General features: G+C 45.0%; 1 protein-coding gene and 1 long non-coding RNA gene across 2 annotated transcripts; one reads left to right on the forward strand and one right to left on the reverse strand.

The window, feature by feature from the left end:
- Window positions 1-26,174: 26,174 nt before the first annotated feature.
- On the forward strand, window positions 26,175-114,078 carry BRINP1 (BMP/retinoic acid inducible neural specific 1). The gene is made up of 8 exons (XM_037401252.1): window positions 26,175-26,465; window positions 54,062-54,329; window positions 87,250-87,440; window positions 92,558-92,727; window positions 94,038-94,143; window positions 100,547-100,783; window positions 106,251-106,473; window positions 112,886-114,078. Exons 2-8 carry the CDS (start codon window positions 54,112-54,114, stop codon window positions 114,024-114,026), a joined length of 2,286 nt encoding a protein of 761 aa, XP_037257149.1. The 5' UTR covers window positions 26,175-26,465; window positions 54,062-54,111; the 3' UTR covers window positions 114,027-114,078.
- An 11,669-nt stretch (window positions 114,079-125,747) lies between these two features.
- Window positions 125,748-141,700, reverse strand: LOC119153079. The gene is made up of 7 exons (XR_005106027.1): window positions 141,613-141,700; window positions 141,450-141,486; window positions 139,053-139,238; window positions 133,231-133,312; window positions 131,470-131,597; window positions 131,162-131,314; window positions 125,748-129,935 (listed from the first exon to the last, which is right to left on the reverse strand). It is a non-coding gene; the product is annotated as an uncharacterized LOC119153079 (long non-coding RNA).
- Between the last annotated feature and the right edge of the window lie 2,479 nt (window positions 141,701-144,179).

Genomic DNA, 144,179 nt, shown 5'->3' on the forward strand with positions numbered 1-144,179 from the left:
TGTGTGGCACAACCTGCAGATTCCCAGCTCTGGGCCTCTGGGGGTAAGAAATGGTTTGTGAAGGGCTGACAGCGGGTTCAGCACAACCGATGTAAACAGATAACTCCACGGGTAGGTAACAGATGACAGGGCCTTTTTCTTTCAGACCCGTTCAAAAAAGAATATAGGTAAATTTTCATGCATGAGTCTGCATGAAACAATGTCATTTCCAGCTAAAGAATGGGCTGGTCAGGCTTTTTGTCTTGTGTACAGCATTTTAAGTTCTCATTAAAAACAAAACCCCTCACACCACCTTTGCAAGGTGGCTTTAAATCAGAACTGGAGGATTTTTATGGGGGGAAGGGATATTTTCAAGGGAAATAAATTATTTTCAGACAAAGTAGACCTTTTCTTTCAGAAAGTTTAAAAGGAGTGAGGGGGGAAAAGGTTTCTATTAGAAAAATAAAGAAAACCAGTTAAGCAGGCTCAGGCTGGCTTCTCAGATTGGGCTGGCTGGCTAACCCTCTGACTGGAAGCCAGTCCACAGAGGCAGCAGGCTCGCTTGCCCAGGCTGGGGGACAGGAATAGCCAGCCACACAACAGCTTCTGTCACCATTATGCCAACTGTACCTAACATGGAGGTAAATTAAAGATGCTCATCTGTTGCGAAGTTGATCTGGCAATTTCCCTTAGCAGAAAGCTCCTAGTGGGAAAAAACAAGGAGGGGGAATAAAAGTGTTTATTTGTTGAAAGGGAAGCATGGTTTTGTTGACTCAACCTTCATTAAACGGCTCTCATTATTGCCGCAGCGTGAGGTGCTGGCACAAGCCTCTGCTCTGTCACTTCTACACCAATGCCATCTGGAAAAGGAAGAGAAGGGAAGCAGGGCAGGAGAGCCTGAGCGTCCACCCCTCTTCCCATACCCCATCCCCAAGCTTGTCCCGATCTGAAAGAGAGATGCTGTGCTGGGAGGCGCTGGGAGCCCTGTGGCGGAGCTATAAATCTCACTCACTCAGAGAGGAAGATTTATACTCACAGCTTGGAAACAACGCCTGTAGCATGCACACACATTCCCACCCGGCAAAACCCAGCAGCTTTGCCAGAACGGAGACTGAAGAGAAGGTGCAGTCCCAGGAACAGCTAAATTGCTTTCATGACTTTCCAGCAGCATTTTGAAGACAAATTGGGGGCTTGTGTTTTAAATGTATCCCCAATTTGCATTTTGATTGGCTAACAGGCCATGCAAATTCCACAGTAAAGTACTGATCTGTCAAAGGCATCTGACAGTTTTCAACAATTGCTGAAATGGCTTTAAAACAGACCTGTGAGAGCTGGGGAGAGAAAAAAAAAAATCAAAAAACCTCTGTCTGATGAGTGAGTTCTTTCATCTGCTAAAAGCTCTCCAAGCCCACAAGCCTGAGGCTGACTTTAAATAGAGTCAATGGAGAAATATCTTCTAGACAGGGGAATGATGAAGCCCTCCAATAGTTTCTCTCCCTTTCATTCACACTCTCTCTCACACATGTTTACCTTTGCTCTCTTCCTTACTCCAGAAAAAGTCCTACTCATACTGGTGCTGGGCACCCTCACTTCTCCTGGAAGGCAGAGAGCTGCCTGCCCTGCAGCATCTCATGGGGTTGAACTCTGGGATGGTCCTGAAGCCGCAAGGTCATGGGATCTTCTCCAGTTGCGAATGGTGGTGATGCTTTAAGGTAATTTTATTGCGAGGCAAAGGGATTCTTCAGTTTATGGTATCTTTAAATGAGTCATGATGGATGTTACCACTGCGTTGCCAATCAGGCACAACCTGTTTCTAGATTCAACAGGGACAAAATATTTCCTAAGGACATGTCACAGGGAGGCACTGAACTGCCCTGAAATAACACTTGGCAGTGCAAGGTGAAGCCAGTTGCATGCTCCCACAGCGGGACACCACACAAGCACTTTAGCCAGGGCAAAAGAGGCTTTGAGAGGCTGTGGCAAAGGGCCCATAGGGACCTTTTGCCAATTTATCACATTTTTCGGGAGATAGAAGGTAACAGAAAGAGCCTAGGCTTTTCTAGGGTTGTGCCACTGTGCTGGGTTATCTGGCTGCGAACATTTTCATTAGTTTGAAAAATGTTCATATCCTGAAGCAAGCTGCAAAACTAAAACTTCAGGTCTCTGCAAAGTCAAAGTAAGTTAAATAAATATATAAACCCGATCCCTTTTAGTCAAGTGAAACTTTCTCTTTCAGTAAGTGTCGTGGTTGAACCCCAGCCAGCCACTCAGCCCCACACAGCCGCCCACTCACCCGCCGGTGGGATGGGGTGGAGAATCACAGGGGTAAAAGTGAGAAAACTCGTGGGCTGCACCACGGGCAGGGCAGTAGGTGAAGCAGAAGCCGCAGGGCAGCAAAGCGAAGCCGGGGACCCCCCCGCTCCCCACGGCAGGCAGGGGCGCAGCCACCCCCAGGGCGGCAGGGCTCCAGCACGCCTGGCGGGCACTGGGGAAGGCAAACGCCACCATCCCAGCGCCCCCCCTTCCTTCTGCCCCCCGCTTCCCATGCCGAGCATGGCACCGCATGGCACGGCATAGCCCTCGGGGCAGGGGGGCGGCTGTCCCGGCCGTGTCCCCCCCAGCCCGCTTGCTGTGGGGTGGGGGGAGGGGCAGAGAAGCCCCTGGCTCCCAGAGCTCTGCTGGGCAGGACCTAAACCATCCCTGTGTGAGCAGCGCTGCTTCCAGCACAAATCCCAGCCAGCCCCGTGCCGGCTGCTGTGGGAAACACGGACTCCGTCCCAGCCAAAAGCAGCACAGTTGGGCATAAACCTTTCTCTTTCATTATGTCATGTATTAACAAAGCAAACAAAAAGCTCTTTGATCCTGTAATTTGCTAAGGTACAGAATGAGAAAGACATTGCAAACTTATTTTCTGTGTTGCACAGGAGATAACTTTTGGTCAGTTCCCAAAACACCCCCCACCCAAATCTTTGAGTGAAGAAGATGTTGAAACTGGCCCTATCTTTATTTTAAAAAGTTTTCAACGGTTTTTCAGTTTGGGTTGAAAGAGTCCTGAGATGGTCACTTCCTGAGAAGCATTTAGAATGATGGATACTGGAAAGTGGAGTCTCAAGCTACAAGACTCCAGAGTGTTTCTGACTCCAGAGATGTAAAGATCTCGCCCACTCCTTTCTTGTGTGAAAGAAGTCAGCTCATCTTTGGGTGCCTTTTTGTGGATCAGCCCACTGACCTCTGCAGAGCCCTAAGGCCATTTCCGTGCACAGTGACATAATAATGATGGATAAGAATCATTTACCATTTTGGGGGAGAGACTGAGCAAAAAACAACGTTTCTCAGGCCTGTCCCAAACTGTAGAGCCCGGCTCTGCACCGACCTGCCCCCTTTCCCAAAGCAGTGTGCAACTTCTCACCGCGACAGCACATTCCTCTCCCTGCCCTACAGCTGAGCCCTGATACCCCAGCAGCTCCTAGACTTTTGACCTCACAAACATTGCACAATCTGCCTATGAGCCTGTTCCTCCTTCTGCTTCATCTCATCGATGCAGCATCAGCCTTAGGCGAGCTGAACTGTGAAGAAATGACTATGCCTTGAGGCTGCAAACCTTTCAGAGATATGCATGCAGGCTCTACCAGCTCCAACAGGCACTTTTACCTACTGCCTCCACTTCTTTTGCTTTTTGTTGTGGGTTGAACCTGTGGCTAGGTGCCAGGTTCCCACCAAGCTGCTCTATCACGCCCCTCCTCAGCAGGACAGGGGAGGGGAGAAAATAAGATGGAAACAACTCATAGGTCAAGATGAAGGCAGTTCAATAAAGCAAAAACAAAGGCTGTGTGCAGAAGCAAAGGAAAACAGAAGATTTATTCTCTACTTCCCATCAGCAGACAATGTCCAGCCAGTTCCCAGGAAGCAGGGCATCAGTATATGTAGTGGTTGCTCCAGAAGACAAATGTTGTAACAGCAGATTCCCCCCCTTCCCTTAGCTTTTATATCTGAGCAGATACCATACGTTATGGAAGATCCCTTTTGTCAGTTTGGGTCAGCTGTCCTGCCTATGTCCCCTCCCAGGATCATGGTGGGATGAGGAAAGAAGGTTGACACTGAACAGTGTAGGCTGGGGGGGATCAGTGATACCTTTGGATTAGCCACATTGAGAAAGAAATGAGGTGATGTGCTTAGGACTTATCTGTGTGTGAATTACAAGGCTGTGAGGGCAACACATTGCAGCATGGTGTGATTCCCAAGTGCTTCAGGACTTGGAACATACATGGCCCATGGGGATGGGGAATGTTCCCTCCATGCTTGTTCCAGGTGATATGATCCCACTAGGATAAGGAGGCAACTGGGTCTGATGTGGAGGTACAGAGAGGAGGAAGAGCTGCAGTCAAGGGGCTCTTTCCCAGAGCTGCTATCCCTGAAGCGTCTGATTCTGACCCAGCTCTGCACCATGATGCATGGCTTTCCCAGCTTGCATTAGCCTTGCATTAGCAATGACTGATAAATCTCTGCACCACTTGTCATTGCATGCTCTGGATGAGGCATTAGCAGATTACCTCAATCATCCTCTTCTCCTGCACACAGCTCTGGTCTCATGCATGGTCTCTAGTCACCTCTTCCCCTCTTCTGTTCAACATGCAGTCCCCAGTCTTAACTCAGTGCTCCTTCCTCTGTTGTTCTTTACCTGTCCAACCCAAGCACATTAGCGACTTGGTCATCTATTTAATCCTTATCTAAGGGCATTGGAGTTGTATCCTTGAGAGAGGAAAGAGCATGCAAGGTGTTTTTCTCACTTTCTCTCCTTCCCCAGGCCATCCTTTAGGAGGATTTCACTTTGGCTTCAGCTAATCAGGTGATCCAGCTCGGTGAGTGGGGAGAGCTGCCTCCAGACAAAGTTCAAGCCTTTTCTCCTCAACAGGTTTTTAGTGACAGTTACCATTCAGCCTTTAGCAGCAGGTATTTAGTTATTAATTTCCCATCTCCACCAGGTGGATGGTGCACAGAGACAACTGGTCTTGGTGGTCATAGAACTTTTCCACTTGGAAAAATTTCTTTTTTTGGTGCTACCCTTGGCACAAACCAGATATCTCAGTGGGTTAAACACAAACATAAGGAGGAAACTGAAAGGAGTGGACAATGTGACTCCCGTGTGCAACTCAGCGGTCAGAAGTGGATTGTTCTTTTCTTGTTCTTTCCCATTTTCCCCTCGTGCCTTGTAATGGTCATTGGTAGCAATCTGTGTCATGCCGTCCTGTGCTCTGAGATTCCAGAAATCCATTCATTACGGCCCCCAGGAACAAATCCCATCAAATAACCAGTTTATAAACTGCATTTCAGATATGTTCCACGAGTACTGATTGCAAATCGGAAGACATTTCCATTTCGCCTGAGGCCAAGATTTTTAATTTAAAAAAAAAAAATCCCGTCAGGGTCTGTGCAAAGGCTTTTTAGATATTCCAACCAGCACAGTTTATTTAAAAATTCAATAAGGCAATTTTCATGGCAGCAAGGAAAAAAGAAGCAGTGCTGATGTCTGCACACCCAGTAAGGAGGAAGCAGCATCCAGGGGCTCACCTCCCATACCCGCTGGAGCCAGACGATGCTGCTCCCTCATCTGAGCTCCTAACAGCCTACAGCCCCAAACCCAAGGTACTCTTTCTGCTTGACAATTAAATTTTCTTTTACAGTGGAACAAAGACTAGGGAGTGAGGAGCAGAAATGGCCTTTTTAGCATAATCTGCTGCCTAGGAGCCACATTAGCTACCACAGAGCAAATGTAAATGATCAGACCTCTTCCTGGACTTCATGAGGCTGGTGACCATGGTCAGAGGAAGACGGTGGCTGGCTTTGTGTAGGCATAGCCATGGCAAGTGGACAGAAGCTAAGTAGGATGCATATCAAAAGTGATTATTCTTTGCTTTCTATGAACCGTAAGGGTCTTCTGGGCAACAGACAAAAGTGAATTATTGTAGTTAGAGCAGAGGTGAAGGAACATCCCTGGCTGCTCTAGATCATGTAGCAAAGGTATTTTCTGCTACCTTACAGCCATTGCTGTCTTGCTCTCTGTTCCTCAGCCAGGCATAGATAATAACCAAGACATCCCCTTGCCTTGGCACGGCATTGGGACACACCCACGCCTGGTCAGTCTTTGGAGGTTCAAGAGGTTCCTATCCCATCAAGGAAAGAAGCAGCCAGAAATCAGTAGTACTTACAGGAAAGAGAGTACAGAGAGACCTCTGTCACCCATCCCTCCCCTCAGGACCTCAACCCATCTCAGGATAGGGGCAGAGACACCTGTGTGACTTCCCCCATGATAAGTATTCAGGTCTCAGCCCACTGGCAGAAGGGCTGAAGGACTTTCTGAGCCTGCTGCTAACGAGATCATTAAGACAAACACAGCGATTACATGAACCTTTCCAGTCAGAAGGATGAGGTGGGGTTTTAATTAAGGTAATTATACTCAGTTGGAAAGGCTATTTGCAAAGGCATTTAAAGTCTCAGGGAAGGTGCTGTGCTGACAAGCTGGATTTAAAGATAGTAATACTGATAGAGCATGTGAAGCCTACTGCCTGTGTGGACCACTGGACTCAAGCTACCAGCATTGCTCCTGTCTTCCTTGAGAAACCTGATGCTACGTAAGAGAGGTAGGCAATGCTTTGCCAGTGGCAATGTCGTGGATGAGTTTATGCTGAAGCATGTCCATTATGGAGAGGATGCTGCTCTCTCAGCTCTGGAGAGTTTTCAGAGTGTCAGCACTTTTTAATTTTTTTTTCCTCTCTCCAAAAGAGGACAAAGACTTTTAACTGCTGAAATGTTCCCAGGTCAGTAACTTGTGGGGAGTAGCCAGCATCTGTGTTAGGTCAGCTGGCATTTTGTATTTGTAATTGATTGCTTTGGTTATTTATTTTTTTTTAAACTTTCTTAGTGCAGTGATCTACAATTTCTATATGAAAAGCCATTGCAACTTGAAACTGGGAGCTTGGGACTTTGCCAGTGCCATACTTCTGACAATTCAAAACTTAAGAATAGTAAAAGATGGGTAAGAACTGACCCTGGCCTGCAAGAAGTCTGGATTTTGATAAATCAATGCTTCCCTGTACAAGTCTCCATGGAAAAATTCTAATTGGCTGTGGTTGTGTCTACTTTACTCCTTTTTTTCACTTTTTCTGACTAAAAGCCATTTACAAACCTATCACCCCTTGTTAGAGACCTGTCTTTCTCTTCCTTTGTAACAGCTTTGCTGAGTGTTGGGGGTCCACAGTAAGGACATCTCATTGTTTCCTTATCCTTGGCAAGAAAGACGGAACAGATCAATGTGACTTATGCGTCACCCTTTCCCATTCAGTGCCGCCTCTCATTTTGTTCTGCTTTTAATATCATCTTTATTGCAAGTCTGTTCTAATGCTGCCTGTTTATTTATGGCTATTACTGAGACGATGCTTTAATTGTCGGATCAGCGCCTCCAGTCCATCAGCAAAAGGAGCCAGCAGCTCTTTATAAACATCATTTTTTATTTAGCTATACCACATGCACACACAACACACACACAATTAGGAACAAGAGTGTTATTCCCAACAAAGTCTTGTGCAGTTCTTTGTAATTTTACCCCGTCTTGAAAAGGACAGCCTTTGAGTCTGTTTACTCTTCTTTCTGCACTGAGCATTTTGCTTTGTAGATCTGGAAAAAGGAAATTCAATTAGAGTAGTATTCAGGATGGTTTATATATATATTTTCTACCAATTAGCATTTCATTAAGGCAGTTATATTGCATTTGCCAGAGACAGACACAACCCATTGCAGAGTATTATTTTAAGATCTCGTTTCTTTTTTTCAGCTTACAAGCTGCAAATGAAATCAGGTAGTGATTGATTAATTATTAATTCATTACTGGTGATTGGGTTGGGTTGGAGCTGGTCAGGAGTGTGAGAAAGGGGGGGGAAAAGTGCTAAGACAAGATATTCTTTTATTTCTTTAGACAACTTTGCAAGGAACTGAGGTGGACAGACTCACCCTAAAGCCAAGCAGAGATGCTGGCCTGCCTTGGATGCCTGGCACTGCCTGCCTCTGAGGGCTTCCCAACCCTGACCTCCCTGCAGAATGGAGGTGGGAGATGGGGAGTAGCAATTCCTCAGCAGTATTGCTTCTAAAATCTTTGGGGTAAGGACCACTCTACCCTTTTGTTGATCCCCCTCTTCTTCATGGTGCAACCAGTCAGTGGGATGAAGGACTGCTGCTCTTTCTGGAGGGCTGATGGAGTGGGACATGTGCCTGTAGGTGGTGTGCTCCTGCTGGCTGACAGCAGCTGTCCAAGCTGCGCCTCTGCCTTCCTCTAGAAGAAGGTGAAGTTCTGTCTTCCCTCTCCATCTCTCCCTCTGTTTGCAGTGTAGCTTTGTCTCTCCGTTGCTCTCAAGGTCACCATTGATCAGATTGTGAGTACTTTACAGCTGCAGCCTTGGATGGGCAGAAAGAAATTGATTGCAGTCAATTCAGCAGCAGATTGAACTATATTGACTTGTCCCCTATTCATGCAGACGAGGAGCTTTGCTACCTTTTAATTACCACAGCTATCCCTTCTTGGCATCAATGGAACTGTTGGGTGTGCGCATGGGACTGTGAGGGGTTCATATGGCCTTGAGGAAGAGAGTCTTTGGGGGGGGTGGGTATAGGGATTTTTTTTTTTCCTAACAAGTTAGGACCACGTGTGGTAGGAGGACCAGTGCTGTATGGCTGGTAAGGGAATCCTAGGGATAGAAAATCTTTTTTTTTTTTTTCTGTTTACAGTGATTCTTCCTGGAAGAATCTCTGTCCCTGGAAGTTTTTGATTTATTTTTTTCATACTTGAAGCCAGCCATTTGCAAGAGTGACACTGCTGGAAAAAATGGCAGGCACAAGTGATGTAAGGGTGCTGCTCTTTTGAACTGGACACACTTTGCAAGAAAGGTGGAGGTTCATCTGGAAGAAGTCACACTGAGAAGCCTCGCTCCTTCCCCCTCCCTGCCTGAGCACAGAGGAGGGGTGCGCTGCTGCAAGCCCACTCCAATAGCTGGGCAAGCCAGCCTCCTGTTTAGCAATGTCCTTTAGCTGAATCCTCAGCTCTCTTGTTGGGGAGGAAGAGCTGTTTCTGTGGCCCTGGCTTACATCTAGGGATCAGGAGAGACTGGGATGTGTTCAACTGACCCCTGTGGAAAACAAGATGTACATGATTGATTTTCCATGGAGCTGCTCAGGCTTCTCACCCTGGATTCTGCTTCTGGCTCTGTGGGCTTGCAAGCTCTGATGGCACTAGCACAGTAATTCGTTGCTATCATAGAAAGTGCAGTTGGCACTTTTGAAAGGTGCAGGATTGGCAGCTTTAGAAGACTGAAATCCTCTGTTCATCTACTGAATTGATGCCAGTAGTACCAGCACTAGGAGTGAGAGAAGAGCAGTGATTCCAACAGGGCTGGTGAATAACAGCTTTTTTTTCACAAATTGAAAAGTAAAAATACTGAACAGAACAACAAAATCACTACCATTTACGGTCAGAGGAAGTATTGCATTTTGGTTTTTTACTACTAAAACTATTCTGAGACAGATAACAACACTAAAGGAAATTTCAAAAGAAAATACTCTTCAAGCTAAAAATAAAATCAAAATTTTAAAAACAAGTGAAGAGAAATTTGTTTGGGTTTTTTTTCCCCACTGTTCCCTCTTCCTACAAAGACCAGAAATTCAGTGCAATGTTCTGATGTGACCAAATACATCTTTAAGTCTCCTCCCTGGGATTTATGTCCAGTGCTTTTTTTTATGTCCAGGACTATGTAAGCCTAGATCTGACACTTTTAAGGATGCTAACCACAGGCTGGGTTTGTACACTACATGCCCAGCCATTGGAAGCTGGGCTAAGACAGACAATTCATTTTATACAAACTATGAAAACACTATCAGCTGGTCACAAACACAGGCTACAGCTTCTAGATAATCTTTAAGGTCCTTTCCAACCCAAACCATTCTATGACTTCAAAATAATCCTTCACATTTGCCTGTTGCTATATTAAAATACTGAGAAGCTGAATATGTGACTGTGATTTTAGTGACATGTCTGTGGCTTCAATCCCTGCTTTCTGAAAGGTCTTTGTATGGAAGTCATCCCCTCTCTTAACAAAAATCACAGATACTCTGGACAAAAATAGAAGGGGCTCAGCCCTGTACTCTTGCTTCCATGGTGGAGAGATGGGGTTGTTATCATTAGCGCGCCAAGGGTATCTATTGACTGTTGCAATCCAATTTGAAATCTAACACAGAGACCAGCTTTATAGTATAAAACCCTTTCTTCTGCCCTTGTAGAGACCCTTGCCTTTTCTTTGCAGCATCCCAAAGGGAAGAAGTGAATTCCAACAGTTTACAACTCCCAGGGAGAGAATGCACTGTGATAATCTCCCCTGGTTTCTAGCTGTTAAAATAAATTCTTCCCATCTTAGTAAGACTCCCCTGAGGCCTCAGGAGACAGGTGCTCACTTGACCCAAGTGTCACCTGCACCTAATATATCACATCAGCCTCGGGGTAAAAACTGCAGCCAAGGCCTCCTCCGCAGAGCGGCCCGGGGAGGCCTGGCTCAGCACAGCCGCAGATGGAGGCCTGCACGCGGGGTCCCTTGGGAGGCAGGTGGGATCTGCTTAGTGTGCTGTGTAGCCAGCCCAGCCGCTGCCATGCCTCGGTGGGGAACGTCAGGAGACTCGAAGGCATCACACAAAGTTCCTGCTTGTCTGCTGCAGTTGTCAAGGTGAGGCATGTGGACCAAATGTATCTTTACCAGGTGGTCACCCACTGCCTTTTTGAAGAAGGCTTCTGGGTTCTTATGGCTCTGTGCTGACTAGCTAGTGCTGCTGGCCTTGACCATGGAGATGAGCAGCTGCCTCTGGTTTTGGTGAATGAGCATTTTCTTCTGCAAGTCTCTCAGAAGAGGAAATAAAATTTTTCTTTGAGGAGTACATTCCTTCCCGCTGTAGAAAGTTTCAGGTCATCCAGAAACAATGACTCTTCCGCTGCTCTCTCCCACAGCAACCTTAAGGTCAAATGTGTCACTTGAAGTAGCTTGAAAGATGATGCATTTGGAGAAAGACAACTCAGCCAGGGAAATCCAGGCCTGACTATGTGATTGTGGAGGGGTGTGTGCATATTACAGTGAGAGCAATGGGGCATGTCCTCTGCACACATAGTCCTGGCTGCCCACTGTTGGTTTCTGGAGGTGGGTTTAAAGAGCAGCGAATCCTACCTGTTCTGAAGACGTTGCTCGGGACAGATGCTATAAAAAGAAGCTGGGGTAGATTGCCCCTGATGTTAATTGACAGGGTATAGTAGGAGAGACAGAGATGTCACTTTATCTGACTAATATGAAGACCCCCATTACATCATTACAATGGTTACTCCCAAGCCATGGCAGTCAGGTTATGCAATGATGTCTTAAAATAGTTTATGTTCTGCTTTTGTTCACTACAACCCAAACTCAAGAAGCACACACCCTTAGGCTCTCATCTTTGTCCACACCTAATTATGTGTGTTACTTATCTAGCAGGTTATTAATTATTTTGCTAATTATTTAGACTGCATGTGACTGGTCATCCCAAATGATGTACAACATGGGTTAATTTCACGCTTCATGCCATGTTTATGCCAAAGTCAAAAAGGCTTATATAGTTCTTCGTGATTAGAGAGCAATGTAGAGAGGTGGTTGTGGAACTGTTGTTCAACACAAGATTCCTGGGAAGCTCAGCTGGAATATTTCAGTAGCCAGCTCACTTTGTTTTCACTTCCAGGCAATGTGCAACTGAACAGTCAAGTTTTGCTGAATGCAGTGTTGCATGAGGACTTGCATAAACTTTCTATGAGCCTTTAGTTCCAAGTGTTTGGGAGCAGTCATCTAATATGGAAATAGATTCAACAGGGCCTTATGATTTAAATGATCAGTCGCTGCGCTAATGATTAGCTTGCGAACATTTCTAAGTGTCTGTTAGAGAGGAGCCTGGGTTGTGATATGAATGGTTTTGCACAGCAAAGAAAATTAGGATCTGTTCATGGAATACTCTGGCAGCAGCAAAAGAGTTTATATATGGCTTGTAAATTCTTCACCAAGCTCTAAGAATAAAAAACTGTTTACAGAAAAAATAAAATTGGGGATACACATGTGGAAACATGAATGAATAGGAATCACCCCATTTATTTGGGGTGAAGTGGTGGGCAAATGGGAGCAGATAAGAAATACACTGAAACTTTTGGAAGACTTCAGGTCAGTTTTTCTGAGTGGCTATTGGTAATTTACTTCTCTGCCTCACTTCCCGTGTCTTGGCTAATATTGATACTCATTCAAGGATGGGTGTAGGTCCAGGGAGATGGGATGAAAAAAGGAGAGCAGAGAAGGAAAATAGCCTTGTGTCTGTGTCCTGTCATCATAGTGCACACTGAGGAACTGGAGAAGAGAGGACAGGCAGCTCCATGAACATGAGTGGAAAAGGCATGGAGGAACTTTCCCATGATCTTTATTTCACTCCCATTACTAAGGCATAGGAAAAACAGTTCTCAGTTGTGGAACTAGAAGCCTGTATGTGTTTTCCCTTGTAGCAGATGTACAAACTTTTCCTGAGGGCCACCTGTAGAGCAAAGCTCCTGATTGCAGCCATCTGGGAGTCACTAGAGGCAGGCTGAGTACTGCTATTATTTATGTTTGCTGTAACCAATTAAACAGAAGCTTACTCAGTCCATAAAGAGCAATAGCCTGGGGAATGTGGGAGGGAGAGGCATTTTGAAGAGGCATTTTATCTTTGACACAGGCTCCTGGGCCGAGGATTGAAGGTCAATACATACACATCACACTGGCTGATCACAGTGTTGACAACCATTCACTTAGTTTTATGAAATTATCAATTGATCAGTGATTGCAGAATCTAATCAACTCTTAGAAAATACAGTGGGTCGAAAAGCCAGTTGGTCTGGATTGTTCTTCTACATCTTGCTCTGTGAGAGGGGGCCTTCCAGGAATGGTGCAGCTTCCTGGGACAGGGGTTAATGCCACTTTCCCTGTTACAGCTTGGTGGGATGACAGACTTTACTATCAGATGCCTTATTTCTTAGCTGACAGGTCATCCTGTCTTTCTGTGGTGTTTGAAATAAAGGAGCCCAAATTTGCTCACCCACTGCTGACATGGCATAGAATTCTGAATGTATTAATGTTATGAAGATACTTGTATTTTGCTCTGGGTGAAAGGCTTGCATATCACAAAGGGAGCCTCTGGCAACATTCTAAAGTGAATAAAGATCTCTGGATATCGGCAATTCTATATTCTCAAGAAAGCAGTGCAAAGTTTCTCATGACTAATTCTTAAAGGACTTTCAACAAACTTTACAAGAGGCAGCCACCACCTCTGAAATGGGCAGTCACTGGGAACATGCAGCAGTGTCTGGTTGTCAGCAATCTGAGTTGTGATAACTGAAATTGGTACCTGCATCCAAACACCTGCCAGAGCAGTTCTCCACCTGCACAGCCTAGTTTCTAAGCCTGTCTGGTACCCTACCACCTGCTGGCAGAAAATAGCTGTATCAATAAAGTCCCATTACTTCCAGGAGCGTGGTTCTTCTCAGAAGGCAGTAGAGAAATTGGAGAGGTTATCCCATGCCCTTTCCAGATCTGATTGAGTTGGTTCTAGCAAGTTAATGTATATCCGCTCTCCTTTTAAAATGCTTTACAGTTTAATAAAATGGAAAATCAAATTGCAAGAGAACAAAATGATTTTCATAAACATCGTTGTGGGCAAAGGGGTCCTTTGGATAATAGCACTTTTATCTCTGTTTTTGAATCTTCAGGCTGCCCTAAATGCATGTAATAACAGTAAGTCATTCACAACATGCACATTCTCACAGAATTACTGTATTAAACAACTCTGTTAAACTGCTAGGGAGCAAAGGTATACCTTTTGTTATTACCCCTGCAAACTGAACAGGAACTGATTGGTAGAAGCTGGCATTGCTGCTATGGATAGATAAGATCTAAGCCTATGGAGGTCAGCTTGGACAGACATCATTTACTATTGAAAGGCACAGTCCTGCAGCCACACAGAGCTGTGGGCGGAGGGATGGAAATAAATGGCAACATTTTGGGAGCCGTGGTGGTGGAAGGAGCTTTTTTTTATTTTTAATAATAGAGATTTATACTTATATACTACTAGTCAAACTGGAGAGCTGTGAGGATGAGATTCCCTCTTAATCAGAAATGTTAAAACAAATTCTCAGCTAATAGTCTCTGTACAAGCTGTACTGTCACTAGAGTTAGGCTTTGGCTAAAACTGAAATGGCTCTTTATCAGCACAGAACTGGGGAGCACTGAGTGAATAGATGCTGGTGGGGTGGGACAGTTGTCCTCAGAGTCCTTCTCCTTGTCCTGCCTCAAGTTACATCTGTAGTGTGTTGTCTGCAAGGCTAGGACTGTAGATGTGAATATGTTTCAGGAGCATAACGTGGTCGTTCCTCAATGCTAGCCACTGCCTGGGGTTTACAGAGAGATGGACAGAAATCACCCTGCAGTCCCACTACCTGCATTGCCCTTTCCACGGCAAAGGGCACAGGGACTGTGATCCCCCCTCCCCTTTCTATACCTACCTTTGATATCACTTGTTAGGACAGAGGGTCAAGCACAGGGGATAGGAGGAATAAAAAAACTGATGAGGATGGTCCACAGTGTCCTTTCCTAGAAACTCAGCTTCAGGGAGTGATCTGCTCAGTGCTTGGGCAAAGACCCCAGGGAGATCACGTGTGGACTAAGACAGACCCGGGTCAGGGTTCCAGACTGACTTTCTGGACTCATCTGCACATGTCATGGCGCCACACTGGAAATCTCTTTCTCTTCCTCTTTATTGTTAAGTAAAATCCCACGACTGAGAAGTTTTGTTGAAACAAAAACCCTTTTCCCTGCAAAGTCTGGTGTCAAAAGACTGATATTTTCTAATGAAAAAAACCAAAAACATTTCATCAGGGAATGTGCATCTGCCTCTGTTCTGTAGATACTGGTTGGTTTGTATGTTGGTAACAAGCGCTGAGAAGGAACATTTTGTCTCCTCTGAATACGGCCTGTTTGGGGAAATTGTGTTTTTGATGGATTGCTCTGAGCCCTCTGTTGTTAGAGATATTTTCCCTGTTTGGACTCCAGGGGATGGAAAATTTTATCTTTAATAGCAGGAAGTAGATATATCATCATGAGGTGGAAATATTCCCTTCCATGTTGAGAACGCTTTAGTAAAATTTTGGTGGAGAATAATTTTGAATTTTTCCTTTCCCCTTAAATTGTAAAACCTTTGCTAGCAGATCGTCAAAAGAAACAGTGGCAGAGCTGAGGTGGTGAAAATTGGAACAACCTGTTATCTCCAGGGCCTCTAGACCTCCTTTATACACAAAGCCATGTTACTGAATTCTTCACTTATTTCTGATGATACGAGTCATGGGGTTTGAGGCACCATGGACTGAAAGCTTCCATCAGAAGAAGCTTGATCCAGGGGTTAGGAAACAGGCTTGCTATTTTGGAAGCAACAGTTAAGTTTGCTGTCTGGATGCATCATTTCTATGTTACTTTATGGATAAGTCCCCTCAGTCTGTCAGGTTCTCATCTATAAAAATGGTAAGAATATTTCCATCTTATCCTAAATGTGTTATGAAATAAATCTAGAAGATTGAGGCTTTCTGTCTCCCTGTGTGCACACAGACATATACCTACACTCCTTCCTCCCTTTCCACAGAGACACTACTGCATTCTTACAGCAGATTCACAGCTTCTAAGAGGCACACAGGTTGGTTTGTCCCCAAACCTTCTTTTCTCTTTGCTGTGCAAAATAACGCTCAAAGATGACACAAAGTTCTGCCACCAGACATGAATTTCATGGTGCACTCTGTAGCTGAGGCACATCCTTGTGGAATGTCACTGTGAATAATGTCATCAAAAGAGTCAAGTGGTACATAGTATAACAATGTAGGTCAACCCCCATTAACTGTATTTCCTAGTTATAGCTATGTATAATACGTAAATAATGCTCAAATATTAATCAAATTATGTGTTAGTAATTATCATTCCTATTACTTGAGTATGAAGAATGATAACACATTTTGGCCAAAACGTAGGCACTTTTTTCTTTTCTTTTAGTCTACGAGAAGTTGATGTTGCCTTCTGTGTGGAGAACACAAAGCCTGAGATTACAGAACTGGGCTGGGAAAGATAAAATCTATTCCAGTGATCCACTGGGCAACCGACTAATGCTCTGACAGCTCTTACTTGAGATTCCATACCTGCAGAAGTTAGAAACAGTGTCTCATTAGAATGAAGCTAGATTTGTTTGTTAAGTACCTTCAGAACAGAGGAGTTTGGAGCTATACAAAGCAGCTAAGTATGCATCTATGCACGTTCTGACATATGCTACCCTTTCCCAGGAAAAGAGGCTGTAATAAGAGACTTTGCTCAGTCAGAGGATTTGAATCTATCTCATCTTCAGCATCAGGGTCAGAGCAGCCCTGTGTCTGAACATATTGCTCTTCTAAAAGTGTAGGGGGCATCTCACCCTGTCACCCAAGGGAGCCTCAGGGTGCTGGGGATGTAAAAGCAGGGTCATGCCGTATTTGGGGTGATCTTGTACGCATTTCTCCACCTGCCATTTAGTTGGTGAGTGCAACAAATGGTGTTTTGTCTATTGGTCTGATTAGAAACCCGCTTGAGATCAATAGGAGTCTTTCCTTTCAGCAAGCAGGATTTAAAAGTGATAGTTTTTAAGACTGCTTGGCCCTCACTGGGATGAAAGGCACTGTATGGAGATGTAATACAAAAAAAGTTCCTTCTTCCACACATTCCTATTCATATGAATACGGGTACATCCACCTAGTTCAGTACACTGAAATGAATATCCGCTGTAAGAATAAAGCTTATCAAAGCCTAAACGCAGTACAATCAGCCTTCTATATAGATGCAAAACCTTACTGAGCAGCAGCAAAAAGAATTAAACCAAATAGAGGAAGACAGAGACTCATTAAAGAGAGTTACAACAAATCAGTTATCAGACGTTTAAAGAATAAACTTGTTAGAATAAACCTGTTAAATAAATCCTCAGCAAAGCTAATTAGGTCGGTGCTACACTGGCACAATGGCTCCCTTCTTCCATAGAAGACTCAATGATAGCATAAGCCTGTTAAAGGAACACACTAAGTATACAATAAGCCAGCTATTTAAAGGGTCCCTCAGTCAGCTCATCCTCTAAATCTGACCTATCTACAAATTGTCACTGGTGAGAAATATTTCCGAGGTTCCAAATGTCTATTGAAAACCCAGGCCCGTGTGCCTTGTCATTTGTGAGACAGACATCCATGGATGCGTCCCTTTTTCCAAACAAAGGGATTGGTGATGGCTGTAGAAGAGCTACATGACTGAGGGGTTTTTGTTTTCCTTTCTTTCTGTTTTGTACTCAAGGTGCAGATTAACCAACTGAACCTATTCTCAGAGCTTTAATGACAGTATTGATCGACTATTGGTGAAACAGCAAGGAAAGAAAAAGAATAAAAATAATTACTTTGCCTCTATATAGTGTTTTTTGTCAGCACACATGTAAGGGTAGATGCTTTGGAGATTAAAGGTGTTTAAGGCTTGAAATATCTGGGTTTGCCCCAATTCTGCCTCTGGTTTTGTGTAAAACCTGCACTTGTACATCCCACTTATAAGCAAGGTGACTAATGCTTCCTCTTGATTTCACCTGTTGTGATACTGAGGTCTGTGAGGCCAGCCTTCTAACTTCCCTCAGGACCATCTACAAAGCCAAATGAAGCTTTGGTAAAGTGTGTTAGCATTCCTGTGATGGCTTAGTCTTGCTAGTGTGTGTAACTGCAGGAGTGGAGATGTAGGTGCAAACCATGATGCTCTCAGTACTAACATTTCCCACAAATACCTTAGTATGTTGCTACCATCGTGCATTTGAGGTGCTGTGTAGAAAAAAGCTGGATGGGTAACTGCAGTGAGCTGAGTTCTAGCTGCTAGGTGAAAGTTATGGAAACAATAACCTGGACAGGGTGAGAGCATTAGGTTGGTGTATTAGCACTTGTGTTGCATAGACAGAAGCAGAGTGGTCCCCTTGAGATTATGTGGTCATCCAGCAGCAGAGCCCAAACCAGAACCCAGGCGTCCGAGCTGGTCCTGAATGTTTTATGCAATAGATCACTCCCTCCAGAGGTGAACCGGGTGATTTTCCTCAAGAAACAAGGGAAGATTGAAATCTGACTGGCTTAGAAGGAATTGATCTAAAACTAGCAGGGAAAGAAATGTTTATTACTGGAGAAGGTGTCACAAGCAAAAGAAAAGCTCGAAAACAAGAATTGAACACTACATAAAGAAACCCTTGACAGCCAGAGCCCTTTAAGGTGCCTTGAGTGTCTGTGTGCAGAATTCATTGCTGGCAACCAAAACCAGCGTCGGCTCTAAAGGCTGAGCTTAAGGTACGAATCTGCTGTAACAGCGCTGGGACACTGGGGATGACAGTGCTCTAGGGGAAACATCTAGGCTGTTTCAGAGCTGCTGTGGACAAACGGATACTGAGAGGGTAAAAGGTAGGAAATAAGAACCTGCAGGATTCCCTAGACTGAATTTCTGCCTAATGTTCAATGCACTCCTGAAGAAACGCAGTGAATGAAGTGTTTGGTATGGAAAGCTGGAACATGCTGGTACCAGAGCACGTCTGGACAGCAGGAGGTGAAGCAGCATGTGGGCAGAGTTCATTGTTAGTAATATCACCATTAGCAGGGAAAGGTAGCAGCTGAGTTCAGGACTGCTCAGGGAGAGGTGTGCATACACAGAGTAAGTAGCAGTCTTTGCTTTGGGAAGCATCCAAATAAAATAAACAAGATGGAGTTTTTATACACACACTTTAACACGCTGCTTGGGAAACTGTGGCATAAGAGCTACATCTGAACAGTCTGGCAGCTGTGTTTCACGCTACACACTAAGATCTTGGTCCTAGACACCTAGATAGAGTAGACTATGGCTTGTTCTTCATTTAGTTGACTGTGTTTCTGGAAACAGATTCTGAATACCTTGATTTGTTTTTTCCTGCTCTGACCAATAGTAAGAATAGCCTGAGAGGCTGTGTTTATGCAACAAGTTTTTGTAAAGCACTTAGACATATGCCTTTCAACATAGTTCCTAAAAATCGAACACATCAACTTTTTTCTTAACAAGATGAAAAGTCACTATTGTATGTGAGAAATAATGTTGCCCAAGGCATGTGGTTACTGTATGGTAACAATAACCCCACTTCTCAGGGTGCTGGTATGCACCAGCTATCAACCTTGTGACTCACTGCATACCTGAGGCAAAGTGCAGTTATCTCAGAGTAACAGCATACTCTAAACCATGTCATTCCTTAGCAATTCAAATTCAAGTTTTCTCCTAAATATAATAAATTATATGAAGTGGGGGATGGGGGGGCGGGGGGATATTTCTTACTCCTTTTCCTATATTCGATACTTGCCAGGCTGTAGTGGGTTGACCCTGGCTGGACACCAGGTGCCCAGCAAAGCTGCTCTGTTGCTCCTCTCCTCGGCTGGGCAGTGAAGAGAAAAAATAACAAAAGGTTCATGGGTGAGCTGCTCCAGCATGGGCTGCCCATGGGTCACAGCCTCCTTCAGGCATCCCCCTGCCCCAGCGTGGGGTCCTGCATAGGCTGTGGGCAGGGATCTGTTCCCCTATGGGATCCATGGACTGGGGGGCACATCCTGCCTCACCATGGTCTTCATCATGGGCTGCCAGGGAATCTCTCTGCTCCAGCACCTGGAGCACCTCCTGCCTCCTCCTGCACCCACCTGGGGGCCTGCAGGGCTGTTGCTCTCATATTCTCGTTGCTCTCATATTCTCACTCCTCTCTCCAACTGCAATTGCTGTCAGGCAGCAACTTCTTCCTCTTCTTAAATACATTATCCCCGAGGTGCTACCATCATTGCTGATGGCCTTGGCCAATGGCAGGTCTGTCTTGAAGCCATCTGGAATTGGCTTTACTGGACACAGGGGAAGCTTCTAGCAGCTTCTCACAGAAGCCACCCCTGTAGCCCTGCTGCTACCAAAACCTTGCTACACAAACCCAATACAGTGGCATATTGGTTTGTCCGAAGACAATGGGGATGGTCCGTTCTGACCTATACTACTGTTTATGAAAAAGTGCAATTTTATTGCATGAATCTGTTGTAATACACTGGATGGCCTACCCTGGAGTCCTGTCCTCAGGCTCCAGAAAATGGAATTTGCCCCCTTTGTTGTATAGCATATAGCCAGATGGCTTGGTCATTATTTGTAATCCAGAAAGAAAATGACAAAACTACCCCTTACGGAAGCTGAAAAAAAATGCCTATACAATTATTACATATCAGCATCAATTTAACAGTCATGCAGTCAGTATGTGTAAACATGTTATGACTTGATTTTTATGCTGTGGGTGGTACCGTTATTCTGTACTAACATCCATTCGTATGACCTTAGCACAGCCTTACTAGATGTGCACTGGCTTCTCTCTGGTAAATCAGAAAAGAAACACTGACCCTCTAACTCTCATTGACATGCTTCTGAATTAGCTTAGGCTATGGATGACAGTGGCTGCCCACTGCCTCCAGCAACCCCTGTTAATCAAGCTAAGAGATCTCTTTCTCATGCCTGCTTCATAAATGTTGGGAGATATCAGTGCCTCTTGCTTTGGCTTCTACTTTGCAATGAACATTTTTGGGGCCCTGGGAGATATGAAACAGATGCAAGAACATAGATATATCAGAGTGAGGAATAAGGGGGAAAAAAAAGCTCAACTGAACATTCTAGTCCCTGCATTTGACTGCACACAGGTTTCATCTACCAACATTTTTTTTTTGAGTGGTCTGAAGTGCTCAGAGATTGCAGACAGAGGCAGAGTGAGGCTTGAAGCCTTCTGTGCAGTGTACAGCTCATGATGGGTTGGGAGTTACAAGTAGTTCCCTTTTGAAAGCCTTAGTCCAAGTTCAGAAGGAAACTAAGCTGCAGGTGATGAATACTGATGACTTGTACTTGGTACCAGACAATAGTAACAATGGTGAATATGAAAGATTGCTAATAAAGAGGATGGATTTGTGACTAAGATGGGAAAATCAGCAGATATGGGTTCATTTGCTTGCTCTCCCGTGCACCTCAGCAAGCTGTAGAGGAAAGTATTCAACTCCTCTAACTTCATCCATCTACAATTTAGGAATTCAGTCTAAGCTGCTGATCTGCTTCCCTTTAGAGTTAACACAGAGCGTGCTAATTTCAGAAGGAAATTCATCCCATGTCAAAGATAGTGTCTAAGATAACAGGAAGATTATACCTGTAGAGTTAAAATTACCCCTTTCTGTTAACTGGAGAGAATATTTAGACAAATACTGGAAGCCAAATGCCTGGCCTGTTCTAATTCCCCATGAATTCAATGAATCAAATAATTATTCTTGCATCTCTTAGCCTTGTCCAGAAACCCTTCTATCAAAGACAGTTGGGAAACAATCTTCTGAGCTGGGAAACAATCAGTTCTTACTGTTCTTTCTGCCCACCACATTTTCCTGGAACTAACCCTATAGTGGTCACTGTCTTATTTTAATCTTCTGTGAGAGACAAACCATGATTATTTCTTTTTCACAAGACTTCTGCTTCCTACCCAAGACCAGTAGGAAAAATACTAACAAAGCTAATCAGAGAGTTAGATCTCAGGAGACTGACAATCTCATTCTGCAAACCCCCAGTAGCTCATGGTGCTCGGAATAAGTGTTCTAAAAGGTGAGGGTCTAGGACAACTGCAGTTCAATTTTGAAGCTGTGGCATTTCTTCCACTGTTAGTTTGATCCTGTATAGGGATTTATCTCAAAAGATAAATACGGGATATGTTAATTTAGGAGCAGTGCAAAGATGGAGAAGCACCTGCTTGGAAAGTTTAGTGAGTTCAGTCTTTCAGGCTTCTAGAGCTGTACTGAGGATGATTCGATTTAATGCAGAGGAGCCAGATATCAGAAACTCCTTTCAGGAAAAAAAAATCCCAACCAATTCCCAACTGTTCCTTCCCACTCTGTTGGGACCTGCCAACATTTTTGTTTAGCTTGGCAGGGGCTTCCAGCCTTTCCCTTACCCCCTGCTCAAGCCTTGACTGTAAACCTTTCTTTCTGCACTGGGGATGATGGAAACCATCTCTGCTAGCTCCTTGCCTCTTAGCCCTGACGCTTGAGCCCACTCCCAGGCTTCTTCCCATCATCCATCAAAACATCTTTGTATTGCCCATTCTGCTTTGTGAACAGTGAGACACCCACCCACCTGTAAAGGGTACCCACAGCAAATGAATATGGTTGGTGCTTAGGGGCTGGATATCTCTGCAACCAACACAAAACACAGTCTAAATAAGATCGCTACATACTGTGATATTGTTTGCAGAAGAGAAAGAGGAAATACATTTCACAGGAGACTGGGAGAGCACCAGAATATCAATACAATGCTCACAAAGCAAGTTTAATCCATTTTTAGCCTGTAATAAACAATGAAGCCTGCAAAACCTTGACAGAAATACATTCTGCATCCTCAAGGAGGGCAACACAACAGGATATGTGGAAAGAAAAAGTTTGCCTGTAGCATGAGAGGAACTCAGAGGAGGGTCTGATTATCTTCACCAGCTCATGGGACTCTGAAGTGAGTTTTTGCTGTAGAATCACAAATAGAAATGAAGTATTCACCTTATGCATTTGGCACATACAACTCCTTTTGGACGAGATAACTGCACTTTGTACTGGCCTGTCTGTGATAATTTCCTTTATAGCAGCTCATATGGTTCTGTGTTTTAGACCTGTGACCAAACCAATGCTGTTAATATGCTGATGGTTTAGCTGTTGCTGAGCAGTGTTTGCACAGCACGGAGGCCACCTCTGTTTCTCGCTTCTGCTCCCCCAGTACATAGACTGGGGTGTGTGAAAGAGATTGGGTGGCCCACAACTAGGTGGATGACCTGTGCTAACCAAAGAGATATTCCATGCCATGTAATATCATCTTCAGCAGTAAAAAGGGGGAGAAGGGGATTTCAGTTAGGTTAACCATCTTTTGCTTTGGAACTAGCTGGGTATTGGTCTGCCCATGGGAGGCGGTGAATAATTGTATCACTTGTTTTGTTTTTTTCTTTTTTTCATCTTCCACTGCTCCTTCAGTTATTAACAATTTTTCACTTGACTCCCAAGTTTTCTTGCTTTTACTCATCCTTTCCTCTTACCCCATCCCACTGGAGTGTGGGGTGGAGGCGAGTGAGCAAGTGGCTGTGCAGTGTTTAGTTGAATACTGTAGTTAACCCATACCCGCAACATGCTTGGAGCACACAGCAGTAACTAATTTTCTCATTTCTGTGGCAGCTGTTAGGTGAACATGGACACTTCTCTCTTCTTTCTACCATTCTCACCACAACGTTTTTTTTCTTGGCCTAACACTTGCAAATGGGAGACTCGTTTACACCATGTATATTGTGAATTCTGTTCTTCATATCCTCCCTTGATTTATTAGTTTCTTTTCCTTCATGGGAAGAATATGGTAGTTTAAAAAAATGTAAGCATTGTGTTTAAGACAACTGTTGAAGGAGAAAGAAAAGTGTGAGGATTGGACATGCTAAAATGGTTAACAGTTAAAAAAAAAAAGTCCTTACTGGAAGAAAAAATAGAAATTCTTGTTCAATGGAGCTTTGCTGATTTGAGGTGAAGATTCAGGCTTTGTTTATTGCAGGGAGAAGGTGAGTTGAAGTACCCAAAACTAAACAGAAGAGACACTGAAAAGAGAAAGCTAGTGAAGTGAAATAATTTTGTTTTTTAAAAATGGCATCCAGAAACCTTATCTTTGACACATAAGAATAGACACATAGCTAAATATGCTGTAACCTGCTTAGGTTTCCAAAGCAGCAAATTAAACCAGTGGACTATGCAGTGAGTGTCCATTCAGATGAGCAAAGCTCATTGAACACAACAATACTGTAAGAGAACATGTTGAATACTCAATGCACCAAATAATCCTCTTTTGATACAGAGTCAGTAAAAGCTTTTGGGAAAGAGGCAACAATAGTGTATGTATGAACGGGGGGGGGGGGGGGGGGGGGGCGGGCGGGGGGGAACATTCTGGGACAGGAAAATGATGAACAAAACTACCCTCTTAGATTTGCTTTGTGTTCTCTTATTATTACATTTTTATAATATTGATAGAAATTCTTATTTCCAGGCAGGACACTGGTCCTTTGAGTTTGATGATGGACTTTCTGGAAGAAAGTGTTGCTTTGTAGAGAATATTTTAGTTGTTCTCTAGGTCCATGAGACCTTGGTGCCATCATCTCGCCTGTTTTCTCCTGCTCTCACTTCACAGGAATATGAAGTATCAGGCTGGGGGTGCCAGGTCCTGCTAGACACAATCACACAATAATCTTCCAGATGTAGTGAGGAAAGACAGCCAATATTGTTGCATTAGTTTAATGGGTAAATCCCATGCAACATTGTTCATGGAGCCTTTGCTTTGATTTCAAAGAACCTTATGTAGGACAGAAGGACTCCTCCTCCATTTCTGGTAAATGCCAAGAGCACCAATGAAAGAATACACTAGTGATAGCACCAAACACCATTTATTTGCTTAAATGTGTGCTTTGCATTTGTTTATATGTTCTGTATAAGACCTGATCCCTCAGTCTTCTCTGCTGTGGTGTGAGCTGTTCATCTGTGGCCTTGTACCAGGGGAAATCTGTGAGAGTCATTTCAGCCTTTTATTTGAGCCAGTGTGACAGAATCAGGGGTGGCTTACTGGCAAGTGTGCTTTGCAGCTGAACAGTCACTTGGAAAAAAGTAAAACTTGGGAGCTTTGGGTACACTGCAACTGAGATAAGCTAAGCTTCAGCCCTATCAGAACAGCTTGGAGTTTAACCAAACAGCTTCTAATTCTGCTTAGGAAAGATTTGCTGAAGATTTAGCTTAAGACAATGTTCTGTAGCCACAGGGGATGGGTGAGAGAAGGACAGAGTGTCCTTGCAGGCCAGAGAAGGGGGATGGAAGGAGGGTGTCTCCCGTTGTCCTCCTTGCCCCACATACCCTGAAAAGGGTGGCTGTTTTTTTCCCTTCTGTGTCCCCACCGCACAGCTGTGACTGTCTTGTCTGAGGGGTCCCTGGTGAGAGACCTCACAGGGTGGCAGGAACTGTGCACGGCTCTTCCTGCGCTGGCTTGCCTTTGCTGAGGTTTGTCGTGCCTGGGTCATGCCCTTGAGGCACCCCCAGCCCCGTTTACCATCCGAGCCCCGCGGAGGGACTTGTCAGCCCTGCCGGGCGGACCCAGCCGGGCCGGGAGCGCCGCCGCTCGCCCGCTGCCCCCCCGGCTCGGCTCGGCTCGGCTCGGCTCGGCTCGGCTCGCCAGCCCGGCCCGCTCCCGGGCGCTGCCCGAGCAGGCGGGGCTGAGCCGCGGAGCAGCGCGGAGCAGCGCGGAGCCCCGGGCCCGCAGCGTCCGTCACCGCCCGGCCGGGCCGGCGCTGTCCGCGGTGCTGAATCGCTCCCGCACGGCGGGGCTGGGGGCGGCTCCCTCCCCCCTCCTCGGGGAGGTGGGACCCCCCCAGTGCGGAGCCAGGCCGGGGAACAGGCTGCTCCCCCCGGCAGCTCCCTCCTCGGCCGATCCGGTCCCTGCTGCCTGGCTCCGCTGAGCAGAAAATCAAAGGCGAGGGGGAAGAAAAAAAAATTTAAATGGATGGTGGCTGCCTGGAATGGCACCCAGTCCCACTGCAGCCTCCTCCCCAAATCAGGGGGGGCAGACAAGTTTAGATCCCCCCACAGCCCCATCCAGAGGTCCTTTTCAGTCTCATCCTCCCTTCCCACGGTCCAAGCTCCGTCTGGCAAGAGCTTAAGTCCCTCCCTTTTGCCCCCCGCCCCTCCCCTTCCCTAATTATGTACAAAACACTTCTTAGAATAAAATGCCCATGCTGGGGCTCCTCCCTGCTTTCCTCTTCCCCATTCATCCTCTCCAGACCGCTCCAAGCCCCTCCCCCCGTGGCAAGCCCAGCCTCTCGCTTCCCTCCTGGAGCCCTTTTCATTTTTATTTCTAACCCCCTCTCCATTCTCCCTGCTGCCTCTGCTCCTTCCCCCGATGGCTACGAACTGAGCAGCAGAAGAGGGGGAGGGGGCACAGGAATAAGGGAAGGGGGGAAAATTAGCAAGAAAAAGGAAGAGGGGAGGAAAAAGGATTTTTTTAATTATTTTTTTTTTTTGCCTCTGCCCTTAATGCCCGCGATCTGGATCAAGGAAGGGGATTTTCTGTCTGAGCATGAAAAGGACTGCTAGAGCCCCAGGATTTTCACGCCTGCATTCTCAGCCCAGCACCCAGTATGCAAGCTGGACAGAGAAGCTCTCCCACAAGTTCCTACCGAGCCGAATAAAACCCGCGGGCGAGCAGATCTCCGCCAGAGAGGGACATTAGCATCAGGTAAGGCGAGCGCTGCGCTGCGGCTGCGGTGCCCCGTCCTGCCTCGGCCGCGTTGTGTAACGCACCCGCGGCCCCTCCGCGCCCAGCCGCGCACACGGCGCCTCTGCCCTGCACCCCAGCCCTGGGCAGCACGGAGTTGCGGGGGGGGGGGGGGGCGGGGGGGGGGGGGGGGAGCTGGATGGCAGAAGTCCCGCAGCCCAGTTAGTGATAGTGCGTGTGTGTGCGGTGAGAGTGAGGCCGAAATTTGCTGCTAACTGGGAAGACTGGGAGCTCTGGTTTTTACTGGGGAAAGACGCAGCCCCTGGAGGATGCCCACTAGTAGGGGTTCAGCCCCCCGGTTTGGCTGGGCTGGTGGCGAGGCAGGGGTGGAGGTGGGGGTGGGAGGTAGCCAGCATCCATCTGTATTCCGGAGTATCGATACATCCCGGAGCGGGTGGTGGTGGGGAACCGTCCCCAAGGAGATGGTGTCATCTCCACTTAATCCACTGCTCCGTTTTTGCAAGTGACAAGCGAATCACGGAGGAAAAGGAAAGTCTGTCGCCTTGAATCCCACACGGGGCTGATTGCCTCTACTTATGGTGGGGACTGGGAGGCAGCAGCAGAGCCAAGGGAGGGCAGCGATGGCGGGGGGCTGCATCCCACAGTGCAGGAGGAGGTTGCTTTTCCCCGGCTCAGCTCTCAAAGCTGATCGCGAGGCTGGTGTGGAGCGTAACTTCGCCTTTTCCAGTCCATGGGGAATAGGGAGACAGAGGGCATCTCCACACCATTACATCATCCCCGAGGTCTAAAGACCCAGCGAGGATCCGAGGAGAGGAGGGCTGGAGGTGTGAGTGTGTGTTTTGCTTTTGGAGAGTCCCTCTTGCTTTTACTTAGGAGTGGGGAAGGGGAGTGGGTGTCACTTCTTAGATGCAGTCTCCTGGTCATGGGGAGAAACAAGCAGCAGATGAAATGCTGGCAGTCTTGCTGTATGAATTTATCCTCGTGATTGACATCTGCACTAGGTGGGACAGAAGGGTCCTTCATGCTTTACTCTGGCTGCTCATCTAGGTGCATAATAATAATTGGTTAATGGCAGTAAAGCTGCTTTCCCAAGAGTTGTAGAGAAGTATTTGGGAGGTGGTGAGAGGAGGAGGTAGTGAGTAAAGAGGAGATGAGGCTTTTGTGTAAGAAATCTGAAAAGATTTATTTTTTAAAAAAAATTCCTTATAAAGGAAAAAGATTGATCAGATCTGCTTATGAGTGACAGACAGACAAACCCGGAATCTCTCCCTCCCACACACCACACAGACAAGCAGTTGTCTCCCTCGCATACATGTACACGCTAAGCACACAAAACACATGCTGTCAAACTTGCACAGTCCACCCCATGCTTAAACACAGCATCTTGGTGTTTCTCTCCCACGGATGCAAGCACCTCTTCAAGCTACGCAGCCCCGCAGTTCCCCTGCACTCAGACACACAGGCTTGATCTGCACATGAACACACACCGTAACCTGCAGAAATAACTGCATTGATATTCTTATTATGCGAATCAAACAGTCAGATGTTCCCACGAGCGTACACATGCTGCCTTCTTTGCAGGTCTCTCAGTAGGTGGTTTGTTCCTCCAGTGTAGTCTTCTCCCTTGTAGTTAGTACCAGGCATTGATTTGGGGTTTGTCTGTCTCCAAAGCCCTTTGCGACTCAGCAGAAAAGCCTGCTACATTTTGTGTGCCTACGTTTGTTTTACTGCTCTTTGCATGTTCCTGGGACTCGGTAATGGTTGCACTACTGGAAAGGCAGGCAAGCAGCAGGCGGGGAGCAGGGGAATGGTAGTGGGGAGCGGTGGCAATCCCATACCCGTCACAGCCTCTCTGATCAAGAGCTGGAGCCTGTGAGTATGGGAAGTGCCCTGCTAGAGTTGCCTTGCTTTTTTCCGTGTGGGAGAGTGGATGTGAGCAAAGCCACAAACGCGTCTGTAGCTAAAACATACACAGTGCAAGGCTCCGCTTCAGTCTCACCCTGGTTCAGAGCAAAACCCTCCCAGCCTTAGAGTGCGAACCATCCCATGCCTTTGCAAGCCCCTGTCATCAGAAACGGTGTAGTATGCGCAGGGGAGGTGATGTCACTGGTGTTAGATGTATTTAACCAACATCCCCCTCCGACTATCCTCCCCTCCCCCTCTTTCCATAGGGCCTAGTGAGGAGCCCGTGCAGCCCTCCAGGAGCAGGAATATAACAAGGCCAACCAAAGTCTGTGTTAAAACTTTGGAGAGGAGGAACATACGGTGAATTGGCTTGCTATAGGTACAAGGTGTCCCAAGAGAGATGGCAGAGAGAATTAATTGTCTGTGTTCCCTCCTCACCTCTGCTGTTTATTTACTCCATTGGAAATATGTGTAAGGCTGATGCTAACCACTGCGTGGGAGGGGGTCTGCCAGCAGATCGTGCTCACTGTGTCTGTGCAGGGGAGCAGCCCAAAGCCCGACCCGCGCCTTTGCTGGGGCAGGTGCCCCACCTGCGTGGGGGGCTCTGCTCGGGAAAGCACTGCAGCCCCAGCACCTGCGTGTCCTGCCCGTCCCCCTGCCCACCTCCAGCAATGGGTGGGCATGTCCAGAGTGCACCCAGGGCCCCCTGCACACGCGGTATCTACAGCCCATGCTGAGATGCTGTGAAGGCAGGAAAAAATAATTGAGGGGAAAAATAAAAAAAAATAAATTAAAATCACTAGATACCAGAAATGCGGGTGAAGAGCCCCAAAAGCACCTGGGGGCGCGACATCCGCAGATGGAAGAGCAGGGACCCCCCCTTCCTCCGTGGGAAGGACCCCTCCGCCGCCGGCAGCCCCGTGCCCCGCTGCGCCAGCGCGCAGCCCCTCCGCGGCGGCAGGATGGCGGCGCGGCCGTGCCCAGGAGGGGGCGCTGTGGCTCCACGCAGCGGCGGCGGGCGCGGAGCAGTGCGGAGGGGCGCGGAGCGATGCGCATCGCCCTCCTCCCCCCGCCTGCCCGGCCTCGCGCAGCGGGAGCCAAGCGCTAATAATAATACGGGGGCGGGAGGGTGGCGAAGCCAAATAACAACAGGGCTCTCTTCTCCAGGGAGCCCAGGTGCAGCTGAATGGGCTGGGGCCGGATCCCCCCGGCTGCGGAGCCGCTGGGGCGAGGGCGAGTTCTGCTGAGGATCTGGCCCCATGCATGCAGGAATCTTTTACCCAGTGATGAAATGCAGCTACTTCTGGGACAGAGCCCAGCAGCTTTTCCGTGCCAGCAAATACTACAGGGGAAGTGAAAAATCACTTCATGCATTGAAAGTGCAGAGATGAACTTAGTGAGGCAGAATATAAATTACCCGGAGTTAGGTAGCTTGTGCCCTGTGGTTTGATTTACACCATCCCTCTTGCAAAGTATCACGAGATTTTTTTAACAACCGTAAGGACCTTGGCCCACTTCCTTCCAGGCTGTGCAGAGCAGCTTCCCAGAAGGGGAGAATATTTGTTCACAGAAAGATCCGGCTTCTTGCTAGACCCATAGACCATGGTTCAATCCTGCGGTTCTTCCTCTCGCCTAGAAGATGGCTGCCGCCCGGAGCATGATGCTGAGTTACCAAATGGTGCTGAGCTGAGTTAGGGCAAAGCATCTCCTCCTCCCAGCTGTGTGTGATAGCTCAGAGTGTGCTCGGGTGCCAGGGGAGTTTTTCCTTGCTCTCCGTGCCCTGCACTGCCACATCCAGCCGACCTGCTGGGACCAGAGCTCGGCTGGACAGGGCTGCAGCAGGCTTGTGGCTTGTCGTCGGTGCAGGAAAGGGAAATGTTAAAGCAGAGACCTGGGGAAGGGAACTGGAGGTATCTACTGGGTTGTCTGGAGAGAGTGAAACATGGGCAGAGCTGGACTAGAGAAGTGAGGTGGCATTCACCAGGGTTCAAGAGTAGACGCAGGATAGCTGTTGCTGACTTGACAGACTAAGCTGTACTGTTTCAGGGAAGAAAAAGTGCTATTACTAGTGGGACGGAGGAATGGGAGAAACAGCAGAAATCGGAGGAGCTGCTGATTTACCCTGAGCTACAGGCAATTGAAGGACTCAAGTTTACTTCAGGGATGCTGGATCAGGTCCTAAGTGAAGGTGGCATAAATTTGGCATAACCATGTCATTTTGAAAAGGAGCGAGGAGTCAGGCCCAGGGTTCCCTCTGTGGTTGGGATGGGGGGGTTAATACAACATTTCTAAACCTTTGCAGCCTCCTGCTTGGCGAGCTGTTTTCTTGCAGCCTTGAGGCAGGACCTGCAAGCAGCATCATAGAAAAGACATTTATTTTTGCTATTTGTTCTTCTGAAGTCATGTGCTCTAAATCCATTTTATCATTGCCTACAAGGTGCAGCTGACAGAGCTTAGCTATGCACAGTGCCATCGCTGTCTGCTGACAAGCCCATTCAGAGCGCAGTGCTGGGTGAGAGCGGTACCCGTGGTGGCACCAACGCCCCTGCGGCTCTGGTGATGGCGTCTCTCTAGGTGTTAACATAGCATTCCCCAATAGTTGAGCTCTCACACACATGATTCCCTGCTCCTGTTTCAGAAAAAAACAACCAGTTGCACTGCTGATGGATCACTTCTTACGCTGGCAATAGAAATAACAGTAAGTCAGAGCAGCAGCAGCTGATCGGAGCAAATAATCTAAAACAGCTTCAAATGGTGGCCTCCAGAGGAGGACAAAGTGAATAGCCTTTGCCAGACATATACTGTTGTTGTTCACTGTTTATGTTGGTGATAGAAATGCTGGGCAGAGGTAGAAACTGAGGTGCCAGGAACACCAGTAAGCTTTCAAGCCCTAGAACAAATTCTCTCTGTGTGTTAGCAGTGGGCACTGTTCAATGGAGTATTGCCATCACAGTGACACCTTTCCTCCCAGAGGTTCACAAACTCCAGCAAAGCCAGCTCTGGCCTGACACATACCAAGCAATGACGCAGAAGCTTGCAAACCAAGCTATGGGAGGTTCTCACAAGTAAGAGAAGCTCCAGAAAAATACAGTTTGTTCAACTTACTTTTTGCTGTAAATCAAAACACAATATAGGAGCAGAAGGAGCTCTCACACTCCTCTCCGTTCTCCTGTACTGCCCAATTACCAGTAGAGTGGCTCTGGTTCTTGCAATCTTTTCATGCTTGGGACCTGTCTCATAGTTATCCTGATAAAGGTGCACTCTTTCACCCAGTGTTTATGGAAGGTAAAGCCTGGAGGCTTACAATAGGTCTTCTAATAGCTTGGACTTTTATATCTATGCATATTACAGCCAAAATATGCTGTACAGTGAGTATCTGTGAAAGGCTTGGAACCGCTTGCTGTAAATCATCCCAGCCTGTCGAAGCCAGGGGAGTTAACTGGCTTCATGGTGAGTGAGGATCTCTTTCTTAGGGTTTGATTTAGAGCATGATTTAGAACCTGGCCTGTGCTCTAGACTCTGCTGTGTCCATCATGATTTTGGATGCAGTTTTGGCCAGAAGTCCTGAGTCGACACAACTGATTCCATTTAGCCATCTCTTTACCCTGCTAGAGCAGTGCATGAGGTTGTCTGATACATTGCTAACATTGGAGACCTTTGTGGTAATTTATCCTTGCAGTTGTGGATGCTGACTTGCTGAGCAGGGGGAAGACTGGGAGGGCAAGCTTTAAAACCATTGCCTTGTGTGGGCACTACATTGCAGGTGTGGCTGCAGGACCAGAGGAATAAATAAAAGAAGCTTGCACAATAGTTCAAAGCAATAGTTAGAAAATGACAAAGAAACTAAAACTAACCAAGGAAGGATGGAAGGAAACGGACTGTGAGCCTCGGGAGGAGGCTGATGATTCAGGGCAGGAGGGAGAACCAGGACTAGCAGGTGTGAATCTTTAGCTGGACTTCTGGGATCAGCAGAATGGACAGCAGCGAGGCAGGCGACAAGTGCCGGAGCAGCCTGGCTGCTTTCGCCGTGTGACTGCTCTTCAGGCAGGTACAGATGGTGAGCGGGTAAGCAAAGCCCTCAGACATATGCTGGGGTGCATATGTGGCTATGGGTTCCTCCTGGCTCAGACCACCTCCTTGCCTAGAACATGAGGATGCTAGAGTTATTCCAGACATTTTTCACACTGCTCTGTGCTGGGGGATGTTTGCAGTAAAAATCAAAGATGTGTTTTGGGAGGAGCAGGGAGAGCTTAGGAGTTACAAGGTGAGACTGAAGAACGCTTGAGAAATACTGAGAGAGTCAAAGGAAAGAACTAACAAAGACAGCATAATGTTTGTGCTAAAATTGTGAACAGAGATAAAAAAGCAGCAACAAGGATACATGTAACGTAGCCTTAAGACCAGCAGCTATTTCTAGAATTACTTATGTCATGTCGTCCAAATTCAGAGTTGCTTCTGCAAAACAACTCCAGGCTTCGCTGTTTTATGCCTGAGAATGCTGATAATGTGTTTATCTGCCATTTCCACTCTCCTAAAAGAGAACTATAGAGTATTTGAAAATGATGGTGGGTTGCTGTACCATATTTTAGGCCAGTGAATAGATAAATCTAATCAGCCAGGGAAAAGCTACCAGTTAGGATTCTCCCACAACATTTGTATGATGCTGGCTTAAAGTAACCTAATAGTTGTAATCTGAGTAATATTGTGATAAAAATCCTTTTTGTGCATCAGTTCTCTTATTTGCTTCTTGGGGCAGAAGACTTAATGTTAAAAGGCAGTGACCAGACCTGGATGTGGTGCTTGGGGTATTTGCTAGTGCCGTGGAGGAAGGAGCGATATGTATTGGTGATGGAGCTGGATTAGATCTTGTTAAGACTGGGAGAAACTGAGATTGGTGTAACCAAAACAGTAGGATACTGAAGGGAGCAGAAAGGCATGGATGAGTGCTATCCCTCCTGGGATAACCTTTCAGCTGCTCGGGGATGTGCGCAGTCAGTACTTGTCTCAGGACTGTCATGTGCAGTGTCACCAGGGTGCCTAGATCGTACAGGCATGACTATTTCATTATTGACTCCATTTATGATTTTGGTTTTCATAATGTTCTGCAGTAATGGGATTAGTAATGAGTTGTGTGCAAAAGTAATTTGTTTGGGATTTTTTAGATGTGGTATCACGTAATTTCCTTGGGTGTCTCCAACTTTCTATGGGAAAGAGAAGGAGTGAAAAACCATTTCTCCTGGTCCACCTCTCCCCTGTTGGTGACTGGAATCACATCCCTTGGCTAAACAGCACGCGGGCCCCAATTCTGCAGGGCATGTAATCGAGTGCTTAGCTATTGCTCAAAGAATATCAAACACAGGCTTGCTTTCAAATATGTGCTCAAACGTCGCTGACCCAGTGCAGTCATGACTGTAAAGGGCCTGATCCTGAAATCTGAATCAAACTAATTTTTAATTACAGTCCTGTGGATATAATGAAACCTGTTTCCAGGATCAAAATCTAAACAACAGCAAATCCATGCACATGCTGAGTGCAGAGTGAATCATGTTTATGATCCGTCAGAGTCCAGCTTCTTTGTTCCAAAATGCTGGTCAGGAAGGCAGAAGAAATATTCCCTGGGATATTATAAAGACTAACGTATCATCAGAGGGAGAATCAATGGAGATTGATGGCAAATTAGGTGGACGCTTGAGACATTAAAAGGAAGGATGGAAAATAGAAATGATATTATAATTGAACCATATTAATATATTTTAAATTGCTTTACAAATATTAACAAGTTATATAAGGAAGGCCTGGAAATCATAGTTTATTTAGCCTGGGAAAACTAGGAGTGAGAAGGGACTTTTGGGTTCCAGTACAAAAGTATATGAAGGTGAGAATGAAAAGCGATCAGAAACATTTTAACGCTTTGATGATATGAGAACAAGGGGACTCATCAGAATTAAAGGGCGCAACTTTTAGAGCAAATTAAAAGGAAATAGTCCTTTCTTCAGCGTATAGTGAAGCTACACAATTCCCTGCTGCAGGATGTCACTGAGATGAAAGTCTGGGTGGATTTGAAGTGTAAAAGGCTACATAACTTTGTAGCAATTAATAGCATTTGCAGCTCTGCAATCTAGGACAATGGTAATCAGATCTCATGCTTCAAAGCAAAAGCTGACCATCTTCTGGGGTCAGAAAGGACATTTTCTTTCTGCATAGAAAGAACATAATATGGCTGGCCAGGTAATATGACTGGATATGGTCGATCCTGCTAGTAGCTAAGTCAGCAAGAGATTAGCAAATTGCTTCTGTGGGTGCTGGATTAAGGTATTATAAAAAGGTTTTCATCAATGCCAGACAGAATATCAATCCAACAATCTCTTCTTCTGTGTCAACTCCCACAAAAGTAATTTCACTGATTACATTAGATATTGAAGTAGGACATAAAACGGGTGGTTATAAGCAGCGGCAATGACCCTGAGCTGCACGTTTCAGTTTCCTCTATCACCATCATTATCTGCAGGATGGTGCCGAGCTCAGATGAGCCTGGAGTCACTCAGTGCTCGGTACCGTGCAGATGCAAGCTCCCTGTCCTCGAGGGCCTGCGGTCCAGACAGAGGAGGCGGAAAAGAAACAGGGAATGCCGTCACCTCTGCTCAGCACCAGAGAAAGTGCAGCACAAGGCTCAGGGATCAATTCAAATCATATTACAGTCAGTGGAAGCATTTCAGTGTGCAGGAATCAGAGCTTGGGCTTGGCCTGGACAGATTTCGAAAGTAGTCGGTGGCAAGGTAATGGGACATTTTAGAAAACGGGACCTTAAATATCACAGTGGGGTATGCTGAACACTTGCAAAATCAGCCTCCAAGGTGTCTGCAAAGTGTCACCTTAAAGAATTTGCCCAAGCTTATGCGGGAAGCCTGAAGCAGAGAGGAGTGCCCGGGTGCACTAAATCTGGGGATTTGACCAAACCACCCTGGCAGGAGTGACAGAACGGAGAGAGATCGGATAAGGAGCCCACTGGTGTCCCACCTCCTCTCCCCCCAGTTTCTCTTGAGTGCCACAGCCCCATGACCAGAAGGTCCCAAGGTACCTCCCCAGATGAAGGTCCACCCTGTCTGCTGTGTGTAGTCCTGCACCCTGTCCATGGTCTTCCACTATCTCTGGGGCCATGTTGGTGGGAGGAGGGAGGAACCTGCCTTTCTCCATACTCTTTCTCTCATATCAGCCATTGTTTTCCCCTCTTGCTGAAGGCAGATGTTTGGGTGAAGAGAGAACAGGCTGTCGCATACAGACAAGGGTGTTCAGCTTCACCAGGTGACACTTGCTGAGGGCCATAGTTATCTGTAGCTGAGCACAGAGGAGTCTGCTCTTCCATGGTCATCTGTACTGGGGCTGAGACCAGTAATACAACTGGGTTTCCTTCAGAAAGGCAGGAAGGGTGACAAGCTGATGGCTGTGAGGAAGGCATATACACTAGATGGAATAAAGCTCTGAGGGAAATGTGTGATCGAGGCTGGGAGGGAGGGATGGGGGGTGGGAGAGGAGAGCTGGCAGGTAGGAACACAAAGTTCACTGGCAAGGCAAGTGCGAATGCTGAGACAAATTGCCACATCAGGACGAATGATTCCTTCGCTTCCTGGATTGCAAACCAGACAGAGATGTGACCAGCAGGTGCAAATCTGCTGACGAGGTGTTGTGTAGGTGTGATGATTACTGTGCTTGTAAGCCTGGCTGGAAAGGGCAAGGATGGGCGAGGGAGCTTCGGTTCTGTAAAATGCATGAGAAAGATGCATGCAAAAAAAATAGCTATGAAGTAGGATTGTAGTTTACCTGCATTATTGGAAGATTGATTTCTGATGAAAGGAGCAGAGGAAGGAGGGGAATAAAATTTTACAGATGGCAAGAATGGGGATCAGAGCTTTAAAATGGCAGTTGTGAGTTAGTGTTCTTGAAGGATTGGTTCAAATGTGACTGCAGAGACCAGTGCTGGTTTCTGATTTCCAACCATCTGCATTTAAAAGAGAGAGAGACCAGCAGACTGGCCTCAGTGAAATTCTGCTGGATTTCCCCCAGGGAATCAGGATTGTCCCTGCATTTCAAGTACCTGGAAGACTTAAAACACTGACAAGGCTGAAAGGTGAGGAGAGGGCTGAAAGGGAGAATGGCTGGCAGGAATAAGTAGATTGTAGACTACGCTGGATAATTCAGGGATCTGTAATAAAACTGCATGGTGATGGATAGTGAATAAAAGACTGTAGGTATATTATGGTTTACGGAGCACAGGACAGACGTGTCTCTAAGGAGACTGCGATAAGGAGTGGAAGGTAGCAGTGGACTGGGAGCAGCGGATGTTTTGGGATGCAACAGCACTGGGAGAATAAAGCAGCACTGTAGCAAGATAGTTCAATCCCGATGCTGTCACCGACATGTTATATATGACCTTGGGCAGGTCACTTAGGCTGATACCTTTCAGAAGAGCTTTCTAAATGCATGTGTTTCCATGCATAGGAGCTGAATTTCTTACAGTCAGTGCTGTGATTCTGAGCCCTCTAGCTCACACAGTGGATGCAAACCACCCAGGGAACTCGGCTCCAAGTTTGGCATGGGGAAAAGTCTGGATTTTTTTTAAGAATTCAGCAACCTGTGTCCTCAGGAAATACAGGCCCCCCCCTTTCCTCCCCCAAGACTGGTATTCAGCCATGCTGATCTTTCCTTATCCAGTGCTGGGCAAAAGCAGTACTGGATTGCGTCTCTCCCCCCTCTGCCCCAGCAAAAGGGCCCGATGTTTAGAAATCTGGCCTGAATTAATTTCTCTTCTCACTGCCTAAGACCACTAACTAAAGTTGCCCTTTTACTGGAATATATAAGAGAATATGCTAATTGTATCTGTTTCTCTCCCTTGCACACAGATATGGGGCTTTTACTTACACAACATGTACAATGAAGTGTGCAAGTGTGCACGTGCACACACACGCACACACACGTGCATGTGTGCACACACATCCATTGTGTTTTGGGAAGCCTGAATCAAGACTGCTGCTTCAGTGCAGCGTATTAGTCTTCTTACCAACTTCAGCATTTGAGGTAAATAGCAATTAATGGTAAAGCTGCTTACATTAAAAAAAGGAGCAACAGAGGCTGATAAGTCCTTCCTACCAGTGGATTCTCCTGCAGTGCTTCTCATTACTTTGTTTGTTTTCAAGTTTCAAGACAGAAATTTTGTCCGTGGTGTATTTTTTTCTCATTGCTGCTCCTCCAAGGGAGCAATTCTGTAGAGCCTTGTTAGCAGTGAGGTACAGCCCCCAGCCGCTTGTGTCTCAGCTAACAGGGACACTCCTTTGGTGCTGGGGGCACGACCCTCTCTCAGGTGTTATAATAGAGGTGGACAGAAGGGCTGGGGACAAATACACACTCTGCTGCCCTTGCACAGTGTTACTGCTCGTCTGCAGACTGCCTTAAATAAGATTTGGAGCTGGGGAAAAGGAAACCAACAGGAGAGCTAAGATCCACTCTAGATTTTATTTTTATGTGTCATTTTTAAATTCCAGGCTCTTGAAAGGATATGAGGGCTGACCTCCAGCTCAATAATGCAGTATTTTTGTAATAAGATGCTCATGATGCATTTTCCATGCCCCATGTGCATGTGCAGAGTGTTCCAGCACGCATTGTCTTCTGGGACAGTGTTGAAGGACTGTAGAAGATGAAAATAAGCCATTGGAGGGTTTGTGCTTGTTCATATTGGCCACAACTGATGTTAAGAAAGCAAAATATACCCAGAACTGGGTTCCTTCTTAGTGAAAGCTTGTTTCCTCCTGAAGAAACCCCAATTCCAAACTAATTGAAGTGCAGTATATGTGGCTAAGGGGTGCAGGGGCCAAGTTCTTTGACAATGTAGAAACACCCAGAGATAGTTAGATGTCTAACTCCTATATACATGCCTATTTTTTTTAATCCACTGGATGCAGGAAGCTAAGCAGGTGATGCTCCCCTAAATACCTCTGGGACTGAGATTGCAGGTGGGTGGCTGGGAGCAGGGTCCTATACTTGAGCGCTCAGCCACAGAAGCGGATGCCAGACGATGCCTGAGGAGCAGGAGCCCCAGGACTTGCTGTTCCCATCCCTGAGCATTGGTGTCTCCTTCAGAGCACACTTCAGTGGTCTGAACCAGGGCTGGCTGTTTGTGGGGAGCTGTGCTTTTCTTTTTGCTTAATGTCAGATGCACTTGGACATCACATGTTCCAGTTTTCTGAAGGAACCTCATGCCTATTTGATTGTATGTTAGGGACTGCAATGCTTAAAGAAAAAAAAAAAAAACAACAAAAAAGAGAGAGCGAGAGCCAAGAGAAGCAAAAAGAAAGAATTCAGAGAAACAGAGGGTAAAAAGGCATGGTGTGACTGTCTTGAAATAAAAAAAGCAGTATATGGCAATTTCTAGTGGTAAAAGTAAATCCAGTCTCAGATTATTTCCTGGGAACTTTACTCTCATTTTTGATACAAGGACTTGCTCATTTATTTTTCTCTAAATCTATTTATTTCACTCTAAGTTCTCTGTTGAATGCAGGTTTAGACTGGAATAGAGCAAAGGACTGTGAAAGTCATCAGCTTAAGAGACTCACAGAAACTCAGCCTTGCTGAGATCCCTCATGTTGTTATGAAGATCTGACAGACAGTTATTGTAATTCCTAGTAGGGATAGGTGAATAAGGATTTTTTTTTTTTTTGTCAGTTTGGTTCTGAAATGAGAAGGGAAAAAATTAATTTTAGCTATTCAAACATAATTGGTGTGAGGGGGAAGAATGAAAAGACTTCTTTTATAATTGGGACTAGAAGGAAAAGCAAATGGAAAATCACTTCAAAACTTCAAATTTTGCAGGAATGCAAAATTTTTTTTCCATAACTGTATTTTTTCGCTTTTGTTTAGTCTTTTTTTTTCATTTTCTTCTAGATCCACTTTGTAAACATTTCAATATCATGCATTTAAGTTAAGGAATAATACAGTCATGTACTTTGATTCGTTTAAATTTTTCCCATCCCATTTTTTGATGGTAGCTATCTAACAAATTTAACCTGATTTAATAAACATTGGCAGTCAATCCCCAAGCACTTTTCTGTGCCTAATTTTAGTATGTGTTAAAAATCATGTCTCACATCTTTAGTGCCTATGACTGCAGTTTCCTTTATGCTACACACAGTTAAAGACAATTCGTACCTCAAATAACATACACTCAAAGGGTACAGAGCAGTAGGAGATGAAAGGAGAAAACAGAAAGATTTGTCTGAAGTCTCAGGGTAAATCAGTAGCAGAAGCATATAGAGGAGCCTACAGTCTTGACTTCCATTCCGCTGCTCTCTCTATGACTGCAGATTAATTATAAAATTCTTTCTCACCCATTAGATTTTCTCATACTCCTTCTACTCCTGCACTTTCTCGTTCACACCTTCAATTCTTTTTTACTCTTCCTTTAGTCCCACTTTCCTCGCTCTCCATTTTTGAACGCTTTCCTCTTTTCTCCTCTTCTGGTCCTCCTGTAGAAGAATACTAATGAAGTGACAAGTGATAATAATGTGTCTTGGCTGTGCCCACTGTGATGGATAAAGAAGGAGCAAGGTGTGTGGAGGAGAAGAGTAGCGAAGAGGGAGGGAAGGGGGTGATCTGAATTTATTTCAGACTCCAGGTGAAGGTATGCAGGAAGGCAGAGGGGCCAACTGCACACTCAGAAACGCTCACTGCAGTGGGAGCATGGAGTCCAAACTGAATGTCTAGGGAGGGGAGCATGAGCAGATCTGAAAGGTGGGACTGGTGCCCTCAGGGATGCAGGGGCCAAAAGGGGAACAAAGGCTTACAGGGAGATGTGTGGGCAAAGGGGAACGAGCAGATTTCTCCAGTTTGCTGTGACAGGACCTCAAACACAGATGTCTCACACTTGATTTGTCTGGACGAGTTTGTGTGCAGAGACTTCTAGTGCTCGAGTAAAATCAGAGGCGAATATGCATATTCAATCAGACAGGGGTTACGGGTGCTCTCTACGCACTGGGCATTGCATGCTGGCAGGGATTAGACCGCCATCTGCTTGGTACAATACACATCACAGGGTCGGTACCTGAAGCTGGGATGTTGCTGGAACTCCTGCTGACTTCCTCAAGTCCTGCAGAATAATATTCTTGTCACCAGAGCCTCTATTGTGTGGTTAATGGGCTAATCTGGACTACAGATTTACAAATAGTCTCTGGATTTAGGGAGGAGAGGCGTTTAAGGGGCAGATAGGAGAAGAGGCTGCAGAATCCGTGCTTTGGACTGATACCTATAGCTCCCCGAGGAACAGAGGCCAAGCACACAACAGCTGGTGGGGAGAAACTGTGTTGATGCTGTGGGAACAAAGATGTTATCTAGTCTGCAATCCAGGCAGGAGGAGGGAGAAAACAGAGATGTAAATTAGGAGGAAGCTTCCTTGAGCTTCTTTGGTCCTAGAATATTATACCAAGAATAAAATGTCCAGGAATAGCTGTCTGTCATTGTAAACAGTCACATTAGACATGATAGATAACTTCAGGCTATGTCTTCATGAGCACAGTAGGCTCTAAATACCCTTCTTTCTTTGGAAACTCCTTCCAAACACCTTTGATTTCACAGGGATAAGCCAGCTAGCTGTATTCCTGTTCTGCATTTGATTTACCACTCACAGAAAATTATTTATCTAGCTAGCTATTTATTATCTAATTCCATGGCTGCAGTTGAGGCAAGTCTGTTTATTCCTTTTCCACAGCAGTGTCTCTTTCTCCGGCAGCTGTAACTGGCTTCTAGGTGCCCTGGGGAATGTCAAAGCAGAATTAATTAATCATGACCAATGATGAAGGTGTTTTTTAGATTTGGATTTGGCCAGCTGATCTTTCTGGGAGTTAGGCTGTTGAGGAAACAAATGTGATGCTTGCTCTGGATTGCTTTCAGACGGAGTCACTTTGGGAGGCTGCAGAGGCATGTAGGATCTATCAAGCAGTGGAGAAAATCTGGCAGAAGTCAGCAGTGTGCATGCTGGTGGAGGGGACTGCTCGCTCACTTTGGCAGGACACCATGCCAGTGAAACTGTTAGCTACAGTTTAGCATGTCCTGTCCTGTTCCTGGCCTGCAATGGTGTGAATCTTTCAGCATCCACAAGAAAGTCTTCTGGGCGTTTGTTCTGAATGTCCCCTTCAGAGCAGGAGGAGTTGTGATGGCACCTGGCACTTGCCGAACTGGAAGCCACCCCTTCATCATGCCCACGAGTGATGGCAGTGCTGGCAACTGCACAGGTTGTGATGAAGCAGCAGTGTTTGTTTTACAAATAGCTCTGATTTCTTCCAGATCCTCTTCCCTTTCTTTGTAGAGCCTGGTAGAGCATGTGCCGTTCTTCCTGGTCAATGATTTCCTCCTGGCAGTGGAGAAAGGTCAAGTGTCCACGCCAATTCTTTTTGATCTGTCAGCAGCCTTCAAATCCTCTGGCAATGAAGGGCTAATGATTTGCAGTGTCTGGCATGGATGGGCAATCTCTCCCTGCAGGACCATTCCTCCTTTCCAAAGAGACTCCACAGTGTGGTTTCGAGTAATGAAGCATCTCCCTCAAGAACTCTTCCAGGGGGTAATTCAGTGCTCAGTTGTACTGTTGCTGTCAGAGAGATGGGGCTACAATATTGCAGATGTGCTGATGACAAGGGATAAGATCAACTTTCCAGTAAATAATCCATAGTTTTCAAAATTTATCATCCTCAAACATCTTTTTCTGCCTTCAACTTGTTCCGCTGCTGCCTAACACAGGAACAAATGGAGGCACTTTGCTTCTTCCCCACCCCAGAGATGAAGGCATGCATACAGAGATGTAGGCTGGGATGGAGCCATTTGTGGGGCGGGGAGGTGGAAACATCAGCTTTTAATGGAAGTCTCAGAGTATGGCAGTACTCGCTGTTAGAGAAAAGCTGTAATCCATAGTGACAGGCCAGCTGGAGCAATAGTAGAGAACCAGGCGGATCTGCATGCAGAGGTGTGCGTTGAGCAGCTGCACGGGGGAATTCAGATTGCAAACTGCAGTGCTTGGCGCTAGCGGCATGTCCCTTTAAGAGGAAAAGCAGACAGAAAAGCCCACTACTACTTTAAATAAGCCTCCAAAGTTTGGAGATGCTTTTCCTTTTCATTCCCATTGCACAAACCACTGGGCTCAGCCCTATGAAGCCCACGGCCAGGGCTAGCCCCCCACCCCGAGGGGTGCTGTCAGCCTTGCAATGGGAAGGAGCAGCCCCTGCTGCCTCCTGAAGCTTTCTCTTAGCCTGCTGAAAGGCAGAAGGGAAACAAGGTTGGCCATGCATAGCCATGCCCTGCCTCTTGCTCCGTCCACCATCACGCGTAGACTCCTGTTAGGGCCCTGCCTTTGTGTACGTTGCTCTCTGCACATACATTGAAGATGGACTTGCTGCCCCCTCGCCGTCCAGCCCCCCGGACAGGCACGGGCAGCACTACGGCACGCACAGCTCGGCACGGGGACCCGCTGCCCTCAGTCTCTTATCGAACTGCCATGAATGCACGAGAGCCGCTGGGGACATTTTCATCCATGAAATGAAGAATCAATAGAGTCGCCTCATTACAGGCTCTGCTCCGTGCTGCCATTCTCCCCTTCCCTTTTGCCACATACCTTGCCCTTTTTGTCAACCCGCTTTTACCACCACCTACACAGGCTTGATGGTGCAAATTCACGGGTAGCAATTCCCCTCTGCTACGCATGGAGGAGCAAAAATGTGGTTTAAAAGAAGAAGGAAAAAAAAAATCAGAGAGACTTCCAAGAAGGAGGTGGAATATATCTTGTAAAAGTACATAAGTGGTTTGGAAGCCAAAGGCCCCAGGAGGTCAGTAGTATTCAGACTTTGAAATCCCTGATGCTCTTGAAAATGCTACATGTAAATTCTATCCTGGAAAAATCTGGTGGGTTTTTTTTTTTTTTTTTAATAACAAGCAGAGAAGTTGGTTTTGTGATGTGCAGAGGGGAGTGGAGCTGTGCTCTGCAGTCACTGAGCTGACAGAGCTGCTTGGGAAATGGACATGCTATTTCCTTGGGAAATTCACGCTTTTTGATTTGTGGTTGTTTTTCTTAAGCTCCAGTTTGAATGAGAACCACGTTCCCACAAAGCTCTTGTGGCCTAAAAATTCAAAAGCAATAATAATTTGAGATCATCAATATCTACTGTTTCTGTGGTGCTGAAGTACTAAAATGCTACAGGAAATATTTACTATTGAATAATGATAACACATATAACAAACCAACATCAAGCATTTTATACAATATATAGTATATTTTAAACATGTATCAATACAATACAGAATATGTAAAAATGTCAAAACAAATTAATTGAAACAACATAAAAATAATGTGTTTATCTCCTCAAAATGAAACATGAAATGAAAAGAGAAAATCAAAATGATCTGTTTTGACACTTTAAACATAAAAAAGTTTGTCAAAATTGACATGTTCCCATGCAACGTTTGGATTTCAAGAGAACTGCGTTTTCCTACGAAAAACTGTTCTGTCAAAATTTTTGACCAGCTCTACTTACAGCCTATCTAAACAGACAAGCATCACAGCCAAGACTCTCAAACGCTCCAGGTGGTCAGAAGATAGATTTAGCACAGAGCAGAACAGTCTCAAAGAAAGGAATAAATAAAACTCACAGCTAGAGGTGGCCTGAAACTTGGGTACCAAACTGCTTTAATGTTCGAGATGCTCAGATCCGAGTGTTTTTGGACTTTAATCCTAGCAAGGAATGCGTTCCTTCAATTTTTAGCAAATGTGTGTTGCAGGGTTGGTGCGCTGATGGAAGAGGCTATTTGTGATGGTGAGATGCCAGTGCAGAGTCTCCGTATCCCCTGGGATTTTTCAGTTCTTGGCATTGGTCAGGGTCTAGCTAGTAAGAGCCCTCTGTATTTGACAGATTAATACTGGTAAGTATGAGATGGCTTTATTTTCCACACATCCTTCTGTCTCAGTGGAAATTCCAGGCTTAGGGCTGAGGAAACAGGCTAAAATGCAGTGCTGCAGGTAGGCTGGCTTTCAGATGCAAGGCTGGTGAGAACAGCTTTGGCTAGGAGTTCTCCCACCTTCATGATACACAGATTTTAAATCTTCTCATTATATAAATGCAGTTTCAGCTTAATTTGAGCTTCTAATTTAATACGCTGTTACGAATTAAGACTTAATATGATATTTGATTATCCTTTTGCAATGAGATCCAACCCAAGGCTCATTGACTTCAATAGACCTTCCAGCAGAACCTGCAACTGCAGACCCTGCATAGATGCTTAGAGCAGAGCTACACTCAAGATTTCTGGCTTCTGTTTCAGAAGCTGCTGATATAATGGTGTTATTTGGGGCTAACACACATTCTAGCTCACATTTCTAGCCTGAATTTAAGTGCCTGTGCATCAATGTGCGTGTAACTTCCCCCATACAGGGAGGCAGGGCAGCAGCAGGAGCTGAATGTGGGTGTCCCCAGCCTCAGACCAGTGTCCTGGGCACTAAAGGAATCCGTCCTCAATAATTCTATCAGTGATTCGTATCACACACCTCTAAGTCACTGTGCAGCACCTGTCGGGTGGTTGCAGAGGTATCAAGCCCACGTCAGTGACCAGTTGTCCTCCCCTTGGTTCTGCCTGCAGCTCTTTCCCTGCAGAAGTCTGAGCCACGCCATCCCTGCGAGGTCTCACCTTGTTTCTCGAGTCTCCTGGCAGGGTAGCTGTGCAAGGGTCTAAGGCAGTGGCAGCAGGAGCCGGTGTGGTGAATGCACAGGGAGATTTTTATGGCCACAGCAAATTCTTCTTCCTCTCAGAGTGATAAGAGGGGCGTGTCTGCCCGGGGCCAGAATTTGCTGCTGCAAACAACTCGGGTCCCTTTTCCCTCTCTTCAGCTCCCCTGGCTCCCTTGGCTTCATCCAGCATCCGTGGTGGCAGAACCTGGTGCCCATAGGAAACGCCGAGTTAAATGGTGCTTTTCATCCTGGCAGGCAGGGCTGTCATTATCCAAGCAGCAGGAGCTGTACCAGGAGAAGCAATGGCCTGCAGATTTTAACCCCTTCTACTCCTCCAGTAAGAGCTGAGGATCACAAAAAAGCCAGGTCAAGAGCTAAAATTCCTTCTAAGGGACAAGAAGAACAGGAAGATAAATCATTCACAAGGATCATTAGGTAACCTCAGCTTCCTAGCATACCAAAATAATGAGTGTTAGCTTGCATTTCCCAAGCCCTATGGAGTGGGGTCACTCCATGTGGCTCTGGTGGTAAAGTCCCTGCCCAGGAATGAACTTCAGAACAACAAAAATATTGCAAAGAATGTCAGGTGTGGGATAACAGTTGACCTTTTGGATTGAGCGTTACATTATTGCTCTTCAGGGCAGTTTTGGCATCGATTTTTTTTTTTTTTCTTCAGGCTGTCTTCTTACAGGTCCAAATTGTTGCAATGGAATATATTAGGAAGGCGAGACCAGCACACAGAATGGAACAAGCATGATGGCAAAACCCAGGGTTTGTGGACTGGCACAGGCTTCTCTGAACTTAGTTTTCAGATTATTGTCTGTCTCAAATTTCCAGTAAAGACTGTAGGGAATGGTACGATTTTTGTTCAGATTTTGTGTATGGTTTGCAGGTGTTTCTTGTTCCAAAATGCAAGAAAAGTATTGCATTAATTTGGACATTTTCTTTTATGCATAAATTACAAAATCTATTTTGGCTCAGTCAAAACATACTGTTTAAGAAAACACTTCATTTTGATTTTTAATGTATATTACTCAACATGTAATGAAAAACAAAACACAATCTTGAACCGATCCTTTCCAAATAGAACGCTCAACACATTCTGTTCCAAAGAAAAGCTGACTACATGAAAATGCTTTTTTTTCCCCTTAAATCAACAAATTTCTACAAAGTGTTTTGCCTCTGATGAATTGGCATTTTTCTGACATAAAATGAGCAATCCAAAAAAATCCTAAGCAGCTCTGTGGCAAGTCTTAGCTAATTCTGGAATAGTAGCATGAAGGTGCGTAGGAAGGGTACTGTAAGGAGACATAGCGTTGAGCTGAGACTTAAGAGATTTGGGTTGAATTCCTGAAGCAGTTATAAAATGATCTGGGAAAAGCCATTAATCTATGCCGTGTCTCAATTCCCATTCTGCAGAATGGGAAAAACAGCATTTCCCAATCTCCTAAAGCTACTGCAAGTATAAAAACCTATTAACACTTATGAGATTACTGGACTTTGATATGAGGTGTATAAGTACTGAGGAAGACAGAAGACAGACCTGCATTTTTGTGTAACTTAGAATGAAATTATGGAGAAGTGGACTAGCTGGGACAATAATTTAATAATAGTAGGAATAATTGCAAGTTCAGGGCAGTGTTTAATAGAAATCACTGCTCACCACCCACCATATTTTTTTTTAATAAGCAGCTCAGAAAAGTGCAATTTATCATTATTATTATCATCTATATTCATTCTATCTCTGCCACTTTACAAATGAGAGAAGTTCCTCACAAACATCTACAAAGCTAGCTCATTATCCAGCCTCCCTATTTATAACTCTCATTTATGACAATGGCTATCAAAATCTTGCCAACAGTAGGGCTGCTGGTGTGCTGACACCACTGCTCCACAGCCCGCTGAGCGGTATTATCTCACTGTTCCCTTGCGTTCCCCCATCTGTCCCTGGCCATCTGGTGTCCTTGGTCTTCTAATTAGATTGTAAGCTTTTTGGGGCATGGACTGCCTTTCTGGTTTCTGTTTGTACAGCACCTAGCACAACGCTGTTCCAGGCTCAGATTCAGCAGGACCGTCTTCAAAACGTGAGGCTTCATCGCATACCTGTGTGTGCATGCAGAAGGTCTGTTAATTCAGTTCCCGACCTGTCAGGCACTGTTAGCTGGATCCCCTTTCTAAACAGAGCCCGGAACCAAGCGCCCATGGATCCTGGATTTCAGAGTGGTGGCTTTGCTACCTTGGCTAGTAGATTTGTGGTGATTTAATGGAGTTTAATTCCCTCTGTCCAGCACCACTTGATGTTGTGACTTGACAGAGGTTGTACACCTGCCACAGTTCTTCAGTTTCAAGCCACCTCTCATCCTCATCGTAATAACACCAGTAGTTTATAATTAGCTGAAGTGTGGGGACAAACGAGCTGAGAACAGGTACCTAGTTGTTACCAGTGTGATTCTCGCCTCGCTATATGCAGGGAGTAATTAGAGTTTCTGCACAAAACCCACTCCCTTTAGGCTGCTGGTTGAGCAGGGTTTGTAACAAAGGATTTGTAGGGTGGGTTTGCTTCACTGAGTGTTCAGAGAAGTTGTAAGCAAAGTGTTGATGAACTGAGAAGAAAAAAAAAACTTTTCTCCTCTAAGTCATTTGGGGTCAAAAGAAATATTTTTATCACTGTTTCCTCTTAATAGGCTGGAAAGAAAAATCAAAAGGAAAAAAAAAAAATAAAGCTCTGCTAGTTTCAAATGGAGATTTGGAAATATTTCCCTTTGGTACTCTCACAACCAAACCACTGACATCTCCCAATCATTGCTGTTTTCAGCATGAACAATTTTGCAGAAGTGAAGTGAATTTGTGGGCTGCGTTGGTGTTTTGGAGAGGTGTTTCTCATCCTCTCTCTTTGCCTTTCCTCACCCAAAAAATATTTCAGCTGATGAATATCCCTCAGGTCTAACTACTCATATTTTAAACTGAAATGGTTAAAGAAAGTGCAAATTTAGACACCGTTCAGTGCAGAATTATCAAGGTCTGAGGAGGGATTCACCTATCATTGCCTGAAATGGAGAAATCCCACTTCTGTAAAGAAATAGATTTACAGTAATTTGGGATTTTATGATTTTGCATGCCACAATCATCCAGAAAGTCAGAGCCACTGCTGAATTGCAGCTCCATCTCTGACTCCAGTCAGATACCAGTGCCTGTAGTTTGAGCTATAAAGACATGCAGGTCAGAAGTAGTCAAAATCTGTTTTTCCCAGAGCTGAGGTTTATCCACAGAAGTTCATATGACTTAACAAACCCCGACAAATTGGCTTCCCCATCCATTTCCATCCATGTTCCCTGTTTTCCTCTGGCCCTGGCACAGAAAAGATGTCCTCGGCTTGGCTGGATTGCTGGCCAGCATTCTAAAGGACAACTAAAGCTGCATCACGGGTGGTAACAGCCTTCCAGCACCTTCATGGGCCATCTCTGAATTAGGTGCAGAACATGAATGCTGTTGCTCCAGTTGCACCCAGCGACCTAACATGAACTAAACCCTACCAGTGTAGGGCAGCAGTTACCTGTCCAGCAGGAATGTGAGTGTGCAGTTAACTTAAAGCAGGGGTAGCTGAATAAAACTGAAAAGAGCATCTCCTGTACTTAAAATTAAGGATACACTTAAGCTCTTTGCTGAAATGAGGTCAGACGTTCGTCACTTTGCAGGGTCGAGCTCTAAACTAACATAAGCTGTTTCATCTCTCCCTTGACACCTCAGTCTTTTACTAATTTATCAGCATTCTAAAGCAGTGTGTGAAGCTGCTGCAGAACAGAAGTGTTTCAGATACAAATAGCGATGGTTAGCCTCTTCCCTCTGGTAAATGGCAGCAGGCAGAAACCTCTCTCAACCTGCCAAGAACCAAATGTGGGGCACAAGAAAGAGTTATTGGTGCATGAAGCTTAAAGAGGTAGGGGACTTTTTTTTTTTTTCTGCAAATAATGTGTTCAGTAAGTTCTCTTTCCTAAGTCTGCATTTCTGGTGGAAATAGTTTACAACAAGGAGCATGAGAAAACAGAAGGGATGTGTCCAAGATCAATTTGAATCTAATAGAAGGGATAAATGAAAGGTACGGAGGTTAGAAGAAAGGTAGAAAATCCCAGGAGGCACGGGAGCGGTGGAGTGCTCACAGCAAGTGATGGAGAGTCAGAGCTCCTGCATTCTGCCTTTCCATTAATAGCAGTGATCTGGGCTACACAGCCTCCTTCATATGAAACAGACCTTGCAATACCACTTTGTGCAAAAATCTATCATTCTGAGCTATCCCACTGTATAAAAATTACCTTTTAAGTGGCTAAGTAGACACCCAGCTTTATTCTTTTCTTCTTATTTCAAGAAACAATGGGAGTAACAGCACTTGCCTGCCTTACTAGAGCGCTGAGAGCTTTAATTAATGTCTCTAATTCAATTTGAACTCCTTGGATAAAAGGCGCTGCCTTGTGACAGCAAAGGTATTGCCTAAAATAGAATATAATTAACACACAGATATCAATCACGATGAAATTAAGTGTACATTCAAATACAACTTGCACTTTACAGAAAGTACTTGCCTATTTTTCCTCCAAGAATCCTGAAGACTCATAAGACAGGGAACATTTAATGTTCTAGGATGAATTCATATTAGAATAAGGCCATCTTAAACCACCTAACAAACTCTAAGGGGCTTTAACAGAAATCTCCATTTGCGCTGATGGATGTGCCTTCGTGATGGATGATGGTGGAAACTGACTGTAATGTGACTCAGAATCAGGACATCCAACATTTTCTCCTCCCGGTACTTGCTTACTGTCAACTGTAGCCTACGTTCTAGCTCAGCCACCTATCATGTTTATTAACAGATGCGACAATGGCAAGATCATGTTTGTTGACGTGAACCAGAAGGACCTAGCTCACTGCATTGCTCTGTAGTGCTCCTAAGTGGAAATGGGCTTTATAGCTTGGATTTTTTTTAACTGATAAATTGCAAAGCTTGCCGACACATTGAGATGGTAGGACAGAAACACCCAGTGAGCTGTGTGGGCAGCATGACTGCGTTTTACTGGGTGCTATAACCAGATGATGGTCTCTCCAAGTTCATGGTCCACATAGTCAAACAAATACTATTGTGTTTCCATGCTGTTAATTGGAAAGTGAGGCAAAAAAGCATGTAAGGGCACTGCCCAAGATCATAGAGTGTGTCTGAGGCAGAACTGAGTGGAATGCTGGATTTCTGGATCAGAAACCAGTGTCTGACTTCTTCAAGCCACCCGTTTAGTGCAGAGATTGCTTCTATGCCAGATTTTTCATGAGTGTTTAGTCTCCTACCCAAGGGCTGTATACTTTTGAGATATTGCCCCCTGCCCTTTTTTTCCCCCATCCCTCTTGCAAAATCCCCAGAATGTATCATACATCAATGAAGCCCCGTAAAGACAGCTAACAAATTAATTTCAGATTCAAACTTGTTAGGAGTTAGATTGAACGCGCCTCACAATATTGCCTTAGACACAAAATAAACCCACTTTACTAAGCTTTATAGCTTCCATGGGGACCAGCCTGGTGGTGTGTTTTAATCTTTAATGTGTAACAACATCTCTACAGCAGCTACAGGGGGGAAAAAGATACTACTAAAAAATTAAAGTTGATGGTGTGATAGTTGTCTAGACCCACTTGTGCTCTACCATCCTCCATTGCCTCAGGCACCATTCCCTGCTCCCAGCGCTGATACAGCCAGCTTCCAGACTGAGGATGTGTCCATTTCTTCTAGCGATCTTAAGCCATATTCTCCCCATGTGTTAACGCTTAGTTAAGAGCCATCACAACTCTAATCACCCTGACTCTAACTTTGACCTAAAAGGAAAGGAAAGGAGGATGAAGAGGTGCATGGGGGGAATTAGTGAGTATCCTCTCTCCTTTATGAGCTGATATTTCCCCAATGTATGATGCTTGCATGTGGGAGGATGCACTGGGATTTTTCTGGAACCCAGTTTATTTGGCTTTTCTCATACTCACACCTGCAATGTGCTGGGAACTGGACGTGGGCTATCACTCCACTTTGGTATGTAAAAGCTCCCTTCCTCTCTTTGCAATAGAAATTCAATAGAAAGTGAAATGTTTAAAAGAAAACTGATCCAGGCTGGCTGATGAAGGAAGTAGTTATGGATGAGTTTAATGAACAGACAAGCAAGCGAGTTTGGACAATGTGTATGGAGGAACTGATCCTTATCAGCAGCGAATCTGCATACCCGTCTAATGGCAAATGTGCTGAGTTTGCAGCTGCTTACTGTGATGGGGCAGCACTGTAGGTCTGCAAAGAGCAGCAAGGCAGAGAAAGTAGCTTGGATGGAGAAGCAGGGGAAACAATCCCCTGAAGCGGAAATTGGAAGTGCTGAGGGTGGGAGCATGTCTCAGTAGTCACCTTGAGTTCATGACCACTTTGAGTGACAGCACAGATGTAATGTAGCCCACTTGGAATATGATCTGTTCCCCTTAATGTGGGGCTAGGAACTCCCCAAACCCCAGTTTTGTAAGAACCAGTCCTTTCTGAGAGGCAAGGGACTAGGGCAGCGAGAGCTGCTACATTTATGGGTGAAGCAGGAGTCAGTGATGAAGGCTGATACTAAATACATGCCTCCAGGACAGGAACAACCGCCTCAGTCAGGAGCTACAGGTACCATTAGGTTTAATAACAGTAATATTCTATCTGCAATTGGAAAGAAGTTTATATTTGCCCAACAGAAAAAGCGAACATTCGTTGACTTTCCCTTACTTAATTTTTTTCATTTTTTCATGTAATGCAACAGCTGACTGTCATTTTTAACCAGACTTACACAACTCCGTTTTGTCAAGTGCTGCTGAGCTCACTGCAGCTCCCCAAACACATGCTGTGCACACGTGCAGACTCCCACACACTCCGGCGCACACACACACGCGGCACTTGTGCTCCCGTCACACTCCTGGGTTCAATCCACCCGCACAGGGGCCATGCATGCTCACTGCCATGGGCTGCAGATTTGCCATGCTCCCGGTGAAAGCTCCTGGAGCAGAGGAGACAGCCATGCCAACCACAAATGCTAACGCCCTCTGGTCTCTACTATGTTGCTCGCACCAGCCAAAGTCTCATGTTCACATGCAGTGCTGCAGATTGGCACGGCACCTCCAGCACACCTTGGTTTGGCCTTTCCTACACTCCTAGCAAAACCTTTTCTCTCTGGGAATTACAAATTTTTGAGTGCTTATGGTGGACTCAGACTCAAAACCAGAAGGGTTTCTGGAGATGTGCAAATAAACCCGACACTAAATTTCACTGTAGCAGAGCTCTGTGTAGCCTAATATCCTGCTTTAAAAAGTAGCTACAGTCTTTCTGCAGCATATTCTGCAGAAATAGTTGGGTATCACCTGTTCTGAGGGTAACTTTTGGCCAGGTTTTTGCTCCTAGAGTGAGGGATGCAGCCTCAAGATAGCTCTGCCTGCCCGGGCATGCCCACTGTCTTGGCACATCCTCCACAAAACGCAGCAAGGCAGGCAGATGGACAGGAGGTGGGCAGGAGGAGGAACACATCCTGCCTGTGGAGAGGACTCTTTCAGAGCAGCATCAGCAGTTCCCAGCAATGAGGAGCACAACCGAACACGCTGGGCTGCTGCTGCAGCTGCGTTGCAGTTTGGAAGCAGAAGGGGAGGGGGTCCGTGCCAGGCGCAGGGTGCCAGCTAAGCAAGCCGCTCACCTTCCGCCAACGGAGCCCATGGCTTCGCTCGGAGAAGGGCACCGCGCCAAGAGCATGGCTGCGGAGGCGGGTGATCTAATGGTTGAAACGCTGGAAACAGGAGTCAGGAGACGAGGGCTCCCTTCCAGCTGTATCTGTGGCTTGCTGTGTAACCTTTGGCAAGGCATTTCACCCCTCTGTTTCCATTCCCACTCATCATATGTCTTGTCTGTTTAGCCGTTAAGCACACCGGGGAGAGGAGCTGAGTTGTAGCAGGGCTGTCTGCAGCCATGATTTGATGGGGGGATGTGTGTGGTGTGTGCAGCAGGACAGCCGCTCTCCCACCATGTGAGCAATAGCGTGCCCTGCGCCAAGTGGTGTGCAGCATCCCCTTGAGCTCCCTAGCAGAGCTCCTAGGGTGAATAGGCATGTTCAGTGTGTCGCCCTGCAGAGCCTTGATCTTGGGAAGAGCCTCGAGGTCCTCCCGTAATCGAAATAGCAACAGTTCCTGTCCCCGTCCACCAGACACACAGCTCCCAAGCACCCAGGCAGGAAAACGGGTTGAGGTGATTTTATCTTTCGAAGTTTGGCAGGATTTCATAGTGTCGTGTGTGTGTGTGTGTGTCTGTGTGTGTGTGTGTCTGTGTGTCTGCATGCGCTCATCAGTGAAGCCTGGGTAATTATTTTGTTTTATTTCTTTTTTGGCAACACTTTAAAGTAAGAGCTGGATCTTTATAGATTGCTCAGGTTGCATGGAGTATGGATCACAGATCATCAGAGAAACATGAAAGCAGAAGACACGTTTCTCTGGCACAGCATTAAAGGGAAAATAAAGGGGTAATTGTAGCCTAGGGTGCAGCCACCTTCTGCGCCCAGCCTGTGCTCGCCTTTGCGGCACTGTGGAGAACCTCACGAGGGAAATGATGGAGAAGCTTGGGTGAGAATGTCTCAGGTCAGGACCTGGTTATTTCAAAGGTGATATATGCTCAGGAGGTTAAAGGCACCACTTAGGTACATGCATAAAACACTGCCAAATACTTTAAGCTGTAACACAGGCAGACTGAAGTCTTTTAAAACTTGATTTTTCAGGTCTGTTTTCACCCTGAGAGATGGTTGTCAAAGGATCAAAGCAAATCCCATTTTTAAACTCTCTCTTTCTCTCCCTCCTCCCTCTCCTCCCCTACATTTCTCTCTCTCTCTCTCTTTCCTTCGTCCTCTTCCCTCTCTTTTTCAACAGGACTCCACAGAATGGAGCAAGAATGAGAGGAAAAAGGCAGACAGAAAAGCATGAACTGGAGGCTTGTTGAGTTCCTCTACCTCCTGTTTATATGGGACCATATACTAGTACAGCCCTCCCACCAGGACCCAGCTGCTACCAACCAACATGTCTCCAAGGAGTTTGATTGGCTTATTTCAGACAGGGGCCCTTTCCACCACTCGCGGAGCTACTTATCCTTTGTGGAAAGACATCGTCAAGGATTTACAACCAGATATAAAATATACAGGTACGTTGGTTTCCTACAGCACCTGTAGCTTGGGTAAGTTAGGTGGTGGGAACTCAGCCGGTTCCCAGGGGCTCAAGGCTCGTAGTCACTGGGAGATGCATCATTGTTCCTGTTCCACCTGGAAACACTTCTTTGGTTCTTCATGGTCCTCAGCTGGCAATGCAAATTGCTTCAAAGTCTCAGATGTAATGCTCTGATAGTAAGATGAAGGCACTGCGGTACCATGGCAATGTGCACTACATAGATTGAGAAAAAAGGGACCAAAGGTGTGGGTGTACTTCATTTGTGGTGACAGATAAGTTCATAGGCAGGTTCACAGGCATGTTTTTTCAAATCAAGGCACCTGCAGGCTGACCAGGCCTCTGTACCAAATGCATACATGTGAACTGCTGACACCTCAAGGTTCACATGGGCAAGAACAGACATAAAGATGTCAAGACACACATCGGTATGGCAGTTCTCACACTGCTGTCCATGAGTTTTAGCTGTGAACTGCCTACCACAGACCTTTGCAGATTATCTGCGTGTATGAATTGGACTTGTCCCCAGGACTGTGATTTTGGTTTAAAAGTCTTCCATCTAAAAAAACTACAGAGAATAGGCAGAATTTGGATTTTCCTTTGCCTTCTAGGTTTTGAAGCCTTTTTTGTTGCTTCTTTCAAGCTCTTCTTGCCAGCTGTGATATCCAGAAATGCACTTTTCCTTTTTCATTTTAACATGAAAAGCTAGGGTGCTCACATGAGCCTCTTATTAAAGCAGCAAGCGCTTTGGAGTGAAGGGGAATAAGAGAGCAAGTGTCATGAGATTTGCGCAAAAACCCAAAGAGACGGCAAAACTCTCATAGACATGTGTGCATTTACATAATTATATAGTCCTGTTGTCTTTCAGAAAGACACTTGAAAACACAACCAGGCAAACCAGTAGGTAGGAAAGGTCTAGTGAATAAGCTGGCAACACGCACGCAGATACACATACACGACGACTGGGGGATGGGGGGAGCAGGGAAACCATGTGTGCAGGCAGTGTTCTCCCCATGGGCAGAAAGCCAAAAGCACTTGGGGATTAATAGCGATGTGTGAGACATCATCTATGTGTGGGGAAGAAAAATGAGTTGCGCCTGTCCCATGGCCTCCAGGGAGTGCAGCGTCCCCTCCCCTCGCACCAGCCCGCAGAGCAAGGGCAGGTTAGCATGGGTTGAAGATATTGTCCTGGCTTGTCCTCTTCATTCAAAACAGCTCAGGGGGAAGACAGCCCCAAACCCTAGAAATTATGCTGCCACACTTCCACTAAGTGTGCCTCACTGTCTTTGCTTGCACATAGCAGCAGAGAAAACATGCCTTTTTCAAAAAGACTTTCTTCCTGGTTGTGGATATCTCCAGCTCTCCTCCTGCCCTGCCTGACAAGGTGTACTCTGATCGAGACTGCAAATCTCTGCCCTGTGCAATGCCCCTGGCAGCGGCTCTGCCCTTTGCTAAAGAGCTCTTCAGCCCTGAATGCCACCGCAGCAGTCTGCAGGGGCTGTAGTGGCAGAGAAATGCATGCAATGTATGTGTTCAGACACATCTAAGAACTGTCACTGTAGGTCAGGCCAGAGATCCATCAAGCCTGGGATCCTGTCTCTAAGAATCATGGAGAAATGGGTCTGGAAGGACCTTGAGAGGTCATTTAATCCATGCCTCTTCCCCAAGGCAGACTCAGACATACCTGTGTCACATATGACAGAGGCTTGTGGGCAACCTGAAAGGTTTAACGTGACGAAAAAATCATGCCCAGTGCAGGCCACCTGCACCATGGCTTTGCTGTCCCCACTTTTATAAAGGAGCTAAAATCTTGTTTGTATGTAAAGTCTGTTATTTCTAGTTTTATCTGCTATGGAGCGAGGAACTAATTTCCCTTTGGTTTGTAGGAGACTGGTAAGAATTTGAAGGCTTATCTTGGTTCAGGGTGAACTTCATTTATGGGAAGTGGAAAGGGATCTGGTTTTCTCCATTTTGGCTGGATATTGCCAAAGCACTTATGAAAGACACTTGTAGCACAGGAGGACACAGTGTCCTTCTTCCGACATTGGAAAAATGGGCAGCAGCACTCTGCATGCATGGGAGGTGTCTGAGACAGGTCTTGCAGATGGTCAGAATGCTGGAGAAGTCATTATTCACAAAAGCAACTGGAGATGAGATGAAGTCCAGTGGAAGTAGTTAGTGAGAGAGTTTAGGAAGACATGGGAAGACTGCAAGGGCACCTAGGGATGCACCTCATGGCCAAATACCATGCACTAAACTGAAGGAGGGAGCTGAGGGCTTGGAGAAATCCAGCCATGTGTGTCATGGTTTGAGCTGCTGGCAGAGGAGCGCTTTGGAAATGCACTGTCTGGGACTAACTTTTGCTCCCACTACAGTCAGCTGAGGAGGAGGAGGGAGAGCCTCATGTGCTTCAGCAGAGCAGATGGAGCCATTAGGTAGGAGGCTGGCTAGATGCTGAAGGGTTATTTGTTTTTAATATCTGGCCCTGTTGGCAGAGCTGGCCACTTAAAAATTAGGCCCATGCATTTTTTAGGGAGTGTCAAAATCAGACTTGCTATGGTGGACTAGCGGAGCCCCAGCCAATTCTAGCAGTTAAGAGCTGGACTCTGAGCACATGTACCCTCCAGAACATATCATTTCACAGAAACCCACAGGGGTAAAAATCTCATTTTGTGGGCTCTTTAAATTGACTTCGAGAATCTGTAAAGCTGTTGGGATTTTGTCAACTGTTTAATTCCAACATAGAAGCCTCTTTCCTACCAAATGATGTCTCTCAATTGCTCTTTGCACTAGAATAGCCCAAGGGAGGCAGATATTCTACATTAAGGATATCGCTCCTTTCCTTAGAAAAGCAGCTGATACGGAGCATGGGAATTTTCTGTCTAGTCTCCTCTCTCAGTGTTCCCTTTCTCCCATAGTTTTTTTGGCTGGCCGGTTTGTTCTTTGTCCCTCAGTCAGGCAGTTCCTTGGAGCACTTTTGATTTTGTTGGATGAGGTTTGACATTTGGTAGGAAAGACCACTGCTCTTCCTCTAAGGCCAACAGCAGCAGACCTCAAACCAGCCACAGCACTTTGGAGTGGATGTGAAATCAGGCGGGAGGACCTCACCCATCCCTAATTGAAACACTTGCCTGTTTAGTGGTGATTTCCCCAGTGTCTTGCTGTGCAGAAGCATGGACACAGTGCATTAGGACCATGTCATTTACATTGAAAACCGACGGAGATAAAGCCCCTGTCAATGCTACACGGCAAGCATAAGGCACAACGCAGCATTTTCTCATTTTTACAGGTGGTGTTAAAAAGGAAACAACACCAAACTAAAACATACAACACTCCTCCTTCCATCACGGCTGAAGTCCAGAAGTCTGTCAGCAAGGAAGGAGCTTGGTTTAGTTAGCAAGGCTATTTTATATGCTGCACAAGCAGAATTGCTGTAGAACAGAGAAGCTGCTGATACCTTTTCATAGGATGCCTGCATCCAGATCTGCCATTCTAGCACAGAAAGGCCATTCACTGTCAGTCTCCAAAGGCTCATTCCTCCTTCTGTGTATTTTATTTTAGTAGATTCCAGGTCTATTTCTTGCAAAACTTGAACCACTGATACCAGGAACCATTCCTGGTACCCTCAGTCAAGGTTTGCACCTCAAATGTGATATTAGGAGGAAGGCAAGCAAAGGTGGGAGATGTTTTATATTAAATCATGAACAGTAGGGGTAGATACAATTGCATTAAGGAAGCACATTAATCAGCATTGATTCATACTAATAAGGCTGATTTAGGGGGGCCTCTGGCAGGAAAATGCTGCTTTGATCATTATCTGTGCACTCTGATGCTAATGCGGATAGGATGGCAGATGCTGAGAGTGGTTTGTGGGATGTCTGAATATTCATTATCACTATCCTTGTTGTTGTTCCTAGTCATGAGAGCCTTGGGTACTAGGTACTGCACGAAGGCTGGAAAACAGATGAAGCTCAGCTTGGTTTTGGGACTAGGGCACTGCTCAAACCAGAGAACATTCCTGTTACCACAACATAATTAACAGCTTCAGTCCACCTCTTTGAAGTATATTGTTGTGTTGTCCTCTTCTCTTCTTCCAGGAACTGATTATTTAGCTATAAGGCAAAGCAAAAGAAACAGTAGACTGAGCACTTGAATACACTATGCAAATAGCCAGGCAGAAGCACTGACACAAAGGCATTTCGCTAATGGTGCTGCTCAGTTTAAGCAAGTTCTAGAAAAACGAATCTTTTTTTCAGAAAAAAATGAGGCTTTGTTGTTCGATGTCAGAGGTGAGACAGGGGAGGCAAAGAGGGAGGGGGTAAGGTGGTCTTGTTCAGCTGGGTAGACAGGCTGCCTCTGCCAGTTTTCCCATAGCAAAGCAGGGGCAGGACACCCCGCCTTGGGAAGAGGGACTCAGTTAGACTGGCAGAGAGGTCATACAGGCAGAGTTTATATTTTTGCCCCAGGCTCATGGTGTGGCTGTGGGTAAGCTCACTCCTCTGCGCCTTGGTTCCCTCCCCACCCCCCAAGGATGGGAGATGAGAGCATTTTTCTGCTCTGTGTTGCTGGGTAGACTTAATTAAATGCTGCAAGACGTTTGGACATAAGGGACGACAGCAATATGAAGTGGATGATCACACAGGGCTGGAAGGGGAGTGTGCATGTGCAAGAAGAAATGTGGATTTTCCACGTGTGGGAGTTTAATTCCATTTTCTGAAATGACAGTAGGGACAGGGAAATCTGGCTCTCTGTGCAAGAGAGCAGGGAAACCCTGGGGTATAAAAAAAGAGATCTGCTCGCCTTGCAACTTCTCCTGCAGCAGGACCATTTAGAGGCTGCCTAATTTCATGAAGCCTGCAAATACAGAATGCTTCTGAGACCTCTGCCAAGTCTGGTTGGAATGCACTACAGATTCAAAACTTAGTGGGGGATGTGACAACAAACCAGCCAGTCCTGCCCCATCCCTCTGCCTGCAGGTGACAGGACAAAACTGACTGCTTACGTACACACGTTACAGTAAGGTCTCTGGGTATATAAAAAGGAAATACAGCTCCCGAGACAGGAAAGGTTGTGAGTAAGTAGCTGCAAAAGCTAGCTATAAATTGGTTGGGATGTGGCCTGGGGAAAAAATGCTGATTCCACCCCCCCAAAAAAACCATATTGTTTCATAAGGAGGGTGGTGCAGGTCTGTGACAGGTCGATGGAGAGGTGAGGGTTATCTCCATCTTGGAGTTTTCAAGGTTTGGCTGCACAAAGCCACAGCCGATGTGCTCAAGAGCCGGTGACAGTCCTGCTTCAAGTGGGAGGCTGGATTAGGGATCCCCAGGGTCCCATCTAACCAACATCGGTGTGATTTCCCTGTGTCTCCGATTCAGAGTGGACACTAAACTGGGTGCTCATAAAGGGATTTGCACTGCTGAATGTATTCAGCCACACTAGAGATTTTTATTTAGTCCTAGAAATCCACAAATCTGAGCAACTATGTGCTCTCTAAATGTGTCATTCCCTCGGCATAGAGGAGGAGAATTATCATGAAGCGAGGATCTTTGCTGTGCACGTAGCACAGGCTACAGTTGACTCAGAAATGCATATGCTGTACTGCTGCTTGAACTTTCCCTTAGAGGAAAAAAAATTAAAAAAGGAAAAAAAATTTGGTCTCACAAAATTGTCTCACAAAACTTTCAGAGTTTTATGGCACCACAAATTAAAAACAATGAGCCAGATTCTCTGTGACATAAATATGTGAAGCTGTTGACTTCAAGGAAAATTCACCAATTTATTGGCTGGAGAATCTGTTCTAGCACATCCAGCATCACCCACTGCCCAGGACCTGCATACCCAGCACCAGGGTTTATAAGGCTGCGTGCCTGGCTGGCTGGCTGGGAGCATTTTGAGTATTTATTATTTCTAAGCAGAAGCAGAATGCAACTCCAGCATTGAGGAACTGGACTTAGACAATCTGGCTAGTGAATGTGGGGTTTCTATGACTGTTTTTAGCAGCTTCTATCACAACAGTTTTGCCTTTCCTGGCCAGAACTTCCAGGCAGGTTTCATGCAAACCTGTGATTCCCACAGCTGAGGAACTGATCTGGCAGAAAAATAAGCTGGCAAGAAAAAAGGAAAAGAAAAAAAAAAACAGAAAAAAAGAGTCAGTTTTCAACTAGATAATTTTTCTGGTCTTGCTCATTGTGTGATAGCGAAGGGACAGGACTGTGCAGAGGAAGGCGAGAAGGGGACTGAGGGGACTGGTGAGAGTGCTGTTTTCAGCAGCAATGTGGATTAAAGTTGTATCAAAGTGATCGTGAAAAAGCATGCTAAGTTTTGGCAGAGACAATATCTATTAGAGGTGCTTCCACCATTTTTGCAGTCCATTCTTCTCCCATTTCTCCACTCTTCATTGACTTTTTTTGCTGTCTCTCTATTGCATTGAATTTAATCTACTGGTCACTAGAGCTGTACAAGTAATTGATTTTGTGGTTCACTGGCTGTACAGAACGAAAATAACATTAAAAATGGGTTGATCTGAAGTGGACGTTTGTTCAACTTTTCAGTAAAATGAAAAAATCAAAACATTTCATTTTAGGCTCAGTGAAAGGTTTAAGCTTTGCTGCTTGTTTTCATTTTAGTAATCCAGTGAATTTTGGGTGTTTTTTTTTCTTTTTTTCCCAATTTTTAAGGTATAAAAATTCATCTCAAAACACAAAGTCAGCTAATGCCACTTGAAAAATGTCAAAAGGGAAATGTTTTAATTTTGAGTGCATTTTGTTTGGCTGTTCGCTCTTCAACTTGCTCATTCAATTTATGTTGAATTTGCAAGTAGTATTTATGCCCTTGAAATAGGGAAGGAGGGAAAAAAAAAGAAGTCTGGCTGTCCTTATTGTTCACTCTGCAACTCTGAAATCTTAAAATTCCCCAGGGTTCAGCTTTGACTTCTCTTGGGTTCAGCTTTTAGCATCTTAGGATAAAGAGAAAAAAAAAAAAAAAAAAAAAAAGCATTTCCCCAGCAGCGCTGGGCAAGGAAGGCAGAGCCAAGATGAGGAGGAGGATTGCAGCTTTGCTGTGGGAAGGCTCATGCTCATTCAAAACAAAGCCAGATGCTGAGGCCTGAGTGCTACTGACTGAGACAAACTGTACAACACAGGTGCAGGCACAGTTCCTCTCTCACACATGCATCCTGGCAAGTTTTCAGTCCTGTTCCAGTTGTTTGGATGCCTGAAGCATCCAAAAAAGCACCGTGAAGGTTCTTCTCAAACAGCATTAAGGTGGTGCTTTGCACCGGTACAAATTGATAGGCACTGTTAGGCTTTTTAATCTTTGCTTTGGCTTTTTTAGTCATGCTGAAGTTCTGCTGACAAGGTTTCCCTATTAGAGTTTTTTATGCTATCTGTTTAAAGGGGACATCAACTTTTATGTTTTCCAGTCAAAGGGAAGGTTTTTTTAGCAGAGGCAAGGCAGCTATTGAAGGACAGAGGGAGCTGAGATGAAAGGAGGCTCTTGCCTCTGCGTGGAATGAGCAATGGAAATCCTTACAGCATTGCATGGCAAAAAATACGAAATCTCCATAGTTTACATTATGCATGTAAACGAGTGATGTACATTGGTTTGTAATCAGTAAATGCCTTGTAAATAAATGTGTGTAAACCAAAAATTTAAATCTATTTCCATAGTGCATGTAAACAATGAAGCCTAGTGTTCTCTTCAATGTAAATGTTAATCTAAAAATGACATTACTACAAGTTTATGCAACTTTACAAGAGACCCACAATTTACATTCCTGTCTCACCAGCTCTAACACAGCAGTTTGGCAAACACGAGCCATTCAGTGATGGGCGTAAACCAGCCAATTCCGTCATGTAGCCTCTCCTTTAGCCACAACCTTCATTCTTCATGCAGTTCAGGGACCACTGTTGTTACATTCCCTGCACAATGTGTCTCCCTGCTTATGGGAAGCTTTTAATATATTTGCATAAGCAGAAGAAAGGCAGGAGTGGGGGATGGCAGGGACTAGCTCCAGCTGAGCTGTACAGTGCTTAGTCCTGGGAGTGCTGGGCTGAGCAGACAAGGAGCTTGGCCCCCATCGGGGCTGGAGGAGCAGCTGCTCTGGCTGGGATTGGATTCAGATGGCGAGGCCTTGCGAACACCACTGACAGCTGCAGGACTTGACAGAAAGACACACCTCTCCTTCTCTTTGATATTCTTGAGAACAGAGGGCAAATGGAAGGGTAAATGGCACCAGCCTTTGATATGCTCAGAGCTGCTAAGTCACAGGAACAGAACATCTGTCCGAGCTTTGGGGAAGGGGGGACCCACATCTCAATGTGGCAGCCGATGCCCAGGCCATGGGGAATGGCGCAGAAGCAATGCAGCTGATAAGTTCACATGCTGATAGGGCGCTTGTGGTTAGGACACGCCAGTTCCTCGGGAGAAAAAGCATGCACGTGAGCTGTATGCCTGGAAAGGCATATCGCTAACCGGGTGCCCTGCCTGCTGACCCGGGTAAGCTCTTAGCTGGATCAGCTGAGCATCAGCTCAGTCCTGCAGAGTTGCATGCTCAGTCACGGAAGTTCCCTTTCTGAGTCCAGAACAAAATATTTTAACTGCTCGTCCGATGAATCCCAGAAGCAGCGCAGACAAATATTTTTAGTCGCTGAACCTTTCCAAAGAGATCTGGACCCTGCTGGGCTCAGAGGAAGCTGTCTACATGGTCCCCTCTGAGACCCTGCTTGGTGGGGGGATTTTTCCCCTCTGCCTGACAAGTGGTGAGCTGTGCCCAGCAGGACTCCCAGGGCAGCTCCCCAGCATGCTGCCACAGCAATGACTCTGCACGTTCAGCTCAGACTTCTTCAGACCAGCAGACCATGGTCCACTGGCTAGGGAACATACTGTAAAGACTAACAACCCAAGAAGAAGCCTTCACTTTTTTTTTTTTTTTTTTTTTTCCTGTGAACAGATTATTAATTCTGCTTTCAAATCAGGCAGATGCTTATTTCAGCAAGAGAAGCTGTTACATTATATATAAAAAAAAAAAAAGTCATCCTGTTAGATATATGGAATAATTTTGTTCTGGCACCAGTAGTACTGGGAGATGGCATGACTGTACCTATTATAGGGGTTTTTCTATTTCTGGATCCCTCTAATGTTTCCCTTGGGTTCCAGAAAGTTTTTTTTTTCCTTTCTTTTTTACTGATTGCCACCCACCAGCCTCTGTAAATGGAACAAGCTGCATCCCACCGGGGCACTCGGAGCCATCCAGGCTGGTTTCCTGTGTTAAACTACTAAGCACAGATAGTGAACCCAAGGACACATCTGAAAAGAAGCCCAGGACCCAGCTTTACCCGCTCCAGGGAGGGTGAAGGGTTTGGGTTAACCCTTGGTGCCAGGATATCCTCTCCAGGCAGTGTGAAATCCAGCGTGCCCGTGCAGAGCCAGCGGTTCCTCCATGTGCGGCAGCACATGTGTGCCCGGCGAAGCAGCCGGCAGCATGCGGGGCGGGTGGCTGCAGCCTCAGCATCCCCAGGAGAGCCCTGGGCAGGTGGTACCCACTCTGCTCCTGGGGCACGGTGTGGAGGCAGCCTGAGGGCTGCCAGGGCTGGGCACTAGGGATGCTGTTTGCTGCCGACCTGGAAGCTCTGTGTCTTGGGCGATCAGACCCAATTTCACATCTACAGCACTTTGCAGCCTTCCACTGCTGACACAGTGATCACGAAGTATTTATAGGAAGCTGCAATGAGGTTCCCTTCATCAGGGAGTAATTTTTGGTGGTTAAATACATCCCATCAGGTGAGAAATAGCGAGAGGGATGGGAAGAGAGGGGCAGGGACGGGCGGTATTTACACCCACCTAGCTGTCTGGGCTGGAGGCACCCTGCAGCCCAAGCAGGTGCTGCCTCTTCCTCCTCCCTCCCTCGCAGCTGCCTGGCTCTCCAGCTCCTCTTTCAACAGGACAGACATCCTCCCTGTCCCAGTCCTCTGTGGCGTGGGAAAGCCTCCTACCAGCACCAGTGCCTGCCCTGAAAGACAAGCCTTGAGGTCTGACACCAGCAGCTGGGAGCAGGGCCAGGCTGGGGCGTAGCGGAGGGATGGGATTCTCCAAGGTATCTGCTATGCTTCTAAATCAAAGTCCCGCTGACAACACAGAGCACTAAATGCCTGCCTGGGGCTCTGCTCCTACAGTCATGTGACGACATCAGAATTTAAGCTTTAATTAAGAAACAAGTGCAAGGGAGGGAGGGAAGAGTGTCTAGCCCTTATGACTGCAAAAGAAAGCTTGGAAACATGACCCGAGTGCAACCAACATCTGCTTTAATGTGCAGACGGCTCCCAGCAGAGGGGTAAGCAGCCGGGAGAAGAAGCCATTACATCAAATTCCCAATCAGGTCAGGCCTGCTTGTGCTTCTGCTTGCAATGAAAGAGCTTACTCGGAGAAAGGAGAGTTTCCCTAAAAGCTGTGCTAGGGCAGAATTACACCAGCCTGCCTTCTCTTGCTGTACGTGGCTCTTCTGCAGCCTTGTGGGGCCAAATCCCACCCTGCTACAGCCTCTGCTTGTGCATAGCCACGTCTAGCGGTGGCAAGTGCCAGCTGACCGCCCTGTGCTCCCACAGCCTGATCCGGGCCCATGGTGTGCAGCTCCTTTAAAGACGCAATGTGGAAATCCTCAGCTCTGGGAAGTGGCAGAAGATGTTTTGCCTCCTGCAGTTCCGTAGCCCAAACTGAAGGGACCCCTTTGCTCTGCCCCTATGGCATGCTGCCCTTCGACACCTGCCGGTCCGAAAACCCGTGCTATGCTTTCTCCTGCCCTCGGTTTCAGCAAGGGCAAGGGGAAACTAGATGTTTTAGAGAACAGTTAAGAAGCAGCCTCTGGACACTCTCCACCTCCGAGGCATGCAGCTTTGGCAAGGTTCATTGAAGAAGAGCCCTATACGATGGCTTTGCTCTCAGCTAGCACAGCAGCATTTGGAGGCTCAGATATGGCTGATATTGCAATAGCCTCTTGTTGCCATGAATGTGTATAATGAAAAGCCAGTGGAAGAGCTGTTCCCCTGCAGCTTAGAGCTGAGACCTGTCTCTGGGCTCTGACTGATTTAGTCACAGCTCTTGCAAGCATCCTGACACTGACCGCCCTGCTGATGTGGCTACAGATCTTGTCGTCTCTGCAATAAAAGCGCCCCTTTACAAATGACAGAGAAAGGTTTCGTGGACTGGTAGCGGCTGGCAGGTCTGGTGGAGCACAGGCTGGGTTTAATCAGTGATTTCAGCAGCTGGCCATCACAGCGTACCCTGGGGATTCAGCCTGGATGAGGCTGCAAACCCTGGCCAGTGAGGGACACTGCCTCCCCACAGCTACCTGGAGATGGAAGAAACAACATTATGTCGGGAGGGAAAAGGTGTTTTCATTGTCTGTGCGTCCCTGCCCAACCTCATTTTGCTTTTCCTCCCCTTTCTTTCATATTGGTTCTTTCTCTCTCAGCAAGGAAAACCTGCCTACTGAGTATTCAGCATTAAATATTTCAGTGGTAGCTTCCAGCTCTTGAACAAAAACCCAGAAAGAACATTACTTCTCACTCCTCTCCAAATGTCCAGGGCTCTCCCTGGGGAGTGCAGGCACACAGCCTGGGTAAGGCTACTAAGAGAGCTTGATACACAGGCAGAATTACATGTCGCATGGTTAAGAGCAAGCAGGAGAGACAGGAATAAGAAAAGAAGGTTGTTAGCTTCATCTCTGGATAAAGCTCCCCACCAGATCAATATGTTCTCTTTGCATTTTGCCTTTCCCCACCCCCTGTTTTCTTCCCCTTACCCCCATTCATGCACAGACTGTGAACGTCTCAGATTCCCCCCTCCCACCTGTAAAGGACTCCTGGCTGTTTCTGGGGAGTGTTTGATATTTGAAATCGGTGCCGTAGCAGTTCAGCAGGCGAGTGTTGCCGAGTCACATGACAAACTGCATCTCAAGACTGTTTAATGTCTCTTCAAAGCCCACACTTTCAGAGTCCTGTGATTATGTAAAAGTCTCAACACAATTTTTAAAGTAAGTTTACAGCCCTCATAATTGCAGAGGAAAACTTGATAATACGACTCCTACATAGTCAGAAAGCAGAAGGCAAAAAAGAAGGGGGGGAGGGGGGGGACACGGGAACCCTGAAGTTTATCAGATTTAAAAAGTCTCATGAATTTTAAAACCAATCTCTTAATTCTTTTTTTGAGCTTGACTCATGATTTTCAAACAGTTAGCAATATGGCTGTAGGGATTGTAAGGCTGGTTTGTTATCTTATTAGATAACTTACATAAAATATCCAAACCCGTGGAGACTCAGAGATTGAGTATTGCACTTCAGTACACAGCTGGAGAGAACAGTGTCTCTTCTGCTGTATAGATGCTGAGATCTCCTCTTAATCCAGGTCTCCAGTCACTACTGCAGCATAAATATTTCCCCAAATTATATTAGTGCTAATCATATGAATGAGAATAGCCATAATATTGATCTTCATAATACTTAGGTTATTAAATTTGAGTTTGAAGGTAGTTTTGTGGGGCAATTCATAATAGTAAATCTCGTCAGCATGCATAAGCAGGGAAAGCAAGCCACAGAGCAATAGCATTGCAAACCCAGAGAGAAATATATTCTAGAGTCTTCCATCCTACCACAAGATTGCACATCGAACCAACACGTAACTTAGCAATGCCAGAAGTTTTACTAACTGTTTGATAATTTCAGATGAACTTAATTGATCTGAGAGGGGAGGAAAGCCTTCAGATGTGGAAACGACTCTGTCCACTGTTTCCATGAGCTATATGCTGCACACCTCACACACCCCCCAGGGCACTTTACTCCTGGAATATTTACACACACACAAAGACAGGGATGCTGGTGTGATAAAATGACGGTGGATTGCCACCAGTATCATTAAGTGGTGGGCTTGCCTGCCACACACATGTTTACTCAGGCTGTCCACATTCGGTTTAAGGGCTGTGCATGCTGAAGAGGTAGGGAGGTAGCAGGGCATAGCATGCTTGGCGCTGTGCGCAGAGCCTCATGCACGCCTCTGTGCAGACAAAAGCATTGATATTTGAGGTGCATGCAGGTATTGAGGAAGGTGAAGCATCTTGCGTGGCCTATGGCATATTAAAAGAAATCTGAGAACACTTCCCTGTGAAATGGCTCTCTAATAGGGACAGAAAGAGTCTTATGGCATCTAACAAAGGAGCAACCAAGAGTGTGGAAGAGGCTGAATGCTGCTATATAATAAGCTTACAGGATAATTGCCAGCTGTATTTGGACTTAATTTTCTTCTGCAGAAGAGTCATAAAAATAAGTTTATTGTTTTCACTCCTGTGGACTGAGGTATTTGCATCGTGTCTTTTTTAAAAGACAGAGCTTTATCTTCCCACTTAAACATTGCAGCTCCACTGGTGCCTGTCTCCTGTACGACTGCGGGTGAGCACCTGAAGGTAAAGACTTTATATGCTCAGCTGCTGTCTGCTAGCTGTCTGCTAGCTGGAGTAGGAGTATCTCAGCTCTCTGTCAGAGTCTTGCAAGTGTTTGTTGCCCTGGGGTGGGAGTTTCACTTATAGTGGTGGACACTGTGCACCAAAAGGGGAGAAAATGTGGTGAAGTTCTGCAAGGATGGAGGAAGGCAAATGATAGGACGGCAAAGTCTTTGCATTTTAGGTGTAATAAAATCGACTCAGTGAGGTAGAAAAATATTTTCTCCAAAGTAAGGTTTTGTCAAAATGCTTTATTCTGTCAGTAGTATGGTGTTTCAGGCTGATGAATCGGATTTGACAACTTTTTTAAGTCCTGGCCTCTCTGGTCATTAGTGTCTATGGCAAAAGAAAGCAATCTAGGAAATGATCTATTTTGATAAAATTTTGTCCAATGAAAACATTACAGGCTGTTCCAGATTCTTCCAGCATGGAACAAAACCAGATTCTGCAGCCCTGAACGTAGCGACCAAAAGGAATAATCTCCTAGACAGCTCCAGCCACAACTGAAGTCAGAGCCCTCCCAAACACGAGCGATTTAAGCTTTGTCTGGAGACACAGAACTGACGCCCTTACCACTTACAGATGAGTTATCATCAGGTGCCACAGGGCCACTGCACAGGGACTGAGTAACAAAGGATTAGCCAGTGCACACAGAAACACTGAGCAACTCACTAGTACCTCCTATTATGCTCATGCCAGTGGAAATCCTTCTTAGAATGGCATATTTTATTCAATTTTTAAGAGCTCTCAATTTTTCATTTAGGAAAGGAAGTCGGAGCAGCGTCCAATCTGTAATCAATCAGCCCGCCTTTGCAGGAAAGCTCTGAGGAAGCACTCGTGCTCTTTAGTCCTTTATCTTCTCTGTGAACTCACAGAAATTATATTTCTGAATGGGATTAAGAGTGAGAGAGAGGAAGAACTACAGCCAGGGCAATCCCCAAGTAAATCTTGCAGACCACGTCCTGTAGCAACTGGCTGGCCCCACTGAAGCTGCCCAGTCAGCACTTCTGTCTGCTCAGAAGCAGCAGATGATGTTTCAGATAAGCTTGGCCCAGACTTAAAAAGCTATTTAAGCACTTTGTGTGGATACTTAACTGCCGAAGTGCCAAATTCCTGTAGTTTTGGTGGGCATAACGAAACCAGAAGCTTTTGAACAGGATCTGTCATAGTCTTAAATGAGGCTGTCCGTAACCTAAGCCATGAATTTATTATCCTGGTAATAAATCACTAGAAATATACAATGATAAAAAAAGGAATAACAGACACAGTTCATGCAGGGATCTCAAAGCTCTCTGCAGCCATTACTTAGAGTTCCTTATGGTAGCTGAGGAAAAGGCTGGGTTTTGTTTGTTTGTTTCGAATGAATAAATTAATCATTAGTAAAATATTATGCAGTTCATCAAATATATTATTCACTAGCTATTTGTCAAAATAACAGCTCAGTCATATATTATCAGAACTAAACATTTATAATGTGTTTATATCTAGTCATCAGATGATTTATTCAGGCTTTTGTGGAATGAGTTAGTTATTGACCAGTTTAAATCAAGCTCCCTCGGGAGGCAGAGACGTATCAGGTTGTGAGCTCTTGGTGAACTTGGACATTCATTTTGCTGTGTTGATGTTCAGCACCTGACACCACAAGCAGAGTCCTGTGTCTGAGTTTCCTCTTGACAATACCTCAAAAGAAAAATAGTTATAATTCTGTTTATGTATAGCCAATGTCAGGTCTAGCTCAGGTAGGAAAATTCAACTATTTATTCAAGATCCAACCACTGAGTTCTCCATTTTCTTGTAGGACCAGTGCCTGAACCCAGCACCAATGTCCTCTTCCCTTCTTAGACAGCTCAAGAGTTTAGTGTCTCTCCACCTCCCAGTTGCAGGAAAAAAGGGTTTAGGAATCCCAGTTCACAGCTTTCTGTGGTAGATCACACAATTTCGGTAGCACTGGGAAAGAACAGAGGAGCCCTTTACCACGTCCCTCCCAGCTCCCTCTCCCATGCCAGCAAGCTGGCCTCCTTCCAAAAGTGCCTCAGCACACTGAGGCTACGTGACTGACACTCACTTACTCCCCTTGTCATTCGTGACCAGCATCCCAGAAGACGGCATCTTCTTCCATGCCTTTATTGGTGTCAAACATCACAGCCTCTCCCCTGGGTTTTATTAGGGAAGCTGATGCCAAATCACCCAGCTTCCTCCTACTCGATAAAAAATGTTTATAACCCAGTAAATTCTAACATATCAGCAGCTTGTTATGGAGGGAAAAGGTCACTAGGAGAGAAAGGAAAAAAAAATTATGGTGCCCTTCCATCGGAAATTCTGGCTGAGTATATATGAAGGAGTCAGTACCAGGAAAATATCTTTTGATATGATAAAGTCTCATAATAGAAAATGTTGCTGCAGTACAGGCCTCGTTTCTTCAGATAAGTATTTAATATAGATCACTAAAGATTAATCGAGTACACAAAGAGTCTCTCCTATGGTTGGTGTAAAGAAAACATCTTCTCGTTAATTTATTATGGAGCCTGAAATGAGAAAAATCCTATAGAGAGAGATGCAGGGTACGGTTTCCATAGAGAAGCAGCGCACCGCACCAGAATTTATTTAGTGTGTGGGCAGAGGCCTTCCCAGAACCAGCTGCAGTGTGGTGTTTGCATGATAAAAAATCCCGATGTAGGAAGAAGCCTCACAGAGTCATCGTGTTTTGCTGATCTGACTCCTGCAGATCCCAGGGTTTCCAGAAACAGTGAGACTGTAGGACCTATGGGCTTTCGAGAGCATGCTCCACCCTGGGTGAAGATGTGTGATGGCATGTGCAGCATCCCAATGTGCTCCTCCAGGAAAGGGCAATCAGTCCTTTTGGAATAAGGTGATGCGCCAAGCTCACTGCAGGGAAAGGGCCCCCCAGTCTGATCCTGAGGGCTGCTTGCTTCAGCCAGAAGTCCCCGTAAGCATCTCCCTGGCAGTTTCTCCAGGACATTGTGGCCATTTCGCACTGTGCTGCTGACTGTATTGGGCAGCAAAGAATCCAGGGTGCTGGTGTGAGATATCCATCTCCCACAGTGCTTGGATGTGTTTAGTCCGCTCCATTATGATGGGTAGATGAGGGGATACCTTTGCTTTCCACAACATCATCCTCAGAAACCATCTTCCCAACCATTTTGCAGCATTAAATAGGACAGTGACAGAGAATAATCATACATAGCAGCAGAGACAGTATGAGGGGAAAAATAAGAGAGTCATGGACAAGGGGCGAGAGAAAAAAAAGATAAAATTGCAGCTGAGACTGAAATGGAACAGAGTTGAGGAGACAGAGGTACACAAAGGTTGTTCCAGATGGCCAGCCCCACTGACATGAAGCCTCTGGCACCACCAGTGTCTTGTGACCAACTTGTAAAGAGCGGGGAACCGCTTGGTCTTAGACGAGCAGTGGAAGGGCTGGAGAATCTGGCAGATCTGTCTGTTCTCAGGGGTGGGGGGAGTAGAGGACCCCCCTCCCAAAAGGCGTATTATAGAGACCAGAAATAACTTGGGAGAGAGGGAGGCTGTAACATTTCCCCATCTCTCCAGCAAGCCCTGTCTCATTGTTTCTCTAGGGGTGATACTTTTTTTCCTACTTGACCTTTTCCTGGGGACACCTTTCATGTTTCGGGAATGTTTGTATCAAGCAGTTGACAAAACACTAGTCCACATGCTTGGCTCTTCCCGGGAGAGAGGCCAAGGGAAGGAAGGTTGAATGCCACCAGTGCATCCTAGTCATACTGCTCTGGGCATCGCTGGGAGGCATTCAGGAAATGTAGCTAGGGGAAAGACAGAAAAAGCACGGTTAGGAAGGGACGGTTGCCTCTATTTTTGTGGCGTATGCAACTCAGAGTCTGTTCTGCTGCTGTGCCCAGCTGATCTCACAGGACACTGGTTTTTTTGGCTCACATGGGAGATGGTGGAAGGACAGAGAGGCTTTAGCATCTGGTATCACAGCCCAAGGAATATGGGACTAAAAGGACCCTCCATGGTAACAGCTTCACATGTGCCACTCTGCCAGGCACAACATTTTGCTGTTTGAAGATTTACAGTCCCAAACCTCTAGGGTAGTATGGGTGGTGCCTTTGCAGACTGCATCTCCCAGGCCTTGGCTGCTCCCAGAACTCAAGTAACAACAGCAAACTTAAATAAGAATTCTCTCTAGTTCTACCACAGGCTGTTGGATTCGATGCAGGTGTGACTGGACGGCAGGCTCTAGCCTGGGGCTATCTAGGAGAAAGACTAACAGATTTTTAATAGCAGCAGGGACAATTGCAGTCACCTAATACCACGCTAATCTGTGTTTGGAACATTTATTTGTGGCACGTGGCACAGATGTAGTCAGGAGAATTTCAACAGCTAAACTACCCCCAGGATAACTCGCGGCTGATCAAGGGGCTCTTATTTTCATCTCTGCAAACACTGTGACTGCACTGCAGTTTGGGCTCTGTCACCTTGGCAGGGGCTTTCATCAGCCATGCCCCTCCGACTCTGTCTGTCATGCTTTGTACTCCCACTGCAGTGAGCCACAGATATAATCTATGGAACACAAACATGATTTTATAATAAGTTTTCTATGCAGCCAGGATAAAGTGCCAAACAGAATCAGAAAACAATCAGTCAGTGAAACTCAGCACTGCTGATGAGTGCGCTGTTTGTAATGGTTCAGTGCCCAGGAAGATTGAGGCTTTAAATACAGCCACCACCTGCCCTTCCAACATGGGGATAAGTGGGGCAAGGAGAGGTGGGCAGGCAGGGGGATGTGGCTCAGGGAAGTGGGAATAACCAGCCCCTCTCCTGTTGGGAGTAAGTTAAAACAGGAGCAACATCAGAGCTGCAAAAAGACTTAGTATGGAGTCACTGCTTCGTGCATCCGCAGATCAGCAAATTCGCCAGCGACTGGGCTTTGGAGCAGGGCAAGGAGCAGGGCCGAGCAGGTCTGCAGCAGAGGGTACTGGAGATAAACATGCATTTATTGTGGAGGCCTCTGGGTGATGCTCTTGCACAGGACCCTGTAATTGATTCCTCACTGCAGGCAGTTTTAGGATGCCTCTCCCCCCTCCATCAGGCTTGCCACAGCCCCTGCCCTGGACGAGTTGAAGTTTACATCAGGTTCGATGTCCTGCCACAAGAATATGGTTTTGTAGGGCCCTACATCTGTTCTGCTCAGCACAATGCAACAGCTGGGGGAAAGAATAAACGAAAGGAAGGCTGGGAAGCAACTCTGCAAAGGAGCAGGAGAAAGAAGAAAACTGGGTGCCTTGGCATGGAGAGTGCTGAAAAGCATCCTGCTGGGCTGAGCAGCCCTAGCTCAGGAGAGGGTAGAGCTGCACCCCAGAGAATAACTACCCAGCCCATAGCAAAGGGGCAGCATTCACCTGTCCCCCATCTTCCTGACACTTGCCCAGGCACTGGGAGCTATGAGGTTTCTAGCCAGTAGCAGGAAACATTGGGACCAGCTCTCTACCAGACTGCACAGATTTATTTTTTTTTCACTCCAGTATTTGTAAGAGTTGGGGGATTCGTGCTAGCTTTTTTCCTGTCTTCTTTAAGTACTCCAGGCTTGAGTCATATAATTGTATAACTCACAACTTCCATTTAAAAAATAAGAATAAGCTGTCTTTTAGGATTGCAAAGAAAAGTAAAAAAATATGTGTCTTTAAATCTCAAAACCCAGAAGGCAAATAAAAATCATTTCAGATATTGTTATTTGGTTCAGTAGATAAATATATACATATGCATGTGCTTCAGAATTCTGGGGTCCAGTTCATTATTTCTGAGCAGAGGCTCAGATGTGCAATAGCACATAATCCCTTACTCAGCCATATGTATGGCTTTAGCTAGTGTAGGAGCTGGTGCCTTTACTCCACCCAGTCCTCAGCCCCTGAAATAGCCATGAGGGGAGATCATCTGCTTCGCTTTTCTGCAGCATCTGACCAGATCAGATGATCAGTCAGAAACCAGACGAACTTTCCAGTCCCTTGCCTCAGAGAGATCCTGACTGTAACTTAATGCAAACAAAAATGTCCACCATGAAAGAAAGCAGTACGGGCGAGAGGGGAAGAACCAAGCCCACAGAAGCTCCTGCCCAAACTCAGCGAAGGATTCCCCAGCCGTGATAAACGTGCAAAGCAAATACCTGCCAAGCCAAAATGAAAAGCTGAGACATACAAGCCTTACTAAAGAATAATCCCCTTCACCCTCTATTTCTCTCCCTACTAAACTTAAAAAAACCCCAACCCCAAACATCCCCCTCAAAAAAAAACCAAAACCCCAAACTCTACTCTCCTGAGGAAAACAAACAAAAATAATAATAATTTAAAAAAATCCAGAAAAGCCAGCTCTCCCCACACAGCTGACCTCTCTTTCACCCTAAGTAGACCTTGAATGGTGAGGCTATAAATCGTTGCAGCGGGCCTTATGCTGCCCTACAGGAAAGAGGTTCGTGCCCTGTGCTCAGTGACAGGGCTCAGCTCTGCCCAAAACCCTAAATTTTGATGCGGGAGAGTAGCTGTGCTTACAGCCTGGAGACCTGCTGGGCTTTGAGGCTGCCTTTCTGTGTGGGGCTGGATGCTGCCTGCACTAAAGTAGAGGAGGTTTTGCTGTTATTCTCCAACACCTGGATTTCACATCTGGACCTTGGTGTGTGAGTGGATTTTGCTTTGTAGTTAAATTAAATGATTTGTACAGACAGGTGCTGATGTGGCTCCGCGTGTGTTGCAGGGCAGCTTGCAGTTTGCGTGTACTGCCCTTTCCCTGAACCACCTCTGCTGTGCTGCAGGTTTTAAACCCACAGCATGGGTATAACAACCCCTCTCAGCTATTTTAGGTGTGTTTGAGGCTCAGTCAGCTAAGGAAGTGCTCTGGTGGTCCTTTTTACACTAAAATAGTCTGCTGGCTGTGGTATGTATGTTCATAAAATCACAGGAATTCAGACAACCTGAAGGGGTACAGACTAGCGTTGCTGGAGGTCTTCAACCTTCTCTCCCAGGCCATCTGGCATGTTCTTCTTGGCTGATTTGAACACAGCAGAGTCGGCAGTCAACATCCCCTTCCTGAAGGAAGTGGTTTGCATTTTATTAGATCAATTTCACGGCCTTGGGATCCTGTTACCTTGTAGAAGATAAATGCCAGGGATGTGCATTTGATCCATCTCACCTTTGCTGTAGGTCATGTCCAACACCTTCCCTGTGTCGTGACTCCAGCTCACTCCACTCCATGTTTTTCCACTGTTTACCTGTGGCCCTTGTGTCCTCTCCAAGGGGTTAGGATTTGGGAATCTATGTGCAGCGGTTATTTTTAAGACACGCACTTCTGCTCTCTGTGGCTCTTGTGGGGGTGCTTTGCACATCACCACTGCCACCCCTAGCCTTATTGAGTGTGATGTGGGAAGCAGAGCACCCTGCTGAACGGAGCCCTGGTGGGAGGGTTTCTTGGCACAACAAAATGGGCAGCAAGCTTGGCCATGACCCTACCATCTACTTTAGTCCTTGCCGTTGAAATACTTTGGTCTGCCTGTAGATCTGGGTCAATTTTGTTCATGGCTGTGCTGTATGTTGGGTTTCTTCCTTGGAAAGGTTGTTCATCTCCTGCTGCCTTAGCTTCTCTGTCTACAGTGACACGTTTGTTTAAAAGTGCTTTGAGATCCATATATCAAAGTCACAAATAATGTCTAAGGGAAAGATGACTCACAATTGGGAAATTGCTAAGCATGTGTCTGAATAACCAAGTACCTCAAAGCTTCACCAACAGATCCCAGAAAACAAAAGTATTTGCATTCACTAGTCCCTGTCCCCTGGATAGGACAGGACAAAAATAAAGCTTTTCCTTTATGAAATAGCGCACAAGAAGCATGGTTATCTTTTTATTGCAGGCCACTTTGCAGCATGGATAAAGATTGCCTTTCTTCAAGAGTTTGTGAATTTTTATTTTATTGTAGTCTTTTTATTTCCTCCATCAAAACATGTCTGAGTTTGAAATGGCATGACTAGGAATGAAAATTAAATACATCAAAACTGATTTTTGTTGAAATGAGGTTTTGGAGCAACCAGGGAATGTTCAAGGCTTTCTCACAGCTTATGTTCAGTCTTTTTGCTAAAGAGGGATGTAGTCTGAGGAAATGGGTCACCTTTTTCCTAGAGAAAATTTCTTCAATTTTACTGTAATTCTGAAATGTCACAGGCTTTTGGGGACAGGATTTTTTTTTTTTTTTAATATCTTGAACAAAGAACAAATGTCTGTGATTATGGATGGCTTGAATTTTGCAGCAGCTATACTCTGCAACCTAATTTTTTTTAGCCCTTCACCTCTTACCTTCTGCCCTTTGCGAGTAATTTCAGGCCCCGTTACCATCTGAATCCCATATGAGAGGGGATGGTTTCTGCATATGGCCACTGTGTATATCCCTGCTTGCTGGGTGTCACTGTTAAAACAGCAGCCCTTGGTGTGTGGTCTGAACCTAACGACCAGCTTAGAAACCAAAGGGATGTTGAGCCACAGCTCCTGCGGTGAAGGCACAAAAATGAGTGTCCTGAGGAACCAGTTTTCTCCTAAACCCACTCGGAGGAAATAATGTCACAACACTATAGGAATAAAGTAGAAAGGATCAGCATGGGAGGGCAGTGTGGTTTTGTTTTACGATGTCAAAACAGTTTTTGTTCTCTTGCACTCATACATCCACCATATACTCATGAATGCTTTCTGCAAGTTTCCTTGCAAGGGCATGGGGTGATGAAGGATGCTAGTCCTCATCACACCTCCTGGGTTATTCTGAGGTTGGTGACTGTGTGCTGGGTCTAGGTACACCTTCAGGAGCAGGCAGTGACTGGCCCATCTGTCCTGTTAAATCTCTGCAAGTCCTGATTTCCCTGCGTATTCTCAGCCTGCAGCCTGCCCTTCCATTTGAAGGCTATTCCCTGGCAGGGAAGGTTATGGACACCCTTCACTTAACCTGGACAAAAGCCCCTCAACTGGCCTGCAGGAAAAGATCCCTGTTGTAAGCAGGTGGCTTTGCCAACTGGCTGTCCTTAGGAATCCAAGCTGCCCACCAGCATGTGCCTTATGTGATCGCTAGTGATCAGCTGAGAGTGACTCAGGGACGAGGGGGCGGGTGAGAGGGGGCAGCTTCCCTGCTCTTGCTGAGCCTACAAGGTGGTAGCTGTGCCCAGGTGCCTTGAGGGCATGGCTCGGTAGAGGAGGCAGGAGGAGTTTTGTATTTAAACATCACCTTTATGGTTTTTTGTTTGTTTTTTTTTCTCCTGACACGGCGATTTGAGCCTTTGCCAAGTGAGTAGCACAACTGACCAAAGTGGGGTGATGGCTCCATTTTCTAACAACAGTTCAACTTTTGAAACATGGTCGCATGCTGTGTTGGAGAATTTTTTGTGCTGTTTGAGGAAAAGGGCAATCAAGGCTAAATTTCTGATACCTGCTTCCCCAGTGTTGACAAATGCTGTGCTTACGTTGCCAGTAGTGCAGTAGCTGGGTACCCTGGCCTGTAACATGAGAAATTAAGGTTCAGGTTCAGATTTCTCACATTTTTTTTTCATCTGAATTAACTGTGAATCATGGTAAGTAAAGAGCGAAGCTTGGGGCTGTGGTGTCACAGGCTGAGGTTATCAGCTTGCTACAGCTAAAAAAAAAAAAAAAGAGGGGGGGGGGAAGAAAAAAAAGCCTGTAATCCACACATCTGTATCTTCAGGAAATGAAGCAAGTGCAATTTAATGAAATGACTTGTTCCAGACTATGGCCCTGCTGCAGTCTCTGATTCATGCTGTAGTGCTCATACTGACAGAGGCAGGCAGTGAATCTAGATGGGGAATTTTGGGGCAGGGCGAGCCCAGCTTGCTGGGGGGCTCTGCGGGGTGAAGAACATTCACTGTAACTTAGGGTGGGCCAGTCCTCCCCTGAGAGATGATCTGCTCTATAAATTAAAATCTGTCTGCCTGTCTTCCATCTCAAACTTGTTTTCAAAAGCAAAAGATTTAAATACTTCCACGTACTACTTAGCCGTAGGAGGAGGGACTTCATCAAGTAACCCTCTGACCTACTAGAGTCCAAAGAAACAGTTCAATGTGAAAAAAACCTCTTGTTTTTCTTTTTTCTTGTTTATTTTTTTGTTGTTTTTTGTTTTTTTTCCCCTGTACCAGTTGCTACAGCACCAGACTGAACAATCTGGGGCCTTTTCCTGTCTATGCCCCATGCTCCTATAGAGCCTCAGCTGCCTCACCATCCTGTATCTTGGCTTCCCTGCCAGCCTGCTGCTGGCTAACGCTAGCTGGCTGGTGGATGCCATCAGCTCCCTGCACAGGGATCGTGTCTTTAGCAAAAGAGTTGTACAAGAAGGAAATTGGAAGAAGTGTGGAGAAAAGAACCTAAAATCGTACCAATTACCCCAGGTTTCCTGCAGACTATCTAAAAGTCTTTCAATGACTGAGAGGTTTCCATCTGTTGCTTCAAAAGTGCTGTTCTTTGAAAGCATTTTCTTGACAGATCCTTGACTTCCCAGAATCTTCTTGATCCTCAATTCTGGGTCAAGCTCATAGAAACAAATCCAGGAGACCATGCTATGAAAAATAATATCGGTGTCATTGCAATCATAACTGCGGAACTCAAAATGCCCAATTCATTAGTTTCTCTAGGCTACCTCAGGTATTTTAGTGGAGAGTTGTTCTGGCTGCATCTCTTGTGATTTTTATCATAATTCACCGTGAAGGAATGGGTGTCTCAATATTGTCCATTCCAGTGCTTGAAGCACAGGACCCTGCAGCCTATTAGAACAGCTTCCTCAGTAGCTTAATAAACCATGTCTGGTTTAGGTAAGCTTTTAGGAAGAAAACAGCAACAGAACAGAACATTTCCTATTGTTGATAATGTTTGTTAAGCTGCAGCAGCGCTAACAACGCTGGGAGCTCTTGTAGAGATGTCACTCTGGCTTCTAGCAGCTTGTAGCAACCACTATGTAAATCGTAGTGGCTTAGAAGAAGTGCCGTTAGCCCAATGCTGAGAACAGCTGAGATGGTGTTAACAGTAATGGGAACTACTTACAAGCAACTCTCCAGGGTGGACAGGGCTTAAACAGGCTGGTGTTGGAAAGGGTGTGTGCTTTTTGCAATGAAATCTGCACAAAGAACACTGTGGGCAAAGTTGAATGAAGTAAATGTCCCACAACCAGTTTGCAGCGGAAGCTGATGGGTGGGTTGAAAAGGAATTGTAGCAGCACACATATAACTTGGGTGGAACATGGGAACAGACAGGTAGATGACAGATGAAGGTAGCTGGTGTGTTTACTCTGTGCTGAAGAAGTGTAAAAGTTACTATGTGTTATCTGAGGATGCATAAACGTGTAACTTGGAGATGACCCCATTCAGCAGAAGGGGTAGTAACCTACTCTGCTGTGTTTGCCTATGATTGTCTGCTCGTGATGGTAGCTGTGTTGAGATTTGAAGTCAGAGCTAGGAATCATAGCCACATCCTGGCCATGAACAAATTTAATAATAAGCAAACTTAGTAATGATCAGATTTAATGACCTACCTTCTAACTTGTACTTACCTGTGTTGAATCACTCTGACTCTCTAGAATAAATTTATACCAGCTTCATCTTTTTTTTTTTTTTTTTTTAAGAAATCAATCTTTCCAGCACCCAGCAATTACATGTTGCCTCCTAAGAGACCCAAGTGTAGTCCCATCCTAAGAGAGAATACAAGACTCGGAGTCATGTTTGTCTGATTGGTTTTTAATTCAGTGCTGGAACAGTCTGTTTACCAAGGAACTTTCAAGGTCACATGAAATCCACCTAACTTAAAAGTAATTTTCTTTCATTTTGCTTCTTGCAAGCTTCATGGCATTCTGGACCTATTATTTACCTCCCTCTCCTTCTACAGAAAAAAAACCCAAAGAAACAAACAAAAAAAATACCTCCAGGTTTTCAACCCTGGAATAATTTACTATTTTAAAGAAAAGTATCAAAGAGATGAAAAAAACGCCGCTGTTTGTAACAGGAAAATCCAACATGATTGCCCAGAAAGGGGAAGTAGTTGAGGTTTCAGGCACCTCAGCCAACACCAAGCACATGGTCAAAGTATAGGCCAAGGTAGAAAACCAACAGAAGATTCTTCCATTCTCCTGTGGAGACAAGCAAAGGAGTAAGTAGTCCAACAGCATTGCTTTATTTCTGCCGTGTGATTCTGTTGAATGGTCCAAACACTGATGGTCATCTCCTTGGATTCGGTTCTATCCAGGTAAATGCCCTTATAGGAAGAATGCTGCAAACAGCACAGTGTTTATCAATAGAACAGTAGTCAATTGTTTATTTCATCCACCTGCCAGCTGTCATAGGTGAGCCTGTCTGCTTGCCTGGATGTTAGGCAAAATGTTGTCAGTCTTTCAAGCTTAAGTGATTACTTTTTCATACTTCTCTGGAATTACATTTTTGTTTTTATTTTTTTTTCTTTCTTTCTTTTATGGCAGAGCTTCCTTCTCTGCCTAATTTGGAACTAGTTTGAATCTTTGGAGTTTTCTTAAATAGATTAGGGGGGATGAATGCCAGACCCTCACAGGAAACTAATTCTTGTAGGTCCTTTGAAAAGCTCAGCCTTGAAGACTGACTTCTTCATGCTGGCCTTGATCAAGAGAGGCCAAGCTGCAGAGGAAACTGCGAAGGGAATATTGCACTGCTCAGCCTGGGGCTGTCTGGCATTTTGAGGGCACAGACTAGAAATAAAACATGACTGACCCCACCATAATCACAGCCACCCCATACAGACTCATATTAAGCCACATCTGGCAGTAAAAGATAAGCATTATAATGCCGTTGTCATGCTTGTGTCCTGCTCCCATGGCATTGTTTGCAGAGTCAAGGGCTCACCGCAGCCTGGGAGAGCCATCACCCTGGGGACTGGAGATAACTCCTACTTTGTGCAGCCCATGAGTGGGACAATTAGGCTGAGAAAAGGAAAGGCAAAACAAAATGCCCAAACCAACAGCTCCGATGTAGGAGTATCGGTTAGGCTTCTGGAGGACTTTGAGCAAAGTTCCTTATGCTAACACAAAACTTCTTTTACCTGAGCGAGGCCTAAAATCTATCTGTTTCGGTTCACACTCATTCTAACCACTAATAACAGCTGTCTGCAACACACATAGGGGTGTCCAAAACCACCTGTTTCAGTGATTGTGAGGTGCTTGGATGAAAACAAGGGGCAGAGATGTTTCTAGGAGGATGTCATTGTATATACAGCAAAATCCAAGAGAGCAAGAAGGCTCTGGGAGTTTCTTTCTCTAGCTGGGGATCCTAAAGACATTGGAGAGTCAATAACATGCAAAAATGCCAGGTCGAGGACATGAAGTAATGTTTGTGTCTTACTGTTACTGAAGAGGGTGGTGTTGCCTCTGGAAAAGCTCTGTCTGCTCATCACTTCTGGGAGCAGCTGATGGCTTCTGAGCTATGATCTCTAAAAAAGGTAAAGAACCACTGAAGAGAAAGAAGCTGGTGCCTTCTCCTTGTCCAGTTCCCAGGGAGCAGCGAGGCTGGTCCTGTTTGCTTAGTGTGCCCCGTGAGTGGGATGTGTTAACTGCCCTGCACGCCCTGCAGGCAATACATCCAGCAGCAGGAGGTGCTGGGGTGTTCTAGTTAGCATGACAGTTATCGGCTTTGTTCAGTGTCTTCCCACTCTGCTTTTTTCCCCATTTTCAAACAGATTCTGTCTTGATCATTACTTAATGCATTTAATTTCTTTTTGGTTTCAAGTGCCAGCCCCTGAGGTCTCTACTGAACTGGTTTCTTCACTTACGTCCTTTGGTTGCCTTGGCCATTTGAAGATGGTGAATTTAATTTGCTCTGATGGCCTCTCTCTTTCAGACTTCTCTCCCTGGGTAGAGATGCTCATGCCCTTGGATTCTCCTAGCCTCTCTGCTGGTGTGGTGCGGGGTCTGGGTGACGTACCCATCCAGGCTTTTTAATTTTCCTTGCTTCAGTATTTTTTCCCCCAATTTTTTTCTGCTTCCCTGGAGGGGTCATAGTGCTAATGAGCACTGAGACATTCCCAGTGGCTCCCTCTCTCTGACATGCATGGCCTTGATGGTGAGCTCGTTAATGCAGACTCTGACAGGCCATGCATTTTCTCAGATATAGCCATGTACAAATAAAAGTTATCCCTTTATTGTTACAGCGGGGAAGGCCTGAAATGTGAATATCTGCCTCCCTGAGGCTGTCCTTCATCCCTCTGTTTCCTCTCACCTCCCTTCCCCCTTTAGACATTAGCACTTCCTACCCCTTCCAGCCATTAGGGACTAGGCTCTTCAGTGCTTTCACCAGACATTAGAGAGCAGACTCCCCTCCTCTGACCTGGCAGGCATTTTCCTGGGTATGTTCCACATTAGCATGGGCTGTCTACACTGGCGAGACGTTAGAGCATAAACAAGTGCCTTTCCCCCCACTACTCAGACATTAGGTCATAGTTTCTCCTTATCCCATCTCTGCATACAGACTCTTCCTCCTCCTTGCTAAGAGGTTTATCATCTTTCTGAAGCCCTTAAAAGCTTCCCCACTGGCAGAAGTTCAGGTCCTTGCTAGGGATTTCCCCAGAGGGTCAGAAGACTCTACTAATCCTAACTGTATCGTGGGGTGCCATCGTAATCCTGGTCAAGTCTTTGCAACTCCTTCACCTGGAAAATGAGCAGGCAACAGTGCAGTATTTCTCTTTTATAAAGTGCCCTGAGACCTGTGGAGATCTCCCCTCTGCTTTCCAGGCAGCGGCATTGGGACTGTGCTGTCACTGATGGCTCTGTGGAGCAACAATCAGTGAGACGGCATCTGAGAGAGATTTCTGGAAGGAAAGATTGTAGTGCCCTTTTGCTCACATAATCCATGAATCCAAGGCCTTGGTAGATCCTCCAAAAATTCACAGATTGAAAGGTTTAGTGGTGACAAACAAATGGGAGTATGCTTACTTAGCCCAGTACCATGAATTCAGTTTTGACCAACAGCAGCTTCTTCTGCAGAAAATGCAATTGAGCTGGCATTGACAGCTAGCAGAAAACCTGTTCTTGGAGGTGTTTCTTCACAGACTTCAGGAGTTACAGGTTGGATCATTCCCTAAGGCCACAGCAATACTGTTGCCTGAAAACATCACCTTTTTTATCACCTCAATAGTTCTAAATGATTTCACTAGCTATATCCATTACTTTTAAGTCTATTTTCCAAAACTGTACCATAACCTTGGCCTCAGGTGCATCTTACAGCATGGAGTTCTATAGCTTGCATGGAAGATTGCTAGTATTAGAGAGTTGCTTTCAATGTAAAATATCCTGGATCTGAGGAAGCCAAATTTAAAATGTGTTTGTGGTCATTAATCAGAAAGCTTAAAAATAACATAACGTTGGCTTGACCAATCCTAACCAATCAACAGCACACAAAGAAAGAATACAGCCAAATACTATGTAAAACCTTTTTTTTAAAAAAAACCCAAACAAATGCCAAACTTGAAAAATGTTACTAAGTAAATTCAAATAATGCATAAATTAGAGGGAATTGCAACTGGCTCGTGGATATTCTATAAGCAGAAGATAAGCATCTAACTTAGTTGCATAAATTATTCATCATAACATATTTGCTCAGCTTTTCTCATCGACTATGAAAGCCACACATCCAGGCATTTGGAGAGTACAGTAGAGCCGAGCATTCACCTCAATGATGTGCCCTAACAGTAGGAAGCCCTGGGGGGAGGGATGGCATGCACAAAAGGCTCCTTCACTATGTTTTAGATGTGGCTTCCACTAAGGACTTGTCTACTCCATGCATGGGGACTGCAATTGTCCCTTGGCAGCAAGGTTGAAGATACTGCAATGAGTTCTTTTAAACCCCCACTTTTGCCTCCTGTCAGTGGTACCATGAAATGCTGTTGGACCTCATGCAAAAAATTAACCCACTTTTCCTTTGGACATACTGTTTATCACATTTTCATTCTCTATTCCTACCAACTCCCACCTTCATTGCCCACTGCTTTCCAGCCCATGGTCTCAATTGTAACTGTTTGCCCTGCCCACCTCCACAGACTGAGTGCAGACACTGCTAAGCTTTGGGTGTTGATACATCAACAGGGTCCTACCTGGTCAGTTGTGTGTTTCGACTCCATGGTCTTTGCTTTGGAATAGATAACTTGGCAGTAGCAAAAGCAAACTCCGTACATTGTTGGTGAAAATGAAGCATTCCCCCAGCCCTTTCTGAAAACATGCTGGCTCTGGAGGACTCTAGTCCCTCGTGACGTCTCTTTGGGAAGGAGGCACAGATGGCATTTTTCCTATGCTTGCTAGTTGTGTTCTTTATAATGGGAATCTCTATTTATTATAAAACCTTGACTGTCTTTTAGCATCCAGATCTACATCTTCCCATGCAGCGTAACTTCTGAAGGGACCATTCCTTCCTCACATGAAGGGTATTTCCTGGTGTAGCAAAATCTGGAATTGCAACTCTGGTTGGGAATGACTAAAGCAATCTCTCCCTGTAGTGTCAGAGATAAGGTTGTTTGTTTTAATATACTTTTAAGGTTTTATGTATCATTAAAATCAAGTGTGGGACTCCCAAATATCCCCCTTCCAGAGTTAGTAAGTATGTGACTTTTACACTCTTCTTGCACAGCAGACAAAATTTCTACATTCTCCTCCACACAGTGAATACACAAACAGTGGTAACATACTCATTGTCTGCAGACAACTTTGGAGCTAACGAAGCAGGTTTTCTTCACTCCTGGTATCAAGATCCTGGTGTATGGGGGTTTTCTAATTTGGGTTTACGTGGGTGGTGGGATTTTTTTGCCTTTTGACAGAAGTTTCTTTAGGAAAGACCGATCTTTCTGTGGACTTCAAGGTTTGACACTAATGACACTTAGGATGTGGTAAGAAGGTTGTTTCATTCTGGCATTTTTACTTGGCTTGTGAAAGTCTAGGAGCTACAAAGGAGGAATTAGTTCAGGTGTAAGGAGATATTTTGAAGTAAAGAGCTGGGATTTTGCTATTTTAATGAATGCAACTGCCGTTAGGCAGCCTGAGGTGATGTGATGGGGTGCAATCAAAATAAATACAGGCATAATTGCATTAAGTAAAATAACTGAATGCATACAAAGTGGACTGGGTGTAGAATCAACCTGGGGAAAAACGATCTGGTTTGTGATCCTGGCTTTGCAACTGACTTATTACATCTCCTAAATCTGCCCGCATGGCAGGTTCTCTACCAGCAAAGTGGGATTGCTGGTGCTGGTTGACACATGCTGATAGGAAGAGCCACACCAGTGTTAGGTATTGCTATTCCTATTGTGTTAGTTTTGACTGGGTGTTATGGATTAACACGTGCTGGCCATTCTAACAGGCTCCGACCCTAGGATCCCACTCAGAATGCAAAGTCCAAGTGAAGGTTTCCAATTAGTCTTTTATTAGTTCTTAGATTACAGCTTAAGCTGGGCGCCTCCAGAGAGGGGCCCCTACCCCTCTGAATGATACCCATACCACCCATCATGCAATCCCCAAATCCAGCCCCAAGCCCAATTACTTAATTCTGGTCAGTGGTCTCTTGATGGCTTATTGGTTTTCACTGTTGCTGGGTGGCCTTCTTCCGAAGCTACTTCATTCTCTTGCAATTGTCTCCTTGGTTCTTATCATCTTCATTCCTCTCGTATCTGCTAAATTCAGCTAGTTCTTTCTTAGCAGCGATAATTTTCTAAAAAAAAGTTTACTATGTCAGCTTTTGTGGCCTAAGGCTTCATCTACTTTAGCTGCTCATGCTAAGCCACTAATGCTAAACGAGACTATTCAGAGGGAATGCAGTTAATCATACTTCTTCTGTAACACTGGGACGGAGTCCGTGTTTCCCACAGCAGCCGGCACGGGGCTGGCTGGGATTTGTGCTGGAAGCAGCGCTGCTCACACAGGGATGGTTTAGGTCCTGCCCAGCAGAGCTCTGGGAGCCAGGGGCTTCTCTGCCCCTCCCCCCACCCCACAGCAAGTGGGCTGGGGGGGACACGGCCGGGACAGCCGCCCCCCTGCCCCGAGGGCTATGCCGTGCCATGCGGTGCCATGCTCGGCATGGGAAGCGGGGGGCAGAAGGAAGGGGGGGCGCTGGGATGGTGGCGTTTGCCTTCCCCAGTGCCCGCCAGGCGTGCTGGAGCCCTGCCGCCCTGGGGGTGGCTGCGCCCCTGCCTGCCGTGGGGAGCGGGGGGGTCCCCGGCTTTGCTTTGCTGCCCTGCAGCTTCTGCTTCACCTACTGCCCTGCCCGTGGCGCAGCCCACGAGTTTTCTCACTTTTACCCCTGTGATTCTCTGCCCCGTCCCACCGGCGGGTGAGCGGGGCTGAGTGGCCGGCTGGGGTTCAACCACGACACCTATTACCTAAATGAAATTTATGTCTTAAACCTGAGTTACAGGAGTAAGTGAACAAAAAGTGATAGAGAAGCTTGTGACTTGATTATCCGCAAGATAGTTTAAGATAGCGCAGATGTGTTGTAGGACAATAGTTATAAAGAATACCCTTTTAAGAAGGACTCAATATTTTTCAAAGGACTTTAATAGGTTTCTCATCTTCTAGATGCTTAGCTGGTGATGAGTTTGAGGCCTGATTTTTACATCACAGGTGTGCAAGGTTTTCTCTAGGCATTTCCCTTAGTGTTGTTTCAAAATGGTTACCTGCAATAAAGAGCTGCTTTTGTAAACATTAACTTTACTTTTTCCCAGTTGGTATCAGTTTAAAAGAAGGGATTTGAAAATCACTTTATAGGTCTTTTTTAAAAAAAGGGGAAGAAAACCAAGCAAAACCTCCATTTTCATTCAGGCCTCAGCTTATATCTAAATCGATTCTTTTAGACAGTTTATCAAACATACTGTTTTTCAAAATTACCTTTTGCTGCACTCCTGGTGCTGAAAGATTAAGGTGTTCAGAGAAAGTGTTTCCTTCAGTCTTGTTTTCAAAAGCATGCTGGGAAGGTTAGTGGACACAGGGATGTAGCAATGATTGGACTGGTCTGGATCTACAGCCTGACCAGCTCTTTTGCTGACAGAAACCAGAATCTGCTGTTTTACGGAGAGTTCTAAGACCCCAAAGGGTGCGAGGGTGGAAGGACCAGCCTGGTGTCTCACTAGGGGGATGCAGCCTTCTGCCAGACATCTCTGGAGCCTACCTCCTCACCAGCCCAGACCTGGTCCTTGCAGCATATTGTTATTGTGCAGTAATGCCTCACTTTTCTCCTCTCCATTCCCCTCTGTCCAGCCTTGTGGCCTCACGTGTGTATCCATGTGGGGGTGTCCAACAGGATCATCTCCTTCTCCACCCTTCTTTCCTGCCCTCAGTGGTTCCCCCAGCCCCTCCAGACTCGAAGCCTCACCCGTGTTGTGTTCCTGTGTTGTCATGTAGGGAGTTTGCCCGTTGGAAGGTGAGGAACACAGCCATCGAGCGGCGGGACCTGCTCCACAACCCACTGCCCCTGATGCCTGAGTTTCAGAGAAGCATCCGCCTCCTGGGCAGGAGACCTACCACGCAGCAGTTCATTGATACCATCATCAAAAAGTACGGCACCCACATCCTCATCTCTGCCACCCTGGGAGGTAGGTGGTGACCTGGGCTGTTTTCTTCTGGGGGAGGTGGCACCGGAGAGCCCCTACGGACCTGGGCCACGCTGCTGGAGGCTGGCTGGCAGCACGGAGCCTGCCTGTGCCCCCCAGCCAGCGCCTGGCTCATCGGTAGGCACCGTGAAAATCCCCCGAGTACGGAAAGCCTTTGCAAATGAATTCACAGCACAACGCGTGTGAGTTCGGCATCTGTGGTACGTGTGCACCTGTGCTCCTCCAACAACAACGTGTGTGTACTGGTGTGCGTCAAGATAAACATGCTTCATTTAGCCGGGGAGCCTGGCTGTCATTCCTGCACCTCTGTCCTTAATTTGACAACAGACTCTGTTGGTCCCTCTTTTTGTCAGAATGAAACCAAATGCAGGGGGGGAAGCATCCTTTCTTGCTGGAACCAGAGGAATTTTAAAGAGCTCAAGGAAAAGGGAGTTCAAGGAGTTGGGCAAGGAGCGTGTGCAGCATGGGAAGAGACGGCCAGGAAGGCCTGTGCTGAATGCATAAGCGAAAGCAGTAATGTGGAGTAGACTTTTGAAAAAAGCAAGAGTTGAGTAAAATTCCAAATGTATATGCAAGGACCGCAGAGAGGTTTGTGTGTGCCAGCAGAGTGCGTTGGGGATGACACCAGACGGTACCGTAGGGCCATTAACCCCTGAGTCTGTGCTGCTGTCGGTGCTGCATAAACATTTCAAACACTGAGTACTGAAAACAGGAGGGGTGAAAATCATATGCTCCTCCTGATGCTTGCTGCTGATCTTTTTCTTTTTTTCTCTCTTGTATTATTTTTACCATTCTTTACCCCTTCGGGGTGTGCATTTAAGTGCCTTTCTCTTGAGATCTGTTTATAAGAGATTTTGCAGTGGTGGAGGGGTCTTAATTTTAACATCTATTTTATTGCTGTTGCTTCTTCAATCTACCTGACCTCCAGCTTTGCCACATTGTGAAGTTTGTAGTAAACTTTGAAGAATTTCTGGCCATCTGTCTGTTCCCAAAGCATTCTGAAGACACTGGGATGAGACGTAGATGAGATTAGATGTGTGCAAATGATTCATGGGCAAATGAGGTGGTAGGTAAATTGGCGCAGTTCCATTGAAGTCAAATGGCCTCTCGTGTGGCAAATGTCCTTCAAATATCCTCATGCTGCTCTTCCAGTCCAGGCACTCAAACTGTTTGCTCCATCAGCAAGAAATGTAAGAGAAAGCAGGTTTCCATGCATTAATACAAGTGACTGCCTGCATCAGGCCTTAATGAAGTCTGTGTAAAGATAAACTCCTTTTTATTGAGGAAACTGTTTTTCAGGACAGTATTTTACAGAGCTGAAGCCAGCCAAGTTAAAATCCAGTAAAGAGTTCTTTTTGTGGGTTTACTTTTCTTTCCATTGACATGCCTTTTTCTTCTTGCCACTCACATTCGTGGCAATTCAAAATAAGAAAGACCTTTGATGGTAAAATATATTTTTAATTTTGCCTGGGTGAGGTTGTGAATTATGCACAGGGGCTTGTTTCTTGTCCTGATTTTACAACACAACAATTTTAAATATGCAAAGGCTTGTAATGAGAACTGGTGTTGGAGAGGAGTGCTAAATGCTCCATCAGCCTAGTGCACGGTGAGTAATGGTAGGGGAGAAAAGGAGGATTTATCTTGGCAATGGCAGTCCTGGAGAAAATGTAGATGAAGCTGGGCATGCATTATGCAAGGAGGACACACTCTAATCAGTCTGTGGGCTGAACAAGACCACTGGGATATAAAACCAGACGTGTACTGGCACCCTTGCTCTCCCAGGACCCCACATCTCCTCAGAAAACTCACTGGAGTTCTGCTTTGGATCACAGTTGTTTGTGACTTAGCTTGATGTCTTATTAGGTTGCAAACAAGTGACAAACACGCAGGAAATTGTTCTGCTTTTAAATGCCAGCTGTTGCATGGACCCCAGGAGGCTGGGTGATGGATCAGGCCAGCCCACCAGTTTCACACCTGGCCACATGAGGAACAGCTCCTGATGCTTTTCAACCTACAGAGCAGCCTGCTTCCCCTGGAGCCTAATAAAAAACCAGCTCTGCTCCAGTTTATTTCTGACAATGGGATTGGTGAAGGGTCATTTTGAGGGCATCCATGCTCTGGCATGGAGCACACAGAGCTGAGAGCTAATTTGCAGGGAAAGCCCTGAAGGAAAGACAACTTTGAACATAGCATCAGCTTAATAAACGAGAAATTAAGACTTAATAATGCAGCAAAAGTCTGTTAACCTCTCTTGATCTAAGAGTTGCTTTCTCATGCACACGCTCCATGGGGATGCTGTGCTTTCCCAGGTCTGCACACATGTACACAAAATAGGATTCCAGCAACAGTATTTCAGCTCAGCACCCTTCACTCCTAGGCACAGTATTTGTCCTTCAGGGAAAGCATCGAATCTCATGGGCTTTACTTTCCTGCTTTCTTCTTCTTGCTCGCAGTGGAGGGGTCCAAACACCCCAGGGAGGAAAAATGACAGTTTTTGTGGGGAAATCGCTGATCTCCACTGCCCTAGATTACAGGTTTCTCCTCTCTGATGTCTAGGAGCAGGCTGAGTTGCTCATTGCCTACTTCATGTTATCTAGGGACCAAAAGCTAATGGTGGATCTCCTTGTGAACCAAACCCGGTGTTATTGCCTGATGCAATTCAGTCCAGACTTCCTGGTTGCTCTCTGTCCAAGGCATCTCCAATCTCAGCATTTGTCTAGCTAAAATGAACTAGTCTGGACTGAAAAGTCCTGATTTTTTGTGCCTTGACTATTAATATAAAGCATGATATCTTTCCATAAAAAGCAGTTTTTTTCTCGTTGCTGGTGGAATTGAAGAAGAGTTGATGCCTGGATCCAGCAGGTTCCTCTGAGAACCGCAGCTAAGGAGAGAATTATTCCAGGTTTTCCCTCATCTGTCACAACCTGGCAAAATGGTGGCAAAGCATCTTTTAAGTCTGCTGCATCTCTGTGCAGTTAAATGCTTCCGTTACATGAGAGATTCAAAAGTTTTGGCTCAAAATACACTTTTACGCCAATCCAGCCTATCTTTCCCCAAGCCTTTTGGCTAACTCCCACTCAGATGTCCTTTCAGTGGCAAACTAGTTGCCTCATGAAAATTCACAGAGTCTGACCTTCCTTCAAATCCCCGCTAAAGCTCACCTTAAAGATGAAACCTGACCAGGCGCTGACAGCAGCCAGGCAGCTGGTGTGCGGTGACCGCTGTTTCTCACACTGATCACAGCCATCTTATTACCTTGTGCGCTGCCGGCTGTTTGCTGTAGACACCTGTTGTGTCTCATCAGATATGTGGGCTTTAAATCCTCCGGGAGAGGAACTATCTTTCTGCTGTTTGTGTGGATAGAGCCTGATGTACCAGAGCCTCGATCCCTGCCAAGGTCTCATCGCACCGCTCAGTGCACAGTAATGTTGATGGTGATAAAGGAAATCAAAGCTGGTCATTTTCCAGGGAAACTCATTTTGTGAGAAGTAACAATGATAATGCTGTTAACTACTACGTTGATTGTGGTCAAAAGATAGCATGTGATTTTTAACAAAATATTTGAGAAAAAGCTTTATATGCCAGACTTCTTCACTTAGCTCCCGTGAAGCCAATTAAAAGATTTCAACTGATCAATTCTTTTGATTAAAAGTATCTTCTTTCCACCAAAACTTTCAATTTTTCATCTCAAAACTGAAGGCTCAATCCTCAACATATCAATCGCTCGAGAAACTGAAATCCAATAAAAATATTTTGATTCATTTTTGGTTTGTGTTCAGGCATTTGGCTTCCAGATAAAAGCTGGAAAATTTCCAGGGAAAGCAAGGAGAAGGACTTACTGGGTTGGATTTTTTGCATTTATGTAATAAAAGAAATTATTTGGACAAATCAAACTATTTCAGATAATAAGAACCTTTAAGAAAAGTAACTTCCCTGTCTTACAAAAAAATAAGCAAAAATGCTGAAAAGCAAAATATTTCTTGGCCTAGAAAGTGGTGGTACTTTTTTTTTTTTTTACCATGCTATCATTGCCAGAGGCAACGTATTCATCAGTGGTTCATCAATCAAATCAGAACAAGTACCATTCCTCTCATTAAGAGAGCTATGTAGAAATGGCACATTCCTAGTGTAGGTGTCTGTTCTTTTCATTTATTAAAATCGGAGCTTCACACGTTAAGGATGCAGGATGGTATTCTGCCTTTTTACTCCTCCTATAGTCCCAGCCTTGTGTTAAGAATGAACTGGATTTTAATCTGGCTCATACAGCAGAAATTGAACTTCTAGGTAAATATTACTTCACACCTTTGTGTCCTTTTCATCTGCTTTTCATTACATACAGGATTCTGCTAATGTTTAGGATGTTTGGTGCTATCAGATCTTAACTGTTCCACTCCCGGATTCTCTGGTTACTGATTAAAAATCACCTGTCGTCCTTTATCTTGTACAGTATTTTTCACTCTCCACTTAAATTACCTGAATGACACTCTGAGAGGGGGGAAAAAAGCAGAAAGGATGGTTGGTTTACATCAACTTTCTTATTTGTTCTTTCCCCTGATCACTCCCCTTCACTCACCCCCCCGCCCTCACCCTTTTGTGGGGTCACTGGAGAGGTACAACTGGTGTTTATTTGTCCTCTTCACCCACCTACATAACTATGTCCTATTTGCAACTTAGATCATTTATTCCTTCTAGAAATGGGGTCAGAGAGAGACTTGCATAAAAGTGGCATCTTCTCCTGTCAGTTGTGCATCGTTCTAGAGCACTGCCCACAGAGAAAAGCATTCCTTGAGTGGGACAAATGGTACTGAATCCTTCCCAGCAGTTGTGTTAAAGCTATGATGGTTAATAAATGTCCAAAATAGTATCTACTCAATTCAGCGGAGCTGATCCCCAGCAGTGATGGACCTGGCCTTTCTGGCTGAATGGAGGAGGCTCGTATGTACTGCACTAAGGTTCTGGTACTGGTGAGGAAGGGTGGGTTCATTTAAGAGTGCTTTGTGTTGGGCTTTTCTTTCTTCAGGTAAGACACATGACATCGTATGTTCCTGTTAAGATGACCCTGCACAGCAGCTTGAAATCTCCTTTTCTTTCTGCTGCAGGAGAGGAGGCCTTGACCATGTACATGGACAAAAGCCGCCTCGACAGAAAGTCAGGCAACGCTACCCAGAGCGTTGAGGCATTGCACCAGCTTGCTTCCTCCTACTTTGTAGATCGTGATGGCACCATGAGGAGACTCCACGAGATCCAGATCTCTACCGGAGCAATCAAGGTACTGTATCTTGCCTTGGGAAGAGAAAGAAGACTGTGTGCCCATGCTACTGCCGTAGGGGTTGAGGGCAGGACATTGCCAGTTCAGTGTGATGGCTTTTTTGATCACAAGTTGTTTTCTTCCTGTGCTGATTTCCTAAGGTAAATTGGTTTTTTACCAGCCTTATTGAAGAATTTATTTCCCCAGAGCCAGTCATACATGGAAAGGGGTGGGCATCCAATGTGATGGTTGTCTAGGACAGGAGACTTCCACTACTGTGAGGCAGTGACCCCTGGAAGGAAGAGAGGGAAAAGACAATCCAGATCAGCAATGGAGGTTGGAAGGGAAAGGCAGGTCTGTGAAATGTTCAACCCCATGCAACCCAGAAGTATTTTCCTCTTGTGGGTATGACTGCTAAACATCTCTCAGATGAATTTGCTACAAGAAAAGGTGAAAAAATCAGTGTGGCATTGCTGAGGTACCTTGAATGAAACAGACTGAGAGACAGCTAGGGGGCTTGTGGCAGGCAGGGAGGCAAGCTGCTCAGAGCATACAGAACAGGGGAAATGGTTCTGCAGACAAAGGCTGCCTTCTCTGAAAGCAATCATCCTATACTGGGGAGGGATTTTATTGTTGCAGAGTTCACCTCAGGGAAGGTGATGTGGATGGAGTTGTCATTGTTAGCCATTTCTGAAAGGTTTCAGCTCTTGTTATTGTTCTGTGCTGTCTCATGGCTGAGTCTGTTCCCTTCTGGATGGGAAATCGTATTGAGATATTGAAACAGCGATGGCAGATAACCGCCCTTTGTGAATTCAGGAAGGGCAGCTCTTCTCCATGGCTGGAAACCATTAGCAACAACCACAGCAAGAGCACTGCAGGCCATGTGTGCCTCCACCTAACCTCAGCACAAGGATGGTCTGCACATATGTTGTGGGAGCACTAGGCACCACTGTGGGCTTGCAATCCATCTCTGTATCTTGCTTTCCAATAAGAGAAGCCAGGGAATAATTCCCCTACTTGCTTCTGATGTTCTCCAATGGAGATGCTCTATGAGAAACATCAATCTGCAGGACATCATTGCCAAGCCCAGAATAACATGTGGTACCATAAAGAAAGCAGGCACATTTCACTCTATTTTTTGCAGCTTGTGAGTGTGCCAGACATTAGTCGTGTCTGTTCAGTGTGGCACATTATTTCCCAATTAGGGAAGATGCATTTTGGATTGCATCAGCTGGTGACAAGCAGTCATCATATTACAAGGTCTGAAACTGCCTGGGGAAGACATGGTGCTGCAGTCAAAGGGGACACTCTGTTTTCTCCATCCTCCACAGGTAACAGAAACTCGTACCGGCCCCCTGGGCTGTAACAGCTACGACAATCTGGACTCTGTGAGTTCTGTCCTTCTGCAAAGCACTGAGAGCAAACTCCACCTGCAAGGTAGGGCACAGGAACGGGGGAGCTGGACATGCAGGGCATGGAGGGGGGGGATGAAATGAGAGAGGGGTGCCCTTTATTCTAGCCTGCTTCCATCCTCTGTTTGCTGCGATCACCACCTTTGCTGTAAGCTCACTGAAGCAGGACTGATGGCTTCTGGCGGCTTCATACGATGCTCAGCACAGCAGAGCCAGGGCTTGACAAGGGACTGAGCTAAAGGTGCAAAAGACTGCAGACTTGGACCCCAGTGAGGTGTCTGGGTGCCCTCTGCCAATGAATTTTCATGAACTTCTATGTATTATACATATATCAATATACATAAATGTGGCCTTTTCCATTAATATTGTAGGGATATTCCATCCACGTCTCTGTCCCTCCCAAATTGCTGTTTTGCGTAAGAGGTTTGCAGATCAGCTTTTGGGATTCTGTAATGACGGTAATCTTTGGGAAAAGTCACAAAGGTTTTATTTGGATGCTAGAAGCCATGGCTTCAGTCCCAGTTGGGGAACTAGTCCAGAAGTCAACAGATAGAGGTCATGACTGAATTAATAAATAAATACATGCCGGTTAGCAAGAAGTCAACTTCAGTACAAGGAGGAAATTCACTGGGCGTGTAATTTACTAAGGTTATTCCCAAGTTTTTGACAAAATAAGGAAATGTTGGATTTAACTGCTCATTTGCCCAGATGGTTTTATTTCTGGAATCCTTGTACTTGCACAAATTTTAATTTTTCAGATGAATGGGCTACATTACATCTTCCGCTTTGAGTATAATTTGGCAAGTGCTGTTTTAATCTTGGGTTCACAGAAACTGGGTTTCATTTACTGAGTCATGTTGTGGATATTATTATTGTTGTTATTATTTGCCTTTAAAAATAATAGGCAGGTTGTCTTCACTATTCCAGTGATTATCTAAATCACTGAGTTCAGGTTATTACCTAATTAACAACACACAATTTGAGGCTTTTTTATATACTGTGATTATGGCTGCTGGTAATGAAAACCCAAGGATGACACACCAGATAACTAGGTAAACAGCTAAATAAGCATACAGCTTGGTTTATAGCAGACAAACTGGTAAGTAGGTAAATCAATAGATCTCTATTGGCTATCTGATCCTACAAGATAAGAGAAAGAGCAAGATGCCAGGGAGGGGGAAAGAGGTGGAGGAAGAGTGAAAGTTTAGGAGAGAGGTGGGATGTAAGATGAGTGAGGCTGTGATTTCTGATGGGAGCAGACAGAGGACCTTTGGGGTCAACCACACATGGGTCTCATGGAGCTTCATAGCATAACGCAGCACAGAGAGGACAGACCCAAGCCAAGAGAGACAGCGAGGGAAGGGAGCAAGGTAAGGCTCTTCCTAATAGAACAAAGTGACCTTTAAAGCTACACCTGAGTTTTCTGCCTAATCTGGAGTGCAGTTCTTGGGATAATTACCCAGGAACCTTCCTCTGCTCTGAGAGGCCTCATTAGGAATTAGTCATAGGGCTGCAGGTAATGGATCGTGACCAAGTCTCCCCTGATCTGATTAGCAGCTGAGCATGAGCTGCTGACAGAAATCCACGTTACTACCTTCATGTCACTCTGGCTCTATAAACGAGCAGCTTCTTCATGACAGGAAGAAATTCTATTTCTGAACTTGCTGCAGCCCAGCCCTGAGAGTTGTGCTTCCAAAACTTGCCCTCTAGGAGATGCAATGGCTGGACCCAGATCTAAGCTACATATTCATGTCTGCATGTAGGGTTTGGGAAGGTCAGCCAGCCTGGAGATTTAGGGAAGGACCTGGATGCATGTGCAGTATCTGGTTCTGCACTTGTGGTTAAATGGACAGAAGAGCATCACTAATTTGTAAACCAGTATGCATGTGGACCCAGCATGCACGTCCATCTGTGTCAGATGCCTTCATTCGGGTGTATACACAGGTATATTAATCGCAGTAGCTCAGAAGGTTTGCCTTTTAAATAGCACGATCTAGGGACAGGTTCCCTGTCCTGTGCATGGGGAGGGCTGTGCACAAAGCTGGGGGGACCAGCCCGCACGGGGCTGGGGGAGATCTTGCTGTGGGCTGGGAACTCACAGGTGACTGCATTTATTTGTGCTTTGCATCCTCCTGTCCCTGCAACCAGCATGAAACCATCCCTTCACCTGCCTCCACCTCTGGTGTGGCTGATGCATGAGCTGCCTGTGCTGCCTGGAAAAGGAGTAAGCCGAAGCATGGGAGGGGAAGGTGCTAACAGCTCCTCAGCAGTCTGGTGGGAAATGGGAACATGTGTTCCCTAGAAAAGTGTCCTAGGCTGAAATTTGAAAATCTGAGTGAAAAAAAGCATCACTTTGAAAAGTTCTGGGAAATTAAAATTGCAGAGACACGTCCTCTTGGGCAGCGTATGTTAATATTGCAACGTGGCACTATTTCAATAGGGTAAAATCCTTCTGTGCTATTCTAAACACTGTGACATAAAGCCAGGAAATATTGCATAGGTAGTTTATTACACCAAATACGGTAATAGACTGTTAAATTTACAGTACAATTAATGTTAAAGTCTTTGCCAAGGTGGGCAGAGCAGTGATGACAATACAAAACATTTCATCTTTTCAGTGAAACAAAATGAGGGAGTATGAAAAATACATTTAGACCTTTCCCTGTCAAAAGTGCTTTTGGAGTCAACACACTCTCACAAAATGCTTCAATGAAACTGCATTTTCAACAGAGAACTCTTCTATGGAAAATGTCTCAAATAGCTCTAATTTAGAGCTGGGGAAATTTACCTCTTTTAATGCAGGAAGCTTTTTATATACAGTCCGAAGCCAAACATCTCTCTAATAGTTTTTCTGGGTAAATTAAGGACATGTTCCCTTGTCAGAAACTTCACATTCTGCCTGTAGTTAGCTAAGACAAACCAATACCAAATCAGTGTTGCTCTGAATTTTTAAAGAGGAACTTTATGCTTTACAGACTGGCAGAATTCCTCCTTCCGATCAATAAGTTACCTTCAAAACTAAGATATTCTCCCTAACACTTGCCACTAGCAAACCTACCTTCTGCATCTATTATCAGCTACTGAGGCTGCTGTGGAGGATAAGCCTATCCCTTGTGAGCTTAGAACAGTGGTCTCAACCAATATGGCCTTCTTGCAACCTCATCTTTGTCAAGATTACCTTAAACGATTAATCACACCTGTGCTTTACTGGCAGCTGTAATCAACTCAATTTCAGTAATATCTAGTTACTGGGCATGGTATGGAACTACACATGAATGGGAAGGGTACCAGGACTGAGATGCTGCTAGCCCAGTACTTGTACAACATCTTGCCAACATCTGCTCACAAGGGTGTTCAATACAAACCCAAAAATACTGGTATGAATTTGCCCTTGTCTGGGTATGATGATAAATGTGTGGGGATTTATATATGTCAAGGTACAAATGTGAGAGCAGGCATGGCTGTATTTCAGTAACCCTATTACTTTTATATATCTATATCTATATCTATATCTATATGTACACCCTGTAATGATTTCTTCCACAAGGAAATTCCTAGCTGGAAGATCTGAGTTGCCTGTAATCCCTATAGAATGTTTGCAGTTTTTAAGTTAGAGCTTTGCATTTGGAGTATGCACACTCATGTTTTGATGGGTCGCTGGATTTGTGTCACTAGTGTTCCTGGTCTAAGCACATATTTGAATATGTGCTGCTTGTTAAATGCTACAATTAACTCTATGGATTCCAGCAGAACTGCTCACCTGGTTAAACTTAAGTATTTCTGTAAGTGTTTTGTTGAATTGGTGCTAAATGTACAGGGGTTCTGACTACCTCTTAAACATGAGGTTATTTCTTCGAAGAGGATATCCTGGAAACGGTGGTGTTTTTTTTTAGAAACCACAAGTTTTATGGGCAAAAAGTGAGCCTCCACATGAGGAACTCTGCAGGGTAGGATGGGACGGTGTTATGTTTTGGAGATTACAGGGTATTCATGTTTCTGCATGTATTGAGATACACAATGCACGTCCTTTGCAATGGGAGGTGCTTTCCCTGAAACTTTAGTTGCTTTTTTTACCCCTATTCCTTCCAGAGGAAAAAAAAAAAAATAATCTCTGAAGCTGGTGTCATTTGTAGCTGGGACCAGACAGCTTGTTGGTGCTGTTACCCACGTTAAAACTGGAAGAGAAACTATGGTGAGCTGAAGAGCCTGTGGTCATTTGGGCCTCACATTCAAAGGGTGAGGCCAGGTCAGGTTGCTTCTTCATGAAGCACAGAGTGGAAAGATTTATTCAAGGGACTTGGGCCATGAATAAACGGGGTCAATGCACATCAAGAAGCCCAGGCCCCCTCTCCTGTGAGCTTGCAGGCTCAGTGAGTACAGCAGCCTTCAGGCCCTCCAAGCCCCCTTTGTAGATCTCGGTTCTCCAATAGCACTGCACTTTGTTTCCATCCTGAAGGGAAGTCTTGGAGCCAGGCGGGTGGGACCATCCCTGTCAGTGCGAAGGTTCAAAAAGGAACTGTCCCTCTGGTGGTTGCTTCAGATCAATCCCTAAAAGAGACTGAAGTTCAGTCCTTCCTGAAGACAATGGAAAGAAAGGTGCTTGTTGAGAAACATCTCAGGAAAGACCAGATGGGTCTCAAAATGATAATCAGCCTTAGACCACTTTTGAGGTTCACTGGGGTGCGGTAGGCTGTGGCCAGCCCCTTGCATGTTCCCTCTCTTCCCCACAACAGCACCACAGAAAAGGCAGCAGGATCTGTGCAGGCACAGTGCCTCCAAATGCCAGGCTTGACATCCTTCCCTGGGCAAGTGCCACAGACATCTTGTCCAGCTCAAGGTTGCTCTGGGTTCATCCTGCCCGGCGGCTGCCGCTGCTCCGTGCTCGGCTGCCAGTTGGGTCAGACAGTGGGGCAGCTCAATGACAGCAGGCATGGTGCTTGTGGAGACTGTGCCCTGGCAATAGCAGCAGGGAGAGGAACCAGAGGTCCCTGTGCCTTCAACATCCTCCTGATCCCTCCAGACTTGGTCTTCCAGAGGGACCTTGTCAAAACTGAGATCTCTCAGTGGAACCAAAATCAAAAGGGTAATGGGGGTGCCAGGGTCACTGCCCACCACTCTTCTCTTGTCTGAGGTGGACGTGACCCATCACTGAGATGGGCCTGAACTCCTGTAAGGAGTCACAGCCCTCCTTGCCCTTCCTGCACACTGTCATCCTCTGAATTATTGTCTTATTTTCATTCCACTCCAATGAGCTGTCAGGCACGGATACAGTAATTCAACGCAATAGAAACACAAACAGATGGGTAATTGACCTGCATGCCTTCATTACGTTGGAGTTCAGTGCTGCTGTTCGAGCCATAAACTCCTTTATCTGCCACTCCAAAATCCTTGGGCCTTTTATGAGGAAGGCGAGCGGGCCAGGCTTCCCGCAAAAGGCTTGCTCGGAGTTATTGTTGTCTCTGCCTCGTGCACCGCAGACGCTGACTGAGTTTGACAAGCAGGACTCACCAGGTAGAAAAAAACATCTGTGAACCCTCAGGGACATCTGCAGGGGGACAGGAGATGGGGGCTGGAGAAGGACAGATTGGAAAAACACGTACACTGTGCGCGAGGCAAACACTTAAACTGTTATCGTGTCCTCTGGTACCCGAGCAAGCGTACGCCTGCACAGATGGATGGATACGCAAACACTTGCTATGGAGAAAGAGACATGGGGATAGATCTCTCAGCTAATGTAAATCTTCAGAGCACCACTGAAATCATTGGCACTAAATCCATTTGCACTTTTATAGGATTTGGCAAGTAGCCTTCCTAGCAGGGAGAGAGCTGAAAAGACTCGGGTACCCAACTCCTGTATTTATACCATGGGAACTGGGCACTTAACTCTGCAAGGGTCTTTTATAAATCCTTCCTTGTATTATTTTCCTTTCTTCTGTTTCCTTTTCTCTTTCAGTGTGTGGTTTCCATGTTTCTGTGGTACCAAACCTATTTAGTCTCTCTCAAATAGATCAGAACAGCGTAACGCTCATCACTTCTGAACTAGCACTCGGTTGTCAAGTGTAAAACCAGTCCTAACCCGGGAACAAGGGAGGCTTTGGCTTCAGCTGCTTTGTGCTGTACTGGAATCCAGGACTGGGATGAAGGGGGTACACTGGATGTTGTGGAGGGGGTGTTAACTGTCACCTTTCCCTCACAGAGCAGGTGGGTTCTGCTCTCAGCTACCTCACTAGTTGCACTGGAGGCACACAATTTGTAGCTCACCTTCTTTACTCATGACAGCTCCAATAGAAATACCCCAGCAGCTTTTAATTCCTCAGCATCACTTTCCCAAGCTGTTAATGAAACAGGTTTTGAAAAGAACAGATACCTGAAATGACATCTTTTCTTGTTTCCCCCACCCCCTTCTCTGCCTCTTGTTTCTATGCCAGGTCTCCAGATCATCTTTCCTCAGTATTTACAAGAGAAGTTTGTCCAGTCTGCCTTGAGTTACATCATGTGCAACGGCGAGGGGGAGTACATCTGCCGGAACAGCCAGTGCGGCTGCCAGTGTGCGGAGGAGTTCCCGCAGTGCAACTGCCCCATCACTGACATACAGATCATGGAGTACACCCTAGCAAACATGGCCAAGACCTGGACAGAAGCCTATAAAGATCTGGAGAATTCAGGTAACCAAGCAAAACACATTTTCCAATTGATTTATTTCAAACAAAACATGTCACATTATACCAGGTAAGAATCTCTTCTTCCCTCAGTATAGTGCTCCAGTTCGGATAAAAAATAGAGGCTATTGAACCCAAAAATGTGATCTTAGTCTTGAGGGAGTACCTTTTTTTTCTGTTTCAGATACAGACAAAAACCCATGCCACATGTAATTCTGTGTGTAACGGGATATTTTCTATGGAAGGATTTGTTTGCTTAAAAACCTGATTTTTCATAGCAACCCTGCTCAGAATCCCTCTTTAATAGTTCTACAGAGAAACTTCCACAATATGAATGATGCAGAAATTGCTTTTCAGATTTGCATGAATGATTTATTCCACTTTGGTGAAAGGCAATTCACAGAGCGAGAGCACAGGCCATATGACACCTCATTTGAGATAGAGAGGAGAAGGGGAAACGACTTCCCTCTCCTATGGTGCCGATGCTTGCTGGTGTGAACGTTTTGCTTCTCTCTCCACTTCCTACCAGTCTGAGGCTGGAGGTGTCAGTGGAGTTTGTTCCACGTTGATGCTGGGCAGCACCCATAGTAGCTGTGTGGTAGCACTTACGTGATACGCACTCTCAAGGGCTGGAGGTAGGAAAGAGAGCAACAGTACTGGTGCAGTCACATCCTTTCCTTTGGCAAGCAGTCTGCATGCCCCGAAGCCCCATGGGCACTATGCTGAACTTCTTCGAGAGCTTACCCCTGTCCTGACTCTCATCTTTTAGTGTTAGCCAGTTACTTCCCCACACATTTTCTTTAACGTTTATGGTCATAACTGTCCAGGTCTCTGTGTTAGGAAAGAAAACTATGAGGAAGGGACCATCTAGTTTCATGCAAGGCACTGAAGAATTCTTCTTCAGAAGTCTTCCCGGCAGCAATTTCTTTCTTCATGTTGAAGGTCACCTTAATCCCTTGAGTGGCTGGAACAAAGCGGCCTGTGTTGTTTTCTTGATAGGCTGTTGAGGACTGCTTCATACTTTGATATGCGAATCCTGCTGGCATGTCTGCTGTTGCACATATTCTTATGTCCACCTCCTGCGGTCAACTTGGTGCTCAACTGAGCAAAGTAGTTAATAGCCCAGGGCTGATGACCATATTGACAAGGTCCCCCCATATACGTACACTAGGGGAAGCTGCAAGGCTGGGGCTGTTCCAGTAGTAAGTCACTAGCTGAAGAGGTCAGTGGTTTTCTGGGGGTTTCTATAGATTCACGGACGGGGTGGGTGCACTAGGGCAAATCAGAAGTGTGGATACTAGAAGCTTCTGCTAGATCAGTACTACACAAATTAGGGTTACTGGTAGTGCTTGCCTGCACAGCTCTGCCATTAGTTATACGTTGCTAGTTGTGGTACAGGATCTTCATACAAGATGCTCAAGAGCCACATGTTGGCCACCATTCATCAAACCCCTTTACACTCCCAGGGCATCTAACCCAGACACTTAGAAGGTGAGAGCCCTATGGAGAGAGAGGAATTACAGTCCAACAGTGATTGCTTTACTGTTACATTCTGTACTTGTTGCACTCAATCTAAGCAAAGGCTGTGGTAGATAATTATATTCGGTCTCCCTCCCCTTGAGATTTCAACAGGGGAAGGTGTTTTTTCATTTGCCATGTTAAAATGACACATTGCAGTGCAATTCTCTGTTGTGCTATAGCCATATTCCACCCAGGACTGGAGGCTTTTCAGGGCTAGACGGAGTGATTATCTTTATGTTTAAAGCTGCTGCATCTCATTCATCACTTTGTTGCATCATGCGTGAACTTATCCTTTGAGATGAAAGTTGCTGTCACAAAAGACTGTAGCATTAGTATTTTGCTTTTTTTGTTTTAATAAATATTCCCAATAATGAGAGGATTTTCTTCATTATGAACAGCAGAAAAGAAATCTCTAATGAAATCTGAAGACTTTTCCAATAAAGTAGGCTGAAAGGCACATGAGTGCGCTGAAAGCATATACCATTTCCACAGGAAGCTGCTGATAGCTTGAAAGATCTGTATTCTGGCTCTGACGTGTGTTGGATTCCTATGCTAATTTGAAAAAATCATGTGGGACAAATCAAGACTTGGTGTGATTTGGGATAGCATCTTCAAAGTCAAGGAGGCTGCAGTGAACTGCTGCTGCTGTAAATCAGCTCAGGAGCTCTCTTAGTCCTGTGCTCCATCGCTCATGTGTAAATTGAGAAAAATAACACTGCCTCATTCTTGGCATTTTAGTATGGCTGGCCAAAAAATTCTGCATCGGAACTGTGATTCTGGGTTTTAAAACAGCACTTTGATTAAAAGTCATGGGGTTTGGGCTTTTTTTGCAGTGCTATTGCTTTCTGACAAAAATGTGATTTTATTTTTTTTTTTAACTGAAAAGACAAGCACTGGAAAAATGAAAGTTTCATACTTGAAAGAGATGTTTGACACGGCCATTTCACTGAAATGCCACCATCCTTCTCCAGAGGCTGGACCTCTGCCCCCTGCCACCTGTGATGAAGAGTCATTGCCATGGGACTGCCTGCAGGGACTGGGTGACTCAGCAAAAAGAGAGGCCACGTTGCATTATGGGGGATGTAGTCCCAGCCATCATCGACATTGTGCAGATGAATGAAATAAAACCAAATGCAAACAGATTTATTAGTTAATTGGAAATTCTCAGGGTTAAGAATGAATTATTCCCAGAAGGGTACAAGACTTAGCACAATCCAGCCATAGCCTTGGCTGGGGCCTCCAGGGACAGTTATAAATAAATATAAAGAAATAATGAAGAATCTATTCTTTTGGGAAAGTATTTTCTTTTTTCACACCCCCCCCCCCCCCCTTTTTTAGAACAACCTCATTCAACTTTTATTTTGCTGGATTTCTTTGCTAATTTGTTTTTCTCCCAATGTTGCACTGCAGTATCAAAATGTGCACACTGCACTGAATTTTCTCCTTTACTCGTCTCTATGAAAAATGTAGCACATTCATCATCAAAAGGAAAAGATCTTGGTCTTTTGCACAAACAGGCTTTTGAGGAAATTGATTTATAAGGGGCGGGAAGCAAATGCAAGGCTTTTACTGCTGAAAGGTACCAGGAGTAATCAGCATGGTCAACAGAAGCAATTATACGTGATGATAGTTTCAGAGGACCACTGAACAAGAGAGAATCATTTTTGGGGAGGAGAAGGGCACTGAAAGCAACATTACAAATAGAGTGAAAACCTGAGAGATGATTAAAAAAAAAATAAACCTCTGTTATCTTTGGTGAAGAAAGGAGACAAGCAGATGTCCCATGGATCTTGATAGTGCAATGATGAAAATTATTTTTATCAGGTGCTCAGTTTCACCATGTGATGAGTAGGATGTGAACATCCATTTACCATCTATGCAATGATGGTACTGACTAACGCATAGATGTTCTGTGGTAGGCAGTTGAGCATGAACTGCAAGTTGCTGGATAATAGGAAATCTGTTATGCAAATATCCATAAGCTTTTTATGATGGGTTGTAAATTATCTGGTCTGATTTTCTTGAATAATTCTATGGATTATTACTTTTTTTGAAAAGATACCATCCTTTACCAGCTTTCATTTTTTACTTTTTTTTCCCTGGCTATTGTCCTCTTTTCCTTCTGAAAATGGGATGAAGGAATTTTAAAAAAGGATTCAGAAAAGAAGAAAAATAATGTAGATAGCTTACAGGAAAAGAGGGCCGCATTTCATGTTGGCTGCTTTGTGGGGTTTATGGCAGGGCTCTATCCAGCCTCCCCCCAGAAACAGGACCACCAGCAGCAGCAGGTCAGGTCAGCCATGGCTTCGTCTGGCAGAATCTAAAATAAGGGGTTCTGCTGCATCTCTGGGCAGCATGTTCCAGTGCTGCATTACTGCCAAGTAAAGAAGTTTTTCAATAAGCCATTTGAACTTCTCAAGCTGCAAACTTTCTATTACTCCTTATTATATCATATGTGTCTAACAAGAGGAGTTTCTCTCCTTCGTATCTGTAAGTACCTTTTTAACAGTGGTAAGCTGTAATTAGATTGCCCCTTGGCAGCTCCACCAGATTAAACAAGTGCGGCTTCCTCCACCTGACCCTGCAGGACTTGTGCTCCAGGGCCTTGACCACCTAGGTAGCCCGCAGCTGTGCCCTCCTCAGTTTCTCAACACTTCTCTTTAATTGGGTGACCCTAAAGTTGGCAGAGAAAGACAGGTGCAGCCTCAGTAGTGCCAAGTAGAGGGGAAGAGAAACTTCCCCAACCTCCTGGATTTAGCCCAGTATGCAGTTTGTGTTGTTCCCAGTCAGAACATAGTGCTGACCCACCTTCAGCATGGTGCTCACCATAACCCCAGGACCTTTCCAGCAGCTGTTGTTCAACTGGTTGTTTCCAAGCCTGTACTGACGTGTGTGGTGGTTCTCTCCTGGTGCAGAACTCTGTTCTTTTCTTTATTGCATTTTATAGGCTTTTTGTTGGCCCACTCCTCGTGTGTCTCAGTGTGTCAAAGCCAGTTACTGGTATCAAAAATTGAGTTATTTTCTACTGAAAAATGGGAACCATCTGTTTTTTCCATATGAGGATGTCCCAGCCTGGTAATCAGAGTCTAAGCAAACTATATTTCTAAATTAGGAAGAAAGGGGTGATCGTAAACAGAAACAGTATCAGATTTTTTTTCTTTTGTCATGAAAAAAAACCCTCAAACAAAGCCTACATAATGCTTTTTTCATTATCAAACAAAATCAAATGGAAATAAAGTGATTACAAAACAACATTTAACAACGTATTTTTGGATCAATTAGAATTTTCTTTTGGCTAAAACTGACACATTTTGTTCTGACCTTAGCCTTGCAAACTATTTTATTTTCATTGTTACATAAAGCAACCCATTTAACTTCAAATGTTCATGAAGTTAAATAAGAAAAAAAGGATCAGAATGCTCTGCTTAAAAATGAGAAAGCTGGACATTTTAACACAACCCAAACCCTTCCTCTGGGGATTTTTTAAGGCTTTTTTTTTTTTTTTTTTTTTTTTTTTAACAACACAGCCAAAGTGATTTGACTTCAACAACAAATGACATTTTAGGAGCAGATGAAAAACAATTTAAATGAGAACTCTTTAACTGACAATGATTACAACGCCTTGCTTTTTGTTCATAACCCCCAGACTGTAATCCTGTGCTCTAGGGAATTTGCTTCTCTTTTTTACTTCACCCTGTACACATTAACTGTGTTGTTTCACCCTCGTACTCTCTGGCTTTCATTTCCCGTGTGGGAGCAGCAGCAGCCCTGGAATCAGTGGGCTTCCTGGGGCAGACTGGCAGACCAGTGAGTTAATGGGCATCACCTTCCTTTAGCAGAGCACTGATGGCTCATACATCATTGCTGTTTCTCCATCCTGCTAGTGACAAGCTTTGGAACTTGGTTGTAGTTCAGAAACCTCTGTATTTCTCCACATTTTTGTGTTTTTCAGATGAGTTTAAATCCTTCATGAAAAGGCTACCTAGCAACCACTTCCTGACCATTGGGAGCATCCACCAGCACTGGGGGAACGACTGGGATCTGCAGAACCGCTACAAGCTGCTGCAGAGCTCCCTGGAAGGCCAGCGCCAGAAGATCCAGCGCACTGCCCGCAAACTCTTTGGCCTCAGTGTCCGGTGTCGGCACAATCCTAACCACCAGCTGCCCAGAGAAAGGTACCTTCATCCTTCCTTGGGGATGGCTGTGGTGTGGCAGGTGGCTGATGGAGCTGAGCCGGGGCTAAACCTAGCAGCCTTGGATACAGGATGTGCTAACATGGAGGTTTGGGGGAAAGTGGTAAAGTCTGGGAGTGGGTTGGAATTTCTGGAGGTGTAAGTAACCATTACCACACACCTAAGCATATTTGCATCCTTCTGCGTGGTCTTACCTACCCAGGTGAAGGGCAGTGGCTTATTCTGTGGTGTTCTACAAGAATATTTCAGAGCTGCCATCAGACAGCCAAGCAGGCTAAGCTGCTTTTTAAGCCATTTTGCCTCATATACCACCGCCAAGCTTTAGGCCTCCATTTGTTGTTAAAGTGGACATATGGAGCACAAGATGCTTCAGCCCATTTTTGAGTTGTGTTCCGCAATGAGTGTAGCTAGAGCGAGAGAGAAGCTTTAGTTTTGATTGGGAGTAGATTCCATCACTTCTACAAACTGCAGAGTAAACCTGCAGTCCTGCCCTGGCCAGAAGCTCAGCAATGTTGTTACAGGTGGAGAGAGTAGATTTTCCATTACAGTTGCACAGCTGTGGATATCTAATAATCACCTCCTGCTGGCCCCTTTCAGCACTGACCTATAGCTGTGTTTAAGTTTCCTTCCAATCATTTTTGGAGACTTGAATCCATGGATTTTAACAAACAGCTCTTGCTATTTCTTTCTATGTTGTCTGAAGTGAAGTAACACTGAAAATCTTGGGGAAAAAAATGAGTCCAAGTGCTTTTTCTTCCATGTTTCTTTTGGAAGGGTCAGGCCAAGTTAATATTTGTAGAGGAATGCTTTCTCACCTCCTTCTTTTCCTAATTATTCAGTGTCGAGAGAACATTAACTGGTTGACTGCTGTCTCTTGTTATCATCCAGTCCCCCGACTGCTAAACACACAAAGTTTTCATTTCATCGCTGTGCAGCTTGGGAAACTCTTCCAGGGGTTAACATCTCTAATTACCAAGAAATCTCATATTTCTGGAGAAAGTCTTGATGGACTTACTAGGGATGAAGAGAAATATCTATTAAGTTTAAGAGATTATGAAAAAAGTCTTTGGAGAACTTCCTAAAATTGGCCCATTCCTGCCAATTGGCTGAGCTGCTATATACAAGCCAAGTGGTGGTGGAGTCACCAGCATGTCCAGGCAGTATTTTGAGTTGTGCCATGACAACAAAGTGAAGCAGCAGCAAGCAAATATCCAGCCAACCATGCTGCTGCAAAGCATTCAGATAAATATGTCTTTAGCATTTCTCTTCTATTTTAAAAAGTCAGCCACGCAGAAAGGGCGCCTCCAACTAATACTATAAAATCTGGAGGAAGAAGGACGAAATGGATGATGGCAACTGGAGTTTTAACTGACTGATGTGCTTGATTTGTTTAAGTCAACACCACCAGGCATATTATAATTTCTTTTCTTATTTGTCGTTCTGCATTTGTAGCTAGGCAGGGGAGCAGCTTGGTAGACAGATATGTAGTGGAAGAGGTATGCATGTCATCATTTTTTTTCACAGAGCTTGGAAATACTCTAATTTTCTAATTGTTGCTGTACAGAATGACAGACGCTTCTCAAGCAAGCCAGTGGCTTTGAAAGGATGGAAAGGTCCTGTTAAGAGCAAGCCTCTCTTTCTCTTTAATACAGGCAATAGTAAGCCTGCATTATATATTCAAAAGCAATGTGAGAAAAAGAAATAGGATTGCTGTTGATTGTCCTCAGGGAAAGGAAGAGGTGGCGTTTCCAAAGGAAAGGAAGAGTAAGGATTTCAGCAATTAGACTGATTCTCCATGACCTTTTGCAATAGCTAAGGACATATATATACGCACATGTATTTGCTCTGCACTGCTTTTGCTTAAAAAAGAGCTCTTTGCAGGCAAGTTTGTTGGTTTAAAAAAGAAACCACTCCTCAGTTGTTACAGTGTCAATGTTGAATGAGTACTTATAGTTGCATTTTAAAACTGTAAAATGTAAAATATAAATAATATCCAAAGGAGAGAGGAGTTGATACATGTTCTGGGCTCCAGCCAAATTGTCATTAGTTAAGAATACATCTCACAGCTGCTGAGAATAAAAATAGCATTTTTTTACTTCACTGTTCCATACAGAAAGCCCCAAAGTATCTCCACAGCAGCCAGTACTGGCTGGAAAGAGAAAGATGATTTTTCAAAGGAAAACTTGTTAAATCCCTACCTTTTTACTTGCAATTAAAAAAACAACGAACCAACCAACCAAAACAACCTGTCCTACTGGATCAGGGGTTTGGTGTTTTGGTTTTTTGGTTTTTGGTTTATTTAGTTTTTGGTTTTGGTTTGGTATGGTTTGGTTTTCTAACACTTAGCTAAGATCCCATCTACAACAAAGCTGAGTCTTTGTCTCAAGAGACACCCATCAGCCTCTTCCCCTCCCCAGACCTGATTAATCCTGAAGGACAAGTCAGGAAAAAAGAAAATTATTCATAACCTTTCTGTATAACATGACCTCCGCTTCTGATCTGAAAGCCCGACATGTCCTGCAAAACATGTTTTTTTGTCACAACAGATAGGTTTTAAATGGCGAAAGAGCTCTGGGTGATCACCTGGCTCCCAGCTCCCAGCACCACCAGGGGACTGCACGTCTCCAACCAGCAACAGCAAGAAAACACTGCAAAATAGCTCTCGCTCACAGCTTTGCCTGGATGTAATTTTTTTTTCATTTTAGTTTTGGAATGTAAGATATTAAAGTTGAACGTAAAACTACTTGACAGTGACCTTCAAAGACATAGCTTCCTTTTTTTTAATTTCACATGTTCTAGTACTTTATGCTTTGAACTAGTAGAGGTAGCAAACGTGAGGCAAAATAACTTTTGCAATGATATTAAAAAGGAGAAAGATAAACTGATGACTCCTTAATGAAAGAGAAAATAATTAAATTGAAAACCAATCACCACTCTGCTGCTGGCTTTCAGCCTTTAAGCAGTGGCTCTTTTCAGCTTCCTTCTGCCCTGACAGTTCTTGGTTCTTCTTGCAGGCCTCTGAGCCATCATAGCTCTGTGTTTTAAGTTACCTCCTGACAGCTGAAGGGCTGTGACTGGTCCTGCACATATTCTTATCCTGTCCCAGTTGCAAGACAAAATCGATTAATTTATACCGCTTTTCCTCTCTCTCACTCCATCACACTTCCCATTGTCATGTTTGTAGCTGATGCCCAGCTCTGCCCTGGATTCTGCATTTTCATTTAATTATGTCCTTTATTGCTGCCATCAGCAGATGGTGGGTAGCATTATTTTTTTTTTTTTTTGTCCTACTTGTGTCTTTGCTGAATGCTAAGACATATACACACACACCAAAAAAAACCAACCAACCCTCTTTCTCCTGAACTCCTCCCATCCGTCCTCCACAAAGTTGATCTGGGGATCAGGAAAATTACTAGTTTCGATTACAAGATGTCAGCTGAGAATCCTTTCTCATTTTGCTGTGCTGACTGCTAGTATAAGAGAAGGTTGGAACGATGCCTTTTTTTTTTTTCCTAAGACAGACAGGACATGGCCATCTGACCCTAGTTTTTGTTGTGTTCCCTGATGTGTATCTGGGCAGTCCTGGACCCATGAACTCAATGGCATTATCAATATGTAAAACTGTGTGAAGTAGTAAGGCAGCACTGCACAAATACACTGGGAATCCTGTGCATGAGTGAGCGTGTGAGGAAATCGGGAGAGTCCCACTGCCTTGCATGGAGCTGGAATTGTGATCTGTCCATGGCAGCCGTTCAGCTGCTGTGTGCCCATGCACCGATACAGGCTATTGGAAGCAGTGGCCCTATGTGCACACAGGCACACCTCTGACAGTGCCGAATACCTCATCAAACCCACCTGAGAAACCACCTGTAGTCATATGAGCAGCCATTAGTGCCTCATCTGAAAGCCCAGCCCCACAAAAAAGCAGTAAATGTGATCACAGTGACAGCTGTGGGAATCGGGGAAATGCTGTCTTTACGTCATGGACAGGGGTAGGGATGCTGAGAGGGTACAGGATGGAGCTGGGCATTTACCATCTGTCTGCCACCAGCCTGCTGCTTCAGCTCTTCATTTGCTTTGTGCTGCTGGGCTTCTCCTCTTGGTAGAAATTCCAGCAGGAGTGGAACCTAGGAACAAAGCTTGGGGCTGCAGGAGGTATTTTCTTCAAAGCAGCCTCTGATGTTCATCATTGTCATCAAGCCTAGTCATGGGAAGAGGCAGCATGCAGGAATCTTGCACTTCTCTTAGCAATTCCCCCAGCCCAGTGAACCCAGGCAGCCAGTGTGCATGCATTGGAGGGTTGCTGTGCTTTTAGTTCATCCTCCACTTGCTCATTACCTCTTCATGCTTAGATTAGTGGTTAGAAGCAACAAAAGATTTCAAAGAGGTGCATGGAGGAATTGAGGTGGGTTCGCAACACCTTAGGGGGATTGAAACTTGGAATCTGGGTGCCTTGCTAAATTCAAATGCATTTTTCTGGCTTTCCAACTGTGAGGCTTCAGATGGGGTAAAAAATATTTGTATTGCTGAACCAGTGAGCAAAAAATCACCTATCAGCAGAAGGGAGACTCAGGCCCCAGCGGGTGGTTTTGAGAGTTCTTGTTGCTGTCAGTAATGTGTTTTGCAGTCACGCTGTGCTGTCCCCTCCACACCAAAGCAGAGCTGTCCTAGAAACCAGAAGCCCTGTGCACTTTTTATGGGGACCAGGGCTGTCACCATCTCCCTCTGCAGCAGATGTGTGGAGAGGTCACTGCCTTGCTCCCAGGTTCCCCAGCCAGGCTTTTCCACTAGCAGGAGAGCTCCTGTTAGCTTTGAGTAGTGGAAAGAGACCCTGGTAGCCCTGTACCACAGGACGAATGTAAAAATTGGCTCTTCCCACATCCAAGGTTTCAGAATTTTCCTGCTATTGCACGTCCTTCTTCCTCGCTCTGTCTCTCTCTTTTTTTTTTTTCATTCCTTTCACTCAATTTCTTCCTCTTTCTTTTCACTCCTATAGGTCCTCTGTCTTTCAGTTGTTGCTGTTGTTTCAGTTTTCCCCTTTCTCCAACCTATTCTTCCTGCCCACTGCATTTCTCCCTCATTTTTCCTTTTACCTGCTTGTTCCCCCCCCAACCCCCCCCCTTTCTTCCCCTACCCTTACTGCTTCGGCTTCTTGATTATTTCTTTCCTTCCAGTGCTTTTTTTCCTGTTTTATACTCTTATCCCTCCACTCGCTCCCTCCCCCTAATCATCGTGCTGTTCTTTGCTGCTGTATCATTTAATGCCTTCTTTGATACAGCCTACAGCTTAATGATTATTCGGAGGTCAGGCGATGCAGGTGCCATGAATTTCACTAATCCAGCTCTGAGAGCCTCTGTCCATAATCACTCCTCCCTTTCTACAGGGACTGAATCCTAATTTGTCATTAGCCAGTCCTCTCACTGCAGCGCTACCAAGAACTTTTTGCCCAGAGGAGACAATGAAGTATTCATTAGCTGGGGGGAAGGCGGAGGGGAGGGAGCAGGCGGCTGAACAAGGCGTTCTGCTGAAGGCTGCTGAGAAAGGAATCGCTGTGCTGAGATTTCCCGGGGTGGTGGGGAGAGGGGGGCAGCAAGGCAACATTGCAAGTGCCTTATACAAAAAGCAAACGTGGGTTACAGTGTCATTCATTAGGAGTCATTCCAGGGCTGCAGGACGTGGAGGTGAGGGCGCTGATCTAGCAATTATGGGAGTGGTGAGGCCTGGGAATGGGCAAGTGTGGCTGCCTGTTGTGGGGAGAGGCTTTAAGAGGTGGTTAATTAGCAGCAGATTTTTTTAAAGGAGAAGCTGTTCTAGCAGCTTTGTCTCTACACACCCTGGCTTTCATCCTCTTTTCTGCTGTTGTTGAGCTCTGTACCGTAAGCAGAGGTTACTGCTGGCTTTGCCTCATCCCATTACGGGTCTGTTTTTGGAGAGTGGGAGGAATTGCCAATGACATGGAGAGGACTTTTCTTCTGCTAGCCCAGGAGTTATGGGGACCTGCAGTGCCTGATAGCACCTCAGCCTCTGGCAGGGCTTTATCAGCTCCATCCCCGTGGCTGAACTTTGCTGCTGCGGCACTGATGGGTTCTTTGGCAGGAGACTGTGCCAGTCTCAGCTCCTGGAGCAGTGTGAAGAGAGACGCTTTTCAGATGATCAGTTCTAACTTCTAGCTATTTCTTAGAGGGCTATTGCTCTCCACCAAAGGAGTAAACAGCATATGAATGATCCAGTCTAGAAATAGACTGGAATAGCTGCCAGATGCCATGGCAGGGCACCAATGTTCTGAGAGCTCTGCCTCAGATATATCCCTGAAAACACTGCGGCTCTAGTAAGATGCTAGCACCAAGGACTGTGAGGTTCTAAAATGTTAATGATTTCTTCTTCATACCCGCAGGACAATACAGGAATGGCTTACTCGGGTCCAGTCCCTGCTCTACTGTAATGAGAATGGGTTCTGGGGGACGTTTCTGGAAAGCCAACGGAGTTGCGTTTGCCATGGTGGCACCAGCCTGTGCCAGCGCCCCATCCCCTGCATCATTGGGGGCAACAACAGCTGTGCCATGTGCAGCCTCGCCAACATCTCTCTCTGCGGCTCATGCAACAAGGGCTATAAGCTTTACAGGGGTCGCTGCGAGCCTCAGAACGTAGACTCAGAGCGGAGTGAGCAGTTCATCAGCTTTGAGACAGACTTGGACTTCCAAGACCTAGAGCTGAAGTACCTGCTGCAGAAAATGGACTCTCGCCTGTATGTGCACACCACTTTCATCAGCAACGAGATCCGCCTGGACACCTTCTTTGACCCCAGGTGGCGCAAACGCATGTCCCTCACCTTGAAGAGCAACAAGAACCGGATGGACTTCATCCACATGGTGATTGGGATCTCCATGCGAATCTGCCAGATGCGCAACAGCAGCCTGGACCCTATGTTCTTCGTCTACGTCAACCCGTTCAGTGGGAGTCACTCTGAGGGCTGGAACATGCCCTTTGGGGAGTATGGCTACCCACGCTGGGAGAAAATCCGCCTCCAAAACAGCCAGTGCTACAACTGGACCCTGCTACTGGGCAACCGGTGGAAAACCTTTTTTGAGACTGTTCACATCTACCTACGCAGCCGGACTCGGCTGCCCTCCCTACTGCGTAACGAGACTGGCCAAGGGCCTGTGGACCTTTCTGACCCCACCAAGCGTCAGTTCTACATTAAGATCTCGGATGTGCAGGTGTATGGCTACAGCCTGCGTTTTAACGCTGACCTGCTGCGTAGTGCCGTGCAGCAGGTCAACCAGTCATACACGCAAGGCGGGCAGTTCTATTCTTCCTCCTCCGTCATGCTCTTGCTGCTGGATATTCGGGACCGAATCAATAGACTGGCGCCTCCTGTGGCCCCAGGGAAGCCCCAGCTGGATCTGTTCTCTTGTATGCTCAAGCACCGCCTGAAACTCACCAACAGCGAGATCATCCGTGTGAACCATGCTCTAGACCTGTACAACACCGAGATCCTCAAACAGTCGGACCAGATGACAGCCAAACTCTGCTAACCCGGACTTTTCAATGGACATGTTGGTGATTGATCCTTTTGCTGTAAAAAAATAAAAGAGAAAAAAAAAAGAGAAAAAAGTAAAAAGAAAGAAAGAAAAGTGGGGGGGGAAGTAAAGAAAGGGGGGAAAAACAAGATTTGTAAAATGTAATTAATATACGAAAAAGAAAAAAAAGAGGAAATTCTTCATTTGTTGAAAACTAAACCCGTTCTAGCAGCTGTATAAAACTGTCAGGCATGTTTGTTATTTCTATAATCCGTCATAAAAGGGTAACACCTTACATTCTCTTGACCTTGGGGTGTTGCTTGCTAGTCCTCAGGGGCAGCAGAGTAAATGAAGGGAGGAGCAGAGAGAGGGACAAACTTCTGTAATGAACTGTAAAGTTTCTGCTATGCAGGTGCCAAGACAAAGAGACAAACAAAGCAAAAGCAAAACAAACAAACAAGAGTTATATGTAAATGTAAAAGAACTACCATTATTCCTATAGTGGGAGTAAATGGTTAAAGATAAAAGATATTTCTTCTGTTGAGATTTATGCCAGCTTTATGTTGAGTTATTCACGCAGCCTGTGCTGAGCTTTACTGGAGGACAGAAGGTGATGGCAGTCCTTTGAGTGTAAAACTAATGCCTTGTTGGTGAGAAGACACATGGGAGGTGGAGGGTGGGTGCAGGTCTCAGGTGTCTTCAGTCTGGGATTTCCATCTTGGAAGACTTTTCACAGAGGTAGAGTCTCAGCACTTGCTGAAGGATGGGACATGTCAGGTCCCTTTGGCTGCATTGTTGACCTGGAGTTCATGTCCTGCACCAGACTGCTGTTGCCTTCAGTGATGTCAGAGCTTAACCCCTGAGGAGCAGCACCTGTAAATCTTCAGAGTCACTCATCTTTAAGGTATTTCAACAGAATCCCTAAAACAAAGAAAGCCAAAATCCTATGCCACTTTGATAAACCTAGACTTAAAGTCAAACCTGAATTTGGTTTTTTGCTTTGGGTTCTGGGTTTTCCAGTAATACTGGGAAACCCTCATTGCCACAAAATCCAAAGCACAATGCAAAAACCTACATTTCCAAGGAAACCTGGAGATACTGAAGAGCACACATATTGTTTTTGTTCTTTGGGGAAGGAAATTCTTTTTACTACCTAATGTTTCTGTGTCTGTGAATAATGTCCTTGTTTCACTTACACTTTATTTGTAGACAAAAAAACCACAAACCACCAAAAAACAAACAAAACTCCCCTCAAAAATACCATCACCAACAGAAAACAGATGAGAAAATGTAATTAAAATATCTGCAAGAGTAGTAAAAGTGAGGGGTGGGAGGAAAGAACACAACAACCAAATCTACCCTGAAATTGCAAGGATTGAGCTAAATCTAAAAAGTTAAGTTATCAAAAATATAACTAAAAGAACTAAAGGCTGGGTAAAATTTTGTGGAGTGTCTGTTCACTTGTGTTTGGATTGAAAGAAAAGTAATATATTGAATGGAGTGTATGAATGTAGGATCAGCTGAGCTTGGTGATGAACTTTGAACACAGTGGGAGGTGAGTAGTGTGGTATTTCTCTTAATCTCACTGGTTTTAAGTTGAAGTAGATTCTGAGAAGTGCTAGTGAGAGACTAGAATTTCTGCCTTCCTGGAAGGGAGAAATTAATCTCTCATCCTGCTGGCTTCTAGAGCTGGTGGAGTATCCTGAGGGAAAACAGGCCTGAGGAGAAGAGACAGTCCTGAAACAAAGTCCAAATTCAGACATGGCTTGAGAAGTGTGTGGATTCATCTGAGTTCAAAACAGCCTCGTAGAAATTTTGACCTTACTTGGAGACTTTGGCTCAGTTTCTGAGAAATATCAGTTCTGGAAACAGCTAAATGTGTTGTGGTATTATTCATATGACTTGGACAATGAAGTTTGGTTTCAGGTTTAGTTGAATTTGTGGGGTTTTGGTTGATGCTCATCCAAATTTCCTGAGAAAGAATTAAGGAAAACATACATTCCTTGCACTCTCCTGCTGAACTAGTATTTGAGGGCACGAAAGGTATTATCTTGGGACTTAGTAAGAAAACAAAAAGCAGTCCTAGTCACAAAAGCAACCTCGGTCCCTGCCTTCCAAAAGGTGGGGAAGTGCATGCATCTGAAGATCCGTGTGAATCAAACAAGGATATTTCTAGGGACATCCATAAATTTCCGTTGGTAGGAACATTGTGTTTTCCCCAATTCGCGCTGATATCTCTTTCTGTCTCTACTGGCCACTCCATGCAGGAGGTTGCAAGGTTGCCTACTTTACCCACTTTGTTCACTTGTTTCTTTTTCATTTGATTGGTCTTTGCTTTGTGTAGTAGAGGTTCGTGCTTATAGACTCAAAGAGGTTTCTTTATAGTTGTGACATTCCTGTGTCAGCTTTCCGATAAGAGAAAATTCACCAGCAATAGTATGCATGGAAGTTAGTTTTAAGCAAATAGTAGAGAGTATTCATGGGAAGTGAATGTCAAATTTGTAATTATGAGTGGAAATAATGTTCCTGACAGTTACATCCATCCAAGCAGGGAATAGAAATATACTGTTTAATTTACATGTATGACCCAAAGAGCTGACACTGAAAAGAACTATAGTTATTGCTCTAAAAATACTGAATACTGCTTATGAGCAAGCAACCTATAGCCTGAGATGCAGTCTGCATTCAATGATGGGATTTGTTCATGGCTGGGAATAGCGAATGCGCTAACACAAAGTGAAATTAATTCGATAAATTGCTTTCCTATGAGATAAGTATCCAGCTCTAGTGACTAGAAGCCAAAGAAGTTGCAATTAAATCTCAGATCTCATGGGTAAGTAGCAACACATTATCTAAATCTTGCCCTGTATTTGTGGGACTGTTAGGGATCAAATCAATTGCTCATGTATCTTTAATGATGCCTTGGGCTGATCAGTCCCCAGTATTATGGGGCTTCAGCAAGGGAGGGGCAACATCACACACCTTAAGCAAGACATTGGGCACCACCAGAACGTGAAATCACCGCTGCCCAGTTCAGACCCCAGCAGTGGCAGACAGCTGTGGAGTCAGAGAGGCATTGTCCAGCATGAGCTAGCATTTCCACCAGAGCTGGGGGCGGTGGAGCTGGCGCGTAGAGAACTGGAGCAGGGAGATGGAAGGAAGTTTGACATAGATACGCTGTCCATATGGAACTTACCTTGGGAGTACCTGACTGTGCAACATGGCATCAGGGTATGATGGCACATCAACACAACAATCTGGAGCCACGTTGCAACGTGGCTAGATGAAATTTTGTGATGGAATGAAGCCAGAATGTCAATAATAAATTCCCTTGTCCTTCAGGGTAGGGGAAAATGAAGCTATCTGGCAGCTCAGCCACCATTTTGGGCTCAAAGTTTATGTCAGAGAGAAAAAGGAAAACCAAACCCAAACAACCCAATTAAATGTGGCCTGGACCATACTCTACTTCTGATGCTAGAAAAGAAATCAGAGGACACATGCCCTGCTACCACTGCTCAGTCCCACAAGCCCTTCCCCAGGTAAGTGAAGAGCCTGTAACAGCCAGATCCCACAGTTTTGTTTTAGGGTACTTGTTCTGCAGGCAGTAGAAGATGTGGCAGCATGTGACATACTTCTGTCTCGACAAAAAGTAGTTCAGACCCCCCCTAGAGAGGCCACACCAGTGCTACAGCGGTGTTAATGGGATCCTGACGAAATTATGTCTAAGTCCTCCCTTGGTCAGAAAAAGATGTTTTACAAGGCTATGGCTAGAGTGGAAGGTAATTAATACAGGCGAGTTTGGTGGGACCCAGGGAATCCTTTCCCACATAAAACTAGATTCACTAGACTGCATGACCAGTAAGCATTGTTATAGAGTTTAATGATAAAAGGAACATTCATACTTGAAATATGAGTAACCATTCTCTGAGTGTAACAGAATGAAATTTGGCTTCCTTCCTTTGCATAAGGAGGAGGCAAGGAGCAATCCATAAGATTGTCCAGCTCAGCTAATACAGAGTTCGTCCTACCAAATCATGGCAGATACTTGTCCCTTGCTGCAATTAAATTAGGGACTGCATGAAAGCTGGAGCTTCCAAATAACCCAGAGGAAAAAAGAAAAGTCAGATGCTAGATGTCCCAAAGGCAAAGCATGGCAAAAAGCAGCAGGTAGAGCAGCCTCTACCTGCTTCTTCCCTTCAAATGCAGAAGACTTCTAGGTTCAATTGCTTCAAGTCACATGAGAGAGTGCACTGGGAGCTTATTAAGAAATGTTCTTTTTTTAAGTTATTCAAATTTAGACTTAGGAGCCGATGTGGCAGAAAGCAAAGGACGTCAGCAAATCTTATTAATATGCTGATGCTATGGCTTCAGAAGTGTACAGAATGTCCATTTGGATCAGGCTAAGAGCACAGGATGGAGTTGCCATGGAAACATGGGGAGGCCATTAATTAGCTATCACATGAAATCATCAGGAAGACTCTGGACCTCAGCAGCTTTGCCCTCCTCAGAGGCAGAGGGCACAGCCCTAGTGACCCCCCAGTCAGACCCAGTGACCCCTCCACAGCTCCAAGAACAACCACATCCTGGAGGCATGAAAAGTGGGTGGACAAGTAAAGAGGAGGGGGTGACAAGCACAGAAGGCAGGGAAGTAAATAAAGGATGGAGACAATTTTCCCCTCCCCAGAAAGTCTGTTTGCTCCCACATAAAAGAACACAGGAGATCTGCTGCTTTTTGAGCTGATGGGACTTATGCAGTGACCGCAGAGAAACTGAGACTGGCCACAAGGCCCTGGTGACCTCAGTTAATGGCATTAGCATCTTCTTGGGTGGGCTGCACCTGGGGTGAGTGAATGGCAATGCTTTCTGGTGCCATCCTGCTCTGCAGAGCCAGGGATGCTGGCCATGCTAAGCCAGGAAACCCTTTCCCCAAAGGGAAACATGGGCAAGTAATAGAGGCTTGTTGGCCACTTGCCCAGCCTCCCTCCAGAGCCAGAATGTTGTAAGTAAGCTGTGATGGACTTCAGCTGCCATGTACGGGATGTTCTTTTTAGCTTTTTAGCCCACTTGCTAAAACACCACTCAGGAGGACGTTTGGCAGATGGCATCCCCTGCACCAGGGTGTAGCAGGCTCCCTAGCCTGGCTGCTCAGCTCCCAGTGCTGAAGGAGAGGTGCTAAGTGGCAATGCAAACCGTGCTCCTGTCTCTGGCTAGAGCACTTTCCTCAAGGAAACTACACCGGTGCTCGTTGAAAGGAAAAAGGTGGCACAAGGGTTGGGTGGTGCAGTTTCTTGTCTGAAAGCAGAGACAGAGGAGGGTGTCAGTGTTGTGTGTCGGAGAGAGGCAGGAGTGAGACAACTGAGCCAAGGCATAAAGAGGTCATGAGGGAGATATTTCCATGTCCTTTCTACCCTGGAAAGTTTAAAGTGGTACATTAGACCTGCTGGACCCAGTCAGGTTATAGACCTTCTTGTCCAAGGTATGTATTCTAATCCACATATCAGTTAACACCCCCTCACATTTTCTTTGCGACTACTTCCAGTAATCTTTTTTTCCATAATCTAAAACTGCCTTTCAGGATTATTATTCTTCTGCAAATCAAATAAATATGGAAAACAGTGAGGGCTAAAAGCTATATAAAACCCTTGTTGGAAATGTTAGTCCTTCATCCTGAATTTTCAACTGACGAAAGATGGGTGCTTTGTACAATTACATTGTTCAACCAAAAATTACTTCCCTTTTGTGTAACTAGAAAAAAACCCACACAGATTATACCAACCTATGCCCCTTGGATAGAGGCAAAACAAACTTTCTCACATACAAGACTGCCCATATGGATCCTGACCACAAGAACCAGGTGAGCAGTGGTACTCCGCAGCCTACCAACTCTGGCTTCTCCAATAAATACCGACAAAGCACCACCAGACACTGTGGTGAGAGTGGGTCTCACCATAGGAGTTCCCAGTTTGTGCTGGATTAAGTTTAGGAGGACACATGAGATGGGGTGTAGGTAGATAAACATCTTAATGGAGTTTAGTGCTGTTAGAGACATCGACAGTGGGAGCCCTAGGTACACCATGTTGTGTCCCCATCTTCTCTGTTGACTTGTACAGCAGTGCACTCGCTGGGTGGCTCCTCCTGGCCTCCAGTGCTTGCTTTTCAGTCAAGAAGGAAATTCGACCTTATGTAGAGACCTAGGAAAAACCAGGTCATGGGGCCCTCCCCAGGAGAACTACAAAAGGTGTCACTAGAAAAAAACAATCATGGCAGTAGGACCTGTGAAGGAGCGAGACCTGGTTATGTGACCCTGAACAGATACAGGCAGGCACAAAAAAAAAAATTGGATTACTGACCTCACCTCCCAGGGAGGACTCCTTTCACTCCCCGAACCCACTCTGTCTCTCATCATCCCCCCTTTTCACTTTTGGCTCAGTAATGAAGAAACACAGCCCATTAGATGTTATATATAACACACATCATGTAAGGGCAGCTTAAAACAATGTTTTAATGCCACCAAAAAAGTCAACCAAATTGAACTGAAGAAAGAAGCAAAATTAAATGGGAAAAGCACACAGACTGATTCTGTTTATTAGGGATGCTTTTGCCAGTGATAAATTGCTGTGAGACGCCTTAGTTTTTAACAACACAACAGTGCCCAGTAGAAAATGTCCAGCTGAATTATTTTGACTGAAATTTTAAAGGAGGTCTAGAAAAAGAGAAATTTAAAGTCAATATTTTCTGATTGAAACATGTGGAATGGATACTACTCTTTCAGTATCTGAGCTACCCCTATTTTTTAATACCATCAGTCATGTTGTCTAGATCATAGATTCATCTAAATGGGAAGGCTAAGTTTAACTGGGATTATTTTCTCACAGGGCTCTTAGAACGGGGTGTGCCAAGGGGAGCTGAAGGTCAAGAGTTCTCAGAGATGCTTCCAGGAACAGAGGAAAGAGCACCTGGGTTATGGTGCTGCTCAATTCGAGTGAGGAAGACAAGAGACTTTATGTGACATCACAAAGAAACAGAAACTATACTTTTTAATCTCTATATACAGGTGTATATTTAGTTAAATTTTCATATATTTATATTAGATCTCTTTAAACTTATTAATAGGTATCTATTAATTTATCTATTAATCTATATTTTTATGTCGGAATTACAATCCAAGTCTCACTGTTTGGCCATGGGCGTATACAGAATTAATGCAAGATTGTCACCTAAACAGACTTGATCAGTTTAGGGCCAGCCTGATTTTTACAGGTTGGAGAGGGAAGTCCCCAACAGGTGGAGCCTGGCTTGCTATGGCAAAACCTGGGCAGAACGGGGAGCAGACTCTGCCTGGAGTCTCAGTCTTGAGACTGACCGTTGAATGAAGAGGAGAGACGACAGGGCAGGCACAGTTACGCCAGGTATGTTTTCATTTCCACTGATGGTTCCTGGTGTCTGAGAGTCCCATGCTCACATGCATTGATACTGACCCTGAGAAAGATGTATAATGATGTGCTACCATGATGTGGCTTTTTTTCCAGACTTGTGACATCCAAAATGCTTCAGTCAAGCCTGAAAGAACTGCCTTTGCCTGATTTTGGTGCAAAGAGAGCCCCATAATAGAAATGTTCTAGAGATGAAGCAATCCTTATTTCAGTCTGTTTTCTGGGGCAGACTTCTCGACAGCATGCAGCATCTCCCTCTGAGTTGGGTGTGGTGTAGTTTAGGACTGAATCTCATTCTGCAATGTGATGACAGGATCATATTATACAAATGTCATGCATCTAACTACTGAGATTTGGTTTTCAAACTTCCCTCAGACTTTTAGACTCAGAGTTCTGTTAAGATTCATTCCGGGATGAGAAAGCAAAACCTGGATATTGGCTGGTCAGGATTTAGACATTAATTCTGATCTTTTTTGTTTTTATAAGCTACTCAACAAAGGGAGTTCATTCCTGTCTTACTCCAGGATACTTGGGAACTACCTCCATACTTTCAGTCTCTCCTGATATGAAAATCTAATCATGTTCATTGCTCAAAATCAACTCTGGTAGAAGACTAATGCAAAAAGGCTCAGCCTAAGCAAGCAGTTTGTTCAGGAAATATAGATAAGAAACCCTCACGGGTTGCTTTGAAAGTCAATAGACTTGGGTTTAGAAGGATTAGAAGGGCTCACTCCTGCAAGGTGCTGAGCACGATGGATTGCAATACTGAGTGTCTGCATGTGTGCAGGAAGATGGGTGAAAGTCAAAGCGATTGTTCAAACCCATATGAGTTAAGAACATGGCCATATATTTTTCTGGCTCAAATTCAGAGTTCTCAATAACTGATAATGTGTGTTGAGCTCTGGGGAATCCCAGATCTCAGGGCTGTAAAGGCCCATGAATCCCAAGATCAAAAAACAACTTACTAGCCTGAATTACTTTTTTAATCTCAGTGTCTGTGTTGGGTTCAGTAAGCCTTGGCAGCTGTGATGGAGCATACACAGAGCCTTTTAGACTGAAATGGGCATTTACATTGCACCCTGGAGTAGCCAGTGAAGTGCATGATGCTTGTCCAAATGTACATCAATTGCATCACTTCTTAATGAGAATTAATATCTCTGACGTAGCACTGGGGGGCCTCAGTCATGCACCAAGACCCCGGAGTAGCTGACATTTTACTGAGACATAAGAAAAAGGAGATCTGGTTTCAAGAAGCTTCTCAGCAGAGCACAGATTAAGAGGAAGACATGTGTGGCACCAGCTTTAGTTCCCAGTGGGTTTTCAGGGGTCAGTCCCATAAAGGTGGACCAGTCCTTCATCTGTTTTTTTTAAGGTGTTATTTTGCTGCCCTCTCTTCCCAGGAAATGTTGAGCAGGAGCCATTGCTTTTGCCACTACATATTTCACAAAGTGGTTTTGTTTTGGTTTGGTTTTTTTACTTCTTTGATATTCTTTATAGGTTGAGCAGCGTTTCCTTCAGGTCAGCATTACTTGTGCGTTGATTATAGGATCCAGTTAATGAAAAGAAAGACCAGCAAATTTAGAAAAAGAAATAGAATTTTAAAAAGCCAACTAGATGCCACAGACATGAGAAACTCATGGTCCAGAAAGTATTTGTTTAAAACAAGAAAGAAGGCAGAAGTAGATGTTGAAAGAGGTGTCTGTGGTCACATAGTTGGTGGCAGAAGCCAAAGAAGTTACAGAAAAGGGTCTCTTGCGGCACTGCTCTGGTCATACCCACCCATGCTAGTGGTCTTCAAAGTCTGTGTCTACAGAACTGGGAAATGTAGGGTTTGCTGCCAGGGTGAGTGGAGGTAAGGAGCCAAAACCACGTCTACTGTGTGGCTATGTTGTTCACCAGTTGTAGAATAGCTCTAATTTCTCTGAAATACCAGGCACTGGCCAGAGGCAATGCATTAAACTGCAGGGTACCCAGTTGTTCTAACAGGTCTGGCATATACTATCTTTCTGCACTCTCCTGTAAAACAATAATGCCATTTCTCCCATCATTATGCATCACACATCAATCTGGCTGTTCACGAACCGCTCTGACCTGAATCTGTCACTTTACAACAAACTCCTGTAGGATTCCAGGTTTACTGCCATATAACTGCTTTATTATACATGGAAGGCTGTAATAAGCTGATTAAAATACCTTCTTATTTTTTGAAGACTTAATATATACTTTTCTGACATCAGATAAGTACAAAATAAACCCAAAGCTTCACCCAAAATACATTATGCAAAGAAATCTGTCACTATAAAAAGCCTAAACCACGCAGGACTCCCTGTACCGACTCCTTTTGGCACCGCCTTGGCTGCATAAGAGGGATCCCATTGTGGCGACTGTTAATTCTTTAAAAGCCATGAGTCAAATCATCCTTTCTATGATTCAGCTGGTGCAAGATACCTTTCCTCCCTAGGAATGGAACTTTCTGGACCAATATTTTCATTCTGAGGAGGAAAGTTCTGGAGTTAAATGGAAAGTGCTGTTCTCAAAGTTTAGGGTGAAAGGCATCAGTTTTCAGCTCAGGAATCTCAGGACAGCCTCCTTGAAGGAAACTCTGCGAAGTGATTGAAAGAGTCAAGGGCTTCTCTGCTGGATTTTGATTACTTCATGCCAGATGAGACAGAACTGGCCAAATGCTAAAATGGAAATGAAGCGTTTCAATAATTTCCTATTACAAATGTCAACAAAAATTATGTTTTGCTGAATTTGCATTTCTGTAAGAACAAACTGTTCAGCTGGGGTGAAAAAAAATGGCCAGCTCTATTGGCAGAGGTAGTTATCAGAAGTGAAGTTCATCACACCTGTGCTAATGGGGTGTGAAAAGTTGGCTTCACAGAGTACATGTAAACCTTTCTTACTGCTTCTGAGAGGCCTCAGGGGAAGAAGTGATCCCTGATTACTCTCTCCTGTCTACAGCTGTAATATACTCATCCAGACAGGGCTGGAGTGTGAGAAGCCATGGGTTTGCTCCGTGTCCTTACAGGCCAGTCTAGAAAAGTTAGTGTCCATCACACTTCCCATGATTAATGTTCTGTAGAGGGAACCGGCCATAATAGTAAGACATCACACTGCACCCAAATTGGCTCTTTCCCTTGTGTGGCTTCCCACTGCCCCCCCTCCCCCCCCAATTATTTTATGTGTCTGTTTTTTAACCTCACAGTTGTGGAGGTAGCAAAAGAGTTGCAGCCCTTCTATCATGGCACAAAGGACAAGCTTCTTACTGCAGGACATGTCTTGAGGATGGCTGGTAGTGACGTGAAAGTCTAAAACCTGTTCTGACAGTGGTGAAGAACTGTCCTGGATAAAAAGAACCAAACGTGGTATATGTATGGATAACTAAAATAGACCCAGGAGAAAATTATTCTGTAAACCACATTAGTGTTTAACTTGGAGGGAGCAAGGTGATTGCTCCAAAAGGAGTCAGCTATCATGTGGGATGTGATTGCCCTGAGGACAGGACCTTGGAGCAAGACGGTGGCATGCATGGCCAAGTAGAACAGTGCTTTTGCAAAATAGAAGGCAGAATTATGATGATCACCTGCAATATTTTAAAACATGACTTTACAAGTTAGAGCCCAGCTTAAAAGGGAAAAAAGGTATTTTGAGTCTTACATCTAAGGCATTGATAGTGGCAGGGTTTTACAGTGTGAGCTGTACAATCAGTGAACAAAAGCCCCAGATATTTCTGCTAATCAAAGCCTGCCTTTTGAATCAGTGATTGGGTTGTTCCTCTTGTTGCAATCACTGACCAGCACAAGCTGAATTACAGTGTTCTTTATTAACTGGCACGGCTTGCTCCACCTTAATTAGTGCAGACCAGTGGAGTCGAGGTGAATGAGGTGAACATTAGATGCAATTTTATCATTGATGTTGAAGAGGCAACCAGACCTCACCTTTTCTCTCTGTAAGTACATGCCTTCCTTTTGTGAGATGATCAATAACACTTCCACTGGAGGAGGTGGGCAAAGCACCTTTCAGAACTGATAATTGTGCAGGATCCAAATCTTTTCTAATAAAATCTTTCAAAACCTTTACAAAATTTCTACTGAAGGCCAGCTTTCCTAGGAGACCTATAATTATTGAGAGCAAGAGAGAAGAGATGAGAGTTATCAACCTGTTTCACATAAATAGAACAAATTCAAACAAGGGACCTGAAAGACAGGGATATGGACAATCAAATAAGAGTGGAAAATAAATAAATAATAATAATAATAAAAGAACAAGGATCAATATCTCTAAGAAAAAAAAAGATCATTTAATTTTATACAAACCATAAAGCATGCACACATTCTGTGATTTCCCAGAGGTCTTCTCTTCTGGCTGATTCTATTTTCTTGTAAAACCCACACACTGCATTCACAACTCCTATCTTAGCAGTACAAAATGTGCATTCAGAATGCAGGACATCCCAAGAGACTGATTCCCTTGATGCTGCTCTTCATCTTCTTTTTCATGTTTCAAAGTCAAATATTTATCATTTGACATCTTCTCTGTTTTGCTTTGATCCTTCTCATTGCCCTCACTCTGGAAAATCTGGACAGCAGAGGCACCATCGGTGTCAATGACCGGGAAGATGCAGGAAGACGTTCAGCTTAAGATAGCAGATAGGAAGATGGCTCCAAGACAGCTATTTTCCCCAGACTGTGAGGACCAAAAGTGAACTTAAAAATCCAGTGATATCCCTCTGTCCTCCCACAGAAAAACCCACACAGGCTCCCCAGGCAGCTCTGCCTGCATCTGCTGCCTGCAGCAGGGAGGTTCATTGCAGGGATGGATAGGGGCGATGCTCCTCTGGCAGCACCCCTGCCCTGTGTGTGGCATCCCTTGATGATTTTTCAGCCAGAGATGTATCCCCCTGGCCCCAAGGTCCTCCAGTCCCTTTGGACATCAGCTCTGGTTTCTTTTCACACATGCTTGCCTGTGGAGGCTCAGCTTTTCATCTCTTCCACTTAGTGCAAAGGTGAGAGGACACCAGTCAAAAAGAAAAGGATGAAAAACAAACCAAAGAGGGGGGGAAATACCCACTTAGCAATAACTGAAAATTTCCTCAGATGTCCATACACGAGCCAGATTCTCTGAGGTACCCTCAGTGATAGCAGTGAGGACAGGAGGTGGGGAAAAAAGGAAAAGAAAAAAAATCTTTTCACTGAAACTCACTTGAAAGAAGCAAGGGAACATGGGTTTGAGCCAGGCTGTAACTCAGCTCCCATGATTGCTGCTGTGTTGGGCAGTGCTTATCATCCTGTGTCGTTCAGGGAGCTTTCAGGTGATTGCTCTAAAAATACCTTATCTGCAATGGTTAAAAATAATTTCCTCCTTTCTATTTATTGACTTCCCTCTTTACCTTTATGACCTCCCATTTCCAAACATCTCCCAAGTACTTAAAAATAACTATTTGTCTTTCTTCCTTCCCAGTCTAATTTGAATAGTTTATATAGCACTGTTTAATTGGTTGCATACAGAAAATGAAGACCTGAAAGAGGATTTTTGCATTTGCTGTTTAGCGTGACACTCAGTCTGATCTCTCAGGAATGAACAACACTGTCTCTGAACAGGTTTTGGGTGATTCAGATATGACCTGTTTTCTTTTGAGCTACTGTTTTGTGGTCCTGGTGGTCCGCAGGCTGAGGCAGAAGCACGCTCAGGGAAAGAGAGGCATTTCAGATTGAGGCGAAACAGCATACAGAGCAGCAAACCACAATAACTTGCTTTGTACCTGGATTAACAGCTGTGTCTTATTCCATTTATAGTCTTTCCTTGCTGCACCTTCTCTTGCTGTACGCACGAGCTGGTACCACAAGGCGCTTGGACAGTGGAGCTGGCCCAGTGTCTTCTTGGCCATTGTGTAATTGTTGTCTCTCATGGTTTGAAGTGGGTGTTTATTTCTTCATTTTTTATCTTCTGACAGCAAGAGGAAGCAATCTTGAACTCATCAAAGAGGATGAACTCTGTAACACTGCCACTTCAGGCTGAGTTGTCTCTTTAAGGCACCAGATAGTTTCTTTAAACATTAACTTAGGTAAGGGAGAAGGCTGTGCTTGTGAGAGTCCGTGGGTGTAGGCACGGCAGGGTGGGCTGTGCAGGTTGTCTGTCCTGGTTTGATTTGGAAGGGCAATTTAAAATTACATTGTTCATCCTTTGCTAGAGACGGGGTATTATTTAGCAAGCGATAGTATCAAACGCAGGGGAAAAAAAGTCCAGGAGAATGGATACAGATGCACTTCATTTAATTTAGTACTTTCATGCTCCTCACTTCGTGATTGGGGACGCAGAGAACAGCAGCCACTTTGTGCTGCAAGCACAGCTTTTTATAAGGACTTTGCAGTAGCTTCTGCCCTATTAACACTTGCTGTATTCTACTCCCAGGCTTAATTATTCATCTTATACCCAAAAGTGCAGCAATGATTAAACTGAAGAGCAGTTAGGCATTTTCAAATGGAAGCGATGCAGCAGCACTGAAGAGATGCGTATTTCAAGGGTACAGGTTTGTCCCTCTCCCCCTGCCCAGATCTCCTCTCCGCTAAGCATTGCCTCTGTGTTCCTCCACTGCTCAATCTTTAAAACACCTCTCTTTGTTTCCCTCTCTCTCCCCTCTCACAATTACATTTTTTGCCTCTCTCATGTCATTACCTTTCCCCTCTGTTGATTTGCCTCTGCAGCTGTATTTTCTCTGTTGCTCTCTCTGCAGGCTTGGATGAAAGCCCATTGAAGACAACTGAAATTTTCTTACTGACTGTTGGAAGGCACTGTTGAAAGGAGGAAACATTAAGGATAACAAAACTTAACTGCAGCTTTCTGTCTGTGCATTGGGGATGGGTCAAGTGACTTCTCTTTATGTTTCCAACAGGCTTTAGTTTCTCTGACTCCATGTAACTTGAGCAAACCATTTAAGCACCATTTCTGAAGGGCAAAGATGTGCAGATCCCAGGAGAAAGAACAAAATGGTCCTTTGAAGGGGCCATCTACTGAGAAGTAAGCCTTCTCACCTCACTCTGAGTTTTGAAAATAACTTCAGATGAATGCAGGTAACAGTGAAGATGGCTAATTTCTGCCACCAAAAAGTTAGGTTTTCAGTTGACACTAGTCATTTAAGCCATAGAAAGAGAGACTGTTACCTTTGGAGGATGAGTCATCCCACCCACTTTAGACACTGTACATAGGAAGAAGTGACTCATCCTCTGGAGATGTCTCCCTTTCTCTTCACAGCCTGTAGAGGAAGGCTAAATCACTGGCTTAGACATCTAAACTTTTACATGGGTAAAGCTGGGTAAAATTAATCCTCGCTTTGCTGAAGAAGACGCAGATGCTGCCATGCTTCACAGCAAAGCACTGCGATGGACACCACACCGCTGTGCTCTGTGACCCTGTGAGCGGAGCTGCAGCAAGCAGAGCCACAGCATGTGCCACCTGCCCTGGCCGAAAGAGATCTGAAGCAATTGCTGCCCATCAGTGTGCCAGCTCAGGCGCAAGCTGTGGCCTCAGCTGAATTCTCCTGGGACACAGCAGGAATTCTTTCTGTGTTTCCTGCTACTAAGTAGTGGGTGAACACTGGGTGAGCCCTACTTGATTTCAAAAACTTCTTCCCTCTCCTTTGGCACCCCGCTTGGACATTGCACCCTGTGGGCTGTGGTGCCTTCTTTCCACTGAACTTCTCACCCTCAGCCCCCCGATTCTGATTTGATATCTCTAACAGGCTTGGCTTACTGTCCCTGGGACTACTAGGGCATCCCAAGATCCTGGGCAGGTGGGAACTGTGTCGAAGACCTGGTTTCATTTTCCAAATGCACTCCAGCCAGGCTAGCCAGGGCTGGGCTCGCTGTCTCACAGCAGAGGTACCAGTCCAGCACTTCATTATTGGAGTGCAGCCAGTTCTCTGGTGAGAGAGCATGAGAGCACCGTTCAGATTTTTCACTTCCAGAAAACCACATGATGGGAGAGAAGTTAGGACTTGTTCTCTCTTGCTCATAGTTTCTCCCTTGCATTTTTGTTGGGGGCTGCATCGGTACACTCATTTATAAAACTGACCTGAAGACAAATGCGCACAAGCTTTTCTTGCCTTCCCACTGCTATCTTGGAGGCAAGGCTCCAGTTTTTAACCATATGACACAGCAAGATAAGCTTTACAATGAAAAGCAAACAAAGCAAGGCCAGCCCCGGGCCTCCAAGCCATGATCTCCTTTGTTCAACATTTTCCCGGGAGGTTGTTGGAGATACCTGTGAATAAGGCTGAATGCAGAGATTCAACTTTGCTGAAGCAAAGAGCACAGCATTCTGGGTTATTAAACCATTTGTCTTACAGCCCAGAGGAGAAGGAGTTTGCTACAGAAAGTCACAAACGGACTGAGTTTGCTCGTCTCAAGCCTGCTTCTCTCCATTTTGCTGCACCGACAGCTTGGCACCGTTGTAGCATGAGCACCAACTTCTGGCAAGAGGAGAGCAGAGACTGAGAAATGCAAAAAAAGGATGTGTCAGTAAAGCTATTTTTGAAACTGTCTCTGGCTCTTGTCTGCATTATCTTCAGATCTCCCCTCAACAGTATTTTTTTGCTGTTCATGATAGGTTGAGGGTGTTTTTTTTCAACATAGCGTTATAAGAAGAGTTAATACTGTCAAAAAAACTCACTCTTAGAGTAAACTATATTCTCCATGGCATGGTAATACAATATGCTGTTAAATTCTTTCACTCAGGAGGGAATAAAGGATATTTGAGCATAAATGCATTATCCACAATCCACAATAGCACAGCCTATCCCCCTGTGGATAATGCTATTAGTGCTACATTTCAAATTAAAAAGCATATGCTCTTCTTCTTTCAAAAACAAGGGAGTGCTGCCCACTTCCTTCACTTGACTAAAAACAAAAGCTTTTAAAGTGATAAAACAGCATTCATTTGATAAAAACAGCCATCTGCATCCGATTTAGCTAAGTGTTCACATTTAAAGACAAATTGCTGGTTGGGGAAAAATTAAATACAAGTGTGAAGGTTGACTAGATTCGACCACAAATTGGTATCTACTATCCCCATCAGTACTAACCCTAATAATGACACTAAATCCTGACCTTAAGTAGCAAGTCTTGATTGAGGGCTCTTTAAATCATTTTACTCACAACCCCTCAAATAAACACGTTCTCAAACGCACCCTCCCTCTTCTCAACCTATTAGTCTGTATTAGTGTAAGTGGGTTGCTTATTAAGTTTTTTATATCTTCAGAATAATTTGGAAAGACACCAAGGCCTTAATGTACCAGATTTTCATAACGCAATGCGATATTAACAAGCATCAAACTCCATCAATGATCTGTGCAGCAGGCATCCTTAAAGTATGTAATTAAGATAACACAAGATAACATCAGCCACAAAAAAGAAAGTGGAGGAGGGAACACATGCAGCTTTCTGAGACCATCCCTTTGAGGTCAGAACATGGCAGCAACACGGGAACACTAAAATGCTCTTCTGGTAGTGCGCTGAACTGGGATGAACAGTGTGTTGCACGGATCAATCTCAGAACAACAGCAACTAGCACAGCCAGAACGGAAGATGAAGAATCAAATGTACAAATGTCCTTTTAGAAATGGCTATTCAGACTCTTATGGAAAAGTGCTCCAGTGTTATATAAACTTTCCTTGGTTTTTAAATCGATGAGGAACATAGTAAAGGCAACAATACCCACCTGTTAGGGAGCGATTTTCATCAGTAAATCTTACAGCTTTTGCAAAAAGGGTCAGTATTTTGAATTCCATGCAAGTTATCTCCATCACTTCAGTGCCTGTGCCACTTTTCTGGGCACCCCACAAAGGTGGATGTGTCCATGGGGGTATGTGCGCTGGGGGGCAGGAGAGGTGATAACAAAACACAATTAGTGAAACCAAAATCATCACTATTAGCACTTTGCACTTTCAAGAACCACCCAGAGTTCCCCATCTGCTGGGCTATTTCTGCTCTGTTTAGGAACAGTGAAGTCGTGGGAAAAGTACTTACCAGCAGGTTCCATGAGCTTTGAGGACTGTCTAGGGCTGTGCACACCTCCGAACCTCAGTTCACTGGTACATGGCTTGGTATTTTCATGCTGGAAAGTGTGGTTGCAGATTTGCCTGCCGTGCCTTTTCCTAGCATAGTAGAATACATCCTCACACAACTGAATATGTATATTTAGCTGTTATGAAATAAAAATTAAAAATCCTGGCATAATGAGGTAACAAGTTTATTTCCCACCAGAAGGTTCGGTCCATTCGGGCAAAACTTTCTGTATTCCCAGACAGTAATAGACAAGCCCAAATATATATTTTAAATAACATCAGAAAGGAGAGATTACAAAGCATATTTCAGACATCCAGGCTTATAAACCCCGCCTTTCCCTATTCACAACCCCCAGGCTCAGGCAGAAAAGTAAACCAATTTGTCACTGCTGCTGCCTAATGTCAGGATAAAAGTGTGTGCTATTCCCATCCCTTTGCCAGAGGTCACTGGATGCAGCATCTCAAAGATTTCTGAAGGAAAACAAATGAGCGCAAACATAATAAATTGCAAGTAAGAATCCCTGTCGTGACTAGTAGGAAGGCAGGGGGGATGATATCTTTTGGGGGGAGCAGGAGAAAAAAAGATGTGCACGGTTCATCCAGCACAAGACTACTTTAATCACTTTGCAAGGGGATGGCTGGTTTCAAGGACAAACGGATAATACATGTTTCGCTAGGGCCGATAGCGAGATAGTGAGTATCTTTGAATGTACTGATACAGCAATTAAGCAAACTAGTGTCCTTGGGCAGCTGCTGAGGTTTCTTAAAAGCGGAGTTTTAGACAGCACTTCAAGTCTTCCCTCAGTAACAGTGGGGATGCACAGAAAACGTGCTGTGGTGCATGCTGGCAGGAGAAGAACATGGCTGGGGCATCATTCCCTCCTCCATGGCGATGTCTGGGGCCACAGAGTACTGACCTGGCATGTTCCCTATTCTAGCCTGCCCTTCCATGGGGGTGGATGGAGGCATATCTTGATGTTATTCCCATGTCAAATGTAGGGCGGCTTCTTGGCAATATGGGGCGGTAAGAGAAACCACAAACTTTTGTACCCTTGAGCTGTTGCCAGTAGGATCAATTAATCAAAAAAACCCTGCAACTGGACTTGCTTTCCTGTGCAGCTTGGACAAATTTATTTGATGGGATTATAAAGCTAGATCCTTCTTTTGGTATCCTCACATATATAAGGATGTCAGTTTACACTAGCAGTGCATGCACGGCAGATCCTGAAAGACCCCTAGAGAAACAACAGCACAAACAGATGCCATTTTGGCTGACCACAGAAACTAGGAAAAAAGCCCTACAAATCTGGAAGTCTTACAAAGCTTAACAGCTAGATCTACCAACCCAGTGTCAGTCTCCAGTCAGGAATGGACTGGGTTCACACTGAGGCATCTGTTGTCTGATGAGCAGTGGGCTGCCAGGGTTCCATAAAAGAGTGAAACAAACCCTCGGTTCCCACCTCCCTCCCCAACTCCGACATGTCTGGCTGGGACATCCACACCGGGTCACTCTCCGTGCACAGGGTCACCTGGGGAAGTTGCATTATGCTTGTGCACTGCAATGATTAACTTCTAGCCATGGGTTTATTCAGCTAATTTTGCTTTAGAAATTCTTTCTAATTTATTAGACTCATTTTGCCCTCCTACAGCTGAGATAATTAATTCTTTGGATTTATTTGCCCAATATTTTTTCCTGGAATTATTTTTTTGTGCCATCACTTACCTGAACTGTAAGCTTCTGCAGGTTGTCCTTTTTCGTCTGTTTGTAGTCCATCTAGCGCTTTGACTGGGGGCACACTGTCCCTCTGTGAGACAGAGATATATATGTGTATTTAAAAAAACAGACAGGACATTGATAGTACTCTGTATCCCATGTTCACGTTGTGCTGGTTAGTTCTGACACAACTCAGAGTCCACATGCTGTGTATCGCTCCCCCTGATTTCACACACATTTCTCTATCAAAGCATGTTGTTAGGACTAAAGCTTAGAAACAAAGTTGAGCTCCTACTAATACTCCCCAGTGGTCATTCCAAAGCATAGGAAAAGGAGGTTCAGCCACTGAGCAAATAAAAGCTGTATTAATTAAGCTGTTATTTCTGGAAGGTGTTTTGAGGTATTTTCTCATTGTTATTTTGTTCCCTTTTGTGGAATGCCTGTGCCTCGTGACCCCACCTGACACTCTCACCACCATCCTTGCTCTTTCAAGGTATCTTTTATTGCCAGACAAAGAGAAAAATATATATTTGAATGTGGCCACCGATAGGCCATTGCTATCATCTCTACAACAGAAAAAGGCATCGCAGAATAAAGACATCATTGGCATCATCAGGAAGCCAGGTGTAGGCAGAGAGGGCTGAGGTGTTATCACACATTACAAGGATTAAAGGTTGCCAGCCTTGACTTTGGCCACACTAGGGCAGATTCTCAGCTGGTGTAAACTGAAGTAGCTTCCATGAAAAGAATTGAACTATGCCCATTATATCCTGTGACTTCATTGCCGTCAAAGAGCACGTGATGGAAAGAGATCTCAAAGGTCGTTGCATCCAGTCCCCTGCTACCACAGGCAACCACACTACACAATCCCACTTGCAATCTGAGCAAGCTTCATCATAAAACTAGTCAGGCTGCTGCTTGCCACCCACTCCTGCTGAAGGCTGTTCCAGAGCTTCCCTCCTCTGCTGGCTGCAAACCTCCTTCCAGCTTTCAAACAGAATTTGTTAAATGGATTCCATTCTGGCTTGCTTTTTGAATGCACAATTTGAAGGCAGCTGCGGATGGAAGCAGAGGCTAGCAGGGCCTCTTTGTATTTCATTTGTTCCACAAGCCTGGGAAAACATTCCACAGATGCAGGAAGCTCACTGCATGGACGAAAGGTAGGGCTCAGCTTTTCCTCCTCGTTGTGCGTGGCATGTAGGCAATGTGACTGAAGCTACGGAGCCTTCTGCAATTCAATTTCAGTCTTTTCTTCAAAGATCACCATCTAGCAAGCAGAGCTATATCCTTATGGTGAGGCTTACCCCAGGACAACTAATAGCAAGGAGACAATATCTGTACCAGTTGCTTTTCCAAAATCCCAGGTCAACCACCAGAAATCTACAGGCAGTTCACTCCCAAGGGCTGCCTAGGATCACCAGGCCAAACTCAAACAGAATTAAATCCTGCAAGCTCCACAGTGAGCAGAAAGATGGGTTGCTTCTGCCCCCTGGCCCCTGGATGTGATGTTATGACAGCTTAACATGGAGAGTAAATTATACTTCAGCCATTCAGGTTCATCTAACTATGATACTTCATGTTGGGTGCACCACAATTTTGACCAGCTGGGGGCTAGGGGCAACACTAGTGCTGTCATGAGGATGGCTGCATCCATAGCAAACTGGCAATGTGGGTCTGTACTGCTCAGTCTCACCCCGCACCTTCCAGTAGTGGCAGGGAAAAAGTCCTCTTAGTTTTAGCACAAACTGATGGTGGGCTACAGCCTGCTCCATCAAGGCATGTCCTGGGCTTGGGGCCTCCTGAGAACACTCTGGTTATGTTTAGTCAAGGCTTCAAAGCTTGGTATACACATTATTTTTCTTTCTGCACAGAAACAAAACATTTTTGCCTAGCATTTTCACCTTGAGGAATATGAAAAATATCAAAGGAAATATGCTTTATGAAAAAAAAAATATAATCAGCTCAACAAAAAAGATTTCTCAAGAGGGATGTGATCAGATGAAGGGAGAATTCACTTCTGGACTTCCATTTGTCTGCAAGTAATATACCATTGTTTTGGCTGGTTTTTTTAAGGCTAAAATGACAGTGATTAAGAGATTCATTTAGTAAGCTTCTGTTCTTTCCTTCCAGGCACACTCTCCCTGGAGGAGTTAAATTGGAACTCCAAAGAGGCTTCTGACAGTGGGGAGCTCAGACGAGTCATGGGGAGCATATTTCAGCGGGTTTTGAGGGTGGCAGGTAGTGATTTTGAGTGAGGAATGGGAAGGCCGTAGTCTCTGCTCAGCCCTAGCTGGCTTCCAGCTCTCAACGCCCAGGAACGGCCCTGATCCTGCTAAAAGACAGTGAAACAGGTTGATGTACTTTACTCAGAAGCTTCCTAAAAGAGTGTTGCCTCAGTGACACAGTAATAATTGCCGAATTTAGGTAAAAATTTGTAAAGATTCTCCCTTCCTGCTGTCTCATCAACTACATTTTTGTTTTATTTGTGGTACTCACAATGCCTGTAACATAAAAATGGCTACTGCAAGCTAGTATGTGAAAACTTAAGGCATTGTTTTCATAGAGATTGATCCTGTGAGGTACTGGGCATGCTGACCCCCGTTCTGTGTGGTACTTAAGTATCTGTTCAGCTTTGAACATACTGTGAAGCGCTTTGCCTTGAGGACGCGGAGGTGGATCAGGAGTCTGCAGGGATGGATCCCATGGCTGTGGCTGGTAGGACCCAGAGCTGAACACTGGGTGTTACTGGCGGTGTGGAAAGCCCAAGAGGACCTCATGCACACTCAGAGCAGTTTCCTGGCTTGCCCTGGAATAGAGGAACCCACCCTTGGAAGAAATGCACCTTTTTGGTAGGGACCGCTCTCTTCTTGTTGCAGTGTCCTCTTGCCAGGCCACCATTAATAGGGACAGCCCAAAAGGTTGATACTCACATATGGAGCGAGAAAAGCCTCTAAAACACAGACACAGAATGCTTATCCTCAAACTAGACCCAGCAGCTCCAGGAGGATTAAGTACAAACTCTCTTTGCTATACTTTTCCTTCTTTCTTTGTCTTCCTTAGAATCTTTTTTCAATTATTTTATTTCTTTTTGCCTTCTCTCTTTTCTCCTTCCCATAAACCTTTGCTCTTCCACCTCCATCTCCCACACTGCTCTTTTTATGTTAACACCAGCTTATCCCCCTACGATCCTCCTGCTACCCTGAGGAAACTCTTAATTTTTTCCATCCTGGTCTGCCATGGTAAGTCTCATTCTTCTGCTATTCTCTTACTTTCATTCTTTTTTCTGGAGTCCATTCCAGTCCTGCCCCCTCCTCCTTGCCTCACAACTTTTCTCTGTCTGGCTCCAAAGCTGTTCCACTCCTGGGCTCCAGGGGGGAGTTCAGCAGTAGCTGACACCAGGAGTTTGAGCCCTGGAGATAAGGAGATACTGCTTGGTTGTGCTCTTTGGGAGCTCTGAAAAGCTTGGCCAATTAACAAGGACATGGGAGCACACCTGCCGCTAACAGGCTTTTAAAACAGACTTCAGAAGCACAAAATGGGTCAATAAAAACAAGACATTAAGTTGATGTCAGAGGTTGTGTACATATGACAATAAATATCTTCACATGGTGGAATCCTTCCCTCTGTTGGAAGGCTCCTGGCTCTTGGCCAAGTAAACAGGCTCTGCAGCACATAGAAATGAGGTGACAGAGTCAGAGGAGGGTACAAGGAGCCGTTGTCAAAGGCAACAGAGACACCAGCTGCTTGTACCTTACTGGTAACCCTACCCAAGGTGTCCATCATGAAGCCAGGCAAAGAAGTAATAATATATTAGTATTCTTTTTTTTTTACTGTGTAGCAGTATTTTAGATTATAAAATAATGTCAGAGCAGGGGGTGTACATACTAACTTGCAATAAAAAGCAAAACTGCTGGAAGATTTTCCCTTATAGGCTTATTTTGTCAAGTATTGTTCCACATTTACTTTTTTCCCCTCTTAAACTAAGAAACAGATCCTCCCTCTGCATTGTGAGAAGCACCTTTTGAAGACAAGAAAGAAAGAATGGGAATAAAATAGTAAAACATAAAATAAACCCTGGAGCCCATGCTTCTACTCCCAAGCGAAAGGAGATTTCAAAGGGATGCATTTGTAATTTAGATTTCTGAACAGCAGTGAAGAGAAACCCCACTACTGACTTTCCTGCTGAAGACGCCGAGGCTGTGCTCCTCTTACTGATGGCAGTAAGATTTGGTAATAAGCTTGAGAACAATGACCCAAACCCCATCAGCGATTTAGCCGAATGAATCCTGCAAGTCACTCACATGACTCCGATCAGGGCTTTATCAGCTTGACTTCCCCCCACATCTCCTCACATTGCCTGGGGATGCCAAATCCTGCTACCCTGAGGAAACTGCCTTATGTTGCCACCATCATATACTAAAAGGGACCTGTGGCTGTGGCAGACACTTGGATGTTGTTACTACTTCTTGTCCAGCACAGTGGAAAGGGGAACAGCAGAGCCTGAGGGGCCACCTGGAGCAGACCCAGGTCTCAGAGGATGGTTGTTGCCAGGAGAGAAGTGGTTTGAGCAGGTCTCAGGGGCACAGCCTAGCTGTGGCACTGAGGTGGCTGTACCATTGCATATTGACAAAGGAATTGTATTTTTTCCTTCTTTAACCCTCTCCAGGTGTAGATGACATTTGCTACATCACATCCTCACAAGACAGTGGTCTGAAGGTAATCTTATTACTTTCCAAGCTTAACTTCAGTGGAAACAGGAGGGGGTAATTTGGGCTAGCTTTAATTTTACAATAACTATCATTTATCTTCTCAGGTAGCGGTCTCCAGTGTCCACCTCCCACCTTTGTCACTGCCAAGGACCACTGGCCTTACTCTGTTCCAGCAAAAGCACTCAGTCAGCACAGCAAGGTGAACTGAACGCGCTGATTTTAATTTGGATGAGAAATGAATTGCAATAAGATCCCCACCACACCAGCAGCCCCCTATGGCTCAGAGATATTTGAGGGAGAGCAACACTGAAGAAGGGGAAAAAATAATAACAGGGTCCTTGCTGGGTGCTCCCCACCCCCTCACCCCGTGACTGTTTATTAAAGGTGAATTCCTGAGGGTGTTTGGAATCTGTCTCTGACTAACAGTGATAATAACATTGAAAGCTTTGTTGAGACCAGCATGAACTTCCACATTTCTGAATCTATATGAGTTTTTGAACTCCTGAGGGGTTAATATATCCAGGTGAGAGAGTGGACAACTAACCCGTATCTATCAACCACCTGGATCACCATGGCTGGAGCTACAGGAGATGTTGTGGATCATAGCACAACCCCTCTCATACTCCTTAGGCTCCTTCCAGCCTCATGTGAGGACCCACAGCCCCACTTCCAAGGTGGAAATAACAGCAGCAGAGCTGGGTGTGCTCTAGTATGGGAGTGCCCTCCTCCCAGCATCGCTGCCTTCAGGGCACAGGCCGGTGCCTCCCTTACCCTGCCCTTGCTACAGCACAGTGTCCAGCACGCAGCGGGCTGGAAAACCTGGGATCTCTGCAGTACCAGGAGGAGGGATTAGCCCACACCATCAGTCAGTGGCAAGTTTAAAGACACATCAGTAGAAACTGGGGACCATCAACAGTGGCTTCGTCTCACAAAAGCACACTCCTGTGGCTGTTTTCTTCTAAACCACTGGCCACCCTCATCCAAATCTTCTCTTAATGCTTACAAAGAACATTAAAAAGCAAAACCCCCAGAGTTTTTGCAATTTAATAGCAGAAAAATAGAAAAGCGCATCATGTGACCTATCACTAAAAAAACAGAAGATATTTACTCTTATCACAGTACCTGGGTTTTTGCTGACATATTTCTGTTCACTTGGCTTGAACTCCAGGTGGGCAGAAGCTCTGCTGACTTCCTTGTGAAGGTGAGGCACTGTCACAAGGCTTGTCATTTCTGCTTGTGCAGATACAGGCTGTAGCCAAAGTCTTCATTTAAATGCTTTAAAATCCCAGATGTTACATCTGAAATCACCTGTGTAAACATTTTCTGAGAGTGAGCTCCTCAGTCACATATACACCACTGCTTAATAAATGTAATCTCCCTTGAATTTGAGGGAGCAACAAAACATCAGAAGCTTTTCCCATTCTAGCTCTGGTAATTCCAAAAGTTTAAAAGGCAAACTTCCTCACATATGTACAATATGGAGAATCTAGATTTGGAGCAGTGAGAGCTAAAATTGTCTGTCTTTAGGATTCCCTGTAATTTGAAGAATATAAAGACCCTGAAAACATCCAAGCAGAAGAGACGCACACACACACACACCCCTTTTCATCAGCCTTTACAGTTTGAGATGAAAAGAAATTCTAAAATTGTTTCACAGCTCAATTTAAAAGCGCAAAGTTACATAACTAAAACCAGAATGAGAACTGGTGCCTGGGCACACAAAGACAAGAACCTCCTGGGTCTGATTTAGGTCACCTTTGAGACAAACGATCAAATAAATTCCTCCTGAACCTGGGACTGAAATCCTGAGAAGAACATAACCAAACCAGCTCATGCAGAAGCAGGACAGAAGGAGGGACCTTACCAGATGTTCCCAACACAAACCTTGTATAATTAACAGGTGCTGTAAATGAAGCAAAGCCAACATGACAGTCACAGCTGGATTGTTGTCTTTGCTGAGCTTTGTCTCCTTCTGACCAAGTGCAGACATCAGCATCCCTTCCCTTTTTGGGTGCCAGATGCATCTCTGACCCCCTCCCCCAGCCCAGCTCAGGTCAGGCCTGGCCTCTTTCCTACACTGACCAGCCTTTTGCAAAACAGACATCTCTGCCCGTTTGTGGTCACCTTTGCTGAGCCACCCTGGCACTAGCAGCCAAAGGCTTTTGCTGACCTTGGGTGACTGCTTCTCCTTTCCAATCCTGTTATTGCTCTCTTCTGGATTGCCTGCTGCTGCAGAGCTCCCTTAATGTCAGCTGAATAAATGGATTGGGTGGAAATGTGGGGAAATGAACTCACGGGCTATTATGATGGAAATAGTTCAGCTTCAGTCAACTTTACCATTAAGCCCATCGCAGAAGTGTGTGGTGTGTAGGGTGCCTCCTCACAGAGGGCTGAGAACTGGGAACTCTGCTTCCTAGTTCACCCAGTGGAAAGCAGGGTGAGTGGGAGATACAGGCTTTGACCTCCAGGTTCTCCTTTCTGGATGCATGGAGAGCATTAACAACCCTTCCAGTGGCCTCCACCTTCCTCCTACCCTTTCTCTGTACCCCTTCCTTTGTCCCAAAACCTTTCTACATCTCTTCATGTGCCAAGCAAAACCGATCACTCCGGAGTTCTTTCATCTCTCATCTACACAGATTCTGTTCCCTGACAAATTTCTCCTTTTTGTACAGGAACTTCAAACCATTCGTTGTATGAAACCCATCCAGCTTGGGGGTCTCCTTGCTCCAGTCTGCAGACATGCCAGTCTCAGGATGTGAATGGTCGGTTTCAACAACTTTATTCCTCCATCCCCACCTGCTGCTGTGGGGATAGTCACTGTAGTCCAGTGGCTCTGCCTCCTTTGTTGGAGCTGGTCATGCCTGACATGGTCTCTGGGCAGTGGAGGGATGCTATGTGTACCTGAATATGACCCCTAGCTGAGGATAAAGCTCCACAGAGACACACTGGATGCACAACCATGGAGAGGGAGAGGGAAAGCGTAAAACCAAAGTGAAAAACTGCATTTGGGATGACTGCAGAAATTGCTCAGAGGCTGCTAGCGATGGCAATAACTGAAGCTTAAGATCTTCAGTACAGCCCCCATCTGAGCTGATTCCTTATCATTTCCACGCTTTCCTGTTTCACCCTTGATCTACCCTATGAAGTCTGTGTGTGTCCCCTGAGTTGCCAGCCTGACAGCCCCTGATGACGGGTTGCTGATCCCATGAATCACAGAGCTCTTAAGCCCTTTCTCATCCCTTCCAAACACATCCCTTCATTTTGGATGATGCAGTGAGCTTCTTACATATCTCTCAGTTGCCTAGTTACCAGGTTAACACTGATGACAAGTGCTGGATGACAGTTTGTTTAACACTGCTTTCTCCATGGTCTGGGCTCCAGCCTTCTCTGCTCCTAACTTCCTGCAGTGTCAAGTCTTCAGATGCTCTTATTCAGAGTGTCTCTCCAGTACCCAGCCTTCTGCAACCTATGCTCGGTCTAGTCTATCCTGTAATCTCCAATGTCCTCTGATTGAATTACCTTGTCACATCTTCACAGACCAGCTTCCCGAGGATCCCTCAAAAAAAAAAAAAATACGATTTAATGTCTCCATTCTTAAGAAGGCTGTTGGAGGGAAGATCAATGCTTTTCCTCCCCCCCTGCACTACAAAGAAGGTATAGTCATATATCATTGACTCCCTACCTTCTGAGCTCTCAATCTTGAGGAGAGATATCTCTTTATATGTTCACATGTGACCCCATATAATAGGCTATAGTCTTGCTGTTGCAACTGTATTATAAAGGAATAATATTAGTAACAAAGCACATAACTGGCAAAAATCTCCTTGCATCACTTATATGCAGATGATGCCCTTTAAAACACAGGCCCCCTCTCTGTTATATATTTACAGTCTTGAGCACAATGTGGCTCCTACATAATGTAAATAAAAGATACCTTTAAATCCAGATTTTCTTCCATCTTGAAAATGAGGAAGGGCATTCATATTGCACAGTTCTAACATCTTCCTATGTTTTTGTCCTTTGTAGCATCACTGAAGACGCTGAGTGAATGCATCTGATTTTCTAACCCCAGAACTTCTCAGAGAAGACTTCAATCTTTGAAGTCTCCCCTAGCCTGGGCCAGTGTGATCCTATTGTACCTCCAACACTTCAGAGCATCTTCCCTCCCTAAGCTAAAAAAGGACATCAGTCCTCTCACCGCCAAAAGCACTCTACAACTGAGTGGTCTTTTGGAGAGAGGTGTCTCAGAGGCTGTATGAGAGGCATTTGTCCAGCTGGCAAACAGACTGACCAAAATACATTTTATTCTTCCAGTGCTGAAGCCCAGAGCTTTTGGATGAATATGTGCTTAACTATTTGTAATTGACCTTTGCACAAAAGAACATGAAATTTTTATAGCCTAAAGCCTCATTTATTAACTTTACTGGAGTGTAAAATATTGCTGTTTGCTATAAATTTGTACCAGGACAAACAATATATATGCTAATTAGTGGCTGTGCAGCCATTCGGGGGTGTATGTGCTCACCAGTCATTTCCAACAGGCAACAGAAAAGAATGGAATAGACAAATGACAATTGAGTAGTTTGATACTCTCTGTTCAAACAGTGAAGTCTGAAGAGGTGAATTAATGGTGTTCATTATAACAAGTCCATTTCCTTTTCATTTCCTTTATAAATTAGTCCAGGTAACATGCTGTGTCCCTGAGAGAGCCGATCAGAGGCAACCTGCTGAGATGCACCTGCAAAACTGATCACTCCGGAGTTCTTTCATCACTCCTTACTTTGCTTTCCCCTTCCTTTGCCTTCCTTCAGCCCACCCATTCATCTTCTCCATTCTGTCTCCTCCATCTGCACTTTTCCCTTCTATCCTTTCCCTTTTTTTTTTTTTTTGCATTACTTTCATTTTTTCCTTTTTGCTCCTGTCCCTATTTACTTCTTTCTACTTTTTTCCCCTCACCTTTTCTACATATTGTCTCTTCCTTCTTTTTTCTCCCCAGTACATTTTTCTCCCCATATATTATCCCATTAGTACTTTCAGGATCTCATTGTTGGTTTTTAACTTTGGATCATGCAGGGACACGTATCCCTAAGGCTTATCAAAACTCACTGTGAAGTACAACTGGGGGGAAGGAAGGGGGGAGGGGGTCGTGGGGCGAAGAGAGTGAGATGTGTTCAATTTCATGTGGCTGAACCTGAATCAGCTATTTTATGGTTGGCTGGCTCCTGGTAGCAATAAAGTAATAAAAGGAACCTATTGGAATCATCTTAAATGGTCCAGGATCTGCAGCTCCATGTGAAGATCTCCTATTCCTGTGCTTGCCATAGTATATCAGTACATAACAGGCTGGAAAGATAAGTGGTGACCTGCTAGCAATGAATATGACTGCTCTTAATAGCTGTCTGGGGATGGGGAAATGGGAGACAAATGCCATTTTAGGGCTGGGTGGTCACAAAAATTTGGCATGGATCTGAAATGATGCTCCCCAGAAGGCATCCTTCCATTTCCCTGCACCTCTCTAGCTCAGTGTCTACGGGATGTACAAGCAGCCAGGATGCTCAAATGGGGAGCAGCCAAAATTATAATAGTGCTCCATTCTCGCTGGGAACAGCAACAACCAGAGGGGGCACAGGGACACAACCAAGGAAGATCGAAACATAATAAACCTACTAGAAAGAGTGTATCTGTTTCCCTTGGACACAGATTCAGGATGCTGGTTTTCTTGGAATTTAGACCATTTAAGGAATGCAATTGAATTTATTGAATTTTGGGAAATTGCTAGGAATTTTCCATCAAAATATTTGCAAAGAAGTATTTCATTTCTATCAAAATCATAAAAAAAAAAAAATCAGCTGAAAGAGATCAGTATCACAGAAATGGCTTCAACATTTCCTTTGAAGCAGACAGGTATAAGACCTAATCTGAAGCCGTGGGAGAGAATAATGTGCCCCAAAATATAATTATCATGAAGCAAATTGACTTATCTGGAGGATTTTAACTTAAAATAAAATTTCTAGCATTTTCAAACTACTTTTCAACTATTTTGCAACAGAATTATGGTTATGTTTGGCTTTTTGTGTTATCAACCCTATTGATATATTGAAACACCTTAGTGGGACAAAATTCTGCATCTGAATCAGATCTGTGTTCCGGTATAAATGTCAAATAAAAACATTTCCTTAAACCCACAAACTTTCTGCTTCCTGGGGTATAACATAAACCCTGCTGTGAAGCTGTTCTTGGATATTTGTA

Source organism: Falco rusticolus, chromosome 9 (assembly GCF_015220075.1).
Source record: "Falco rusticolus isolate bFalRus1 chromosome 9, bFalRus1.pri, whole genome shotgun sequence".
Classification (NCBI taxonomy): Eukaryota; Metazoa; Chordata; class Aves; order Falconiformes; family Falconidae; genus Falco; species Falco rusticolus.

What these genes read in the sequence shown, in the direction of transcription:
- BRINP1 (XM_037401252.1), top strand. Translation starts at nt 54,112, where the DNA reads ATGAACTGGAGGCTTGTTGAGTTCCTCTACCTCCTGTTTATATGGGAC. An exon ending in GAGCAAACTCCACCTGCAAG is followed by an intron (nt 94,144 to 100,546) that starts GTAGGGCACAGG and finishes TTTCTATGCCAG; the next exon opens with GTCTCCAGATCATCTTTCCT. An exon ending in TAAAGATCTGGAGAATTCAG is followed by an intron (nt 100,784 to 106,250) that starts GTAACCAAGCAA and finishes TGTGTTTTTCAG; the next exon opens with ATGAGTTTAAATCCTTCATG.